The sequence below is a fragment of the Heptranchias perlo genome, chromosome 35 (assembly GCF_035084215.1).
Source record: "Heptranchias perlo isolate sHepPer1 chromosome 35, sHepPer1.hap1, whole genome shotgun sequence".
Classification (NCBI taxonomy): Eukaryota; Metazoa; Chordata; class Chondrichthyes; order Hexanchiformes; family Hexanchidae; genus Heptranchias; species Heptranchias perlo.
In genome coordinates, this window is record NC_090359.1 from 13,955,848 (window position 1) to 14,097,617 (window position 141,770).

Genomic DNA, 141,770 nt, shown 5'->3' on the forward strand with positions numbered 1-141,770 from the left:
CTTAAAGGCTCGATATAAATGCAAGTTGTTGTTGATGTTATTCACAGTGAGATTGTGCGTTTCATTTCTTCCTCATTATTGTGGTTCTGACATCGAGGTGAAGAGTGACAGAGAGCAGATTTTAAAACCGTTGGAATATCAGTGAAATTAAATTGTGGCAAGTGAGAAACTCCAAGTCAGTTTTGCTCTGTATTTCCTGCATCCAATATTGCAGATAAATGAAAGTGAAGCTTTTGAAGGCAGAGAGTTTAATCGCCCCGTCAGAGGAATTGAACCCCTGTCTTTCCACGTGACAGGCGAAGATACTCATCACTATACTCATGGAAAAGGCCATCCCTGATCACTTCCTTGTATCCCTCTGTACCCACATCCCCCTTCCCCCTCCAAAACCCACTTCCTTCTGTGTTCGCCCATCAAAAAAACCCTCCCCCCAAGTCACTTACAATCACAATTTCAAAGTCCCAACTGTCCAGCCTTTGGCCCTCCATTCACCACGACATTTCTGCAGCGACCGATCTGCTCAATCACACTCTCACCTCCACTTTTGATGCAGTTGTCCTCATTAAAACCATTACTCTCTCTCACACTGTTCGGCCACCCTGGTACAGCTCTCGTCTCCTCTCCCTGAAGTCCAAGGGACAGGGTACGGTCGCATAGTGATGATGTTACTGGACGAGTAATCCAGTAGGCCCGGACTAATAATCGGGAGTCATGAGTTCAAATCTCCACCACAGGAGCTGGGGAATTTAAAATCAGTTCATTAAATAAAATCGGGACTGAAAAGCTACTATCAGAAATGGTAACTGTGAATGTACTGGATTGTCATAAAAATCCCTCTGGTTCACTGATGCCCACCTGAGGGAAGGAAACATGCCGTTCTCAGACCAATTAACTGAGAGTCTCAATGAGACAAGGAACGAGACACGGGCTCTTCACAAATTGTCACGGGACCTTTTACACTTCGGAGCAGAAAGAAGGGACCGCCATTAAACACCTCATTCAAAGGACAGCACCTCTCACGATGCAGCTCCGTCTCAGCACGACACAGTCAGTCTGGATCATGTGTCCCAGTCCTGGAACGGGAGCTGGAACCCACACCCTTCGAAACACCTGCCTGACTCCCTGGAGTTACTCTCACCCCCGGCGAGTCATGAACCAGATTGTGCCACTCCCAGAGTAACTGATGACCACAGCCTCAGCCCTGGGTCCCGGTCTGCACCATAACCGCAGCCTGTTACCGCTCATAGAAAGTGGCGTGGGATTCCTGAGTTCATTCTGTGATGTGCATTGGGGGAGTGGGACAACATGGATTGATCTTGCATAGAGCTGGCATGGACTCGATGGGCCGAATGGCCTCCTTCCGTGCTGTAACCTTTCTATGATTCTATGATTCCATGTGGGTGGAGAGGGATACAAGGAAGTGATCAGAGATGGCCTTATCCATGATTGACACGATCGGGAGTAGAGAGGCCACGTGAGATGGCAAGGTCGAGGGGGTGGCCATGAATATGGGTCGGGGAGTTTCTATGCAGGGAGAGATTAAGGGAGGATAAAGTATCACATAATAGACTTGTTTTAAAAATTGAAGCCCATGGGATTAAACGGACAATGGCAGCGTGGATATAAAATTGGCTCAGGAGCAGAAAACAGAGAGTAGAGGTGAACGGTTGTTTTTCAGACTGGAGGCAAGTACACAGTGGTGTCCCCCAGGGCTCGGTATTGGGACCACTGCTCTTTTTGATATATATTAATGACCGGGACTTGGGAGTACAGGGTATAATTTCAAAGTTTTCAGATGACACGAAACTCAGAAATGTAATAAACAATGTGGAGGACAGTAACAGACTTCAGGAGGACAGAGACAGACTGGTGAAATGGGCAGAAACATGGCAGATGAAATTTACTGCAGAGAATTGTGAAGTGATACATTTTGGTAGGAAGATTGAGGAGAGACAATATAAACTAAATGGAACAATTTTAAATGGAGTGGATGAATAGAGAGACCTGGGGGTGTCGTTACACAAATCTTTGAAGGTGGCAGGACAAGTTGAGAAGGCTGTTAAGTAAGCAAATGGGGCCCTGAAAGACATCCAATCGTTTCAAAACAGCGACTTTTTTTTCTTTTTCTTTTTTTCTTCTTTTTTGTGTGTTTTTAGGCTCCCCTTTTATAAGAAGGGGGGTTTAGGGTTTGTTTATGTGCAAAAACACCCAAAGAAAACCAAAAACCAGTGTCAAATTAAGATTTTATTATTTTTGTCCAGAATGCACTCCAGCCCCTGCAGTGCCCACCGGTCGGGGAAACCGGGGAGTAAGTGAACTCCAGCTCCCCAACTCACCCGGCACCGTGCCCAGAGACCGGGAGAAGGGGCTCCCTCCACCCACACCGCCACCAACCGACCTGGCAGGTGAGACGTTTTTATTAAAACCGTCCACTAGGTCGAGCAGGTCCTGGGAGATGTCGAGCCGCGAGCGGGCGAATTCAGCCTCATCGGCCTCGCCCACCCCGGCAACCAGGACGCCCGACCCGGTGAACTGTATACTCTCCTCCGTGCCCGGATCCGCGACCCCCCTCATAGGCAGGGTCTCCCCATCCCCCCCCGGGAGGCACGGACTCGGTCTCCTCCCCCCGAGTGGTGGACGACTCCCGCCGATGGTGTGAAATGGAGGGTGGGGCCCCAGGATCCGCGTCAGGCGCCAACTCCCCTTCCACGGGGGGCCGTCCCTTTGCAGGGTTCCAGTCCGCTTCCAGGGAGTGGCGCCTTTTTTTCTTTCCGGAGGCTCGCGGAGGGAGGGTCTGCTGGGGCCCCCTCCTCCGCTCCCTCCTGACCAACGATCTGCCCGGCCTCCGTCGCGACCACGAGATGTAGATCGGCCGCGGTCACGATCGCAGCCTCGGGCTCACTCGATTGTTCAGCATCCCGGGGACCAGCCTCCAGATGTTTGATTTTCCTCCCTGCCTTTTTTCCGCGAGAGTGCCCTCCTTCCCCCCCGGCGGAGGCCTTGTGTTGTTTTTTTTATTCTTCGAGTGTGTTCATGTGCAGTAAACAATAAACCCAGAATATGTGTCATAATAATTTTTTTCCCTTGTGTTTTCGGCCCTCTTTCATAAGAAGGGGGGGTTTGGGTGGTTTTTTTTGTCGACTGGAAGTTCAGTCAGAATTAGGCTTTTTTTCCCCCTTTTTCCTTGTGTGTTTTTAGGCCCCCCTTTTATAAGTAGTGGGGGGGGGGTTCAGGGTGTGTTCATGTGCAATAAACCAAAAAACCCAAAATAAGTGTCAAATAATAATTTTATTATTTCGGTCCAGGATGCACTCCAGTTTCGTCTAGTTTTCTCGTTTAGCCTCATCTGGGACAATTGGAGTCAGTTGACTGCAGGTTGTGTATAAAAGGTGCTGGTTGGTGGGTAAAGTGATAGTTGAGTTGTTTGGTATCATGGGGGATTTTGTGGTGAGAGGTTTGTTCCCGGTGCTGGTGTTAGTTGGAGTGGTTTGTTACTCTGACATTTGGCAACAGTTTAGAGGGCAGAGATTTCCATGGAGAAGAGTAAAACCCACCCCTGTGCCCCAGAGAGTCCCTTCCCCTGTGCCTCCCTTTGGTTCCCATTTCAGTGTGTCTGAGGGGAGAAGTCTGTCCCCACTGCAGACTGTGATGGTGCAGTGTGGAGAGCAGAACCTGCTGGTGAGGGTAGACATGGATTTATTTAGAACCAGGCACCTGATTAAAGCTGCTGACCTGACCTTGGGGACAGCAGGTTGTCGGCCAACTGGGATCCACTCTCAGAACCACACTGTCCTCTTTGACTATGGGCTCCATGAATGTGGCAGCAGATTGCAGGTAATGTGATTCCTCAACTCTTGCTCCAATTTCACTGTGTAGATTACTGCCCACTCAGAACTCATTAACATCGGGTGAAACTCCAGCCACTGAGGAGATCCCTGAATGAAATCTGTGTATAAATTCTTGCCCACTGTTAAATATCACCCTGTGTGAAACTACTTCTTTATGTTGACATGTCAATCTTAGCTTTATATTTAAAAAGAACTTCAAATTGTCACTGAGGGACTGCATCTTTCTTAAATGGGTCATTACTACTCTAACTCTGAGATTCAACTCTATTGGCCTTGAACCTTCACCTACATTTCTCCAAACCACTCTGTTCTTTTGTGCCTCAATTGATTTATCTTTTCTGTGCCTTCCTGTGGATATTCAGGCCTGTTGCCTCAACTTGTGGTCAATGAATGTTCAGTGTGGAAGTTCCTGTTGAGACTTCTCTTGAAAGATGAAACAAGTGGAATAATAATTGGGATACAATGTATTAAAGGGGAACTCCACTTTTGGTTATTACACCTGCCAATCCCCTTGATTCCATGGATACAGGTGAGGTTTTAAAGTGATGTTGTGTTTTGTGCTCCATATCAGGGGTAACTTGAAGCCCCTTAAGGTGAAAGCTCTATTCTATATGGGAAAGAATGCTCATCAAATCTGGCAGTGCCAATCATTTCAGGGTTTCTGACTGCAGGCCTGAAGTCCCCTGTAATACAAGGTGGACTGAGCAGAGTAACAGAGGCTGCTCCAGGCAACTTCAACCAATGGTGGAGCTGCTTCAATCATGTGTGATTTGAGGAGCAGCTAAAACCCCTCAAACTGCTGTTTAACAGGGCAGGAAAATGACCAGAAATAGCTCTTGTCCAATAAGACCAGCTCTTCATTCCTTAAGCTGATGTCTTTCAGATGGCTGGAGATTTCCTGGTCTATACCACCCACCTGAACCATACCCCAAATGCTCGTGGATCTGTCATTGTGAGAACTAATGGAGTAGTCATTCCCATTGAGTGCCACTATTTTAGGTAAGAATCTTTACTCTATTGCAAATGAGGTCTACAGGAGGTGCAGTTCTCTGAAGTTGTCCTGAAATTACACGCCTGTCCTTCCAGGAAGGGCAATGTGAGCAGTGACCCTATCAAGCCCACCTGGATCCCATTCAGCTCGACCAAGTCTGGAGAAGGGCTTCTGTCATTCTCACTGTGTCTTATGAATGGTATGTGATGTGTGGATGGGGAGTGCTTTTCTGTCGTCTCCCACTGGGAGTTACACCCACTGTCTCCAACCCTTGTCCTCTTGTACTTCAGATGACTGGCTTACAGAGCGCACCTCGACTGTCTACTACCTGGGTGACCTCATTCACATTGAGGCCTCTGTTTCGATGACCAACCACATGCCCTTGAAACTCTACATTGACAGCTGTGCAGCTACATTGAGCCCAGGCAAGGATTCCACCCCAAGATACAACATCATTGACTACCATGGGTAAGGAGCTCTCTGCCTATTCCAGCTGGTTATGTCCCAAAGGTTCACTTAATTCACTTTGTCTGTTTTTTTAATCTTTCTTCAGTTGCCTCCTGGACAGCAAAGCTGAGGACTCCTTTTCAACCTTTGTGTTGCCAAGAGGTGAACGTGAGCTGGACAAACTCCAGTTTGATCTGGATGCATTCCGCTTCTTTGGAGATGACCGTTCCCTGGTAAGAGGAAGCCAAACATTGGGTTCCCCATGTTGGGAGGAGGTCACGAAATAACAACTTGTATTGAATGTGTTCCTCAGATTTTCATCACCTGTCACCTGAAAGTTGCTGCAGTGGATCGGAGAGATTCCATGAACAAAGCTTGTACTTTCCAGAATATGTAAGTTCCCTCTCTCACTCAGGGATGTGTTGTATTAAAGGGTGATGGACAACCTGGTTGATAAACTGATTCTCTGGTTTAGCTCGACCCCATTGGAAGAATTGACCAATGACGTGTGCGCCTGTTGTCATCTGGGCAACTGCAGTGCGAGGAGGGAATTCTGACTTGATTCCAGAGGAAGGAGGGATCTTGTGTATCTGGACCTGGTAGGACATTGATCCTCTCTGTGTTGGTGGTCACCCTTTACCCTCTCTAACTGGAATGTTTGATATTGCAGGGAGTGATGCTGAATTGAAGTGGGAGGGTGAAGCCTCACTTGGACCCCTGGTCATTCTGGATCCTGAAGTGTTAGAGCTGGCAACTGAGCCCCTTAATGATGTTGAGCAAAGGATGCAGGAGAGGTCTCCAGGTGGTGAGTTGGCGGACTGCTGGTTTCCATTTTCCCCTCAATATTTCCTTCACTCACTGACCATTGGTTTCTTCTTCCGTTTTAGGTGTGGAGTCTGAGGTGGTCCTGATCCTGATCCTGGCCCTGACTGTGACCGCTGTCTCTGATCTCTGCTTTTTTTTCTTAGGCCCCCCTTTTATAATTAGTGGGGGTTCAGGGTGTGTTTGTGCAGAAAACCGAAAACCAAAAACCAGTGTCAAATTAAGATTTTATTATTTTTGTCCAGGATGCTCTCCAGCCCCTGCAGTGCCCATCGGCGGAGATGGTGTCGCCATATTCCATCGAGCTACACCCACCCCAAGTCTCAGGCCGACTAATAACAAAGGCCTTGCAAAAGAAAACCTCCTCTCCCCAATTCCCACTGTGTTTGGAGAGGGGCTCCTTTGCAGGATTTTGTAAAAAAGAATATCCGTGATAGTGGGAGGGATGGTCGAATGGGAAGGAGGGAGTCTGCAGGGGTGGGCTGCTGCAGAAGTGGGTGGAAGAGGGGCGGGGTTGCACCTTAACAGGTGGATCTTCTGGTGGGCAGGGGGAGGAGATGTCTTCCCCTAGACAGCTGGAGCTGCCCAGTCCTCCACAGATTGAAAAGTAACTTCACCCAGGCAGCTCCAGCTGTCCTGGGCCAGACACTGGGGGGGAAACCCCCTGTTCTGTATGATCTTTCCTCCCCCTACCTTCAGTTGGTCACACTGCACCGCACCGACCTCCTCTTCCTCCCTCTGTTGGATGGTATCGGTCAGCAGCAGTACACCCCTCACAGTGAATGGTGGTCTTCTTCTTCCTCCTTCCTCCCTGTTGGTTGTTTGTTCCTCTCCTTCTCCTTCTCCTTCTCCTGGATTCAGAGGTATACAAGCGAGGGCTGGTACTTTTCACCCTGCTCTCCACCCAGAGCTTTAACTCTGACCTCTGCTCTACTCAGCAGTATTAACTGGCAAGTTCAGTCAGGCTGATTCCTGGATGGATTGATGGTCTGTCTGAAAGACATCCAATCGTATCCCAACAGTGACTCCTTATTTTTTCTTTTAGAAATTTATGAAATAGGACAATGGAAGTGATTGAACGAAAGGAGCATCCTAAAGACATTGAGTTGGATCAAAAACAGTTTTTTACTATTTTCACCACTCCGCTCAGCTCAGGAGTGTGGGATGGAAGAGCAGCCGGGGGTTTTATCAGCTACTCTTTTTCTGATGAGTCTGAAAGACATCCAATCGCATCAAAGCAGTGACCTTTTTGCTGTTTTTAGCAGCCAGGATTTTTTCGCGACTTTTTTCCATTCCCAACAGCGACATTTTTTAGGCCCCCCTTTTAAAAGGAGGGGGATTTCGGGTGTCTTTTATGTGCAAAAATCCCAAAGAAAAACCAAAACCAGTTTCAAATTATAATTTTATTTTCCTTGTCCAGGATACACTCCAGTCCCTGCGGTGCCCACCGGTCGCGGAAAGCCTCAAGCGTACCGGCAGACACCGCGTGCTCCATCTCCAGGGCCACCCGGGCGCGAAGCATTCCGTGGAAGAGAGGCAGACAGTCCGAGCGACCGCCCCCACGGGCCGCAAGCAACCTGGACCTGTGGATGGCCACCTTGGACAGGCCCACGAGGACGTCCGCCGGCCTGCCCGCCCCCCTCCTCACCAGGCGGCCAAAGATCAGGAGCGTGGGACTGAATTGCAGCCAGAACCTGAGGAGCAGCCCCTCCAAATAATCACAGGGGCTGCAGTCTCCCACACCCCGTGAACAAATGAAACACGGACTCCTCCAGGCCGCAGAAATTGCAGGCGGCCTGGGAGTCCGTAAAATGGCGTAACCGCCGGTTGCACGCGACTGCTCCGTGCAACACTCTCCACCCCAGATGCCCGATGTAACACTGGAGGATCCCCAAGTAGAGAGCCCCCCCACTGGGGACCCCCGCCTCTGCCGGATGGCAGGCCAGGGCGTGTCCGGGCGAGAGACGAGGGCGAGGAAGTGGAGTGTGTGCAGGAGCAGCCCGTACAGGAAATACCTCCGTGCGGAGTGAAAAGGCACGGAGGGAATTTCCCAGACAGCTCAAGTTGTGAGGCGCAGCCTCCCGAGCCAGATTCAGCGGAGCGTCCAGCCGGTCGGCGTCCTCCGGGCTGACCTTTGGCAGGTCCTCCCACAAAACTCTGCGCGCTTCCTCACTGGACGGATCAGGAGAGAACAGAGCCTCGTAGTAGGATCGAGCCCGGGCCCTGACTCCCTCCGGGTCCGAGACGAGGGACCCGTCGTCGGCCAGCAGCGTAAGGAGATGCTTTTCCAGCGAGGTCCAGTTGCAGGTCCCTCAGAGCGTCCTTCTTCTCTTCGTACACCTGCCGCAGGACCGGAGCGGTCCCTCGCCTCGAGGGTACGGTTAAAATCCCCCCCGAGGATAATGCACTCGCCGGCGTCGACGGAGTTCAGGTAAGTGGACACTTCTTCAAAGAAGCTCACTTGCTCGGCTCCGGACCAGGGGGCGTACACGTTCACCAGGTGAAGCGGCACGTCCCCGTGGCGAAGGGCTACGTGGAGCAAGCGGCCCGGCACCGGCTCCTTGACCCCCAAGATCTCCGGCTGAAAAGTCGGGGCCAACAAGATGGCCACCCCGCTCGAAACGCTGGCGAGGTGACTCAAGGAGACCCCCCCTCCCCATTCCAGGATCCACGTGGCCTCGTCTCCCGGAACGGTGTGGGTTTCCTGCAGAAAGCACACCGCATACTTCCCGTCCCGCAGGACCGAGAACTTGTCAAATCTACGGCGGGCGTCTCTGCCGCCGTTGATGTTGAGGCTGGCTATGGTTATCTCCATGGCAAGAGCACAGCGCAACCTACTTAAACCTAATGCGCGGAGGGAGCGGGGCCGCTAGTCGACCTCCTCTCCCCCCAAGAGCCCGGTGAGGAGGGATCTGAGCCGGCGCAACCCGACCCCGCCGCCGTCCTCCTCCGCGGCCACGGACGCGACGGCGACCCGGACCGAGCGGATTAGATGCACCGGCTCCGACCAACGGTCGAGGGCCAGCCGGACGCCATCGCGACGATGGGTCCAACCGGACACAAAATCCCGGAGTTCCTCAACGGGGATGAGGGGAGACTCGGTGTCGGGCACGAGGGTGTCCGCCGCCGCCTCACTGGCGGCGAACTCTAAATCCTCCCCAGTGCCCACCACCGAGTCCCCGACCTCCTCCGGGCCATCGTCGCCCGCGGCCGACCCACTCCCCGCACAGGGTGCGGAGAACGGGACGGCCGCGCCGGCCGGCCCCGCCTCCGCCACGATCCCACCCCCAGGATCGTCGGCAGAGGATTCCTCCCCGGGCTCCACCGGGGGGTCCGGGTCAGAGGGCGGCTCCGGGCGAGGACCCTCCCCAGCCTCCGAGCGGTGGTAAACGGGCACCCGGATATAATGGGAAACCGGGGAACCCGGGGAGAACATATATTCCAGCTCTCCAACCTCCCCCGGCTCCGTGCCCAGAGACTGGGAGAAGGGGGTCTCCCCACCCACACCGCCACCGACCGACCCGGCCCGTGACATTTTCGTGTTAAAACCCGCCACCAGGTCGAGCAGGTCCTGGGAGAGGTTGAGCCGAGGGCAGACGAATTCGGCCTCGCCCGCTCCGGCACCCAGGACCCCCGACCCGGTGAACGGGAAGCTCGCGTCGGCGCACGAATCCGCGGCCCCCCCCTTTCGGCAGGGTCTCTCCATCCCCCCCCGGGAGGCACGGGCACGATCTCCTCCCCCCAAGAGGTGGATGACCCCCGCTGGCGGTGGGAAATGGAGGGTGGGGTCGCAGGATCCGCTGCCGGCGCCGACGCCGATTCCCTTTCCGCGGGGGGCCGTCCCTTGGCAGGGTTCCCCTCCGCTTCCAGGGAGCGGCGCCTTTTCTGCCTTCAGGAGGGTGGCGGAGGGAGGGCGAGCCCCATGTCTGCTGGGGCCCCCCCCTCCGCTCCCTCCTGAATACCCGCCAGCACGGGCCCTGCCGCGACCGCGAGTTGCCGTTTGGCCGCGGTCACGACCACGGCCTCGGGCTGGCTGGAAGGCTTTCCAACCCGGGGACCAGCCTCCTGATGTTTACTTTTCTTCCGCGCCTTCTTAGGGCGAGGGTTCCCTCCCTCTCCCCCGGCGGAGGCCTCGTCGGCACCCTCCGCCCGCGCAGTTGACTCTCCCGACGCGGGGGCGGGTTTGGGGGGAGGAGCGGTGGCGGCGCCAGCCTCGGCCGCCGGAGCTGCTTTGGCGGCCAGGGAGACGGGGCAGTTCTTCCTCAGGTGCCCCACCTCCTTGCAGGCATGGCACCGCCCACCCTCTGCCGTCCAGAAGACGTGGTAGGCGGTCCCCTCGTGAATGATACTAAAACCCCCCTCTGTCACCTCCTCCCGCACCAGCTTAACAAACGCCTGGCGCCGGAAGGAGTACACGTGACGGAGGCTGTTCTCCCTGAGGCCGAGCGTCAGTGGTGTCAACCCTGACCTCACCTCCCCCAGTTGACGTAGATGGGGGAGGAGGAGCTCGACCGGTAGAAAGGGCGGGACGTTCGATAACACCACCCGCTGCGCGGTGGCCTCCAGCGGGTCCACCGGCAGGAAGGTCCCGCCAACCGTGAGCCCCTTATTTAGGGCCAGGGACACCGCCCGCTCGGTCCTCAGGAAGAACACTGCCCTCCCATACATTTTCGAGGCCGCGACGATGGCCGAGGGGCCGACAACCTCGGCCATGGCCTTCACGCAGGCCTCGATGGTCATATTGGGGTGAGCATAACATTTCACCCCATGGAGCCTCGTCAAGAGGCGAAATGGCGCCGGCCCAGCAGGAGCGTCCGAAATCGAAGGCGCGGCCGCCGTGGCGACCCCCGCATACGTCCTGCTGGGACCGGGGACCGGCGAAGATGGCGTCGCCATGGTCTCAGGCCGGTGGATGGCAAAAAATGGCCTTGTGTTCAATGTAAATAGAAACCGCCTCTCCCCTGTATCCCAGTACAAGTGTGGGAGAGGGGCTCCTTTGTCCGATATTTGGTTCTGTCTTTGTCTGAAGCTACTGCTCAAAAGAGCACGAGAGCAAGAGAGGGAGGGATGGCACAGGGAAAACGGAGGGAGTCCGCAGGGGTGGGCCGCTGGGGAAGTCGGCCAAAGAGGGGCGGGGTGGCACCTTCTTCTGGCTTCTTTCTTCCGGTGGGCGTGGAGGGGAGGAGATGTCTTCTCCTAGACAGCCGGAGCTGACTCGGCTCAGTCCTCCACAGATGACAAAAGTAAGGAACTTCACCCAGGCAGCTCCAGCTGTCCCGGGCCAGACACTTGGGGGCGGAATCCCCTGGTCGAAAAAGATCTTCTTACCTCCCCCGACCTTCAGTCGGCCACCCCGATCGCCGTCGACCTCCTCTTCCTGCTGTTTAAGGCTGACAGCAGCAGCAGCACACCCCTCGCAGCTGCCTGATGTTTTTCGCCTCCTTCTTTCTTTCTCCCTCCTTCCCTCTCGATGGCTCTCCTCTCCTCTGTGCTCTGCACCTGCTTGCAGCACTTCCGCAAGGCCACACTCGATTGGCCGGCAAGTGGCTCGCCAATACCGACCGGCCCCAGCACTCTCCTCACAGGCTGGGAAGTTGTTTTTTTTTTAAATTAGGCCCCCCTTTTATAAGAAGGTGGGGTGTGGGGTGTGCTTAACAACTAAAAACCAAACAAACCAAAACGAAGAGTTCAAATCAAAATTTTATTATCCTCGTCCAGGATGCACTCCAGCCCCTGCAGTGCCCCCCGGTCACGGAAAGCCTCAAGCGTACCGGCAGACACCGCGGAGCAACCCGCGAAAGAGGCAGACAGGCCGAGCGACCGCCCCCACGGACCGCGATCATCCTAGACCTGCGGATGGCCACCTTGGACAGGCCCAGGAGCAGGCCCACGAGGACGTCCACCGACCTGCCCGCCCCTCTCCTCACCGGGCGGCCAAAGATCAGGAGCGTGGGACTGAAGTGCAGCCAGAACTTGAGGAGCAGCCCCTCCAAATAATGGAACAGGGGCTGCAGTCTCTCACACCCAGTGTACAAATGAAAAACGGACTCCTCCAGGCCGCAGAAATCACAAGCGGCCTGGGGGTCCGTGAAATGGCGTAACCGCCGGTTGCACGCGACTGCTCCGTGCGCCACCCTCCACCCCAGATCCCCAAAGTAACACGGGAGGACCCCTGTATAGAGAGCCTCCCACTGGGGACCCCCGTCTCCGCCGGACGGCAGGATGGCACGCCAGGGCGTGTCCGGGCGAGAGACGAGGGCGAGGAAGTGGATGGTGTGCAGGAGCAGCCCGTACAGGAAATCCCTCCGCGCGGTGTGAAACGGCACGGAGGGAACTTCCGAGAGACAGCTCAAGTTGTGAGGCGCGGCCCTCTGAGGGAGGTTCCGGGGTTTGGCGCCGAGGAGGAATTCAGTCCGAACAGGGGTCAGGTCGGACGGGATGGCTCCGCACGCTTGAGCCGCCTCCACACCCCGAGTGGAGTCAGGGCCGAGCGCCGATTTCAACGCCTGGATGGCGGCGGCCGCGTCCCCGGCACGCCACGAGGACATGCGAGCGGCGAGCGCCCACGGCTCGAGCCAACCCGACCCACCGCCATCCAGGACGTCCCTGACTCTGGTCACCCGACCGGCCACAGCCCTCCGCTCCGTCAGCCACGAGTGGCCGAAGCCGACATCGCGGAGGAACGGATTCCCGAGCAGCGGCTCCTGCAGGACGGCCGCTACCCCCGACGGGTGAGAGCTCCGACCGGAGGCGACCATGTTCCAGACCCTGAGCAGATTCTGGTACAAGACAGGCAGCTCCTGCAAAGACATGCGGCCGTCCACCAGCGAGACGAACAGGAGCTGCGTGTCGTAGTTCAGGCCGTGCAGCTGGCGGAAAAAGTACGTCGCCAGCGCACGCCATCTAAGAGGACGCTCATCGTACAGGTATCGCCGCAGCGTCCGAAGGCGGAAAGTTGCCACCTGGGTGCGGACGCACACCAGCCCCTGACCGCCCTCCCTAAGCGGGAGACTCAGGACTGCGGCAGCGACCCAGTGTATCCCTTTGGCCCAGAAGAAGTCGACGAACTTCCTCTGAATCTTGGCGACAAAATCAGGGGGGGGGGTCAAAGTGACCAATCTGTACCACAACATGGCGGCCACCAGCTGGTTTATGACCAGCACACGACCCCTGTAGGATAACACTCGGAGCAGTCCTGTCCAGCGCGCCAGGCGAGCGGCGACTTTGGCCTCCAGCTCTTCCCAGTTCGCCGGCCAGGCTTCCTCGGCAGGGCCGAGGTAGACTCCCAGGTACCGGAGGTGCGTGGTACTCCAGGCGAAAGCCCTGAGCTCCTCCGGCATGGAGTCCACCCGCCACTGACCCACCAGGAGTCCGGAACATTTCTCCCAGTTGATTCTTGCGGAGGACACGGCAGAGTAGACCTCTTGGCACTCGCGCATCCTCCGCAAGTCAAGGGGATCGGTGACCACGAGGAGCACGTCGTCGGCGTAAGCCGAAAGGACGACCTCCACGCCCGGCTCGCGCAGAGCCAGTCCCGACAACCTCTTTCGCAAGAGGCGCAGGAAAGGCTCCACGCAGACGGTGTATAATTGGCCGGACATGGGGCACCCCTGACGCACTCCTCTCCCGAAGCGAAGGGGCGCCGTCAAGGATCCGTGAACCTTAATCAGACACTCCGCGGCGGCGTACAGAAGTCGGATCCGGGCGACGAAATGCGACCCGAACCCGAAAGCGCGCAGAGTCCCGAATAGATACTCGTGATCCACCCTGTCGAACGCCTTCTCCTGATCCAAGGTAAGGAAGGCGACCGACAGACCAGCCCTCTGGGAATGGTGGATCAGGTCCCGGACCAGGTGGATGTTATCGTGGATCTTCCGACCCGGGACCGTGTAGGACTGGTCGGGGTGGATCATGTGGGCCAGCACGGTGCCCAGGCGAGCAGACATCGCCTTGGCAAAGACCTTATAATCCGTGCTGAGGAGGGAGACCGGGCGCCAGTTTTTAAGGTTGCGGAGATCCCCCTTCTTAGGCAGCAGGACCACGACCGCCCTGCGCCACGAAAGGGGCATCTCCCCGGTCGCCAGACATTCCCCCAGGACCCGCGCGTAGTCGCCCCCCAGGACGTCCCAGAAGGCCCTGAGGAACTCCACGGTCAGCCCATCCAGCCCCGGGGACTTGCCCCTGGAGAGCTGGTGGAGGGCGCCGGTCAGCTCCGCCAAACTGAGCGGAGCGTCCAGACTGTCGGCGTCCTCCGGGCCGACCTTCGGCAGGTCCTCCCACAAAACTCTGCGCGCCTCCTCGCTGGACGGATCCGGAGAGAACAGAGCCTCGTAGAAAGATCGAGCCCGGGCCCTGACTCCCTCCGGGTCCGAGACGAGGGACCCGTCGTCGGCCAGCAGCGTAAGGAGCTGCTTACGAGCCCCCCGCCGCTTTTCCAGCGAGTAGAAGAAGGGAGAGCCGCGGTCCAGGTCCCGCAGGAGCTGGAGCCGCGACCTCACGTACGCTCCTCGGGACCCGACCAGTTGCAGGTCCCTCAGAGCGTCCTTCCTCTCCTCGTACACCTGCCGCAGGGCCGGATCCTCGGCGGCCTGACCGAGACGGGACTCCAGGCCAAGCACCTCCTGCTCCAACCGCCTGACCTCGGACTCCCGCCTCTTAGTCGACCCCCTCGCGTACTCTTGACAGAAGAGGCGGACGTGAGCCTTGCCCACGTCCCACCAGAGCCTCAAGGAGGAGAAGCCTCCCCGCTTCCCTCTCCAGTCGCTCCAGAACAGACGGAACGAGTCCCGGAACCGCGCGTCCTCCAGCAGCCGGTTGTTAAAGTGCCAGTACGCGGACCCCGACCGGGCGCGGAGCAGAGCGAGCTCCATCCACACCAGGTGGTGGTCCGAGCACGACACCGGCCGGATGGAGGCCGACGGGATGCAGGAGGCGTACGCCCGCGAAACGTACAGGCGGTCGATTCTGGAGCTTCCCCCCTCCGGCCCTCACAAAGGTGAACTGGCCGGAGTCGGGATGGAGATTCCGCCAGACGTCCACCAAGGCGAAGGACCCGACCAGGTCCCTCAACTTCTCCGCCGCCGTTCGGGCACGCGCGGGACCGGAGCGGTCCCTCGCCTCGAGGGTACGGTTAAAATCCCCCCCCCCGAGGATAATGCACTCGCCGGCGTCGACGGAGTTTAGGTAAGTAGACACTTCCTCAAAGAAGCTCACTTGCTCGGCTCCGGACCAGGGGGCGTACACGTTCACCAGGTGAAGCGGCACGTCCCCGTGGCGAAGGGCTACGTGGAGCAAGCGGCCCGGCACCGGCTCCTTGACCCCCAAGATCTCCGGCTGAAAAGTCGGGGCCAACAAGATGGCCACCCCGCTCGAAACGCTGGCGAGGTGACTCAAGTAGACCCCCCCCTCCCCATTCCAGGATCCACGTGGCCTCGTCTCCCGGAACGGTGTGGGTTTCCTGCAGAAAGCACACCGCATACTTCCCGTCCCGAAGGACCGAGAACTTGTCAAATCTACGGCGGGCGTCTCTGCCGCCGTTGATGTTGAGGCTGGCTATGGTTATCTCCATGGCAAGAGCACAGCGCAACCTACTTAAACCTAATGCGCGGAGGGAGCGGGGCCGCTAGTCGACCGCCACTCCCTCAAGAGCCCGGTGAGGAGGGATCTGAGCCGGCGCAGCCTGACCCCGCCGCCGCCACCCTCCGCGGCCACGGACGCGACGGCGGCCAGCACCGAGCGGATTAACTGCGCCGGCTCCGACCAACGGTCGAGGGCCAGCCGGACGCCATCGCGACGACGGCTCCAACCGGACGCAAAATCCCGGAGTTCCTCAACGGGGATGAGGGGAGACTCTGTGTCGGGCACGAGGGCGTCCACCACCTCACTGGTGGCGAACTCCAAATCCTCCCCAGTGCCCACCACCGAGTCCCCGTCCTCCTCCGGGTCATCGTCGCCCGCGGCCGACCCACTCCCCGCACAGGGTGCGGAGAACGAGACGGCCGCGCCGGCCGGCCCCGCCTCCGCCACGATCCCACCCCCAGGATCGTCAGCAGAGGAGTCCTCCCCGGGCTCCACCGGGGGGTCCGGGTCAGAGGGTGGCTCCGGGCGAGGACCCTCCCCAGCCTCCGAGCGGTGAAAAACCGGCACCCGGATATAAGGGGAACCCGGGGAAACCGGGGAGAACGTGTACTTAAGTTCTCCCACCTCCCCCGGCTCCGAGCCCAGAGACTGAGAGGAGGGGGTCCCCCCACCCACGTCGCCACCGACCGACCCGGCCCGTGAGATATTTTGATTAAAACCCACCACCAGGTCGAGCAGGTCCTGGGAGAGGTCGAGCCGGGGGCAGACGAATTTGGCCGCAACGGCCTCGCCCACCCCGGCACCCAGGACGCCCGACCCGGTGAACAGGGTGGTATCTGGTAAAAGCGGATCCGCGACCCCCCCTATCGGCGGGGTCTCTCCATCCCCCCCGGGAGGCACGGGCACGATCCCCTCCCCCCGAGAGGTAGATGACCCCCGCCGCTGTTCGGATGTCACGGGCGGGGCCGCAGGATCCGCGACCGGCACCGACTCCCCTTCCACGGGGGGCCGTCCCTTAGCAGGGAGCCCGTTCGCTTCCGGGGAGTGGCGCCTCTTTTTCTTCCAGGAGGGTCGCGGAGGGAGGGGGGACTCCATGTCTGCTGGGACCCCCACCTCCGCTCCCTCCTGATCACCCGCCAGCCCGGGCTCTGTCGCGACCGCGAGATGTTGACTGGCCGCGGTCACGACCTCGGGCTGACTGAGATCTTCTCTGTCCCGGGGACCAGCCTCTAAATTCTTCCTCTTTCTCCGCACTTTCTTCTGGCGAGGGTTCCCCTCCTCCCCCCTGGCGGAGGCCTCGACGCCAACCTCCACCCGCGCAGTTGACTCTCCCGACGCGGGGGCGGGGTTGGGGGAGGAGCGGTGGCGGCGCCAGCCCCGGCCGCCGTAGCTGTTTTGGCGGCCTGAGAGGCGGGGCAGTTCCTCTTCAGGTGCCCCACCTCCTTACAGGCATGGCACCGCCCACCCTCTGCCGTCCAAAAGACGCGGTAAGGGGTCCCCTCATGGAGGGCGTTAAAGCCCCCCTCCGTAACCTCCTCCCGTGCCAGCTTGACGAATGCCTGGCGACGGAAGGAGTAAACATGCCGGAGGCTGTTCTCCCTGAGTCCGAGCGGCAGCGGCGTTACCCCCGACCTCACCTCCCCCAGTTGACGTAGGTGGGGGAGGAGGAGCTCGTCCGACAGGAAAGGCGGGACGTTGGATAAAATGACCCGCTGCGCGGTGGCCTCCAGCGGGTCCACCGGCAGGAAGGTCCCGCCAACCGTGAGCCCCTTACTAAGGGCCAGGGACACCGCCCGCTCGGACCTCAGGAAGAACACCGCCCTCCCGTACATTTTCGAGGCCGCGACGATGGCCGAGGGGCCGACAACCTCGGCCATGGCCTTTACGCAGGCCTCAATGGTCATGTTGGGGTGGGCGTAGCTCTTCACCCCATGCTTCCTCGTAATGAGGCGGAAAGGCGCCGGCCCAGCAGGAGCGGCACGAACTGTAGGAGCGGCCCCCGAGGTAACCGCCGCATACGTCCTGCTGGGTCCCGGCACCGGCGAAGATGATGAAGCCATGACCTAAAGAGCCACACCCACCCCAAGTCTCGGGCCTACTGATGAATTTAGGCCTTTTTAAAAGAAGCCCTGAGGAAACCTCTCTCCCCGAATCCCAGAGCTTGGTTGGGAGAGGGGCCCCTTTGCTGGTTTTATTTTCCCCCAGAATATCCGGGAGAGCAAGAGAAGGTGGGAGGGATTAATGGTGGAATGGGAAGGAGGGAGTCTGCAGGGGTGGGCTGCTGCAGAAGTGGGTGGAAGAGGGGCGGGGTTGCACCTTAAAAGGTGGATCTTCTTCTGCCTGTCTTCCGGTGGGCAGGGGGAGGAGATGTCTTCCCCGAGACAGCTGGAGCTGCCTAGGCTCAGTCCTCCAAAGATTGAAAAAAGTAACTTCACCCAGGCAGCTCCAGCTGTCCTGGGCCAGACACTTGGGGGAACCCCCTGTCCTCTAAGGTCTTCTTCCTCCCCCTACCTTCAGCCGACGCACCTCACTGCACCGACCTCCTCTTCCTCCCTCTGTTCGGTGTCGCAAACCAGCAGCAGCAGCAGCACAACCCCTCCCGGCTGCTGTTTGGTCGTATTCTTCTTCACCCTCCCTCCTTGTTGATGGTGGTTTCTCCTTCTCCTTCTCCTTGACTCAGAGGGACCCGGGCAAGGGCCTGCTCTCTCTGCTCTCTCTGCTCTCCACTCAGTGGCAGTTCAGCCACAAACACCTCCAATGCCGAGCTGGTGTGTCTCAAAGACAACCCAACAGAGATGTGATCAGATTTCGTTTGAGGAAAGTCAAAGAAACCAACAGCAATGGCATCACACAATAATCATCCAATCCCACCTGTATTCCAAAGCTCTGATTGGTTCTGGGAATCACACCCCACCTTCTGTCCTTTGTTTATTGGTGCCTGGATTCATGGACGATTCCTGAGTGGTTGTCAGGGATTGTCAATCATCATTGGTGATCTCATACCCTGTGTAAATGCAGGCTGTCCCAGTAGTATAAATACAAGAGCTTGTGGGGGAAGAGGTTAGGTTGTTTTTGCAGTTTGAAGTGTGATTGTGGTTAATAGTAAAAGTTAAAATGGCCTCCCAAGTGTGTCAGAACTATCACAAGGAGTGTGAGGATGGTGTCAACAAGCAGATCAATATGGAGCTCTATTCCTCCTATGTTTATCTTTCTATGGTGAGTTTTCTATCTGAGGTATTATTTCAAAATTATGGCTGTGGTGTCATTTTAATCTGAGCAGGTAGAATTCTCTGAAAATGAATTGGCTTTGGAGTGTACCTCTGTGACCCTCCCAATTTTTTTTCTGATTTTGGTTCTGAGCTGCCAGTTATCTTCAATCTCTGTCCTCTGGTTACTGACCCACCTACCAGTGGAAACAGTTCCTCTTAATTTCCTCTATCAAAACCCTTCATATATTTTGAACACCTCCATTAAATCTCCCTTTAACTTTTTCTGTTCTAAGGAGAACAATCCCAGTTTCTCTAGTCTCCCTCATCCCTGTAGGTTGAATGTGGAAATGAAAATTAAATCCAAAAGCATTATTGCTTTCCTGTTTTCTATTACTACAACCTCTTGTCTTGTTGAGCTACTTCACAGGGAGGGACTTTCAACATATTCAGTAAAGATCAATGAAGCAAAGTGAGATTGACTTTTAAGAAAAATGCTTTTTTTTTTTAGACACTGAGCCCCTTAATTCCAAGCACTGTGGCAGAGAATGGGTAATTTGTCTACTGTGATGTTGCTGCCATTTTGAATTGGCCATTAATGAGATCTCTGTCTGACCTGACTCTTCCATTTTATCTCTCTAGTCTTATTACTTTGACCGGGATGATGTTGCCCTGCGTCACTTTGCTGAGTTCTTCAAGGAGCAGTCACATGAGGAACGGGAGCACGCTGAGAAACTGCTGAAATTCCAGAATCGGCGTGGGGGCCGAATCATCTTGGAGGACATTAAGGTTCGGTTCAGCAAACTGAAGAATTGCCTTGGTTTTGTGAAAAGTGGACTAGTTTGGTCTTGCTCAATAGATTTTCAATTGAGTTGTCTGGAGGAGGATTAATATTATAAAAATGGATCCTCAAAGTAGGAGATTTCAGGCTCTAATTTAAGTGAGAAATTAGAAGTAACCTTGTGACACCAGCAAAACTGTGTGGAGCAGGAGGCAGAGTTGGGATCAAATAGATCAACTTTGAGTAGATCATGACAATTAGTGCTAATGCTCTGTAATTGCAAATAGTGGCATAGTGAGCTCTGAAGAGCAAAAATTGAGGGAGCAAGTGGATGATTTTGATGGTCGATGCAGTTTAATGAAGTAGTCCACATCAGATGGCAGTATGAGCAAAGGGATTAGGGAGTCTCGAGGACAAATGTCAAGTTAGCTTGTAGGTGGAATAAAAGACTAATTGGGTTCATCCCGAGGCACAGAATTTAAAAGCAAGGAAGTGTTAGTGCTAGTTAGACCTCATTGGAATGATCTTTCTTGGGATACCTGAAAGCATATACTGCTGTGAATGAAGTGCAACAACTCATTCCCAGGGTATCTCGTAGGATGAACAGACTAGTAGAACCTGTGTGGTCCCCTGGTTTGGGGAATCTAGAAGTGACATTGACTTGTGATCCTACTAATGCCTGTTATGCTCAAGGACAAGTAATTTTCAATTTCATATACTAACCACTTATTTAGTTGTTGACTAGAATAATTTTTTCTCCATTCTTAATCTTCCCTTTCCAGAAGCCAGAGCAGGATGAGTGGAGCAATGGTCTGGAGGCGATGCAGAGAGCTCTGCAGATGGAGAAGAATGTGAACCAGAGTCTGCTGGATCTGCACAAACTGTCCACTGAGAGGACAGACCCTCATGTAAGTCCTTAATGTCCATAAAAGGATTTGCATTTATATAGTTTTTCAGGATGTCTCAAAGTGCTTTACAGCAAACAAGCTATTTTTGAAGTGTAGTCACTGGTGTAATGAGGGAACAGGGCAGACAATTTGCACATGGCAAGGTCCCACCCACAGTGATGTCCAGGTAATCTGTTAGTTGGTTAAGGGCTGCTAGCCAGGACACTGGAGAAAACTCCCCTGCTGTTATTCAAATAATGCCAGGGGTTCTTTTGCATTCAGCTGAGGGCAGATGCAGCCTCTAGTTAACATCTCATCTGAAAGATGGCCCTTCTGACCATGCAGCATTCCCTCACTTCTGCAGTGAAGTGTGAGCTTGGATTGTGCTCCACACTCTGGAGTGGACTTGAATCTCTGGCACGAGTGCTACCATTGCCAACAATTGGTATGTTTGTTTTTGGGTGATTTGAAGACTCTCCGCTTAATCTGTGATGATATTTAGAAATGTTTCTCTATCCAGTAGCTTTGTGTTGATCTTTCACAAGAGAATGCAACACTGGAATCTTCTTAAAATGGGTTAGTGCATTAAGGGTTTAGGGCACTCCAGTAAATTCTTTTAAAAATACTAATCAGTGGTTCCAACTCTAAATTAATAAATATATTTCCTCCAGGAGTAATGCAATCTGACACACAATCCACCAATCTGTGCAGGAGTTGTACCAGTTATCCAGTCCAGAAGAGGATCATGAATAATCCCCAGGGGAGGTTAAGCTCAGACCCTGGATATTGTCTCCTCTGAGCTAATGTACTTCATATTTTTCTTCCAGTTGTGTGACTTCCTGGAGACCCACTACTTGGATGAACAAGTGAAGATGATCAAGAAGCTTGGAGATCACATCACCAACCTGAAGAGACTGGGAGCCCCTGAGAATGGCATGGGAGTGTACCTGTTTGACAAGCACAGCCTGCATTGACTGGGATTCTATAACCATTAGTTCTATACTTGGTGAATGCTTTGCTTGTGGTTATTTTCCAGTTTTCTCACCTGTTGTACATGGCAATAAAAGCTATTCATCAAACTGGTTTGTCTTTGTTGTATAATTAAGTATCTGATCTGATTATCCAGATCACAAAGCTACCCACTGCACCACACCCAGCTGAGGAACTTATGATCCAAGTTAGAACTTTCTCCAGGTGTAAAAATATAAAAACCCCTCCTGGTCCAGCTTCCTGACTTGACTCTGTGCCAATCCAGGATGGTTATGATCACATCTCCAAATTGTTACTGGGATGCCTGAAATACATAATTTCTACAACTACAATCTCAGTAAACAATTCCTGCAGAAAAGGGGTTTTCATAACATCTGCAAGCAAGACAACATCAATATGTTGTGCTTTAAAACAACAAAAGGGGAGGTGTGGCTGGAGAAAGATGAATATGTCAGGACAAGGGAGGGGATCCCTGCAATTTTGCTGTAGTCTGATGCCATAAGTCACTCACTAGGTTGCTCGAGTTGTGGCCTGTACAAAGTATACTGTTGACAACCCTAGAGTCTTCCTTTGGGCAGACTGTCCTGTTTAACGTTCCCTCATCCAGGGCAATATTTGCCCATTCTTTGTGTTTGAGTAAACCAGCTGTTTGCAGAAAACACCAAACTGCAGTCTGTCCTGTGTGGTGTTTGTTGTTGGGTAACCTGTGCTGGTAGAGGAATCATTTGATTTCATTTCTATCACCCAACAACTTGAACTGCCTTCCTTTTGATCATTGCATTACTAACTGTTAAATGGAGCCACAAGTTAATTGTAATCCAATAGTTACTGTACATTATCTTCCATACTTCATGTATTCTTTCTAACTACCACAACTTGTACAAAAACACTGCCCTTAACCCACAAATAGTGTGATTTTTTTTTTCCTGAAGGTATCAGAAATGAAACCATAAAGTTTGTGAGCCCACTACATAAATATTCTCTTGGACTGAGGTTGCAGACAAAGGGATCTGTTATACATGGTTACACTACCTACAAATTAAACATTGGCTTGACTCGCAGGGGATGGAGGATGTCTGTATGAGCAAGACTGGATAACAGGGTAGGCCTATGGGATTAAGACGACTGCTTGTGTGAAAGATAAACACCAACATGAACTGGTTGGGCCAAACAGCCTGTTTCGGTGTAAGTTTTATGCAATTCACTCTTCTCTGTTCTTGAGGCTTTGTGATCCTTGTATTCAATGCCTGATAGTTGGACCAGAGATACAACAGGAGATGGACAAGATACTGCAGATATTGGAAAACTCAAACACACAGAAAATGCTGAACATACTCACCAGATCAGGCAACATTGGTCTCGAAAACAGGAGACAGTTGACATATCAGATATAAAACGTTTCCTCACAACAGTCTCGAGATTTGCAGGAGATGAATAAACAGTGCAAACTAAACACTGGACTTTACAGGTTCTAAATTTCATGGGGATAAAACTCCACATCGCACTTTACAGTGATGGAGCAACAGAGTTCTGTTTGACGATCCCAACTGATCCAATTTCCATTTCCCCAACTCGTTGTCGGTTGGTTTGCGGACTCACTGCGGACTTTCTGGTGAAGGTCAATCTCCTTCAATCTATTGCGGTGATCAACATTGTGAATCTGGGTATAACGGACTCTTTCAGGACACACCAAGATGCCCATCAATTGTCCAAGAGACAGGATAACTCAGAACCAAATGTGCTCGACACCATCTACGGGATGGGATTTCCATTTGTAAACTCATCGATCTCTTTGATATATGTTGTGAAGCTCTGATTCTGGGAACAGAGATGTTATCAGATTCAGTTTGAGGACTCAATAACTGGGATGACATTGGAGGCCATTGTTGGATCCAAGGAGCCGATCAGTCCTTTGAGGAAAACAACAGCAATGACATCACAGAATAATCATCCAATCCTGCCTGTATTCCAAAGCTCTGATTGGCTCTGGGAATCAACTCGCCCCCTCTCTCCTTTGTTAATTGGTGCCTGGATTCATGGAAGATTCCTGATTGGCTATCAGGGATTGTCAATCATCATTGGTGATGTCATACCCTGTGTAAATGCAGGCTGTCCCAGCAGTATAAATACAAGAGCTTGTGAGGGAAGAGGTTAGGTTGTTTCATGCAGTGGTGTTTGAAGTGAGGTTTCTGTTAACAGTAAAAGTTAAGATGGTTTCCCAAGTGTGTCAGAACTACCACAAGGAGTGTGAGGATGGTGTCAACAAGCAGATCAATATGGAGCTCTATTCCTCCTATGTTTACCTCTCCATGGTGAGTCTTGTACTGTCTCTTCATTCTGAGAACTTGGAATTTTTTTTTTGTTCAGAATTGGATTCAAATTACATTTCTCTTGAGTTCCTTTTCCTCCCTGGGGTGGAATATCTTTGGGCAGTGAGTACTTTGTGTGTAATATGGGGTGATCTTGTGTTAATGGACTGCTCCTTACAGCACCTGCACTCTATTGAGGGGCTTAATATATGAACCTGGCTCAGCTGCTGCTTGAATTTGTAAGAGAAGAGCAGAAACCTGGTGAAGTGCTTGTCAACAATTGACTGAAAAGGTTTAGTTTCAATGGGGTGACTGTTGCCAGTGAAATGTTGACAGGTCCTCACTCGTTTTCTTGCATTTTTACTTGCAGGTGAAGTACTATGAGAGTCCTAGGCTTTTGTCACTGCCTTGATCCTGAACACAGATTGTGGAGTTTGAAACTTCTGGAATATAAGAATTTTCTTGTTCCTTGCCCAATTTTAGATTAGAATAGCAAGTAGAAGGAGGGGCTACTTACTGTAAGTACAGTTTAGTTTGCGTTACTAGTTAACATAGTATTTTTTAAAAGAAACTTTGAGCACTCATTAACTGGGGAGGGGAAAGAAAGATAATTGTATGTCGGTGAGATCTAGGTCTGACATGATTCTGTTTAAAATTCCAGTCCTATTACTTTGACCGGGATGATGTTGCCCTGCGTCACTTTGCTGAGTTCTTCAAGGAGCAGTCACATGAGGAACGGGAGCACGCTGAGAAACTGCTGAAATTCCAGAATCAGCGTGGAGGCCGAATCATCTTGGAGGACATCAAGGTTTGTTCATAGAATCAGGCCATTTGGCTCAGTGTCTGTGCTGGCTCTTTGAAAGAATATCCAATTAGTCCCTCGTGCCCTGCTCTTTCCCCATAGAGCTGTAAATTATTCCTTTTCATGATTCTATACATAAAAATCTGTTCTGACAGTTGCTATTGAATCAGCTTCCCTTTCAGGCATTTCATTCCAGATTGTAACAATTCACTGTTTATATATGAAATCTCTATCTTCCCTCTGGTTCTTTTGCCCATTATCTTCAATGTGTGTCCTCTGGTTAATGACCCACCTGCCAGTTGTTGAGTTCATGACTGGACCAAATGTAATTTATTGAGGCTTATTTTCATATTGAATGATTGGTCCCCAGTGCAGCCTCTATCCAGCTTTCAGAATGTGGAAAATTTCTCCACAGCAGAGAAGATGTTTTCTCATTAATGAGCCACATGTTCTACATTATAACTGAACAGAGTACTTGTTGCTAACATCAGGGCAAAAATCAATTTTCTTCCACTCTCCAGTCATCCTCTTGTTTCAGGCTAGTTTGAGATTAATACTGCATGGGATGCAGATGGGAGCTTGAGCATTTTGTGACTTGAAAGACTTCCCTTTTCAGAAGCCAGAGCAGGATGAGTGGGGCAATGGTCTGGAGGCGATGCAGAGAGCTCTGCAGATGGAGAAGGATGTGAACCAGAGTCTGCTGGATCTGCACAAACTGTCCACTGAGAGGACAGACCCTCGTGTAAGTCCTTAATGCATCAGTGGCATTTTGCTTTTGGGTTTATTTTTAATTTGGGATTGTGTAATTTAGCACTGTCCTTTAAAATCACATCAGACTGAATGCAGCTCAATACTTTCCATTTCTAAATCTGAGGTTTGTTAAATCTACTGAAGGTGAGCATGAAAATCTGTCCTTGAAATCAATCTGTTTCAAGGGTTGAGATATCTTTGGCTTGAAGGGAACCTTCAAATGGCTACTGACTTTAGGTGAGGGGCAGGGCAGCATTTATTTTCAATACCAGTGGCTGGGAGGGCAAGGAGTTAGATCTGGTAGTCTCTTGGCCATATTTTGTTATGAGACCTTGAGTATTCCCCAGTAGGGAAGTGAGATTAAAGGAACCTAATGATTCAAGTAGCTAGCTTGATTTTTATTTTTCCCTTTCCAGTTGTGTGACTTCCTGGAGACCCACTACTTGGATGAACAAGTGAATATGATCAAGAAGCTTGGAGATCACATCACCAACCTGAAGAGACTGGGAGCCCCTGAGAATGGCATGGGAGTGTACCTGTTTGACAAGCACACCCTGGGGGAGGAGTGACTGGACTGTTGTCCATGTTGCAGATATTCAACTTGTGTCTTGAAGTTTTATGTTGCCATCTCTCTGAACTGGGAATGGAATTCAAAGTCTAAGATTAACTTCCAAACATTGTAGTTGAGTGTTCTTGCAGCTGAAATAAAACATTTTGATGTTGAACTGGTTCCTTTTCTTCAGTAATTGAGCACATTCTAACACCAATGCACGTGGCCTTGCGTCAAACAAAAAAAAATTCTAAGAAATAGGTTGTCACCGTGATAAAATCTGATTTGTTTGGGCACATGGATGTTTTAACCCCTTCCCCTCCAGAAGGCTTAATTTGGTTTTGTAGCAGCCCAGGATGGCCATCAGGCCAAAATTAGATTTGTACCTAACAGCTTTCAATATTTGGTGTTCTGTAGCAGAGATTAAAGTGTAATCTGATTACAGTAAGACCTCTTCCTCCACATAGGCTTGAATCCCTTTTGGAGAGTGTGCATTTTTTTATTACTATTTGTTCATGGGATGTGGGCATCAATGGTGATTACAGTAATTAACCTTCTGAATAAACAACCCCACACATTGCTGCTGACTTGTCCATTGTAGGACATGAGGGAAGTGTTCCATGAAGCAGGTATTCAAATTTAAGTAGTTACAAAAATCCTGGAGCAAAGTAAGACCAAATCTCCAATTGTTCCTGCTAGGGTTACCTGGCTCTTTCCTCCTTCTCTTCAGCCCATCTTTTTCTTCCTGTGCAGAACTTTGGTCCAGCTCCTGCTGTTTGTTTCAATCTCAATTTTTATTTTCCAGTCTCTGTTCACCTCATGCACCTTTTATATCCTCTACCCCATAGCCTCTAAAATACTTCCATTTGCTGTTGCAAATCTAAGAGCCCCTCTAAGTTTCCCTTGCTGGATTCTGTTTCATTAAACAGTTCTTGCCCCATTCCCCTCTCCTTGCGAATACAATCTTTGTGTAATCTTATGTGGCCTGGAACCAAATAACACTAGATCCTAATTACCAAAACTGCCACTTGTAAGTCTACTGAAGAGTTGGAGAATAGAGCCATCTAATTAAAGGCTAAACCACCAACTACTTGGTCTGTTTAAAGCTTTAACTGAGTTTGCACCAGTGATGTTCAGGTTATTCTCACACAGGGATCATATGATCAGATCAGTCCATCGACCCCACTTTTCGTTGCTTCATCTTTCCTTCACTAGGTTCCACCTTTGATTTTTTTTTTAGCCTGCTGTTTGTTGTTGATCCGACAGTATTCTGATGTGATCTGGAGCACAAAATATCCACGGAGCCCCATCCTTCCCTGACTGCATTTAGGGAAATATCAGTAACTCCCCTTTCTAATGAGAAAATTCACCACTCGACTCTTTCCACTTGGTGTTTGACTGTCCAAAAAGTACAAGAGATTAATCATTGAAACAAGGGATTACCAAACCCAGGAAATACCAGATAGTCTGTTCACCACTGTCGCTCACTGTATATACAACCAACACTACACACAGTGTTTGCCTCTCACCGCAATCCCTCCCAACACCAAACCCCCCCCCCCCCCGCCCCAAATCCCTTCAGTCAATGGTCCACAGTCTCTTCCCCGTGGAGTGCTCTGCATTTTATTGTTTGTAAAATGTCATGATGACAAAACAAGAACTCAACATGCCGTGGCCCCCTTCACTTTCCAGCCGATGTGTGTACAGATGCTCACTGACCCTAGAATTGATGGAGTATTGAAGGACTTGTGTTTAACACGTTCATCACACCCACTTTCCATTCGCCTGACTCGCTGTTGGTTGCTGTTCACAGGCTCTGATCTGTTTGGATGTTGCCTCAAACCCGCAGCTACTTGCCAAATAACCAACTCACGGATCCATCCAGAATTATTCAAAGACACTGACCCGCAAACAACAATTAAACCTGTGGTTCTGGATCTTTGAACCGTCACGATCAGTGACCATAACCGATGGGATGGGGGCAGATCCACCAATTGACAATTTGGTCCATTATGGTCAAGTGCCCGGGTGGCCCCGGAGAGGGAGCATGTGGTGTCCACCGTTACGCTTGATGCCTTCCGCGACCGCTGGGCACCGCAGGGTATAGACTGTTGTTTTTGGTGGCACTTGATGCTTATTTTGGTATCTTTTCAGTTTGATTGGACCATCCAATATTAGTGGTGCCCTGAGAGGGCCACTTGTGATGGTTTATGTTTGGTGACCCTGGGGCAACCCAGAGTCTCCCTTATTGGTCCATCAAAGAAAGGTCGATTATGGTCAAGAATATGGTCACGATCAGATTTTTTATTCTTTGGAGTGTGGGATGGAAGAGCAGCCATGGTTTTTTTGCTTTTCCTTTTTTTGTGTTTTAGGCCCCCCTTTTATAAGAAGGGGATGGGGGGGTTTGGTTGTGTTTATGTGCAGTAAATCAATAAACCCAAAATAAGTGTCAAATTATAATTTTATTACATCGATCCAGGATGCACTCCAGTCCCTGCGGTGCCCACCGGTCACGGAAACAGATTTTACAGTTTGAGGAAAGTCAAAGCAATTGGATCTTTATTGAATTGTCAGCCAATGATGCTCCTCCTTCAAAGTTCTGACTGGCTCTGGGTGTCATCTCCCCGCCTCCCTTTTCTTGATTGGTGTTCTGAGAGAGGATGTAATTTCTGATTGGGTATTGCCAACTGTCACTCATCATCTAGGCTGCCACGCCCAGGATTAACCAGCAGTATAAATATGGAGCTTTGGGTGGCTGTTTTTCAGTTTCTTGCTTCAATAGAGTTGTTTAGTTTTGTTAAAGTTAATTTAAAGATGGCTTCCCAAGTGTGTCAGAACTATCACAAGGAGTGTGAGGATGGTGTCAACAAGCAATCAACATGGAGCTCTATTCCTCCTATGTTTATCTTTCTATGGTGAGTTTTGTTTCTTTGACCCCTTCACATTGGAGATTCTAATGTGACATTACAAAATTCTGTTTTCTCCAACTCATCTATTGCCTTTTCTCTAATCTGCACCCCCTCCCCCCAATTGATGGATGGTGAGTGTCTTTTTAAAGCTGTAATATAATGTGATTTATTGTACAGTCATTATCAAAATGTCTCCCTCTTCCTTGCAGTAGTTGCACCGCATTCTATATCTTAAATCTCAATTGTTCACTTTCCTGGTGTCTGAGCTTTCTATTGAAGTTGTGTTTTGCAATACACTCTGCATTCAATGCCTGGGATTCATATTTCTTACCCTCTATTCTACATCTCTCCACAGTCTTTCCCCACATTCTCCTTGCAATGGGGGGGGGGGGGGTCATAATCTTAAATTAGAGCTAGTCCATTTAGGAGGTAAGTGAGGAAGCACTTTTCCCCTCAAAGGTACTGGAAATCTAGAACTCTCTCCCTTGAAAGTCTGTGGATGTTGGGGATTAATTGGTGCTTTCAAGACTGAAATCTTTTGTTGGGTCAGGGTATTGAAGGATGAGTTGATGTACAGATCCATGTTCTAATTAAATCATTGAGTTGGCTCAAATGGCTGTATGTCCCACTTCTGTTTCTATGCTCTGAACCTTCACTTTTTAAGTACCAGCTTGTCCCTGTCTGTCTTCTCTCTCTGCCTTTGCTCTATTGGTGGTAGGGCCTTCAGCCATTTTGGTCCTACTCAGTGTAACTGTTAATCCCTTTGCCTTCCTACCTCTGTCTGTCTCTCAAAGCATTCAAATGCTAACAGTTTCTAGTCATGCAACTCTTACTGCTTGGTATCTGTTTCTCCTCTGAAATGCCTTGATGTTTAGTGTTGAAGGTGCTAAGTTAATGCTGTTTGTGGTAGTTGTAGAAAAGGGTTTGTTTCAAATTTCAGTCATGAAAAGGATGTAAGCTTTTATGTTCCTTCACTAATTTCTAGACATATAATTCAGTCTTGGGTGTGAAGATTAAAGTGAAATATTGTGTTGAGCATGTTCAAAGCTGAATTGGTAATTTTCCATTGGCCAGCTTCCCTATTGCTAGGAGTGAGATTATCTCACTACCAGGTTAGTGAAGCAAGTCAGCCTGTGCTAGTTTTCAGAACCATCTGCCGACAAGCTCAGTGACACTTGAACCCTTGACAGAAAGCAAAATATTGAGGTTGGCTTTATGTACAATACCCATGATGATAATTCTGATACCCAACTACTTTTGATCTCACCAGTCCTATTACTTTGACCGGGATGATGTTGCCCTGCTTCACTTTGCTGAATTCTTCAAGGAGCAGTCGCATGAGGAATGGGAGCACGCTGAGAAACTGCTGAAATTCCAGAATCAGCGTGGGGGCCGAGTCATCTTGGAGGATATCAAGGTTAGATTTAATGGAGTGGCCTTCTGAATGGCTCCCCTTAAATGGACAATTTTAAATATTTCTAAAGCAATTTGTTCTAATGCTCATAATTACATAGAATGTCCAGCACAGAATCAGGACATTTAGCCCAACTGGTCTATGCTGGTGTTTATGCTCCACATGAGCTGCCTCCCACCTTCATCTTGCCCTATAATCACATCCATCTATTACTGTCTCCCTCAGTACTTCTCCTGAAAGACATTTATACTATTTGACTCGTGGTTGTGGTGGTGTAATTCTATATTCTTGGGACAATTGGTTCATGGCAACATGGACATCTGATTGCTTTTCACCCCTATTTTCCTTCAGTACTTTCTTGTGTATTTTGTTTAATCCATTAAGTGAACTGGCTGAGACCTGATTCCCTTTTCAGAAGCCAGAGCAGGATGAGTGGAGCAATGGTCTGGAGGCGATGCAGAGAGCTCTGCAGATGGAGAAGAATGTGAACCAGAGTCTGCTGGATCTGCACAAACTCTCCACTGAGAGGACAGACCCTCATGTAAGTTTTTAATGTGGGCCTTTGGGTAAGTTCGAGGTGGTGGAAATTTACTGTCCTTGAGCCTATTCAAAAGATCTTCATACCCAATAGCTTTGTTGGTGTCATGCTCAAATTTTATTGGGGAGGGGAGACAGGAAAGGGAGATTGCCCTACTGTCTGCATTAGAAGTAAATGTATCTGATCCCAGGATCGAAGCACTTAATAGAGCAAAGTTACTGTATAAAATGCATCAATCTAAAGTGCACCACTTGACTATCCTCCAGACCAAGAAGATTAAAATCCAAACCCTTGGAGAGGCTCAGATCTTCCTCCATCTCTTGCTGGACATAACTATTTTCCATCTTTTCTTCCAGTTGTGTGACTTCCTGGAGACCCACTACTTGGATGAACAAGTGAAGATGATCAAGAAGCTTGGAGATCACATCACCAACCTGAAGAGACTGGGAGCCCCTGAGAATGGCATGGGAGTGTACCTGTTTGACAAGCTCACCCTGGGGGAGAGTGATTGAACTGACTGCAGGGATAAAGCTTATTGTTCAGTACTCCTGTTTATAGTCTGAAGAACCCCTATCCTGTAGCAATGGTGACTTTGTACGAAGAGCTGTGAGACCTGGGCTCTTGATGTGAAATGTAATAGTGACTGGAAATAAACTGTTACAGAAGACTGGGTTTTGGCTCCTTGTAAATTGAGTGATTGCTTATTTTTCAGATTAACATAATTCAGCTGTTGTAACAAATTGCATTGGGCTATGTATTGGCTTCAGGGTGAGATTTTCCCTATGACATTTTTTCTTCTGGGGTCATATCAATGTAGTGACTTGGGTGTTGAGGGCCAATGTGTCTGCCTTGAGTGTAAATTGTATTTATGCAGTAAAATGATTACTGCTGATTTCAATGCAAAGAACAATACAGTAATGAGTTACTGTTCCTATTAGTACTGCATATTATCAACTGTTTAACTCATTAATGATGCAAAATCAGCTGCTGTAACATTTTGTTCCAATAAAACACAAGGAAAGTGAACTAGTAATTTCAGTCCAATAGGCATTTTTTTAAAGAATAGTATCTGCCTGGGGAAGAACAATCCAGATGCTTTTTTTTCAAAGATGCTACAGACCTCAGTAGGTAGTTGGGGTAGCTTATGAAATCACTCACTATTACTCCTAATAAACTGTTTGTTTGGAGTCAAATAGGTCCCATATGGGGGAGTGCAGGTTCCCTGTTTGTCTATTTCCCTTCATTTTCATCTTCTGCCCCCCAACCCCCTGTTAATCTCCCCCATGAATAATAAATTGGGTATGGTACAGAAAAAATACCTCGAACTAAACTCCAGCAAACAAAATCTTCCTTCTGGGAGATGTAGTAAATGCACTAAACAACTAACTTGAACCATTAAGTTGAATCGATAAGGCTCCTAAACTCTTCCATACCACTACTATTCCATCAATTCATAAACCCAATATAAGCAGCTCATCCACAAATCTATCAATTTGTATTTATCCCATTGTGCAGTTAATACTAGATTACAATTCTAAATTCTACTGGATCACCATTTCATTTAAACCAAGTTAAATAGATATTTTGCCTGAAACTCCACATCCCAATGCCATCAATTCATAAACACAATACAATCAGCTCCTCCATAAATGTGTCGATTTGCCTATAGTCCTATTGTGTGTTCCATACCAAATTGTAATCAACCTTTCCAAATCCTATGGGTTCTCCATTCATCTCCTTCACCCCTATGAATGGATTCAAATGTTGATGCTGTAGCTGTAATTATCCAGTGTTTCCAAGTGAAGTTTAGGAACTTGTGACTTGCACTGGGTGTGATAGAATTGCCGTCTTCAGTCAGTCCATGTTAATATCTTTATATTGATGGAGTAAATAAGGGGAAACTGATTCCAGTAGCAGACCGGTTAGTAACCAGCAAACACAGATTTAAGGTGATTGGTAAAAGAACCAGAAGTGACACGAAACTTTTTTCAGTGTTCTGATCTGGAATGCATTGACTCATCGGGTGGTGGAAGCAGATTTAATAACTTTCAAAAGGAAATTGGATAAATACTTGAAGGGGGAAAAGAGCAGGGGAGTGGGACTAATTGGATAGCTCTTTCAAAGAGGCAGCATAGGCACAATGGGCTGAATGGCTTCTTTCTGTGCTGTAATAGGATATTATGATCTCTAAAGGCACTTTTGGGATATCAATGTCACCACATTTCATACGTTGTTGAGCCATAATTTTACGAGTCAGTGTGAATTATCTGGTAGCTTTGACTGCTGCATAGTTCGCACCTTTGAGGTGTAGTCACTGTTGTAAGGTAAGAAATGCGGCAGTCAATTTGCCTCCAGCAAGGACCCAAAAACAGCAATGAAATATTGACCTGATAATCTGTTTTAGTGATGTTAGTTGAGGGATAAATATTGGTCCAGATATTGGGGAGAACTCCGCTGCTCTTCCTCGAAATAGTGCTGTGGGATATTTTACGTCCACCTGAGAGAGCAGATGAGGCCTCGATTTAATATCACATCCAAAAGACGGCACCTCCGACAGTACAGCACTCCCTTAGTCAGCCTAGATTATGTGCTCAAGTCTCTAGATGATGACTTGAACCCACAACCTTCTGACTCTGAGGTGAGAGTGCTGCCACTGAGCCACAGCTGACACAAATGGAGATGTTTGTGTGGGTGACATTGCATTCAGTAATCTTCACTGCCTCTCATTCTCGCTGAATATCCTGAATTTTACCAAACAACATTTCATGAGAATCAAAACTAAAAATGATGCATCCCACAATGCTTTGCCCAGTTGATGCCCCCATGCTGCCAATCCTCAGACACACCCATTCTCTATATTAGAACTGGGGACGATTCACACCATCCATGGGATGGAATTTCCATTTCTCTGACCAATGGATGGTTTGCAAATTCACTCAAGACAACTTGATTGCTTTGAATATTGTCTCAACATCACAATCACTAACAAGTAATAAACTTGACCAGATTATGAAAAGCCACTTCAGTGAAAATATCAAATTATTATCAAATAATTCAAAGTTATGATTCCAAGAGATTGAAACAAAGAGAAACTTTCAGATTTTTTTTTTTCTTTTTTTTTCACTTTCAGATTTTTTTTTTTCCTTTTTTCTTTTTTTAAATTTTGTTAGGCCCCCCTTTTATAAGAAGGGGGTGTGGGGTGTGCTTAAATACTAAAACCAAACAAACCAAAACCAAGTGTTCAAATTAAAATTTTATTCTCCTCGTCCAGGATACACTCCAGCCCCTGCGGTGCCCACCGGTCGTGGAAAGCCTCGAGCGGACCGGCAGACACCGCGTGCTCCATCTCCAGGGCCACCCGGGCGCGGAGCATTCCGCGGAAGAGAGGCAGACAGGCCGAGCGACCGCCCCCACGGACCACGATCATCCTAGACCTGTGGATGGCCACCTTGGACAGGCCCAGGAGCAGGCCCACGAGAACGTCCACCGACCTGCCCGCTCCCCTCCTCACCGGGCGGCCAAAGATCAGGAGCGTGGGACTGAAATGCAGCCAGAACTTGAGGAGCAGCCCCTTCAAATAATCAAACAGGGGCTGCAGTCTCGCACACCCAGTTCACAGATGGAACACGGACTCCTCCAGGCCGCAGAAATCACAAGCGGCCTGGGTGTCCGTGAAATGGCGTCACCGCCGGTTGCACGCGACTGCTCCGTGCGCCACCCTCCACCCCAGATCCCCGATGGAACACGGGAGGATCCCTGAGTAGAGAGTCCCCCACTGGGAACCCCCGTCTCCGCCGGACGGCAGGATGGTACGCCAGGGCGTGTCCGGCCGAGAGACGAGGGCGAGGAAGTGGATGGTGTGCAGGAGCAGCCCGTACAGGAAATCCCTCCGCGCGGTGTGAAACGGCACGGAGGGAATTTCCGAGAGACGGCTCAAGTTGTGAGGCGCGGCCCCCCGAGGGAGGTTCCGGGGTTTGGCGCCGAGGAGGAACTCCGTCCGAACGGGGGTCAGGTCGGACGGGATGGCTCCGCACGCCTGAGCCGCCTCCACATCCCGAGTGGAGTCAGGGCCGAGCGCCGATTTCAACGCCTGGATGGCGATGGCCGCGTCCCCGGCACGCCACGAGGACATCCGTGCGGCGAGCGCCCACGGCTCCAACCAACCCGACCCACCGCCATCCAGGACGTCCCTGACTCTGGTCACCCGACCGGCCACGGCCCTCCGCACCGACAGCCGCGAGTGGCCGAAGCCGATATCGCGGAGGAACGGATTCCCGAGCAGCGGCTCCTGCAGGACGGCCGCTACCCCTGACAGGTGAGAGCTCCGACCGGAGGCGACCATGTTCCAGACCCTGAGCAGATCCTGGTAAAAGACAGGCAGCTCCTGCAAAGACGTGCGGCCGCCCACCAGCGAGACGAACAGGAGCTGCGTGTCGTAGTTCAGGCCGTGCAGCTGGCGGAAAAAATACGTCGCCAGCGCACGCCATCTAAGAGGACGCTCAACGTACAGGTATCGCCGCAGCGTCCGAAGGCGGAAAGTTGCCACCTGGGTGCGGACGCACTCCAGCCCCTGACCGCCCTCCCTAAGCGGGAGACTCAGGACCGCGGCAGCGACCCAGTGTATCCCTCTGGCCCAGAAGAAGTCGACGAACTTCCTCTGAATCTTGGCGACAAACTCGGGGGGTGGGGTCAAAGTGACCAACCGGTACCACAACATGGCGGCCACCAGCTGGTTTATGAACAGCAGTCGACCCCTGTAGGATAACACTCGGAGCAGTCCTGTCCAGCGCGCCAGGCGAGCGGCGACCTTGGCCTCCAGCTCTTCCCAGTTCACCGGCCAGGCTTCCTCAGCAGGGCCGAGGTAGACTCCCAGGTACCGGAGGTGCGTGGTACTCCAGGCGAAAGGCCTGAGCTCCTCCGGCAGGGAGTCAACCCGCCACTGACCCACCAGAAAACTAGACGAAACTGGAGTGCATCCTGGATATCCACAGGTCCAGGATGCTCGCGGTCCGTGGGGGCGGGCGCTCGGACTGTCTGCCTCTCTTTCGCGGGATGCTCCGCGCCCGGGTGGCCCTGGAGATGGAGCACGCGGTGTCTGCCGGTACGCTTGAGGCTTTCCACGACCGGTGGGCACCGCAGGGGCTGGAGTGCATCCTGGACGAGGAAAATAAAATTTTAATTTGATGCCTGGTTTCGTTTTATTTGGTTTTTAGTACTTAAGCACACCCCACACCCCCCCCCTTCTTATAAAAGGGGGGCCTAAAAAACACAAAAAAAAAGAAAAAAAAGGGTGCTGGTTGATGGGTAAAGTGATAGTTGAGTTGTTTGGTATCATGGGGGATTTTGTAGTGAGAGGTTTGTTCCCGGTGCTGGTGTTAGTTGGAGTGGTTTGTTGCTCTGATATTTGGCAACAGTTTCGAGGCCAGAGATTTCCATGGAGAAGAGTAAAACCCACCCCTGTGCCCCAGAGAGTCCCTCCCCCTGTCCCTCCCTTTGGTTCCCATTTCAGTGTGTCTGAGGGGAGAAGTCTGTCTCCACTGCAGACTGTGATGGTGCAGTGTGGAGAGCAGAACCTGCTGGTGAGGGTAGACATGGATTTATTTAGAACCAGGCACCTGATTAAAGCTGCTGACCTGACCCTGGGGACAGCAGGTTGTCGGCCAACTGGGATCTACTCTCAGAACCACACTGACCTCTTTGACTATGGGCTCCATGAATGTGGTAGCAGATTGCAGGTAATGTGATTCCTCAACTCTTGCTCCAATTTCACTGTGTAGATTACTGCCCACTCTGAACTCATTAACATCGGGTGAAACTCCAGCCACTGAGGAGATCCCTGAATGAAATCTGTGTATAAATTCTTGCCCACTGTGAAGTATCACCCTGTGTGAAACTACTTCTTTATGTTGACATGTCAATCTTCGCTTTATATTTAAAAAGAACTTCAACTTGTCACTGAGGGACTGCATCTTTCTTAAATGGGTCATTGCTGCTCTCTAACTCTGAGATTCAATTCTATTGACCTTGAACCTTCACCTGCATTTCTCCAAACCACTCTGTTCTTTTGTGCCTCAATTGATTTATCTTTTCCGTGCCTTCCTGTGGATATTCAGGCCTGTTGCCTCAACTTGTGGTCAATGAATGTTCAGTGTGGAAGTTCCTGTTGAGACTTCCCTTGAAAGATGAAACAAGTGGAACAATAATTGGGATACAGTGTATTAAAGGGGAACTCCACTTTTGGTTGTTACACCTGCCAATACCATTGATTCCACGGACACAGATGAGATTTAAAAGTGATGTTGTGTTTTGTGCGCCATATCAGGGGTAACTTGAGCCCCTTAAGGTGAAAGCTCTAATCTATATGGGAAAGAATGCTCATCAAATCTGGCAGTGCCAATCATTTCAGGGTTTCTGACTGCAGGCCTGAAGTCCCCTGGAACAGAAGGTGGACTGAGCAGAGTAACAGAGGCTGCTCCAGGCAACTTCCACCAATGGTGGAGCTACTTCAATCATGTGTCATTGAGGAACAACTGAAACCCCTCAAACTGCTGCTTAACAGGGCAGGAAAATGACCAGAAATAGCTTTTGTCCAATGAGACCAGCTCTTCATTCCTTAACCTGATGTCTTTCAGATGGCTGGAGATTTCCTGGTCTACACCACCCACCTGAACCACACCCCAAATGCTCGTGGATCTGTCATTGTGAGAACCAATGGAGCAATCATTCCCATTGAGTGCCACTATTTTCGGTAAGAATCTTTACTCTGTGGCAAATAAGGTCTACAGCAGGTGCAGTTCTCTGAAGTTGTCCTGAAATTACACTCCTGTCCTTCCAGGAAGGGCAATGTGAGCAGTGACCCGATCAAGCCCACCTGGATCCCATTCAGCTCGACCAAGTCTGGAGAAGGGCTTCTGTCATTCTCACTGCGTCTTATGGACGGTATGTGATGGGTGGATGGGGAGTGCTTTTCTGTCTTCTCCCACTGGGAGTTACACCCACTGTCTCCAACCCTTGTCCTCTTGTACTTCAGATGACTGGCTTACAGAGCGCACCTCGACTGTCTACTACCTGGGTGACCTCATTCACATTGAGGCCTCTGTTTCAATGACCAACCACATGCCCTTGAAGCTCTACATTGACAGCTGTGCAGCTACATTGAGCCCAGACAAGGATTCCACCCCAAGATACAACATCATTGACTACCATGGGTAAGGAGCTCTCTGCTTTCTCCAGCTGGTTCTGTCTCAATCGGTTCACTTAATTCACTTTGTCCCTTTTTAAATCTTTCTTCAGTTGCCTCCTGGACAGCAAAGCTGAGGACTCCTTTTCAACCTTTGTGTTGCCAAGAGGTGAACGTGAGCTGGACAAACTCCAGTTTGACCTGGATGCGTTCCGCTTCTTTGGAGATGACCGTTCCTTGGTAAGAGGAAGCCAAACATTGGGGTTCCCCATGTTGGGAGGAGGTCACTAAATAACAACTTGTATTGAATGTGTCCCTCAGATTTTCATCACCTGTCACCTGAAAGTTGCTGCAGTGGATCGGAGAGATTCCATGAACAAAGCTTGTACTTTCCAGAATATGTAAGTTCCCTCTCTCACTCAGGGATGTGTTGTATTAAAGGATGATGGACAACCTGGTTGATAAACTGATTCTCTGGTTTAGCTGGACCCCATTAGAAGAATCGACCAATGATGTGTGTGCCTGTTGTCATCTGGGCAGCTGTAGTGCCACGAGGGAATTCCGACCTGATTCCAGAGGAAGGAGGAATCTTGCATCTGGACCTGGTAGGACATTGATCCTCTATGTTGAAGGTCACCTTTTACCCTCTCTAACTGGAATGTTTGATATTGCAGAGAGTGATGCTGAATTGAAGTGGGAGGGTGAAGCCTCACTTGGACCCCTGGTCATTCTGGATCTTGATGTGACCGAGCTGGCAACTGAGTCCCTTAATGAGGTTGAGCAAAGGATGCAGGAGATGTCTCCGGGTGGTGAGTTGGTTGACTGCTAGTTTCCATTTTCTCCTCAGTATTTCCTTCACTAACCATTGGTTTCTTGTTGCTTTTTAGGTGTGGAGTCTGAGGTGGTCCTGATCCTGGCCCTGACTGTGACCGCTGTCTCTCTGATCTCTGCTTCTTTGATCGCCTTGTTCCTGTGCAGGAAACACAAGCAAACCCAGTTCAACTAGTTATCAAATGACCAATAAAGCAGTGACTACTTGTATCTTCTAATGGCTGGTTGCTCATTTTTCATTATCTGGCTCCAATCAGCATGCAACAAGTGCTCAATTCTGTTAGTAACACTCCGCACTCCTCCACAGTTCCTCCTGTTAGTGAAATGGGTTTTAATGGGTCCATGTAAGTAGTTGCAGAATGGTTGGTAATAGTGTTTCCAGGCCCTGTCCAGGGATGGCTGCAGCAATGGGTGTAGGCTTGCCAGGCCCTCATTGTGCAGGTCAATGAACTCTGAAGGGACAGTGGGACTGGCCTGGGGTACTGGTGCCGGCTGGTTGACGGCCCAATCATTCCCTTGGTGTCCCGTGGCCATTGATCACTCGAATCCCACACGGGCTCCAAACTCCAGTTAAACTTTCCCTTTTGGAGCTCATTGTCCAAACACCAATAGTATTGAAAGTTGGTGGACTTGGAACTCTCCTCCAAGATTGAAGATCTCTGCCTCTGGTGTAAAGATTCTTGTTTAGTGGGGGTGTGGCTCCAGGTAGATTTCAAATGTTCAGTGTCATGGTTAATGTACACAGGGGGCAATGTTGTGCCCATTGGGTCCAGGCACAGTGAGAGTGTGAGGGACGGGGAGCCCAGCGGTTGTGATTTAACTCTGTTGGATTTGAATTTCACCTGTCATCTTGTGAGCACAGATTGAAGTTTCTTTATCCTCAGCTTCCCCTCATGACAGGCCCTCAAGATTGTCTTGTAAGTAGTTCGTCCTATTTTCAAATTACATTGTTTATCATTCACTGTATTTGAAGGGTGGTCATCGGAACAGGAGCAGGTCACTTAGCCCCTCGAGCCTGGTCCACCATTCAATGAAATCATGGTTGATCTGTGACATAACTCCATATACCTGCCTTAGTCATATCCCTTACCTTTTTTTGCTTAACAAAATTTTAAGCTGAGATAATAGATTTAACAATTGAGCGAGCATCAACTGCCATTTGTGGCAGAGTGTTCCTAACTTCTCCCACTCTTTACGTGTCGAAGTGTCTCTTCACTTCACTCCTGAAAGTCCTGATTCTATTTTTTAGGTGATGTCCCCTGGTCGCGAAACTGGCTGTTTTTATAACTTTACAGTGAATTGGGTCCAATCCATGTCTGGGACACCCTTGCCTTGTGAAATACTGAAATTTGTTCATAAAATATTCAGATTAATAAGAGAATGTTTAACTTTACTGAGCTGAGTTTTTCTTTCTGGTAAATCAGACATTCAGGGGGTCTATTAAACAGGATGGGAGCTGTTAGCAGTAAACACCCTCGCTTCAGACAACATTCTTTGGCAGGTGGAAACCACTCCTCCATTTAAATCAAATCATGGTAATATTTTACTTAAGCTATAATCACTGAAGTTTAGTGTTTAAACATAGCAGGAGATCCAGGCTTGTTCTGTTAAAGTAGAATAACAATAAGTTAGTGGGAACTTTTAACAATAGCAATTCATTTCTGCTCACTGTACATACTGAAGGTGATTTTTCTTCCAGTGGAAACTACAGTCAGACGGCCCCTCCTCACTTTCACTCTGAGCTTCCTCACACTATTGATAAATAGTGTTCGGAAACTTTAAACCCAATAGATGACAATACATTCAAGTGCAGTGTTGGTCCATCCTACCCTCTTCTGACTGTTGTCTGATTTACATGTAAACATTTCAGGGAGACTTTACAAAGTGGCCAGGTCACCAGGAGAACTACTTTGGGATATTTTTACAATGTTGCAAAAAATACCATGTAGAAATGCTTCAAGAATTCATTCTCAATGAAGCTTAGGATCTTGCAGTGCAGAAACAGGTGACTTTCCTCTCCCCTCATCCAATTTAATGTTCCTCTGTTCCAAGGTCCCTATACCACTCCCATTTAAAATAATTCATGGAGTCGGTCTGAACAACACTTTCAGGCAGAGCTCTACATTGTTTCTTTCCTCTCTGTAAAGATTTTTTTTGAATCATGAACAAGTACCTTTTGCCATGTCACATTTGACACTAGGAGTTATAGAATCATAGAAATTTACAGCACAGAAGGAGGCTATTCGGCCCATTGTGTCTATGCCAGCTGAAAAAGAGCTATCCAGCCTGATCGCACTCCTGGTCTTGGTCCGCAGCCTTGTCGGTGACGGCACTTCAAGTGCACATCGAAGTACTTTTTAAAAAGCGAATTGTGTTTCTGCCTCTACCACCCTTTCAGCCAGTAAGGTCCATACCCACACCACCCTCTGGGTGAAAAAAATTATCCAGAGATCCCCTCCAATCCTTCTACCAATTACTTGAAATATATGCCCCCTGGTTATTGGCCTCTCTGCTGAGGGAAATAGGACCGTAATATCCTTTTTTTATTTGTTCATGGGATGTGGGTGTCGCTGGCAATGGCAGAATTTATTGCCCATCTCCAATTGTCCTTGGGAAGGTGGTGGTGAGCTGCCTTCTTGAAGTGATGCAGTCCGTGTGGCCCCCAATAATTTTATACACTTCAATTAAATCCCCCCCCTCAGCCTCCTCTGTTCCAATGAAAACAACTCCAGCCGATCCAATCCTTCCTCACAGCTAAAATTCTCCAGTCCTGGACCATCCTTGTAAATCTCCTCTGGACCCTCTCTGGTGCAATCCCATCTTTCCTGTAATGTGGTGACCTGAACTGGACACGGGTTAAATTTATTAGTCCGCCTGTTCCCACAGGTCCCAGTCGAGTTTCTTCATTCCTTTCCTTGGTTCAATCCGTCATTCACCGATTGGGTTTATGACCGGTCACCACCTCCTGTGATTTCCCCAATTGGCTGCCCCTCTTCTCAGAGATTCTCTCGCTCCACAGACCACCTGCACTCTGTCGGTTCCACCAATCCGGGAAGCTTCACCTGTGATTGGATGAACTCGGTGACCCGGGCCCGTCATGGCGGCCGAATCTCCCACAATGCAGAGCGGCAGAGAACAGGCCCCATCTGTGAGACAGGCCGCGCTGCACTCTGGGAGAATGTTCGCACATGCGCACATCACCCGCCGGATCAGCGGCCGCTTCCTGTTGTGTCGCGAGACAAACTTTCCGTTTTTTCGGTTGAGAACGAGCGGTTTTTATTGTGACGGAAACTGACGTCACTTTTCCTTTGAATCGCGCGGTTTGATTTAAATAAACGGCGCACATGCGCAGTGTGGCGCGTCCCTCTTAAAGGGCCCTGGACCGGCCGAGAGTCCCCGAGCCCGGGGACAGGACCGAGAGACGGGCAATGGGATTAGAGCGGAGGGCGGCCCCGGGGAGGGGGAACTTGCATTTCTCCAGCGCCTGTCACATCCTCAGGACGCCCCAAAGCCTCGCAGCCAATGGGGGGCTTTGGAAATGAGGTCACTGTTGTCATGTGGGCAGCCATTTTGTGCAGAGCAAGATCCCACAAACAGCAATGTGATAAATGACCAGATAATCTGTTTATAGGTGTTGGTTGAGGATTAAATATTGGCCAGGACACCGGGGAGAACTTCCCTGCTCTTCTTCGAATAGTGTCGTCGGATCTTTTACATCCACCTGAGGGGCCGGACTGGTTTAACGGCTCGTGCAACAGACGGCACCTCCGACAGTGTAGCACTCCCTCAGTACTGCACTGGAGTGTGAACCTGGATGTTGTGCTCGGGTCTCTGGAGGGGGAGCTTTAACCCACAACCTTTATGATTCTAGAGGTGAGAGAGTGCGACAAATGAGCCAAGGCCGACACCGAGTACTTCAGAAGGGTCGTTAATTCTTCCGTCCCGTAACACGATGTGACTTTCTTCCACAGGAGAATTCGTGCCTGAACTTCCAGGAGTTTTGAGGAAAAACGCAACGGATTTGAACAATTTGCTGGAAAATACTTGAGGCTGACTGGAAACCTCTTTGGATGTTCACACGGCCGGGAGGCACCAAGACATTTCGATGAGACTGTGAAGGATGTCAAGTGAAATCAGACACATGGCGAGCAACGGTGTGAAGGTAATTGGGGGATCCCCGGGGTAATGCCCAGTCTGTTCAGGTGGGCCATTTAAAAGGAAATGGAACAGTGCGGGGAGAAAGTTGTCTGGGGACCGGAAACAGAGGGTCCGGGTTAATGGGAGTTGCTGAGATTGGAGAAGGGTTGGAAGTGGTTACCCCAGGGGTCAGTGCTGGGCCCACTTTTATTCTCCGTATTTATGGACTATTTGGAATTACATAGAATTTACAGCACAGAAACAGGCCATTCGGCTCAACTGGTCTGTGCCGGTGTTTATGCTCCACACGAGCCCCTCTCACACCTCTCTTCATCTGTCCCTATCTGTATATCCTTCTGTTCCTTTCTCTCTCATGTACTTATCGAGCTTCCCCTTAAAGGCATCTATGCTATTCACCTCAACTACTCCATGTGTTAGCAAGTTCCACATTCTAACCACTCCTTGTGTAAATAAGTTCCTCCTGAATTCCTTACTAGATTTATCAGTGACTATCTTCCATTCATGGCCCATAGTTCTGGTCTCCCCCACAAGTGGAAACATCTCTATGTCGACCCTATCAAACTCCCTCATAATTTTAAAGACCTCTATCAGGTCACCCCTCAGCCTTCTCTTTTCTAGAGAAAAGAGCCCCAGCCTGTTCAGTCTATCCTGATAGTTATAACCTCTCAGTTCTGGTATCATCCTTGTCAATTTTTTTTGCACCTTCTCCTGTGGCTCTACATCCTTTTTGTAACATGGAGACCAGAACTGTGCACAGTGCTCAGTGTGGTCTAACCAAGGTGCTAGACAAGTTCAACATAACTTCCCTGCTTTTCAATTCTATTCCTCTGGAAATGAATCCCAGTGCTTTGTTTGCTTTTTTATGGCCTTATGACCCTGAGTCACTGCATTTAATGATTTGTGTATCTGTACCCTGAGACCCCACTTTGCTCCGACTCTTATTATCCAGGAAGTATGTGGCCTCCTTATTCTTCCTACTAAATTTGTACCACCTCACACTTATCTATATTGAAATTCATTTGCCAATTACATGCCCATTCTGCAAGTTTATTAATGTCTTCCTGTATTTTATCTCAGTCCTCTTCACTATTAACTATATCCCTCAATTTGGTGTTGTCTGCAAATTTTGAAATTGTTCTTCCGATTCCCAAGTCCAAACCGTTGATGCAAATGGTGAACAACAGTGTTCCCAGCACTGATCCCTGTGGAACACCACTTCCCACCTTTTGTCAGTCTGAGTGACTCTCATTAACCCCTGCTCTCTGTTTTCTGTTTTGTTATCAGCTTGCTATCCATTCTGCTACCTGTCCCCTGACTCCACAAGCTCTGACCTTGGTCATGAGTCTACTATGCGGTACCTCATCGAAGGCCTTTCAAGATCTTTCATCTTTTCTTCTTCAGATATTGATTCACTTCCCTTTTAAATTCTGCTTCCCTCATTGTTTCTGGTCGGACATTCCATTGTCCTAACAACCCTCGACATCAAAAAGAAAACCAAACTCTCTTACTTTGATGCCCTCCAGTTACCGACTCACGAACTGGGATGTGGGCGTCGCTGGCAAGGCCAGCATTTATTGCCGTTCCCAGTTGCCCTTGAGAGGGTGGTGGTGTGCCACCTGTCTTGAACAATTGAGTGACTTGCTAGGCCATTTCAGAGGGCAATTAAGAATCAGCCACATTGCTGTCGGTCTGGAGTCACATTTCGGCCAGACCGGGTAAGGACGGCAGGTTTCCTTCCCGAAAGGACATCAGTGAACCAGATGGGTTTTTACGACAATCCGGTAGTTTCATGGCCACCATCACTGATACTAGGTTTTTTTTAAATTCCAGATTTTATTTAATTAATTGAATTTAAATTTCCCAGCTGCCGTGGATTTGATCTCATGACTCCGGAATATTAGTCCGAGCCTCTAGGATTACTAGTCCAGTAACATAACCACTGTGCTCCCGTACCCGTACTAGTGGAAATAGTTTTCCCTCATTTACTTTATCAAAACCCCCTCATAATTTTGATCCCCACTCTCTGATCTTATTTGAACTTCTCTGCTGTCATGAAAAGTTATGTCAAGACTCTCATCCTTGGGATCATCTTAGTGAATCTCTTCTGCCCCTCTCCATGGCCGCGACATTCTTACTGAAGTAATGCACCAAAAACTGGACACAATATTCTGACTGTGGCCTGACCCATGATTTGTCCAGGTGTAGCATTAACTCTTTCCTTTTATAATCTATGCCCCTATTTATAAATCCTAGGATCCCATGGGGGTTTTTGCAAAACAGCTTTATCAACTTGTCCTCCCACTTTTTTAAAGATTTGTGTATCTGAATCCCTAAATCTCTCTGCTCCTCTACTCCTTTTACAGTTTTACAGTATAGTGTCTATTTCCTCTCCTTATTCTTCTCACCTCACATCTCTCCCCATTAAATTCCATCTCACATCTACCTGCCCAAACTGCTCACCTGTCTGCCTCCTCCTGAAGTTGTTGACAATCCTCTTCATGGTTAATCTCACTCCTTATCTTTGTGGCAGCTGCAAATTTTGATATTGTGCCCCTTACACCCAGGTCCAGATCATTTCTATCCACAGATATTGAGAAAAGCAATGGTGCCAACACTGACCCCGGGGATCGCCACTGTTTAAATCCTTCCAGTGCAAGAAACATCTGTTAACCACAACTCTCAGTTTTCTGTCCTTTTATCCATGCAATCTCTCATTTCTCTCCAACTTCTCACATTTCTATCCCTTCGTTCTCATGCACAAACAGGCTCTCTTCCCCTTTCCTCTCTCTCTTGCACACAGACTGTTTCTCTTTCCTGTCTCCAATATTCTCTCTTGCCCGTTCTCACAAACCCTTTCTCCCTCTCCATCTCCCTCCCACTCGACCTCTCAGACTCTCCTTCATCCAGATGCAGACTCTCCGAGACACACTCTCAGACTCTCCGAGACTCATTCCCTCTCTCACACAGACTCTCTGTGACTCACTCCCTCTCTCACACAGATTCTCCGAGACTCATTCCCTCTCTCACACTATTTTACCCACTTTTCAGAGAAACTTACAGAACAGAAGGAGGCCATTCATCGTGCCTTTGAAAGAGCTGTCCAATTTAGTCCCACACTCCAACTCTTTCCCCATAACCCTGCATATTAGTCCTCTTCAAGTATATGTCTAATTGCCCTTTCAAAATTCCCATGGAATCTGATTCCACCACCCTTTCAGGGAGTGCGTTTCAGATCTTAACAACTCTCTGTATGAAGAAAAACTTCTCCTCATTTCCTCTCTAGTTCTTTTGCCAATTATTTTAAATCTACGACCTCTGGTTACCGACCCGCTTGCCAGAGGAAACCGAGCAAGTAGGGAGAAACTATCAAAACCCCTCTTGATTTTGAACACCTCTATTAAATCTCCCCTTATCCCCGGCTCTAAGGAGAACAATCCCAGCTTCTCCAACCTCTCCACATAACTGATGTCCCTCATCCCTGGTACCATCCTGGTAAACCTCCTCTGTACCCTCTCCATGACCTTGACATCCTTCCGAAAGTGCGGTGCCCAGAGTTGTCCACAATACTCCAGCTGAGGCCTAACCAGTGATTTGTAAAGGTTCAGCATGACTTCCTCGTTTTTGTATTCAATGCCCCTATTTACAAAGCCAAGTTTCCCATACCCTTTCTTAACCATCTTATCAATTTGCCCTGCCACCTTCAAAGATTTGTGACTCTGTACCCCAGGTCCCTCTGTTCTTGCACTCCCCTCAAAATAGTCCCATTTAGATTATACTGCCTGTCCGCTTTGTTCCTCCCAAAGTGCATCACTTCACACTTGTCCGTCTTAAATTGCATCTGCCCTGTGTCTGCCCATTTTACCAGTCTGTCGATGTCCTCCTGAAATCTGCTACTATCCTCCTCACTATTTACTACGTTGCTAAGTCCTGTATCAGTCGCAAACTTTGAAACTGTGCTCCCGAAACCCAAATCCAGGTCATTTTGATATAACAAGAAAAGTAATGGTCCTAATACTGACCCCTGGGGGACCCCACTGCATACTTCTGTCCAGTCAGAAAAGCATTCGTTCACCACTGCTCTCTGCTTCCTTTCCCCTAGCCAATTACGTACCCAAGTTTCCACCAATTTTTTCCTTTAATCCCATGGGCTTCTGTTTTCCAAATAAGTCTGTTATGTGATTCTTTATCAAATGCTTTTTGCAAGTCCATATATACAACAGCGACTGCACTACCTCCATCGACCCTCTCTGTTACTTCATCGAAGAATTCAATCAGGTTAGTCAGATATGGTTTGCCTTTAAGAAATCCGTGCTGGCTGTTCCTTCTTAACCCATGCCTCTCCAAGTGAGAATTAATTTTGTCCTTGACAATGGTCTCTAGTAGTTTTCCCACCACTGATATTAGACTGACTGGCCCGTAGTTACCAGTTTTATCCCTCTCTCCTTTTTTGAACAGGGGTGTAACATTTCCAATCCTCCAGTCCTCTGGCACCACTCCCATATCCAAGGAGGATTGAAAGATTGTGGTCAGAGCTTCTGCTATCACCACCCTTGCTTCCCTCAGCAGCCTGGGATGCATCCCACCTGGACCGGGGGACTTGTTAACTTTGAGTGATGCCAACCTATTTCGAACCTCCTTTCTATCTATTTTGATCCTATCCAATATCTCTACTCCCTCCTCCTCTACTGCGACATTAACTTCATCCTCTTCTTTTGTGAAGACAGATGCAAAGTCCTCATTCAGTACCTCAGTCATGCCCTCTGCCTCCACAAGCAGATTTCCTATTTTATCCCTAACCGGCCCCACCATTCCTTTTATCCTTTTACTTTTTATATTTTTATAAAAGTTTTTGGGTTCCCATTTATGTTACTTGCTAATCTTTTCTCATATTCTCTCTTTGCCCTTCTTATATCCTTTTCAATTTCCCCCTGCACACTCTCCTGGTTGTGTACTGTATTCTGTACCTGACAGTGGTCATAAACCTTTTTCTGTTTTATTTTAAGCTCTATTTCCTTTGTCATCCAGGGAGCTCGAGCTTTGGATGCCATATCTTTGCTCCTTATGGGAAAATCCTTGGTTTATACCCGAACTATCTCCACCTTGAAGACCTGCCATTGCTCATTTACTGTTTGTTGGCCAATCTTTGTTTCCAGTCCACCTGTGCTCGATCCCTTCTCAAATCACTGAAATTGGCTCTCTTTCAGTTGGATATTTTCACCTTTGATTTTTCTTTGTCCCTTTCTGTAATTACTTTAAACCTAATTATATTATGATCACTATTACCCAGATGTTCTCTCACTGAAATACACTCCACTTGCCTTACATCATTCACTAAAACTCGATCCAGCACTGCTTCCTTCCTCGTTGGGCTAGAAATATACTAATTAAGAAAGTTCTCCTGTACAAATTTTTCAAATTCTTCACCCTCTCTCCCTTTCAATTACTATAATCCCCTGCGTCTGTCTTTAAGGGACCACATTACTCTGAGTCACCTTCTTTCTCTTAATATACTTGTAAAAACCTTTAGTGTTGTCCTTGATATCCCTCACAAACTGGAGTTGGCAGCTGATATTGTGACTGAATTTAATCCATGTAAAGAGCGGAAAGAAAAGAACAATTTAATGTTAAAGTAAATCAATCAAATGCCATTAATGACAAATATATTCAAATTAAATATAATCATCGTCTCAAAAATAGTCCTGTTGTATTCCAGTGACAGATTCTGGAATCTAATCAGCCGCGAGGAGATGTCGGACAGCTGCCCAGTGAGACTCGGCCTGTGATGGTTCCTCCCTTCCTCTGGGTAAGCACCTTGGCCAATATCGCCTTTAATGTAGTAAAACACCCTCAGGTGATTCACAGGCGTGATTATCAATCAGAATTTAACACCGAGCCACATAAGGAGGTATTAGGACAGGTGACCAAAAGCTTGACCAAAGAGATAGGCTTAAGGGACGTCTTAGAGGAGGAGAGAAAGAGAAGGAATTCCAGAGCTTAGGATCAATGCAGCTGAAGACACGGCCGCCAATGGTGGAACGATTAAAATCGTCGATGCGCGTGAGGCCAGAATTAGAGGAGCGTGGAGATCTTGGAGGGTTGTAGGGCTGGAGGAGGTCACAGAGATAGGCAGGGGCGAGGCCATGGAGAGATTTGAAAAGAAGGATGAGAATTTTAAAATCAAGGTGTTGCCGGACTGGGAACTAATGTAGGTCAGCGAGCACAGGGGTGATGGGGTGAACGGGACTTGGTGCGAGATAAAATACGGGAGTTTTGGACGAGCTGAAGTTTATGGAGGATGGAAGATGGGAGGCCAGCCAGGAGAGTATTGGAACAGTCAAGTCGAGAGATAACAAAGGCATGGATAAGGGTTTCAGCAGCAGATGAGCTGAGGCAGGTGTGGAGACGGGCGATGTTATGGAGGAGGAAGTGGGCGGACTTTGTGATGGAGCGGCTATATGGTCAGAAACTCATCTCAGGGTCAAATAGGACACCAAGGTTGTGAATGGTCTGGTTCAGCCTCAGACAGTGACCGGGGAGAGGGATGGAGTCGGTGACGAGGGAACGGTGTTTTTGGTGGGGACCAATTGAGCCAAGTGTTACTGTGGACGCTGCACGTGATCTGCTACAGAAAATGGATCAACTGATTTAGCAAATGAGATCACCTACAATTCAACATAATAAATGCCCTGAATCTCAATAAAATGAATAATCTGTGAATCAAAATAGCTGAGATAATCTTAAAGAATGGCTGACCTGCAGCATGAACACAGCTGTCTGTGGGCCTGTCTGTCTATCTACCTGTCTGTCTCCCTTTCTGTCTCCAACCTGCCTGTTTGCTTCACTTGCTCACTCACGGTCGGTCTGTCCCTTGACCTCTCTCACTATTCCTGTTTCCCCTGCTTTTGTGCCGCCCAGTCTCTGCATGCTGGTTTCTCTCACTTCCTCCTTGTCCCATTTCACTTGCTCCGCATCCCTCTCCCTTGCTCCCCATCTCCTATTCTCTCCCAACCGAGTTCTCATCTCTGCGTCCACCTTACTCTGTTTCCTTACCCCTCCCTCTCTCCATTCCTTCTCATCCCTCTCTGTCATCCCCATCAATCGCTCTTTACCCTCTCTCTTCCCTCCCACTCCGTCCCCATCCACTTTCTCTCTGTGCCTGACCCTGCTCTCCTTTTAATTTCTCGGACACATTTTCGACACAATCCCCGTGTTTTGCCCCGTCCCTAGATCTCTCTGTCTGCAGTCCATCCCTTTCTGGAGGAGGGCCAATTTCAGTGGGATGAGAACAGATCTGGCCCGGGTTAATTGGAATCATAGATTGGCAGGGAAAACTGTAATTGAACAGTGGGCGGCCTTTAAAGAGGAGATAATTCGGGTACAGACAAAGTACATTCCAATGAGGGAGAAAGGTAGGGCAACTAAAGCCAGAGCTCCCTGGATGACAACGGAGATAGAGAATAAGACGAAGCGGAAAAAAGTGGTGTATGGCAGGTATCAGGTTGATAAAACAAGTGAGAACCAGGCAGAATATAGAAAGTTCAGAGGGGAAGTGAAAAGGAAATAAGAGGAGCAAAGAGAGAGTATGAGAATAGACTAGCGACCAACATAAAAGGGAATCCAAAAGTCTTCTACAGATATGTTAACAGTAAACAGGTAAAACGAGGAGGGGTGGGGCTGATTATGGACCATAACGGAGATCTACTCATGGAGGCAGTGGGCATGGCTGAGGTATTAAATGAATACTTTGCATCTGTCTTTACCAAGGAAGAAGATGCTGCCAGAGTCTCGGTAAAGGAAGATATTGTTAAAATACTGGATGGGCTAAAAATTGATAAAGAAGAGGTACTAGAAAGGCTGGCTGTACTTAAAATAGATAAGTCAACTGGTCTGGATGGGATGCACCCGAGGATGCTGAGGGAAGTAAGGGGGGAAATTGCAGAGGTACTGGCCATAATCTTCCAAACAACCTTGGATACGGGAGTGGTGCCAGAGGATTGGAAAATTGCAAATGTTACACCCTTGTTCAAAAAAGAGTGTAAGGATAAACCCAGCAATAACAGGCCAGTCAGTTTAATCTCGGTGGTGGGGAAACTTCTGGAAACAATAATACTGGACAGAATTAACAGTCACTTCGACGAGTGTGGATTGATCAGAGAAAGCCAACACGGATTTGTTCAAGGCAAATCGTGTTTAACTAACCTAACAGAGAGGGTAGATGAGGGAAATGCGGTTTATTTTGTGTCTTTGGACTTTCAAAAGGCGTTTGATAAAGTGCCACATGGTAGGCTTGTCATCGAGGTTGTGGCCCATGGAATAAAGGGGGCAATAACAACATGGACACAGAATTGGCTAAGTGACAGGAAACAGAGAGTAGTGGTGACCGGTTGTTTTTCGGGCTGGAGGGAGGTGCATAGTGGTGTTCCCCAGGAGTTGGTTCTGGGACTACTGCTTTTCTTGATATATATTAAGGACTTGGACTCGGATGTACAGGGCACATTTTCAAATTTGCAGATGACACGAGACTTGGAAGGGTAGTGTACAGTGCAGAGGATAGTGATAGACTTCAAGAGGATATAGACAGGCTAGTGGCATGGGCGGAAACGTGGCAGATGAAATTTAACCCAGATAAATGTGAGGTGATACATTTCGGTAGCAACGAGGAGAGGCAATATAAACTAGAGGGCAAAATTCTAAAAGGGGTACAGGAAAAGAGAGATCTGGGGGTATTTGTGCACAAATCGTTGAAGCTGGCAGGGCAGGTTGAGAAAGCGGTTAAAAAAGCAGATGAGCCCTGGGCTTTATAAATAGAGGCTTAGAGTACAAAAGTAAGGAAGTCATGATGAACCTTTATAAAATACTGGTTCGACCACAACTGGAATATTGTGTCCAGTTCTGGGCACTGCACTTTAGTAAAGATGTGAAGGCCTCAGAGAGGGTGCAGAAGAGATTTACTAGAATGATTCCAGGGATGAAAGACTTTAATTATGTGGATAGACTGGAGAAACTGGGGTTGTTCTCTTTGGAACAGAGAAGGTTGAGAGGAGAGTTGATAGAGGTATTCAAAATCATAAAGGGTCCAGAGAGAAACTGTTCCCATTGGCTGAAGGGTCAAGAACCAGAGGGCATAGATTTAAGGTGATTGGCAAAAGAACCGAAGGTGATATGATGTGAAACTTTTTTACACAGCGAGTGGTTATGATCTGGAATGCGCTGCCTGAGGGGGTGGTGGAGGCAGATTCAATCATGGCCTTTAAAAGGGAACTGGATAAGTAGTTGAAAGTAAAAAATTTTCAGGGCTACGGGGATAGGGCGGGGGAATGGGACTAGCTGGATTGCTCTTGCACAGAGCTGACATGGACTGGATGGGCTGAATGGCCTCCTTCCATGCTGTAATCTTTCTATGACTCGAAGAGTAAACCGTATGACTCTGCCTAATCATATTTTGATTTTCTAGGTGCCCTGTTACTACGTCCTTAATGATAGATTCCAGCATTTTCCCTAACTATTGATGTCAAGCTAACTAGCCAAGAGTTCCCTCTTTTCTCTCTCACTCCTTTCTTAAATGGCGCGGTTACATTTGCTGCCTTGCAATCCACAGGGACCATTCTAGAATCTGGGGAATTCTGTAAGATCACAACCAATGCATCCACTATCTCTGCAGTCACCTCTTTTAAAACCCGAGGATGTCGGCCATCAGGTCCAGGGGGTTTCTCGGCTTTCAGTCCCATTAATTTCTCCAGTACTTTTTCTTTACTAATATTAATTACTTTAAGTTCCTCACTCTCATTAGGCCCTTGGTTCCCCACTGTTTCCGGTATGTTTTTTGTGTCATCTGCTGTGACGACAGATACAAAATATTTGTTTCACATCTCTGCCATTTCCTTAATCCCCATTATAATTTCTTCTGTCTCTGCCTCTAAGGGACCCACGATTACTTTCACTCATCTCTTCCTTTTCACATACTTGTGGAAGCTCTTACAATCTGTTTTTATATTTCTTGTTGGTTTACTGTCAGATTCAATTTTCTCCCTCTTTATGAATTTTTGGTCATCCTTGGCTGATTTCTAAAACTCTCCCAATCCTCAGGCTAACTACGCTTTTTGACTACATTGTAAGCCTCTGCTTTTCATCTAATATTATCCTTAAATTCTCTAATTAGCCACAATTGTACCACTTTTCCCGTGGAGTTTTATTCCTCAAGGGAATGTATATTAGTTGAGAATTATGAATCATTTCTTTAAATATTTGCCATTGTTTGTCTGCCGTTATATCTTTTAATCTAATTTCCCAATCTACCTCAGCCAACTCGCCCCTCAAACCTACATAATTGGCTTTGTTTGTTTCAGACCCTAGTTTCGGACTTAACCACATCACTCTCAAACTGAATATGAAATTCTATCGTATTATGTTCACTCTCCCCCAGAGGATCCATTACTATAAGTTTATTAATTAACCCTGTCTCATTACACAATACGAGATCTAAAATAGCCTGTTCCCTGGATGGTTCCTCTACCAATTAAGTACTTTTAAAGTCTAGTTGCTGCTTTACTGTCGGAAACACGGCAGTACATTGAACACAGTAAGGTCCCACAAACAGCAATGTGATAATGACCAGATCATCTGTTTTAGTGATGTTGGTTGAGGGATAAAAATTATAATTGAATTTAAAAGACCGGTCCAGCAGTAAGATACGGGTTTTCACCCACCTGCCATGTTTCTAAACCCGACCTTACCACTGGGGAAGATACCAAGCAAAGGCTGGGCCAGGGAGGCAGGGACTCTCCACAGGTGGTGGGGGGAGATCAAGGGAGAATTGCCCAGGTTGCTCTTACACCCTCCAATAGTGGCTGGATTCAGACCAGCAATGGTGGAGGTCGAAGACCCAGAGAAGGGGAGAAATGGCCTCAGATATAGAAATGACCGAGGCTCAGTGTTCATCACTGTGGAGTAGTTTACAATTCAGCAAATATATTGTCCACACGGAGAAAATTGTCCACCACAGCCAACTTATCAGGCGGGTAGAAGTGAACTCTTCGAGGAGTCGCGTTTCCCTTAAAAACTCTCCAGCCAAATGGTAATGTCCCTTTAAATTTACAATCCTGCCACACCAGTCATCGCCAGCTTGAATGTGTTGTGTCAGATCCTCTATCCAAGCAGTTTTCTGCTCCTGTCACTGTGACTCATTTCTGTTACACACCAGAGAGAGAGAGAGAGAGAATGTACTGCAAGTCTATTTATAAATCTCAGCCCATCTCCCCATCACTCACTGAAACATTGTTGGTGCAGAGGGGTGATTAAGCAACACATATTTCTCCCTGTACCTTTCTGCCAGCTGAAATGTGTCCATTATAATGAGAACAGGTGATGTGCCACATAAGTCCAGTGCCTGGCATGTGATCCTTGGCACATTTATACACAGAGGCACCCTCAGAAAAGGTGGCAAATACCATGGCACTATTTTGGATGGAGAGGGCCTGAGGCTTAATTGCGACAGGCCTTTCCCCACAATATATGTGTGAGTGACAGGAGACACAGACGGAGACACGGGAGAGACAGACGGGGAGAGAGAGACAGACAGACAGACATGGGAGAGACAGACGCAGATATTAAAACGTACCCTTGTTTTAGATGGAGTATGACTTAAAAGCAAAGTAATGCATTGTTTCATTGACTAGTAATGTGGTGAATAGTTACGAATAGACCCGAACTCATTCATAACACCTGCAAGAATAACTTGCAGTTATAGCTTTCCCTCCAGTGGCACATGTGGACTATCATGCAATGTGAAACAGGGTGATTTTAACTCTCCCTGATCGCAGGAGCAGTTAAAATGGAGCAGCTCCATTTCCTGCTCCATTCCCGTCAATCGGCCGTTTTAACGCCACTCATCTTGGCGTTTAACGAGTCTCCCGCCGGACTCCTCGATCACATCATAACCCCTGAAATTTAACCCACTTCTGAGCAGGGAGGCCACCCCACAGGGGGAACCTGTCGAGAAGCCTGCAAGACACACTGAGGTAAGTTTAAAAAATAAACTGACCTTTGAGTAAATAAGGAGAAATTGTTTCCACTGACAGGAGGGTTGATAACCAGAAAAAAACAGATTGAAGATAATTGACATCTAATCCAAATACATTGGGCCCGGTGTTACCAGGGCTGCGGATTCTCGGCGGGGGGGCTATCGGGCACGTGGGTAACGCGCCCGGTGAAATCAGTCAGCTCCCCGCGCGATCGTAGCATAAATGGATCCACTTACCTGGTCTTCCGGGATCCCCACTGCTGATCTGCCCGTCGGGCGGACTGCGCGTGCACAGTCAGATCCGTCAGCTGGAGGAGCTCTATTTAAAGGGGCAGTCCTCCACTGACACATGCTGCAACAAATAGAAAAAATTACAGCATGGAGCAGCCCAGGGGGAAGGCTGCTCCCAGTTTAATGATGCCTCAGTCCAGGTATCAATACATGGGGTGAGGTGAAGGGGGAGGACCGAGATCGTCCCCCCCCCCCCGCCCCCCCGACGGGCGGGAGGAAGCGGCCTGCCTCTGCCACCAGGAAGGCCTGGCTCGAGGTGGCAGAGGAGGTCACCAGCACCACCAACATATCGCCCACCTGCATACAGTGCAGGAGGCGCTCCAATGACCTCAGTAGGTCAGCCAAAGTGAGTACACTTACTCATTCCCCTACACTCCATCTGCCACATCACTGCCCCCACCCCACACCTCCTTCTGCACTGCCAACACTACTCTGTCACATCACCCCTCATACCCACTCAAACCTCATCCTCATCTTACCTGCACCTACTCACCTCGCCAGTACTCATCCCGCCACTAGCACTCAACCCAATCCTCATACAATATCATGGCTCTATCTCATACTCACCCTCTCATGCATCTCTTTCACAGTCAGCCTCACTCAACCTGCCACTACCTGTGCTGCAGCCACAGGGCATGCATCACATATGTGCAGCAGGAAGCGTAAGGCAAACGTGTCGTGAGCATGAAGGGGATGCACAAGGGTGTTTGAGGGTTTGTCATGGTGTTTACCTGTATTTAATTTCTGAGCAACTCACATCACAGATTATATTGGCACCACTGCTGCCATGTCTTCGCGAATCTTGTCTGGTTTGTGCAATAATGCCCTTTCCTGAGGATCACTATGAAGACCCACAACTGATGCCACCCATTGTGTCACTGCAGAGTGGGTGTAGGTGTATTTGCAGGGCTCTTTTGTGCAGACGGCTGAGAGACGTCAGCGATGTCCCCGGTTGCACCCTGGAAGGATGCGGAGGAGAAGTTGTTGAGGGCAGTGGTGACTTTGACAGCGACAGGTAAGAAGATGGTGCTCGGGCCAGCCAGGAGCAGCTTGGCATGAAGGAGGCTGCAGATGTCCACGACTACATGTCGAGTGACTCTGAGCCTCCGTGTGCACTGCTGCTCAGAGAGGTCCAGGAAGCTGAGCCTCGGTCTGTGGACCCTGTGGCGAGGGTAGTGCCCTCTGCGACGCATCTCTCTCTGCGGTAGCCCTCCCTCCTGCTGTACAGGTGGACGTGTCACAGCGCACTGTTGTGGAGCTCCACGTGTCAGAGGTGGACGGTGAGGCTGGTGATGCTGTTCGCCCTCCGAGGAGGTCATGACTGCAGCTACGGCGGCCCCCATCCGGAAGATGTACATCTGAGGGGGTCCGCAAGGTAGGTACATATCTCTGGACCCCGGGGTAAGTGTGCAAGTTGGTGACTTTGGTTGTCAGGAGGAGGGTGGTGGAGGCCAAACTTTGTCCCAAGTGACTGAGTGGCCTCCTGCAATGGGTGAGGGTCTCCCCCACCCCCAACCTGTCAAATGGACCTTTGCTGCTGCCACAGGCTGACAGCTGCAACAGGTCCATTTGAACTGGGAGTGTTTCCCCCAGTGCGGGAAACAGTCCCAGTTTCCTTTAAAATCCCACCCCTCCTCACATAATCCCTGAATCAGGTCAGTTAATGACCTGAACAAGCAAAATAAATACGTTCAAGTGGCATCCCGCTGGCTATAATTGCCTGTGGGATTCCCACCAGCGGGGGCTGCGCGCGCACGCCGGCGCGTTAGTGGGGAACCCGGAAATGCGTGGTCCCACTCCGGGATTTCCCGATTTTCGGGGCCCCCCCGCCAGGAACGCACCCGATAGCGGGTGCTAAAATGCTGCCCATTATATACAAGATGGGTAAAAAGAGTTAAGATACAGATTAGCCATGATCTAAATGAATGGCAGAACAGAATTGCGGGAATGAATGATCTACTCCTGAGGGTGAGCGTGCAGTTCAATGGGCCCTTCCTCTCACTTGATTCAGTTCCATGGACCCTGACAGTCACTGGGGGACAGTTCCATGGACCCTGACAGTCACTGGGGGACAGTTCCATGGACCCTGACAGTCACTGGGGTACAGTTCCATGGACCCTGACAGTCACTGGGGTACAGTTCCATGGACCCTGACAGTCACTGGGGTACAGTTCCATGGACCCTGACAGTCACTGGGGTACAGTCCCATGGGCGATGATTCTCACTGGGGTACAGTTCCATGGGCGATGATTCTCACTGGGTACATTTCCATGGGCACCTACTCTCACTGAGGTACAGTTCTGTACACTCTGACTCTCACTGGGGTACAGTTCTGTGCACTCTGGCTCTCACTGGGGTACAGTTCTATGGACCCTGACTCTCACTGGGGAACAGTTCTATGCACCCTGACTCTCACTGGGGAACAGTTCCATGCACCCTGACTCTCACTGGGGAACAGTTCCATGAGGACCTACTCTCTCAGTTCCATGGACATTGTCTGTCACTCGAATACTATTCTGTGGATCCTGACACACTCTGCGAACAGTTCCATGAACACTGACACTGGGATACAGTTTCACGGACACTGACACTCACTGGGATACAGTTCCATGGACACTGACTCTCACTGGGATACAGTTCCATGGACACTGACTCTCACTGGGATACAGTTCCATGGACACTGACTCTCACTGGGATACATTTCCACGGACACTGACACTCACTGGGATACTGTTCCACGGACACGGTCTCTCACTGGGATACTGTTCCACGGACGCTGTCACTAATAATGAAATACCATGGATGAATAAAGAGATAAGATCAGAATTGAAACTAAAGAAAAAGGCATACACTCAGCACCTGGACAATAAAGAAGAGGATGACAAAAGGGAATACGAAGAGGTTAGGAAATAAGTTTTAAAAACCTATTCGGAAGGCAAAGAGGAATTACAAAATTAAATTATCAAAAAATACTTTTTAAAAAGTAAAGTATTCTACAGACACATAAATAACAAAAGGAAGATCATGATAGGGGTCGGGCCACTAAGGGATGCACAAGGTAAACTCACAGGTAACGGCAGAAATGTGGAATCATTACTTTGCCTCAATATTGACACTAACAAGATGGATAAGACATTAGAAGCAGAAATCAAAAATGTTGTAAAGACATTTATGATAGAAAAGGGGAGATAATTGATAAACGAGTCAAACATAGAAAAGAATAGAAGGATATGCTGATAGGTTTAGATGAAGTACCTGAACTATCTCCTCCTTGAAGGCCTCCCTTTGCTCTTTAACTGTTTTACCTGTTAATCTTTGTTCCCATTCCATAAGGGCCAGATCCCTTTTCAACTCACTGAATTTAACCCTCTTCCGGTTAAGTATCTTCAACTTTCATTGTCCTTGTACTTTTCCATAATTACTCTAAACCTAATCATATTGTGATCACTGTTTCCAAAACACTCTCCCATTGAAACTTGCTCCACTTCATTCCCCAGAACTAGATCCAGCACTGCTTCCTTCCTCGTTAGGCTGGAAACATACTGATCAAGAACCTCAGACATTTACAAAAGCTGAAACTATCCCAGCAGCTCAATCCAATACAGCACCTCCAACTAACCCAGTAACTTAAGCTAAAACTGCACTTGCAGTAAATAGATTACCTCAAACTTAAGCTGCTGCCCTAAGTAATCCAGCACCTCAACATAATCTAATACCTCAAGCAAAAACAGCACCTCAGACCAGCCCAGAACCTCAAAATAACCTAATACTTCAAAATAATACAGCCTCCAAACTAATCCAATACCTCAAGCTAACCTAGCACCTCAAGTTAGTCCAGCACCTTAACCTAACCTAGCTCTTCAAGTAGTACAGTACCTCTAACTGGCCCAGCACCTCAAGCTAATACAGCACCTCAAGCTAATACCATGTATCTCTGAAACTGACCACAGCACCCTGAAACTGACTCTGGTACTGCAAACTGGGTTCAGGGACCATAACTGAGGCAGTGTTCAATGACTGACTATCCCATCTCCCCAAATGAGTCAGCATCCTAAAGCTGTCCACAATATGCCCCAAACCGATCACATCATCCGCAAAAAAAACACAATACCCAGAAACTGACCCAGCCCCCACACACTTACCTCACCATCCACACATTGATCAAACACCCAAAGCTAACGATCGCATCACACATTGGGCTTCTGCATCCTGTAAAATGATAACTGCACTGTCACAGCAAACCACAGCATCTGTAAACGGACCTTAAACAGTGCACATTACCCCAATACTGAGCAGAGAAACCCCAAACCACAACACCCACAAACTGACACAGAACAACAAACATAGACAACGATCTCTGATGTCTCAACACGCCCAGACTGATGCCAACACTGAGGGATTGTAGAAATCTCTGACGCTCAGCCTTCGGTGTCAGCCTCGTCATGTGGGTTCATTCTGGGTTCGAGATATGTTTCGTGCGTTGAATATTTTTAGGCTGATGAATCAGTGTAAGACTTTGGTTCAATCTTGGATTCTGGGCTTGTTTTCAGTTTCAACACAAATTTGGGTTCTTCGCTTTTCTTTATGTTTATAATTCATTTTACACGAGTTGGTCACTTTAGAATTGGGATTGGTTCAGGGTCCCAGTTCAGTTTTATATTCTGGGTTAGTTTGGTCAATTTGAGATTCTGTGTTGTTTTGAGTTTCTGGCTCAGTATCTGGTAGTAACATGCTGCACACAAACTGACCATAAGAGCTCCAATTAACTCAGGACCCTCAAGACTAACATTCTCCACACATCCAAAAACACCCAGCACTGCAAAATATTCCACAGGACCCCGGCAAAGACTGATACTCACAGACTGATCTCGATGATCCCTAACATTACATCATATCTCAAAAACAGCAGAAGAGCCTGAAACAAACGACAGAACTAACAAGTGAACCAGTGGAGTCAGCTAGGGTTCTGGGCCAGGTCGGGTTTCCAGGTCTGCTTGGTGTTTCGGGTCTGCTTTGGGTTTGCTGTATTTTAATATTCTGAGTCCGTTCAGGATAATGGATCAGTTTAGGGTTTAGATCAGCCTGTGATTCTGAGTTGGTTGCAGTTTTGCTTTGGTTCCGGGTTCCAGGTCAGTTTAGGATTCTGGAACAGTTTAACGTTCTTCCACTCTGAGAGGGAAATCCAGAGGACCGGAGCTCTTGGATTGACTCGAGTTCCTTTGGAACTGCAACAATTTAGGCTACGGAAAGTGTCAGTATGAGGGTCTGGGTCAGTTTATGTTTCGGTACAGGTTTAGGGTTTTATCTTCGATTTAGGGCTCTGGATCACTGGGTTTTGGCATGTTTAGGGTATCCAGTCATTTCAATTTACATATTAATTTGGGGCTTAATGTGAGTTTAGAATTGTGGGTTACTTTGTAGTTATGTTGAATGTAAGATTCTGGATCATTTTCAGGTTCTGACTCAGTATTTCGTTGATGGTCAGTTTAGGGTACCTGTCACTTTTGGGATTCTGGATCAGTTTCGGGTTCCAGGTCAGTTTAAGTTTCTGGGTCACTCGGGGTTCGTGAGCTGATTTAGGGTTTTGTGCAGTTTAGTGTTTTTGGTCTCTAAAGTACTTTGGATCAGAGGGTCTCAAGAAGGGCAGAGGGCTCTTGTTCACAGGGAGTTCTGTGTATGTTCAGGATTCCAGGGCACTTTTATGTTCCAGATCAAGTTGAGGTTGTTCAGAAGTTTGGGCATTCATGTTCAATTCAGTTTAGTTTGGGTTCAGGTAGGGTTTGTGTCTCTGGGTCATTTTACAGTTCCTGGTTTATTTGAGGTTTGTATGTGAGTTTAGGGTCTTCCAGTGTTGGGCACCGTGTTGTTTAGGTTTGAGGATCAGATTGAGAGTTGTTGCTTGTTTTGTTCAGAGTCATTGTTGGGTTCTGGTTAAGTTTAGGTTTGTGACTCGCTCTGGTTCTGCTTCAGTTTGGGGAAATGGTTCAGTGTCTGATTAAGGGTTAGTTTGGGGATTTAGGTCAAGTTATGTTTCAGTGTCAGTTTTGGATTGTAACATTGTGTGTTTGCCTTGTCGTGCAAGTGTCTACAGAAGATTGGGGTTCTGGGTCACTTTGTAATTCTGGTCAGTTTAGGTTTCAGGTTCAGTTTGGAAATCTTCAATATCATTTCCACCTCAATATTTATCTAGTTAATCTTCACAGCTTTAATTGAGGATTTATTCCACATTTTTTTTTAAGTACAAAATATCAACTTTATTCTCAGTAATAATACATACAGAGACACTGGAAAAACCTGTTTTTCATTTTGAATATCTCCCCACAGGGAGGTGCACCGTTCCCAGAGACACTGCAATACTGGGTCAATGCGTGGAGTGGACGGAGCAAGCCCCTATTCCATCTCCCTGTTCCAAAAATCAAATTAATATACGGTCCCCAGATAAGGGACGTATCAGATATTAAACTGATAAGAACAGATTTTTTTTTCAAAAAATATACTTTATTCATAAAATTTGTAACACTACTTGCAATACAGTTGTCATCACATTTCAAACATACACAATACAGATTATACAATTTGCAAGATACATAAAGTACAGTTCAATTATGATTCCAACAATACAGTTACACATTGTTCATAATTACAGTTCATGACACTCTAGGGTGCCTTATTGCATTACAATCAATAAGCTTATTGATTACAGATTCATTGCAGTACATTACGATTCATTACATAAATTTGTATTTTACATTCTGCCCGAGGTGGGTTTTCCCTGATTGCAGCCCCTCGGTTTACAATTGCGGGAGAGCTCTAAACGATAGCCTTTCCCCACAGAGCCTTTGCGGCGGCCGCACCCAGCTTCAGTGCATCCCTGAGCACGTAGTCCTGGACCTTGGAATGTGGCAGTTGAAAAACACTCGGTCGAGGACAGCTCCTTGCACTGGAAGACCAGCAAGTTTCGGGCAGACCAAATGGCATCTTTCACCGAGTTGATGGTCTTCCGGCAGCAGTTGATATCTGTCTCGGAATGCTTCCCTGGGAATAGCCCAAAAGCACAGAATCATGTGTTACAGAACTGCTCCCTTGAGGGAGAAACTAGAACCAGGGGCCACAGTTTAAAAGTAAGGGGTCTCCCATTTAAGATGGAGATGAGGAGAATTTTTTCTCTGAGGGTCGTGAGTCTGTGGAACTCCCTTCCCCGGAGAGCAGTGGAGGCAGGGTCATTGAATATTTTTAAGGCTAAGTTGGATAGATTCCTGATTAACAAGGGAGTCAAAGGTTATCATAGGTAAATGGGAAACTACGGTTGAGATCACAATCAGATCAACCATGACCTTATCAAATGGCAGAGCAGGCTCGAGGGGCTGAATGGCCTACTCCTGCTCTTAATTTGTATGTATGAACCTGGACAGATACCACTGCATCTCTCTCCAGATCGTCTTTGCAAAGGGACATTCCAGGAGGAGATGGGTGACGGTCTTGTCTCCACCGCAGCTTCCTCGGGGACAGCGCACGTTGGCACTGAGAGGTCGGGAGTGCATGAAGGATCTGATGGGAAGGGCCCTTTTCACCACCAGCCAAACTACGTCTTGGTGCTTGTTTGAAAGCTCTGGCGATGAGGTATTCTGCCAAATGACTTTGGCAGAACACCTCATCGCTGCACAATGGGGAAATCCTTCCAATCGAACACGAAGGATTGTTAATGTTGTATCCACATCACGTACTTCTGTGCCCCAACAGTTTGTTGTGACACACAATCCATTTCTCTTGTTGTATTTTATACTATTACTGTGCGAGTTTCTGTTCTTATGGAGGTGTCTGTGGGTTCCCGTGGGCTGGATGTTGGTAATTTCAGCCTCTAATGCCTGTGTTTGGACACAGCCCACACTGACAGGAGGCAAATCTGTTCTACCTGCTACTTGTAAGGATCCCACATTAAACAGTCTGGGCAGCATCAATCCATTATTTACTGGGAATGGGCCCACTGCAAATATTGTGTTTAATTAATGATCTCACTCAGATAAGATCAGAGCAGGTGGAGTCAGGGGACAAAGAGCAGAATTAATAGCAAGCTGGGTACAAAACAGAAAACAGAGAGTAAGTGTTAAAGGTAGTTACTCAGACTGGCAAAAGGTCTGAGTGGTGAATCACAGGGATTGGTGCTGGGACCACTGTCTTCACCATTTATATAAACGATTTGGACTTGGGAATTGGAAGTATAATTTCAAAATTTGCGGACAACTCCAAACTGGGGGGTATAGTTAATACTGAGGAGGAGTGCGACACAATACAGGAAGATATAAATAAATTTGCACAATGGGTGTGTAACTGGCAAATGAATCTCAATATAGATAAGTGTGAGGTTTTAAATTATGATGGGAAGAATAAGTGGGCCACTGCTTCAATAATGGGGTAAAGGAGCAGAGGCGTCTCGGGGTACAGATACACAAATCACTAAAAGTAACGACACAGGTTAATAAGGCCATTAAAAAAGCAAACCAACACTGGGGTTCATTTCCAGAGGGATAGAATTGAAAAGCAGAGAAGTTATGTTAAACTTGTATGGAACCTTGGTTGGACCACACTTGGAGTACTGTGAACAGTTCTGGTCTCCATATTATAAAAAGAATATAGAGGCACTCTATAGAGTAGGTGAAAAAAAGATTTACGAGGATGATACCAAAACCGAGAGGTTATGCTTAACAGGAAAGATTGAACAGGCTGGGGCTCTTTTCTCCAGAAAAGAGAAGACTGAGAGGTGACCTGATGGAGATCTTTAAGGTTATGAGAGGGTTTGATAGAATTAATAATAATAGTAACAAAACTTCACTAATTTAATCTTCTAATATGCAGAGCATATCTTTGCTTAGTTCATGAATAATGAACCTAGGCCCTGTGAGTAAAATTGCAACTGACTGTCCACAAAGTTTAATGGAAACTGAGCAACTTGTGTTGATGTATCACCAGCCTGAAAATATAGGGCTCGATTTTAAAAGTAAAGAACGGGTGGGTTGGGGGTGGGGGTGCATTGAAAATTGCCACCATTTCAGACCTGCCTCCAACCCGCCCATTTCCCGTTTTCACAGGGGCGGGCGACCAACCCGCTCCCAGGGGGCGGGTCGGGCCTCATAACCTTTCAAGGAGGCTTCAGGCATCCATTTTTTACTAATTCCCGATTTCCACCCTGGGTGGCCAGGATTCCTGGGCCTTCTGTTTTACTCCTCGTGAAAGGAGGTGAGAAGGCCCGAGAGTAACAGGCAGGTGCCTGGAAAGGCACAGCTTGTGGGCCCTGAGGAGCAGGAGTGCTTCCCCCAGGCCCAACAAGCCTACCTGCACCGACACCCCTCCCCCGATCCCGGACCCCCTCCCCCGATCCTCCCCCTCCGACCCCCGACATTCCCCTCAATGATTGCTGACCCCTGCAATGACCCCCGATCCCATCCCACATGACTAGCGACCCCCGTGCCCACCTATGCCCATCTATGCCCCGTGCTCACCCGTGCCCCCCATCCATGCAAACAAAGACTTACCTGAAGACGTCCTCTCCCTGGCTGGTTTCCCGTCCCACTGAGACGAGCCTGTCAATCAACCGGTCAGTCAGACGGGAAACAAAAAAAATAAAAGATGTCCTTCCGTCAAAATCTTAAGGATGTCACGGAAACCCGTACTAATGGGTTTCCTGACCTCAAATTGACCCCCACCCCTTTCCCGGCTCCGTTTTAAAATCACCCTCATTATCTCTGAACATCAACCATGGAGTGGAGTGAACAAATAGGTGGCAGCTGCAGTTGAAGGCAGAGAAATGGAATACATAGAGAGAGATGGGTAGTGAGAGGGAGGGATGTGGAGAGACAGAGAAATGGAATATGCAGAGAGAGGGAGGGTGGATAAAGAAAGGGAGCAACTTAAACAGAGAGGGGTGGACGGCAGACAGAGAGATCCAGGAACGGGGCAAAATGAGGGGATTGTGTAGAAAACGGTTCTGCAAAATTGCAGAGAACAGAGCCAGGCACAGAGAGAAAGTGGATAGGGACAGAGTGGGAGGGAAGAGAGAGGGTAAAGAGCGATTGATGGGGATGATAGAGAGGGATGAAAAGGAAGTGAGAGAGTGAGGGGTAGGGAAACAGTGAGGTGGACTCAGAGGTGAGAACTCGGTTGGGAGAGAATGGGAGATGGGGAGCAAGGTAGAGAGGGGTGCGGATCGAGTGAAAGGGACAGGGAGGAAGAGAGATACACCAGTGTGCAAGGAGTTGGAGGCAAATAAGCAGGGCAACAGGAATAGTGAGATAGGCAATGGGAGATAGAGAGGGATGAAGACAGATACAGACCGTGTCAGAGAGAGAGATAGAGACTCGAACGGGAAGGTGGGAGACAGAGAGACAGGCCCACGGACAGCTGTGTTCATGCTGCAGGTCAGCCATTCTTTAAGATGATCTCAGCTATTTAGATTCACAGATTATTCATTTAATGGAGATTTCTTACAGTAAAGAGAGAGCAGATCCCCAGTGACACCAGGACCAGAGTTTTATTAACACAGCACATGGAGATTTCTTACACAGTCCAACCCCTCACTGGCAAAGTCACACATTGTACAAAAGGGATCCAACAAACTCCTGAAATTTGTCACTTAGTTACAAAGAGGGTTATTCATATATCAGTGATAACGCCCTTTGTACAACTTGCTGTCTACTTGAGCCATGTTTATTTTTAAAAAAAATCTATGTCCCTGACCCCGTCTCCCCGTGTGTCCCTGACCCTGTCTCCCCGTGCGTCCCTGACCCTGTATTTGGCGTTTTCCCCTTTCACTGTCTCTTTCTCTTTCTGACTGAAACTTGTCTGATGAGTGGTAACACTGTCATACAAGGTACTTTCTGAATCCTCACTGCCTGTCTGTACAATTCACCTTCTCCCCCTAACCTCTGTGGTGTTGCCGTGGATTTCTTCCAAACACACATTGGCCTCACCCCTTCCTGCTTTGTCAACATCTCTTCCTTTGAGCATTATCTCTGGACTCCTCCTCTTCGATCACCTCCCTGCCGATCCCCATACCCCGCCCTCCCATTGCTCCACTGATCAGATCTCATTGACTTCCTTTGGTTTCCTGACCCTCAACACATTCCCTATAAGTCCCTCCAAGGTTTGCCTGTCCTACCTCTGCAAACGCCTCCATCTCCATGTCCCACACTCTTTGATCCTCCAACACTGGCCTTCTGTGCATTCACTCATTCCTCGATTCCCCTTCTGCGGCAGTGCCTCCAGCTAACCCGGCTTTACTCTCTGTTAATCCCTTCTGAGTGACGGAAACTTCATCTACTCCTGTGAAATTCCTCCATCGACTATTCTAACTGAGTCATTGGCCTGATTTTTAAAAAAAGACTTAACGCCTGTTTTGAAACATCAACAGACCTTCTGCGCCTGAATGATTCCGTGTTTCATGTCCACAAGGAGTGTGAGAGGTTGCAGCCCCTGTTCCACTATTTAAAGGGGCTGCTCCACAACTTCTGGCTGCGCTTCAGTCCCACGCTCCTCATCTTTGGCCACCGGGTGAGGAGGAGGGTGGGTCAGTCGGAGGATCTCCTCGTGGGCCTGTCCAAGGTGGCCATCCACAGGTCCAGGTTAGACGGGGCCCGTGGGGGCGGTCGCTCCAACTGTCGGCCTCTCTTTTGCAGAATACTCCGCGCCTGGGTGGCCCTGGAGATGGGGCACGCGGTGTCTGCCGGTTCGCTTGGGGCTTTCCGCGACCGGGGGGCACCGCAGGGGCTGGAGTGCATCCTGGACCGATATAATAAAATTTAAATTTGACGCTTATTTTGGGTTTTTTGGTTTTTCTGCACAGGAACTCACCCTAAACCCCGCTTCTTGTAAAAGGGAGGCCTAAAAACACAAAAAAACTCAAAAAAAATCAAGCGTCATTCTGACTGCACTTCCAGTAAACACTTCAGAACCGAGCTGAGTGGAGGTCTGAGCAGAGCAAAACGACAGCCCTTGCCTGCCTCCTGAATCCGGGAGAAGGCAGAAAAAAAACCCATCAGTGATTCCCAGACTATTGAGGACCAACGGCTGTTAAAATATCACAGACACGGAGTTACAGGAATGTTTTAAGGGGGCCCAGAAATAGTTAAAAGAGAGAATTAACCCCACAGATGCTGTAGGCGGGGCTCGATTATTAGTCCGGTCCGGTGGATACTAATATCCAGTCGCTAATTCACAGCCCTTCCTCCGGACAATTACATTTCGGGTCAGACTCCCTGAGGACGTGTTTAAAAAATGATCTGAATACAGGAACATGTTTTGATAATGTTACTGTCTGTTGCTTTTGCTCATTTTTTGTCGGCTGCTGTAAAATTAAATTTTGATCTAACTTTTGAGAAGAAATGTGTTTAAAGGAGATATCGTTGGCCCTGATGCTGAGTCCCTTTGGTAAATTGAGGTGATAATTGTGATCTGGAATTGAGTTGTGATGTTGGGAAGTCAGTTCCAGCTTCACTTCAGCCATTTTCCTCATTTGACCAATTTACCATTAGAGTAAACGGATATTTAATCACATTGAGCAGCTCCTCTCTGAACTTACTCTGGGTCACTGTGTAAATGGCCGTGTTCGTGCAGGAACTCAGAAGCTGAAGCAGAATTCCCGCTTGTTCGAAGGTTGCAAAAGGGTTAAACAAAGATCGGCGGTTAAAGACACCTGAAATTCGATAATATAAAAAATATACGACCGTTGTCATCCAGAGCAGGATAAAACTGCCGGATATGGCAAAAAGTAAAACGATGGACCTTCTGCGGTTCTTCATCTCAGGGTCCTTGTCATTCTCACCATTGCTGAGGTCCCGGAGGCTCCTTCGGGCCCGACTGGCCACTAAAATGCGTCTGACGGTGAGAGCATTAAACAATAAAATCAAACAGAATGGAAGCAACGGGGTTAACAGCTGTTCAATCCAAGAAAATGCGATCCATGTGGGTAGAATATAAAACTGTGATGATACAAGGCAACCCCGTGGTATATTGTTAACAGTAGGGTAATGAATATACACGAAGGGCCGGGGAATATTCTTTAAACCGAACAGCGCGCTCAAAGTCACGATAATCACAAGTGAAGTTTTCTCGGTGCAATATTTTGTTTTCAGCTTCTGACAACTAATGGCTACAAAACGATCAAAGGTAAAAGCGACCGTTAACCAAACAGAACTGTCTGTGGCAGTAGGAGCCAGGAAGAGAATGAATCTGCAAACAGGAGTGTAGAGCAGGAAAGTGTCCCGCCAATAAAGATGAGCAATCCGATATAAGATCACATTACAGACAATCACCAGGAGATCCGCCGTCGCCATGGCCACCAGGTAGCGAGTGATACATTTGGAGAGACCGCACTTTCCACGGGACAGGATCACAATCGCCAGCAAGTTCACTGAGAGAAAGAGAGAGACAGAAACAGTGAAATCACTAACCGGGCTGATCAATGAGCTCTCAGTTTAACCGATGTACATGGGCTATGATTGTGTTTATTTATTGGTTTTTCCCCTTGGCTTCTGCCTCCTGGTCCGAAGGAGCAGCTCATTCTGGGAGGTTCCTTTCGGGTGACGGTGGCCCCGGGATCCCTCACCCAACAGCTGAGTCCTCACTTGTGATCCTTGAGATTAAGTTTATTTTGTCGATTCCGACACTGGGAGGTCCGCGGGGCAGAACGTCACCAACTATGAAAGTGAAAGGCGACAAGACGAGTTAAATCAGGAAATACAGACAAGGTGACTCTGGATTTGGCTTAAATCGTAATACGGGGGGAAAACCGAATGATTTGACCCACACAATACCAGAGACTTTGATTTTAGAAAATACATTGAAAACACGAGCCTGGTATTGAGTTGCTGCCCGTCATCTTTCAGTAATTAATTAGATGAGGTTTCCAGTGGAGTATTGTGAATGCATCATGACACAATATGTCAAGGAATTTAATTCTGTAACGTGCTCCAGTTATAACCAGGTCCAGTCTTTATATCTCAGCACAAGGCGTGAGAAAAACAAAGGACAGTCGGATCCTCGGAATAAGAGATCGATCCCAGGAGCCGCGCGGTATAAGAACAAATCACCGCCAACTCTCACTCATGGTCTCCAGTTAATCCCCCTCCCGAACCAGTGTCAAGACTGGTTTCCCCACTCTCCACAATAACACACATGGACTGAAGTATACAGTCATCGTCATTCAACTAGTCCAAACAATACTTTAAACATCAAATACATCAAAAGTCCTGTGAAGCCATTTTGCTGAAATATAATTATGATCTGAGAGGAACATTTGACGGGAACACAAGATTGTACCTTCGAGTGAGGAGGACGGTTTCTGTCACATGTTTTATTTATCTGATGCGTATTCCGTTTGTTCCCGCTCCTTCTATCCTGAAGACACTGACTCATGCCGGGATACACAGCCGCAATTTGCTCTCCGGAACCCCAGGCGATCGGTCCTCGGGAAACACGACAATCTCACCCGGTCCTTCCTCACCCGATCTCCACAACAGGCGCGCTTTCACCAGGAGGCAGTGGATTACACTCAGGACTGTGCGCCCTGCCTGTTTTACCCCTGCCTGGCCAGGGAGCACCAAGGACACATTTCGACCCCAGACTCGACAGTTCAGCACAGAGCGAGGGTGAGTTACTCGGTGCATTGACCAATGGGACAAGGATGGAAGTTTTAACTGTATCACAAAACGGTGAAGAATAACATTCCACATTTACCAGGCTCAGAGCACAAACAGCAATATAGTTAAACATTCTGTTATTTACACCGGACGTGCTGATAATGACTTACCAGGTACTCCAATTGCTGCCAGAACAGGATAATAAATGAATTCTATCTCCGTAAATCGCGACAAACGCATTTCTCTGTGGAGACAATGTCTTTCGGTGCTATAAAGAGGTATGTGAACTGCGATAGTCAGGTAACGAAGTTAAAACAGCGAGATACTTATAGTGTAAATAAACCCCGAATGGGACAATTAGGTCGCATCCCGACTGACATCACATATTACTTACAGACTCCTGAACAAATAAGTTTTGGTCCCATCTGACCTTTGACTATCACACTCATTAAGGTGACAGAACATTACACATCGACCAGCTGAGTAACCTTTTGGAACAATGAATTGTACAATGACAGAGTCACAATTTCTAAGTTTAATAAATTACATGAAGATTGAAACCAACAGCACACAGTGTATGTAATATCGAAACCCAGTTCACCAATGTAACATTTTTACTTGAATCTTCTGTACTCCCATTCCCAGGCCGGTCCTGCTATTCCCTGTCACCCTACGATGTAATTTAGCACAGTCCTTGTCACCTTGTTTCACTCATTCCCCCTCTTTCTGTCTCTCTCAATGTCCAGGCCTCTCTCCCTCACACACACTCCTTTTACTTGACTCCCAAATTTCTCTCTCTGTTAATCTACCTCTTTTATTCCCTCTTTCTCTGGAACTCCATTTTCTTCCTGATTTCCTCTCTTTCTGGCTAACGGTAGTTAACTCAAAATGATTTTTGAGACTGAGATTGATAGATTTTTGTTCAATGAAGATATCAAGGGATATGGATCAAAGGCGGGGAATTGGAGTTGAGGTACAGATCAGCCATGATCTGACTGAATGGCGGCACAGGATTGAGGGGCTGAATGACCCACTTCTGTTCTTATAAGATAATTTTTCACATCTTTATTATTGGCCGCAACTCACACTCTGGGCTCAAACGAGTTGTTACTCACTCTTTTCTGCCAGCTGGTGGAATTTACGTTAAAGTCTGGCTGATCTCTGCACCTCAGTGAAAGACAGAGCCAAGCATAGTTCTGGGAGCCTTTGCGACTTGTCTGACCGCTGCAGGCAGACCACAGCTCTTAAAGGGACAGTGCACCAAAAATCCAGAACCACAAGCTGAAGGGAAGCAAGCAACAATGTCCCGACAGGTCACTCAGCAGCTGGGCAGCAGCTCATGGCCTAGTGTTTGACGACAGTCCTTTTATCATTTACTCTAAAACCCGAGTCACTCACAACATTCTAGAAACACTCAGCGAGTCGGGCCCCATCTGTGGAGAGAACAGACCAATTAACTGAGATCTCAATGAGACGAGGAACAAGACACGGCCCCCTGTGAGAAACAAAGAACTTGCATTCATATAGCACCTTTCACATCCTCCTTTAAGACACTCCTTAAAACCTGCCTGTTTGACCGAGCTTTTGGTCACCTGTCCTAATATCTCCTTACGTGGCTCGGTGTCAAATTTTGTTTGAAAATCGCTCCTTTGAAGCGCCTTGGGACATTTCACTACCTTAAAGGCTCGATATAAATGCAAGTTGTTGTTGATGTTATTCACGGTGAGATTGTGCGTTTCATTTCTTCCTCATTATTGTGGTTCTGACATTGAGGTGAAGAGTGACAGAGAGCAGATTTTAAAACCGTTGGAATATCAGTGAAATTAAATTGTGGCAAGTGAGAAACTCCAAGTCAGTTTTGCTCTGTATTTCCTGCATCCAATATTGCAGATAAATGAAAGTGAAGCTTTTGAAGGCAGAAAGTTTAATCGCCCCGTCGGAGGAATTGAACCCCTGTCTTTCCACGTGACAGGCGAAGATACTCATCACTATACTCATGGAAAAGGTCATCCCTGATCACTTCCTTGTATCCCTCTGTACCCACATCCCCCTTCCCCCTCCAAAACCCACTTCCTTCTGTGTTCGCCCATCAAAAAACCCCTCCCCCCAAGTCACTTACAATCACAATTTCAAAGTCCCAACTGTCCAGCCTTTGGCCCTCCATTCACCACGACATTTCTGCAGCTACCGATCTGCTCAATCACACTCTCACCTCCACTTTTGATGCGGTTGTCCTCGTTAAAACCATTACTCTCTCTCACACTGTTCGGCCACCCTGGTACAGCTCTCGTCTCCTCTCCCTTAAGCCCAAGGGAAAGGGTACGGTCGCATAGTGATTATGTTACTGGACGAGTAATCCAGTAGGCCCGGACTAATAATCGGGAGTCATGAGTTCAAATCTCCACCACAGGAGCTGGGGAATTTAAAATCAGTTATTTAAATAAAATCTGGACTGAAAAGCTACTGTCAGAAATGGTAACCATGAACATACCGGATTGTCATAGAAACCCCTCTGGTTCACTAATGCCCCCCTGAGGGAAGGAAACATGCCGTCCTCAGACCAATAGCAATGAGGTTGATTCTTAACAGTTCTCTGAAATGGCCGAACAAGCGACTCAGTTGCACAATCCCGCTACGTAATAAGAATAAAACAATACGGGCCACACGCACCGAACAAGGCTCAGGCAATCCAAGCACAGTCGACCCTACGAAGTTCACCTCACGAACATTAGGGGACTTGTGCCAAAATTGGGACAGCTGTCCCAGAGATTGGTCAAGCAACAGCCTGAAATAGCGACACTCACAGAATCATGCCTTTCAGCCAAAGCCCGAGACTCCTCCATCATTATCCCTGGGTATGTCCTGACCCACCAGAGGTGGCAGCACAGTGGTATACAGTCAGGAGGGAGTGGCCGTGACAGTCCGCAACAGTTGACTCTGGACACCATGAAATGTCATGGTTTCAGGTCAAACAAGGGGAAGGAAACCTCCTGCTGATTCCCACTTACCGACCTCCCTCAGCTGATGAATCGTTACTCCTCCCTGTTGAGCACCACTTGGAGGAAGCAGTGAGGGTAGCAAGTGTACCGGATGTACTCTGATTGGGGAAACCTCACTGTCCATCACCAAGAGTGGTTCGGTAGCACCACTGCTGGCCGAGTCCTGAAGGACATAACTGCCATACTGGGATTGTGGCAGGTGGTGAGAGAACAAACATGAGGGAAAAACCTTTTGGACTTCGTCCACATCAATCTACCTGTCGCAGATGCATCTGCCCATGACAGCATTGGTTGGACCGACCACTGCATAGTCCTTATGGAGACGAAATTCCGACTTCACACTGTCCAGCATATTGTGTGGTGGCCGTGCTCAATGAGATAGATTCAGAACAGATCTATGCAACTCCAAACTGGGCATCCATATGGTGCTGTGGGCCAACAGCAGCAGCTGAATTGTATTCCACCACAATCTGTAACCTCATGGCCCGGCATATACCTCACCCTACCATTACCAACAAGCCAATGGATCAACCCTGGTTCAATGAGGGGTGTGGAAGAGCGTGTCAGGAGCAGCACCAGGAGTACCTAAAATGAGGTGTCAACCTGGTGAAGCGACAATTGTCCTACAACACAGGACTACATGCAAGCCAAACAACAGAAGTAGCATGCTGGAGAGCACAGCTAAGCAATCCCACAACCAACGGAGCAGATCAAAGCTCTGCAGTCCTGCCACATCCAGTCCTGAATGGTGATGGACAATCATCCTCAATGATGGCAGAGCCCAGCACGTGAGTGCAAAAGACAAGGCTGAAGTGTTTGCAACCATCTTCAGCCGGAAGTGCCAAATGGATGATCCTTCTCGGTCTCCTCCTGAGATTCCCACCATCACAGAAGCCAGTCTTCAGCTAATTCGATTCACCCCACGTGATATCAAGAAACGGCTGAGCGCATTGGATTCAGCAAAGGCAAAGGGCCCTCACAAAATCCCAGCTGTAGTGCTGGAGACTTGTGTTCCAGAACTAGATGCGCCTCTAGCCAAGCTGTTCCAGTACAGCTACAACACTGGCATCTACCCAACAAAGTGGTTAATTGCCCAGGTATGTCCTGTCCACAAAAAACAGGAGAAATCCAATTCATCCAATAACCGCCCCATCAGTCTACTCTCAAAGATCAGCAGAGTGATGGAAGGTGTCGTCGACAGTGTTATCAAGCAGCATTTACTCACGAATCACCTTCTCACCGATGCTCAGTTTTGGTTCCACCAGGATCACTCGGCTCCAGACTTCATTACGGCCTTGGTCCAAACATGGACAAAAGAGCTGAATGCCAAACTTGAGGTGAGAGTGATTGCCCTTGACACCAAGGCAGCTTTTGACCGAGTGTGGCATCAAGGAGCCCTAATAAAATTGAAGTAAATGTGAATCAGAGACAAAACTCTCCAGTGGCTGGCGTCATAGCTAGCACAGAGGAAGATGATAGTGATTGTTGGAGGCCAATCATCTCAGCCCCAGGACATCGCTGCAGGAGTTCCTCAGGGCAGTGTCCTAGGCCCAACCATCTTCAGCTGCTTCATCAATGACATTCACTCCATCATATGGTCAGAAGTGGGGTGTTCGCTACTGATTGCACTGTGTTCAGTTTCATTCACAACCCCTCAGATAATGAAACAGTCCGTTCTCACATGCAGCAAAACCTGGACAACATCCAGGCTTGGGCGGATAAGTGGCAATTAACATTCACGCCAGACAAGTGACAGGCAATGATCATCTCCAAGAGAGAGTCCAACCACTTCCCCTTGACATTTAATTTCATTACTGTTGCCGAATCGCCCACCATCAACATCCTGGGTGTCACCATTCACCGGAAACTTAACTGGTGAAGCCACATAAATACTGTGGCTACAGGAGCAGATCAGAGGCTGGGTATTCTGCGGCGACTGACTCACCTCCTGACTCCCCAAAGCCTTTCCACCATCAACAAGGCACTAGTCAGGAGTGTGAAGAAATACTCGCCACTTGCCTGGATGAGTGCAGCTCCAACAACACTCAAGAAACTCGACACCATCCAGGACAAAACAGCCTGCTTGATTGGCACCTCATCCACCTTAAACATTCACTCCCTCCACCACCGGCGCACCGTGGCTGCAGTGTGTACCATCCACAGGAAGCAATGCAGCAACTCGCCAAAACTTCTTCGTAAGGACCTCCCAAAACCTCGACTCTACCACCTAGAAGGAAAAGGGCAGCAGGTACACGGGAACAACACCACCTGCACAGTCCCTTTCAATTCACACACCATCCTGACTTGGAAGTACATCGCTGTTCCTTCATCATCGCTGGGTCAAAATCCTGGAACTCCCCATCTACCAGCACTGTGGGAGTACCATCACCATACAGACTGCAGCGGTTCAAGAACGGAAGCTCACCACCACCTTCTCAAGGGCAATTAGGGATGAGCAATACCTGCTGGCCTTGCCAGCAATGCCCACATCCCATGAAAGAATAAAAAAAATCATCCAAATAACCTCTGGTCTGTCTCTCCCTATGTTTGAGTCACTCTATGTTTATATGTATGCGTGTGTGTCTGTTTCTTTGTGTAGGTGTGTCTTTCTGTGTATTTTTGTGTCTGTCGATGCATGCGTGTGTCTCACATTTTCTATGTTTTCCTGAATGCGTCTGTTTCTCCTTCTTTCCCTCTCTCACTCTCTCCCGCGCTCCCCACATAATTTTACTCTGGACATAATTGAACAAAGAGATGAAAAAGTGGTCGGGAAGTCTTTTTTCAACAGTGGCCTGTGGAAAATTAAACAAACTGTCATCAAACAATCGTTCAAAAAGAATCAGTAAAACATGAAGCATCTGTGGTGAATGTACGGTAACACCCAGCATCGATTCCTCGTTAGTACAGTGGTGAGTATCCCCGCCTGTCACGTGGGAGACCGGGGTTCAATTTCCCGACGAGGAGGTTATTGCTGCTTTAGAAGTTTCACTTTCATTTATCTGCAATATTGGATGTTGAAAATACAATGAAAAACTGACTCGGCCTTTCCCACTTCCACAATTTGATTTCACAGCGATTTTAAAATCTGCTCTCTGCCTCACTCTTCAGCTCGATGTGAGAACCACAATGATGGGCAAGAAATAAAATGCAGAATTGTGCTGTGGACAGACCGGGTCTGAGTCACCAGCCCGAAACAGGGAGAGACCGATCGAGAGAGAGACAGACAGAAAGAAAAAAGATGGAGATACAGAGAGAGACAGGTCTCGGAACAGGCGCAGATGAGAAAGCAGACTCGGAAGATCTCACATACAGCAATGAAAAGGATGCATGTTTCAGTGAATCTATTTTAACTCCTTATTTGATGACAGTTTGTTTAACTTTCCACGCGCCACTGCTGAAAGAAGACTTACTTTCTATCTCTTTGTTAGTCAAGGTCCAGAGAAAAATTATGTGGGGAACAGGGAAAAAGTGACAGAAAGAAAGAGACACTCAGAAACGGGTAGAAAAAGTGAGACACACGCAGACATATTCACACATACACACACATTCATAGCGACATACACACTCACACAAAGACACACCGGCATGTACACACAAACATACACCCTCCAAAAACCTGAAAGTAACACAGGACTACTTGCCAAACAGCAGAAGCAGCATGCTATAGACAGAGCAAAGCAATCCCACAACCAACGGATCTTCTGCAGTCCTGCCACACCCAGTTGTGAATGGTGGTGGTCAATTAAACAACGAACGGGAGGAGGCTCTGTGAACATCCCCATCCTCAATGATGGTAAAGCCCAGCACGTGAGTGCTTAAGACAAGGCTGAGCTGTGAGCAACCATCTTCAGCCAGAAGTGTCCGGGTGGATGATCCATCTCGGCCTCCTCCCGATATCCCCACCATCACAGAAGCAAGTCTTACATCGAGGTGAAGAATGACGCACAGAGCAGATTTTAAAACCGCTGGAACATCAGTTCATTTCAATTGAGGAAAGTGGGAATCTCCGAGTTAGTTTTACACTGCACTTTCCACATCCAATATTGGAGATAAAAGCTTTTGAAGGCAAAGTTTAACCTCCTCGTCGGGGAATTGAACCCCGGTCTCCCGCATGACAGGCGGGGATACTCACCACTATACTAACGAGGAACTACTATATTGATTCTACACTCACCCCAGATGGCGTTAAAAATGTTTCATGTGTCAGTGAATTTCTTTCAACTATTTATTTGATCACAGTTTGTTTAATTTTCCACGGGCCACCGTTGAAAGAACCTTTAACATTTCCATCTCTTTGTTAGACAACGAACAACTGACTCTGTCTTTCTTTCCTTCTTTCTTTCTCTTTTATCGTGGTGAGTTGCCCCGCCTTAGTCCGTGGTTTAATTCCCCAACGGGGAGGAAGCATTTATTAGACGCCAACTTTAATTTTATGTCTTCGCCAAGCTTCTTCCTAAAAAAAACTACAGAGAAAAATAAACAGCTGATTGTTGCTTTCAGAATATTATTGAACGGGGACTGGATGCAGAGCAATTGTGATTTTCACTAACTCGTGATTAAGGTGATAGTTTGGAAATCCATTCGTTTACCCCGCGTAGGTTCGAATCTGGTAGATTTCAGATCCTGTCTTTTTTCATCCCCTTTCATCTCTGCGTTTCAAAATTCAACAAGTTTCTTGTAGAATTAATAATTCTGAAGTGAATTAAAATTCCACGGCATTGAACACCTCGAGTTTTATGCTCATTTTAATTGACCTGCAAGATTTCACGAAATCTACGACAGAAAAAGAACAAAAATCAGCCAAATTATCGATCGTCTGTCTCTGTATTTCTGAGTCACTCTATGTGTCTCTGTCTGTGTGTCTGTTTCTGTGTGTGTCTGTTTCTTTGTGTCTGTGTCTGTCTGTCTGTGTATGTGCCTCACATTTTCTATCTTTTCCCGAATGGGTCTCTGTCTCTTTCTCTCTCTCACTCTCTCCCGCGCTACCCACGTAATTTTACTGTGGACATGATCAACAGGAGATGGAAAAGTGGTCGGTAATTCTTCTTTCAACAGTGATCCGTGGAAAGTTAAACAAAATGTCATCAAATGAATAATTCAAACAGATTCACTGAAACGTGAAGCATCTGCTTCTAATATCTCCTTCTGTGGCTCGGTGTCAAATTTTGTTTAAAAAAGCTCATGTGAAGCCCCTTGGGACGTTTTGCTACGTTAAATGTGCGATATAAATGGACGTTGTATTGGTAGTTGTTGTTGTTGAAACTGATTAAAGTTTCTCTGTCACCCAGTGTCCATGTCAGTGTTTCTGTCAGTCTGCAGCAGAAAGTTATCGGTTGATCAATGGCGATTACAACAATTATTCATCTTTCACAGAGTTTCATTAATTTCCTGTAATTAATGTAATCAGGTTCTTGTCGCTGCAACCTCAAACTTTAGCTCGGTGAATGAATGGTTTAGTTTGTAACAAGTCGTGTTACCTGCGCAAAGCAGCCGCACAGGAGTTCCAAATCCACCCTCTCGCCACCATAAGATCATAAGACCATAAGAGATAGGAGCAGGAGTCGGCCATTTGGCCCTTCGAGCCTGCTCCGCCATTTAATGAGATCATGGCTGATCTGATTTTTACCTCAACTCCACTTTTCCGCCTTTTCCCCATATCCTTTGACTCCCTCGCCACTCGGCAATCACATTAACTGAACTTTACTCTGGCCCAGTGTCACCGCGCTGAAATCGCGTCTTTCTCCGGCAGATGATTTTAACATCAGGGTTGCTGGTTTATGAGTGAAAAGTGATCCCGCTTCACTCTAGGGGCATTGGACAAATGTGTAGATGCCGTGTAGTCGGTGCTGGGACCACTGCTTTTCTTGATATATATTAATGACTTGGACTGGGGTGTTCAGGGCACAATTTCAAAATTTGCAGATGACACAAAACCTGGAAGGGTAGTAACCAGTGAGGAGGATAGTGATAGACTTCAAGCGGATTTCGACAGGCTGGTGGCATGGGCGGACACGTGGCAGATGAAATTTAACGCAGAAAAATGTGAAGTGATACATTTCGGTAGGAAGAACGAGGAGAGGCAAAATAAATTAGAGGGCACAACTCTAAAAGAGGTACAGCAACAGAGAGATCTGGGGGTATATGTGCACAAATCGTTAAAGGTGACAAGGCAGGTTAAGAAAGCCGATTAAAAAGCATACGGGATCCTGGAATTTATAAATAGAGGCATCGAGTAAAAAATTATGGAAGTCATGATGAAACTTTGTAAAACACTGGTTTGGCCACAACTGGAGCATTGTGTCCAGTTCTGGGCACCGCACTTTAGGAAAGATCTGATGGCCTTCGAGAGGGTGCAGAGGAGATTTACAAGAATGATTCCAGGGATGAGGGACTTTCGTTACGTGGACGGACTGGAGAAGCTGGGGTTGTTCTCCTTGGAACAGAGACGGTTGTGAGGAGATTTGATCGAGATATTCAAAATCATGAAGGGTACAGACAGAGTCGATAGAGAGAAACTGTTCCCATTGGTGGAAATGTCAAGCACCAGAGGAATGTGATGCATTTTGGTAGATCGAATCGGGCCAGGACCTACTCCGTTAATGGTAGGGCGTTGGGGAGAGTTATCGAACAAAGAGATCTAGGAGTACAGATTCATAGCTCCTTGAAAGTGGAGTCACAGGTGGATAGGGTGGTGAAGAAGGCATTCAGCATGCTTGGTTTCATTGGTCAGAACATTGAATGCAGGAGTTGGGATGTCTTGTTGAAGTTGTACAGGGCATTGGTGAGGCCACACTTGGAGTACTGTGTACAGTTCTGGTCACCCTATTATAGAAAGGATATTATTAAACTAGAAAGAGTGCAGAAAAGATTTACTAGGATGCTACCGGGACTTGATGGTTTGACTTACAGGGAGAGGTTAGACAGACTGGGACTTTATTCCCTGGAGAGTAGGAGGTTAAGGGGTGATCTTATAGAAGTCTATAAAATAATGAGGGGCATAGATAAGGTCGATAGTCAAAATCTTTTCCCAAAGGTAGGGGAGTCTATAACGAGGGGGCACAGATTTAAGGTGAGAGGGGAGAGATACAAAAGGATCCAGAGGGGCAATTTTTTCACTCAAAGGGTGGTGAGTGTCTGGAACGAGCTGCCAGAGGCAGTAGTAGAGGCGGGTACAATTTTGTCTTTTAAAAAGCATTTGGACAGTTACATGGGGAAGATGGGTATCGAGGGATATGGGCCAAGTGCAGGCAATTGGGACTAGCTTAGTGGTATAAACTGGGCGACATGGACATGTTGGGCCGAAGGGCCTGTTTCCATGTTGTAACTTCTATGATTCTATGATTCTATGATTCTATGACACAGATTTGACGTGATTGGCAAAAGAACCAAAGGTGAAATGAGGAAAAACTTTTTTGCACAGCGAGTGATTGGGATCTGGAATGCACTGCCCGAGGGGGTGGTGGAGGCAGATTCAATCATGGCCTTCAGAAGGAAATGGATAAGTACTTGACAGGAAAAGAATTGCAGGGCTGCCGGGAATCGGGCGGGTGAGTGGGACCAGCTGGATTGCTCTTGCATGGAGCCGGCGGGGACTCGATGGGCCGAATGGCCTCCTTCCGTGCTGTTGCCTTTCTATGATTCTAGGATTCGAGTGGGCCAAGTAAAGGATCAGGACAGATAATACCGAGAACAATTCAAAAAGAAGCACAAGTTGATGAAACCAGCACTGGTGAAATTGCTGGGTGGATATTTAAAGGATGGGCCGTGGGAGGGGCTGTGCTGCTATTCTGCAACAATTTGAGGCGCTGCTTATTGCTGTGGTTCGGGTCTTGTAGCAACAGCTGGGGTGTGGCGCCGTGATCGTATAGTGGTTAGTACTCTGCGTTGTGGTCGCAGCAACCTCGGTTCGAATCCGAGTCACGGCATAACTTTCTCACCTCTTTTATCCTCTGCCACACATACTGATAGAATGCAGCAATATATCAATCTTTAATATATATAAGAAATATTTTTTGTTGGTGGCGAAAACCTATCCATTCCTTCAAATCCCAGCACTCTCACATGCCTGTACTTGATGTTCCACAGTTCAAACCCGCCTCTTCTCCCCGCTTTTTCTTTCTTCCATCCTCAATAGGCCGCCTTTACTTCCCTCCTTCCATTTCATGGACACTTTCCTGCTCCATTGCCGACTCCAACATTCACTTTCACGATCTCACGCCTTATAAGTTTGTTCTGCTCCGACCGCTGTTTCTATTGGGCACATGTCCCATTCGCACCAATGTTCATTTGTGCCTTGAAACCAGTCGATACATTTCGATCTGCGTGACCGCTCGACAGACAAACACGACGAAAGCAGGGCTGGTCTCTGGAAAGACAGCCGCCCGAATGTTCACGGAATTTACTTGGGGAATCTTGTGATCCAGGGGATGGTAACTGAAGAACTGGTTTTTGTTTTGATGCTTGTTGGCTCTTTTCTCTCAGCAGTTGAGTTGCGTGAGCGACGGGCAGCGCTACAGAGCTGCGAATGGCGGTTGAAAGGTGCACATTTGACAAGTTGGGGCGGTGCAGTAAGATCGGAAATGTTCCGCCTTGATCTTAATAGTTCTGTTGAAATTTGTGATTGAATCGAGTAGAGGATAAATGTAAAGAGCGCCTGTGGGGAAAAAGGAGCGATTACAGGCCATGAGCGAAAGGTCTTTCAAATTCTCATGGCGCAGGACGCTGTGTGCGGAAACGGCAGATTTTAAAGCGCGTGTGTTGGAAAGTAAAGTGTGATCTTGTGTGTGAGAAGAGCACAAGAAAGTTGTGCTTGAAGCTGCGCCCTTGAGGCAAGTTGCAGGTTGTCAGGAAAACTGCGATAGTGAAAGCTCAAAAATAAACCCAGAAACTGCTGGCCACACTCAGCAGGTCAGGTAGTATCTGTGGGGAGATACTCAAGTATTTATCCAATTCTCCTTTTAAAGTTACGATTGAATCGAGCTCCACCATCCTTTCAGGCAGTGCGTTCCAGATCATAACAATTCGCTGTGTCAAAAAAATCTCCTTATTTCCCTTCTAGTTCTTTCGCCAATTATCTTAAATCTGCGTCCGTTGGTTGCCAACCCTCCCGCCAGTGGGTGAAGTTTCTCCTTATTTACTCGATCAAAACCCCTCTTAATTTTGAACACGTGGATTACTTCTACCCTTAACCTTCATTGCTCGAAGCAGAACAATCCCAGGTTCTCGAGTCTCTCCACACAACTAAACCCCATCCCTGGTATAATTCTGGGAAATCTCCTCTCCATCCTCTCCAAGACCTTGACCTCCTTAATAAATTATAGTGCCCAGAATTGGACACAATACTTCAGATGAGGCCTGAACAATGATTTATAAACGTTTAACATAACTTCCTTGCTTTTGTGCTCTATTTCTCGATTATTAAGCCAAGGAACTGGATGCTGTTTTAACGGCTTGAACAAATCGTGCTGCCACATTCAAAGATGTTGATGAAAATTACCAGGAACACATTGAGTCAGCTCACTCGGCACAGGCCCGGGACTGAGCCTCGGCTTCTCTTGCTCCGTGGCTCAGTCGCACACCTCGTGAGATCAGCTCACTCAGTACAGGCTGGAGATTGAACATGTGCCCATCCTGCTCTGTGAGGGACTCAGTACCACATCAGTTGAGATCAGCTCACTCAGCACAGGCCGGGACAGCGGAGAGAGACGTGTTGTGATCTGTAACTTTTTATGAACACTTCAGTTTATTTCACTCCGTGTCCAAAACTGTGCGATCTCCCCTGGTGTGTCAGCTTTCAGTGTTTATACAGAGTGTAATGTATTGAATTGTCTCTTGGATCACACGGAGTGGTAGACGGGGGTCTGTGTGCGGAGGGTTCGGGGGGTGAGCTCTGATTCCCGCCCTCTTCTGGATTGAAAGGAGAAAAGAATGAATGAGAGAGAGAAGCGATGTGGGAGAAGGGATGATGGAAGAATTTGTCCATGAACCTGATTAAAATGGCCCAAAAACAAGATAATATTAAGATATCATCAGCAGAACATTAATACAAGCTGTAAAACAAAAGCAAAATACTGCAGATGCTGGAAATCTGAAGTAAAAACAGAAAATGCTGGAAATACTCAGCAGGTCAGGCAGCATCTGTGGAGAGAGTTCTGATGAAAGGTCATCGACCTGAAAGGATGTTTCTCTCTCCACAGATGCTGCCTGACCTGCTGAGTGTTTCCCGCATTTTCTGTTTTTATTATTAATAAAACCTGAGCTCTGTCGAGTGTTTGTTGGTCGATTCACTGATAAAGCTGGGAATTGAGGGGAAGCTGGTTCATGGCGAACCCCAGCTCTGAATCCCCCCGGCAGAGAGTTCAAGGAATGTTTAATATAAATTAGATTCAACGACAGGATCAGAAAATCTCTCCTTGATGGTCGGTCTCATTCTCCCGAAGTGAGGAATGAGCGGGAGGGGCAATTCCACCCGGGGTTATATTTTATTACAAGAGGCTGACCCAAAAGATCAGTTTGCAGTGGGGCCGAAATAGCTCAGTTGGGAGAGCGTTAGACTGAAGATCTAAAGGTCCCTGGTTCGATCCCGGGTTTCGGCAGTTTTGGGTTATTTTGTTTCTTCTTCTTTGGGCCGATTCTCAAACATTTATTTACACTGACATTTTTACCCGACACTGAACGATTGGGGATGGAATAGAGTGACATCAAGGATGTCTGTATTTAGCTTTTATTTCTCTATTTCCTTCTGCCTTTCTCTCTGGTTTTTGTCTCTCTCGGTGCCCGATGAACATTTGATTTGATGCATTTGTCCTAAACTGATGCCTTTTCCACATCTCAGGGCGGTCAGACACGCTCTGTCTGTCTGTTACTGCTTGTGACCATTAACGGGAACAGGCCGCGAGTTAAACATTTATCAGCAAACCGCCAGAGAGATAACACAGCGGGAATAAAACACATTGCCTCACATTGTTAGACACCGAGTGACACAGATTGTAATGTGTGTCAGTAAACAGACCCGGAAAACAGAGTCCGAGAAAGGAAAGAAATAGAGAGATAGAAAAGAGTCATAAAAAGAAAGAAAACCCTTTCTCCACCCCAACAACAACAACTTGCATTTATATCACGCCTTTAACGGAGTAAAACGTCCCAAGGCGCTTCACAGGAGCGATTATCAAACAAAATGTGACACGGAGCCACATAAGGAGATATTGGGACAGGTGAGGTAGGTTTTAAGTGTCTTAAGGGAGGAGAGAGAGGTAGAGAGGCGGGAGGTTTAGGGAGGGAAATCCAGAGTTTTGGGCCCAGTCGGTTGAAGGCACGGCCGCCAATGGTGGAGCGATGAAAACCGTGGATGCGCAAGAGGCCTGAATTGGAGGAGCTCAGAGATCTCGGAGGGTTGTCGGGCTGGAGGAGGTTTCAGAGAAAGGGAGGGGCGAGGTCATGGAGGGATTTGAACACGAAGATGATAATTTAAAATTTGAGATGTTGGTGGACTGGGAGCCAATGTAGGTCAGTGAGCAGAGGGGTTCTCCTCCTGAACGGTGGTTTGAATGTTTGGGGGGCGGGGCTGTGATAAATATCTCGATTTAATATAATGATCCCACTTTTCAACTACCCCGAATTATTACAATGCTGACCTGGAACAATCTAGAACATACCGCAAAACAAGACATTAAGATCAATGGTCACTTTAGCAAGGAGTTTAAAAGATTCTTCTAAGAAGGAGAAGGCTCAAGAAATGGACTGTGACCATTTCATGATGGCCGATTTATTTGTGTCCAGGGAGAGGGATGAGACACATGAAATGTTTCACACATTTCAAATCTCCGCGGTCAGACTGGCGATTGTTTATTGATCAGGAAGATGGCTGGTAATAATCTGAGACCCAGTGAAGAGGTGAGAACAGAGCAGCAGGGAATGATCCCAGAACAATAGGAGCCAGCAGCTCACCGTCTGGTCCCTGTGTCAGGGACAATACACAACACCTCAGCTCCAGACCAGGAACAGAGAGCTGCTGTTAACGTGGCCCAGCCCTCGCAAACTGCTGGAACTGTGCGATGGAAATCTGATTTTGGGTCTCGAAGGCTGCTTTAGGGGCTCAGTGGCTCATCGAAAGAATGATTTCTATTAAAGAGCAGGGCTCTGCTCCATCACAGATTGATACTGTACAGTACATGGCAGAGTAAAGCTCCCTCTACACTGTGCCATCAAACACTGTGGGGGCAGGTGCATCAAGGGTTAGATCAAGATTAAATCTCCCTCTACACAGTCACAGAGGATGTCATTTGTGACTTTGACAAGGGCCGTTTCAGTACTGTGGCAGGAGTGGAAACCTGATTGGAGGGATTCAAACATGGTGTTGTGGGAAAGATGGACATGGATTTGGGAGGCGACAACACTTTGAAGAGGAAAGGGAGGTGGGAGATGGGGTGGTAGTTTGCAAGGACACAGGGGTCAAGGGTGGGTCTTTTATGAAGGAGGGTGATGATGGAAGATTTGATGGGGAGGGGGACCGTACCTGAGGAGAGGAGAACATTAACAATGTCAGCTAACATGGGGCCAGGAAGGGAGGTTGGGTGGTCAGCAGTTTGGTGGGAATAGGGTCGAGGGAGCAGGAGGTGGGTCTCATGGTCAAGAGAGCTCAGAGAGGGCATGAGGGGAGATCGGAGATTAACTTGGTGGGCTCGGGGAAGGGAGGGGAGCTGCAGAGGCAGCTGAATGAATGGTCTCAATCTTAGTCACACCCCCCATGACTGTCTTTCAATTTACCTTAAATCTTTCTCTTCTGGTTATTAACCCTTCCATCACTGGAAACAATTTCTCCTTAAATACTCTGTCAATACCTTTCATAATTGTGAATACCTCCTTTGAATCGTCCGTTAACTTTCCGGTTGTAGTCTCAGTGCCCTTCTTGCTAGTTGGTTTTTCAGTTCCCATATGGTCCAGCGGTGAGGATTCCTGGTTTTCACCCAGGCGGCCCGGGTTCGACTCCCGGTGTGGGAATTGTGAACTATTAGTCCCAGCCTCCCAATTTGCCTGCAGTCCGGACTGTGGCTGCTGCTTCTGAGTTCGCACCACGATCACACTGAGAAATGAGGCAAACCACAGCACTGAAAGGGACAGTGCACCAAAAACCCAGTCCCACAAGCTGAAGGGAAGCAAGCAACAATGTCCCGACAGGTCACACAGAACAATCTGGAAACACTCAGCGGGTCGGGCCCCATCTGCGGAGAGAACGGACCAATTAACTGAGAGTGTCAATGAGACAAGGAAAGAGACACGGCCCACTGTGAGAAACAAGGAACTTGCATTTGTATAGCACCTTTCACATCCTTAGGACATCCCAACGCACTTCACTAGAAGTTCAGTCACTATCGTTTTATAAGAGAACGTAGCAGCCAAGTTGTGTACAGCAAGATCCCACAAACAGTGATGAGATATTGAGCAGACCTCCTGTTTGTTGGGTGCTGATGGTTGGGGAAAGAATATTGGCCAGGACACCGGGAGAACTCCCTGCTCTTCACAAATTACCACTTAACACCTCATTCAAAGGACAGCACCTCTCACGATGCAGCTCCCTCTCAGAACAACACAGTCAGTCTGGATCATGTGTCCCAGTCCTGGAACGGGAGCTGGAACCCACACCCTTCTAAACACCAGCCTGACTCCCTGGGGTTACTCTCACCCTTGGCTAGTCATGAAACAGACTGTGCCACTCCCAGAGTAACTGATGACCACAGCCTCAGCCCTGGGTCCCGGTCTTCACCATAACCGCAGCCTGTCACCGCTCATAGAAAGTGGCGTGGGATTCCTGAGTTCATTCTGTGATGTGCATTGGGGGAGTGGGACTACATGGATTGATCTTGCATAGAGCCGGTATGGACTCGATGGGCCAAATGGCCTCCTTCCGTGCTGTAACGTTTCTATGATTCTATGATTCTATGTGGGTGGAGAGGGATACAAGGAAGTGATCAGAGATGGCCTTATCCATGATTGACACGATGGGGAGTGGAGAGGCCACGTGAGATGGCAAGGTCGAGGGGGTGGCCATGAATGTGGGACGGGGAGTTTCTATGCAGGGAGAGATTAAGGGAGGATAAAGTATCACATAATAGACTTGTTAGCAAAATTGAAGCCCATGGGATTAAACGGACAATGGCAGCGTGGATACAAATTTGGCTAAGGGGCAGAACACAGAAAGTAGTGGTGAACAGTTGATTTTCAGACTGGAGGCAAGTATACAGTGGTGTCCCCCAGGGCTCGGTATTAGGACCACTGCTCTTTTTGATATATATTAATGACTGGGACTTGGGAGAACAGGGTATAATTTCAAAGTTTGCAGATGACGCGAAACTCAGAAATGTAATAAACAATGTGGAGGATAGTAACAGACTTCAGGAGGACACAGACAGACTGGTGAAATGGGCAGAAACATGGCAGATGAAATTTAATGCAGAGAATTGTGAAGTGATACATTATGGTAGGAAGAATGAGGAGAGAAAATAAAAAGTAAATGGTGCAATTTTAAAGGGAGTGCAGGAATAGAGAGACCTGGGGGTGTAGTTACACAAATCTTTGAAGGTGGCAGGATAAGTTGAGAAGGCTGTTTAAAAAAGCAAATGGGGCCCTTGGCTTTATTAATTGAGGCACAGAATACAATAGCAAGGAATTGATACTAAACCTTTATAAAACACTGGTTGGGCCTCAGCTGGAGTATTGTGTTCAATTCTGGACACCAAACATTGGGAAGGATGTCAAGGCCTTGGAGAGGGTGCAAAGGAGATTTACTAGAATGGTGCCAGGGATGAGGGACTTCAGTTATGTGGAGAGACTGATTAAAGTTCACTCTGAACTGCCCCATCAAACACTCGCAGGACAGGTACAGCATGGGTTCTCTGCAGAATGAAGCTCCCTCTACACTGTCAAATCAAACATTCCCAGGGCAGGTACAACACGGGTTAGATACACAGTAATGCTTCCTTTACTCTGTGCAGTTTCGATCTCGCCTCAGATTTCAGATAAAAGGTTGCTTTGCTGCACAGTCTGCTGGTGTCTCTCTCTCTGTACTCAGTTACACCGCTCTCTACCTCCCTCTGCTGGTGTCTCACCTGACGAAGGAGAAAGCCTCCGAAAGCTGTCATTTTCAAATAAAATTGTTGGACCACAACCTGGTGTTGTTCGATTCTCTGCATTTCTCTGTTCTCAGTTACGCCGCTCTCTACCTCCCTCTGCTGGTGTCTCTCTGTATCTCTGTACTCAGTTGCACCGCTCTCTACCTCCCTCTGCTGGTGTCTCTCTGTATCACTGTACTCAGTTACACCGCTCTCTACCTCCCTCTGCTGGTGTCTCTCTGTATCTCTGTACTCAGTTACACCGCTCTCTACCTCCCTCTGCTGGTGTCTCTCTGTATCACTGTACTCAGTTACACCGCTCTCTACCTCCCTCTGCTGGTGTCTCTCTGTATCTCTGTACTCAGTTACACCGTTCAATCTGTTCCCGCAGCTCCTTCGGGAGTTTAATGATTTTGAAATGAAGACTTTTTCCTGTGTGACTTGTGAAGTTTTGATCAGTGAAATGTTTGTGAAAGAGAAGGATTGAGAGCCTTTTGTGTGGGACAGATGTTGTTTAACAGAGAAGCCACACGATGCTATAAATTGAGCAATGGTTTCTGGAGTGGAGCGGTTATCACATTTATCTCACACGCGAAAAGTCCCCGGTTCGATCCCAGATGAGAACGTTATTTGCGAATTTGCTCCGCTTGAATCTCCAGGGTGAGCTTTTTCTCCTGTGGGAAGCGGGCGATAATTGGCTTTTCCTGTTAAATTTGGCCACGGCTGCACCACATTGCTTCAGGGAAGAAGGGATGATGGAAGAAAGTGCCCATGAACCTGATTTAATGAGGCCAAACACAAGATAATGTTCAGATGTCATCAGCTGAACATTAACATAACCTGAGCTCCGAGATCTGACCGGGTCCCATTCCCCCAGAGTGAGGAATGAGCGGGAGGGGAAATTCCACCCGGTTTATATTTTTGTCCAAGGTGATGTCACAAAGTCCAATTTACAGTGGAGCCGAAATAGTTGAGTTTGGAGAGCGTGAGATTGAAGATCTGAAGGTCTCTGGGTTTGATTCTGTGTTCGGTGATTTTTGTTGCTCTGTTCTCGTTCTTTGAGTCGATTCTCGCATTTATTTCACTGAAATTTTAACCGGCACAGAAAGGTTGGGGAAGAAATAGACAGGCATCAAGAATGGCAAATATTGATAGTGTCTTTATTGAGCTTTTATTTCTCTTTTCTCTTCTGCCTTTTTCTCTGGAATTTTTCTCTCGGTGCCGGGAGACCATTTGATTTGAGGCATTTGTCCTGAACTAATGTCTTTTCCACATCTCGGGGCGGTCAGACCCGCTCTGTCTGTTACTACTTGTGACAATTGACGGGAACAGGTCACGAGTTAAACGTTTATCAGCAAACCGACAGAGAGATAACACAACGGGAATCAAACCCATTGGGCATGATTTTATCGGGGGGGGGGGGGTCATGGGAGGTCGTCAGGGGTCATGGGTGGGTCAGTCATCGGGGGCATTGACGGGTCAGTCATCGGAGCGAGGACTCAGTCATCGGGGGTCGGTGGTCACCGCGGGGGTCGGAGATCATGGGGTTCGTAGCTCGTGCAGGGGTGTCGGTGATTTGGAGGGGGTCGGCCGATCGCCTGTGTGGGATCACGGCAGGTTGGCTTGTTGGGCCTGGGGGAAGCACTCCTGCTCCTCCGGGCCCACAAGCTGTGCTATAAAGGCATTTACCTGCTGTTTCGGGCCTTCTCGCCTCCTCTCATGTGGTGTGAAGGAGAAGGCCCAGGAATCCCGGCCCCCAGGAGTTAAAAATAAAAAAGCTGTGAAAATGGAGGCCCGCAGCCTCCTTCAAAGCTTTCACTGACCGACCCGCCTCCGTTAAAACCAGGATTGGGCGGGTTGGGGTCGGGTTTTAGTTATTTTTACTATTTTTACCTTCCCAACCCACCCGTTCGTGGGGTTAAAATATCGGTCCTTTACTCTGTTTCTTTCTCCACAGATGCTGCCTGATTTGCTGAAGGATATACTTGCCATGGAGGGAGTGTAACGAAGGTTCACCAGACTGATTCCTGGGATGGCGGGATTGTCCTATGAGGAGAGATTGAGTAGACTGGACCTGTATTCTCCAGAGTTTAGAAGAATGAGAGGTGATCTCATTGAAACATACAAAATTCTTACAGGGCTCGACAGGGTAGATGCAGGGAGGATGTTTCCCCTGGCTGGCGAGTCTAGAACTAGGGGTCACAGTCTCAGAATAAGGGGTCGGCCATTTAGACTGAGATGAGGAGAAATTTCTTCACTCAGAGGGTGGTGAATCTTTGGAATTCTCTCCCCCAGAGGGCTGTGGAGGCTCAGTCATTGAGTACATTCAAAACAGAGATCGATAGATTTCTAGATATTAACGACATCAAGGGATATGGGGATAGTGCAGGAAAATGGTGTTGAGGAAGGAGATCAGCCATGATCTTATTGAATGGCGGAGCAGGTTCGAGGGGCCGGATGGCCCACTCCTGCTCCTATTTCTTATGGTTCTTGCTGAGTATTTCCAGCATTTTCTGGCTTTCTGGGGCGAAGGTATATCAAACATTGTAATGGTTGTTATTGAAAAAAATATTCCCCTTGACTTTCTGTGTGGATTTGTTTGCTTGTAAAGTCTGGTGTTTATTAGCTCCATGCTCTAACCAACTGAGCTAACCGGCCATGTAGCAGATTTATGCTCATGGGTTAGAGCCCTGCGTTAGGCGGTCTGTGTTGTATGTCTCACACTGAGTGACAGAGTTATTGAACAAACCACATCCCGGAAACATTGTTACTTGTTTCTGTATAAAACTGGTGAGGATGTAAATCGAAAGTAACGGATAAAGAGCAAGTTAAGATATCAAATGTAATTATTTGATGAACCCACAACACGCCATAAATTAGGTAGCGGTTTCCGTAGTGTAACGGTTATCACTGTTCGCTTTATGCGCGAAAGATTCCCGGGCGGGAACTTTATTTGGAAATCTCCAGGGTGAGTTTCTTCTCCTGTGAAAAGAATTGGCTTTTCCTGTTAAATTTGACAACGGCTGCACCACATTCCTAGTGTCAAGAACATTTTCACCAGTCTCTGGAAATACAAATGAGAACGGATGAAAGTTCATCACATGCAAAACACAATAACTTCCCCACGTGTCACTAGGTTAGTATTTCCGTCAGTCAGTCTGCAGAAAGTTATCGCTTCATTAATGACGATTACAACAATTATTCGTCTTTTACAGAGTTTCATGTATTCATTTAATAAAGTCCATAATTGTTTTGGACAAATTATTTCCCTCACCGGGAATCGAACCCACACCGCGGCGGTGAGAGCCCCGAATCCAAACCACCAGATGCCGCGCAGTGGGTCGAGTGATGGATCGGCAGAGTTGGTGTATAAAAAAAATTAAAAAGTAGAAACAGAAAATGTTGCGAACTCTTAGCAGGTCAGACAGCCTCTGTGGAGAGAGAAACAGAGGGAATGTTTCAGGTCGGTGACCTTTCATCAGAACTCGCTCCACAGATGCTGCCTGACCGGCTGAGTGTATCCAGCATTTTCTGTTCATATTTCAGATTTCCAGAATCCGCAGCACTTTGCTTTTGAAATTAAAAAGTAGCTCAAGTTGATGAAAGTTGCACCAGTGAAAATCCTGGGTGGAGATTTAGAGGATGCGACAGTGGGAAGGGCAGGACTGCGATTCGAACAGTCCTCCAAGCAAATTTCGGGGAAGTCATCGAAATTTAAAAGAGGACTTGGAACGGGAATAGAACGACAGGCTCACGTGACAGGGCATTGGTATTCGGAATGTACAAAATGCAGTCCCCACTGCTCTGATGACCTGAATCAGACAAATAGTAATTCACAACACAGGACAAATCCATTTGATTTGAGTTTTGGAAACCCATTCACGACAGCAGCTGTCTCCCATCAGTTTACTTTTCCAAACTAAAGGGTGTGAAGCTTGCACGAGTGATGATCTGTGCTGTATTATTTCTGAGCAGCAGACTCACCTTGCCCCATCAATGCCTATTTGTTGGAAGGCGCAGTCCCCATTGGTCGAGGGGATCGGTTTCTCGAGCTGTGATTCACCATCCTCTATTTCAGGAATATTCCGGTTTGCTGAAAATGAGATGAGATGAAACGAGCAGGTCCAACGAGCCGGTCTGTAACACGACACGGCATCGACAAAGTTGTCGCTTGCACTTACAGTGAAGCGGAGGGCAGTTTTCACCCTTAAACCAGCAAGTTAGGTGGCGCAGTAAATAGTGCAGATGGGAGCAGGAAGTCGTGAAGGGACATTGATGATTAAATGAGAGGGTAAAACTGTGGCAGATGGAGTTCAATGTGGGGAAGTGTGATATAATCCACTTAGAACCTTAAAAAGATAAATCAGAGTATTTTCTAAATGACGAGAAACTAGGAAGTATGGAGGAGCAGAGAGGTTCAGGGGTCCATCTCCAGAAATCACTAAAAACTAGTGGACAGGTACAAAAAATAATTAATGGAATGTGAGCCTTCATCTGAAGGGGCTGGAATACAAAGGGTGGAAGTTATGATACAGATGCATAAAGCTCTGGTTAGACCACATCTGGAGAAATGCGTTCAGTTCTGGGCACCGTACCCCAGGAGGGACATATTGGCCTTGACTGGGTGTGGAACAGATTCACCAGAATGATACCTGGGCTAAAAGGGTTAAATTATGAGGACAGGTCTTGTGGACGAGACTTTTATTCCCTTGAGTATTGGAGGTTAAGGGGTGATCTAATTGAGATGTTTAAGAAGATAGGGGGGAGGGGAGTGTAAGAAGATGGTTTGTAGTGGAGAAGAGAAGCCAGAGGTTATCTTTACATTCCAGGATGATCCTGGAATAGTGAGCAGTTTTGTCAGAGGAGAGCAGGACCCAATAGTGCTTTATGTGGCCCAGCCAGATCTGGTGATGAATGGTTAACCAGTTGTCCACCATAAATGTTCAAGTCTGCGTCCCTTGGGCTTACAGGAGTGGAAATGAGTGCAGTACCAGGGAGATCGACCAGGGTGAGAGAGAGTAATGGTTTTAATGGGGACAAGGGCATCAAAGGTGGAGGTGAGGGTGTGATTGAGCAAATCGGTAGCTGCAGAAATGTCGTGGTGAATGGAGGGCCAAAGGCTGGACAGTTGGGAATTTGAAAGTGCCGTTGTAAGTGACTTGGGGGAGAGTTTTTTCCAGGGATGAACATAGAAGGAAGAGGGTTCGTCCCACTCCCCTGCTCTTTCCCCACAGCCCTGTGAATTTTTACACGTCAAGTATTTATCCAATTCCCCTTTGAAAGTTACGATTGAACCCACTTCCACCTCCCTTTCAGGCAGTGCATTCCCGATCATAACAGCTCGCTGCGTAAAAAAATCTCTCCTCATTTCCCCGCCCGTGGCTTTTTTGCCCATTTATTTTAAATCTGTGTCCTCTGGTTATTAACCCTCCCATCACTGGAAACAGTTTCTCCTTATTTACTGCAACAAAACCTGTCATAATCGTGAACCTCCATTAAACCTTCTGGGTGTAGTCTCAGTGCCCTTCCTGCTGACCATCCCTTTAGTTCTCATGTGGTCTAGCGGTTAGGATTCTTGGTTTTCACCCAAGCGACCTGGGTTCGACTCTCTCTGTGGGAATAACAGGTTTTTAGTCCCAGCCTCACAATTTGCCTGCAGTCCAGGCTGTGGGTGCAGCTTCCTCTCTCGCTTCTGTGTTAGTCCCACAATCACACTGAGAAGTGAGACGGACCACAGCTCTTAAAGGGACAGTGCATGAAAAACCCAGTCCCACAAGCTGAAGGGAAGCAAGCAACAATGTCCCGACAGGTCACTCAGCAGCTCATGGCCAAGTGTTTGACTACAGTCCTTTTATTATTTACTGTAAAACCTGAGTCTCAGTGAAACACACACAGAACACTCTGGAAACACTCAGCGAGTCAGGCCGAATCTGTGGAGAGAACAGGCCAATTAACTGAGAGTCTCAATGAGACAAGGAACAAGACACGGCTCTTCACAAATTGCCATGGGATCTTTTACACTTCGGAGCAGAAAGAAGGGACCCCCATTAAACACCTCATTCAAAGGACAGCACCTCTCACGATGCAGCTCCCTCTCAGAACGACACAGTCAGTCTGGATCATGTGTCCCAGTCCTGGAACGGGAGCTGGAACCCACACCCTTCTAAACACCAACCTGACTCCCTGGTATTACTCTCACCTCCGGCTGGTCATGAAACAGACTGTGCCACTCCCAGCCTCAGCCCTGGGTCCCGGTCTGCACCATAACCGCAGCCTGTTACCGCTCATAGAAAGTGGCGTGTGATTCCTGAGTTCATTCTGTGATGTGCATTGCGGGAGTGAGAAGACATGGATTGATCTTCCAGAGAGCAGGGATGGACTCCATGGGCCGAATGGCCTCCTTCCGTGCTGTAACCTTTCTATGATTCTATGATTCCATGTGGGTGGAGAGGGATACAAGGATGTGATCAGAGATGGCCTTATCCATGATTGACACGATCGGGAGTAGAGAGGCCACGTGAGATGGCAAGGTCGAGGGGGTGGCCATGAATATGGGTCGGGGAGTTTCTATGCAGGGAGAGATTAAGGGAGGATAAAGTATCACATAATAGACTTGTTAGCAAAATTGAAGCCCATGGGATTAAATGGACAATGGCAGCGTGGATAGAAAATTGGCTAAGGGGCAGAAAACAGAGAGTAGTGGTGAACGGTTGTTTTTCAGACTGGAGGCAAGTATACAGTGGTGTCCTCCAGGGCTCGGTATTATGACCACTGCTCTTCTTGATATATATTAATGACCGGGACTTGGGTGTACAGGGTATAAGTTTGGAGATGACACGAAACTCAGAAATGTAATAAACAATGTTGAGGATAGTAACAGACTTCAGGAAGACATAGACAGACTGGTGAAATGGGCAGAAAGATGGCAGATGAAATTTAATGCAAAGAATTGTGAAGTGAAACATTTTGGTAGGAAGATTGAGAAGAGGCAATTTAAACTAATTGGAACAATTTTAAATGGAGTGGGGGAATAGAGAGACCTGGGGGTGCACTTACACAAATCTTTGAATGTGGCAGGACAAGTTGAGAAGGCTGTTAAGAAAGCAAATGGGGCCCTTGGCTTTATTCATTGAGGCATTGAATACAAAAGCAAGGAATTGATACTAAACCTTGATAAAACACTGGTTAGGCCTCAGCTGAAGTATTGTGTTCAATTCTGGACACCAAACTTTTGGAGGGATGCCAAGGCCTTAGAGAGGGTGCAGAAGAGAATTACTAAAATGGTGCCAGGGATAAGAGACTTCAGTAATGTGGAGAGACTGGAGAAACTGGGGCTGTTCTCCTTAGAGCAGAAAACATAAAGGGGAGATTTGATAGAGGTTCAAAATCATGAAGGGCTTTTGTTAGGAATCTTACAACACCAGGTTATAGTCCAACAATTTTATTTTGAAATAAAATTGTTGGACGATAACCTGGTGTTGTAAGATTCCTTACATTTGTCCACCCCAGTCCATCACCGGCATCTCCACATCATGGCTTTTATTAGAGCAAAGAAAGAGAAACTTTCCAGTTGCAGAAGGGCAGTGACAACACGGGTTAGACAGAGAGCAAAGCTCCCTCTACACTGAGACATCAATCATAGAATCATAGAATCATAGAAGTTACAACATGGAAACAGGCCCTTCGGCCCAACATGTCCATGTCGCCCAGTTTATACCACTAAGCTAGTCCCAATTGCCTGCACTTGGCCCATATCCCTCGATACCCATCTTCCCCATGTAACTGTCCAAATGCTTTTTAAAAGACAAAATTGTACCCGCCTCTACTACTGCCTCTGGCAGCTCGTTCCAGACACTCACCACCCTTTGAGTGAAAAAATTGCCCCTCTGGATCCTTTTGTATCTCTCCCCTCTCACCTTAAATCTGTGCCCCCTCGTTATAGACTCCCCTACCTTTGGGAAAAGATTTTGACTATCGACCTTATCTATGCCCCTCATTATTTTATAGACTTCTATAAGATCACCCCTTAACCTCCTACTCTCCAGGGAATAAAGTCCCAGTCTGTCTAACCTCTCCCTGTAAGTCAAACCATCAAGTCCCGGTAGCATCCTAGTAAATCTTTTCTGCACTCTTTCTAGTTTAATAATATCCTTTCTATAATAGGGTGACCAGAACTGTACACAGTACTCCAAGTGTGGCCTCACCAATGCCCTGTACAACTTCAACAAGACATCCCAACTCCTGCATTCAATGTTCTGACCAATGAAACCAAGCATGCTGAATGCCTTCTTCACCACCCTATCCACCTGTGACTCCACTTTCAAGGAGCTATGAATCTGTACTCCTAGATCTCTTTGTTCGATAACTCTCCCCAACGCCCTACCATTAACGGAGTAGGTCCTGGCCCGATTCGATCTACCGAAATGCATCACCTCACATTTATCTAAATTAAACTCCATCTGCCATTCATCGGCCCACTGGCCCAATTTATCAAGATCCCGTTGCAATCCTAGATAACCTTCTTCACTGTCCACAATGCCACCAATCTTGGTGTCATCTGCAAACTTACTAACCATGCCTCCTAAATTCTCATCCAAATCATTAATATAAATAACAAATAACAGCGGACCCAGCACCGATCCCTGAGGCACACCGCTGGACACAGGCATCCAGTTTGAAAAACAACCCTCGACAACCACCCTCTGTCTTCTGTCGTCAAGCCAATTTTGTATCCAATTGGCTACCTCACCTTGGATCCCATGAGATTTAACCTTATGTAACAACCTACCATGCGGTACCTTGTCAAATGCTTTGCTGAAGTCCATGTAGACCACGTCTACTGCACAGCCCTCATCTATCTTCTTGGTTACCCCTTCAAAAAACTCAATCAAATTCGTGAGACATGATTTTCCTCTCACAAAACCATGCTGACTGTTCCTAATTAGTCCCTGCCTCTCCAAATGCCTGTAGATCCTGTCCCTCAGAATACCCTCTAACAACTTACCCACTACAGATGTCAGGCTCACTGGTCTGTAGTTCCCAGGCTTTTCCCTGCCGCCCTTCTTAAACAAAGGCACAACATTTGCTACCCTCCAATCTTCAGGCACCTCACCTGTAGCGGTGGATGATTCAAATATCTCTGCTGGGGGACCCGCAATTTCCTCCCTAACCTCCCATAACGTCCTGGGATACATTTCATCAGGTCCCGGAGATTTATCTACCTTGATGCGCGTTAAGACTTCCAGCACCTCCCTCTCTGTAATATGTACACTCCTCAAGACATCACTATTTATTTCCCCAAGTTCCCTAACATCCATGCCTTTCTCAACCGTAAATACCGATGTGAAATATTCATTCAGGATCTCACCCATCTCTTGTGGTTCCGCACATAGATGACCTTGTTGATCCTTAAGAGGCCCTACTCTCTCCCTAGTTACCCTTTTGCCCTTTATGTATTTGTAGAAGCTCTTTGGATTCACCTTTGCCTGATCTGCCAAAGCAATCTCATATCCCCTTTTTGCCCTCCTGATTTCTTTCTTAACTCTACTCCGGCAATCTCTATACTCTTCAAGGGATCCACTTGATCCCAGCTGCCTATGCATGTCATATGCCTCCTTCTTATTTTTGACTAGTGCCTCAATCTCCCGAGTCATCCAAGGTTCCCTACTTCTACCAGCCTTGCCCTTCACTTTATAAGGAATGTGCTTACCCTGAACCCTGGTTAACACACTTTTGAAAGCCTCCCACTTACCAGACGTCCCTTTGCCTGCCAACAGACTCTCCCAATCAACTTCTGAAAGTTCCTGTCTAATACCATCAAAATTGGCCTTTCCCCAATTTAGAATTTTAACTTTTGGGCCAGACCTATCCTTCTCCATAGCTATCTTAAAACTAATGGAATTATGATCACTGGTCCCAAAGTGATCCCTCACTAACACTTCTGTCACCTGCCCTTCCTTATTTCCCAAGAGGAGGTCAAGTTTTGCCCCCTCTCTAGTCGGGCCAGGGAAGGTACAGCATGGGTTATATGCAGATGAAGCTCCCCCTAAACTGTGAAATCAAACACTCCCAGGGCAGGTACAACACGGGTTAGATACACAGTAATGCTTCCTCCACACTGTGCAGTTTCGATCTCGCCTCAGATTTCAGATAAAAGGTTGGTTTCCTGGACACTCTGCTGGTGTCTCTCTGTGTCTCTGTGCTCAGTTACACCGCTCTCTACCTCCCTCTGCTGGTGTCTCTCTGTATCTCTGTGCTCAGTTACACCGCTCTCTACCTCCCTCTGCTGGTGTCTCTCTGTATCTCTGTGCTCAGTTACACCGCCCTCTACCTCCCTCTGCTGGTGTCTCTCTGTATCTCTGTACTCAGTTACACCGCTCTCTACCTCCCTCTGCTGGTGTCTCTCTGTATCTCTGCATTCAGTTGAACCGCTCACGACCTCCATCTTTTTATCTTTTCTTTTTTTAATTTTTTTTCGAAAGAAACTTATGAAATAGGACAATGGAAGTGATTGAAAAAAAAAAGATTCTAAAGACATCGAGTTTTTTTTCTGAAAGACATCCAATCGCATCACAACAGCGACTCATTGAATTGGAATCAGGTGACTGCAGTGTATAAAAGGTGCTGGTTGGTGGGTAAAATGATCGTTGAGTTGTTTGGTATCATGGGGGGGTTTTGTAGTGAGAGGTTTATCTCTGTGACAGGAACAACTTGCTGAGAGCAGAGCAGAGCAGAGCAGAGCACAGTCAGCCAGAGGAGAAGGAGACGAGAGGAACCATCAACAGGGAAGGAGGGAGAAGGAGAACACCATCACCATCACCATCAGCCGTGAGGGGTGTGCTGCTGCGGGTTCGGCCGTCAACACAGAGGGAGGAAGAGGAGGTCGGCGCCGTGAGGTGTGGACGGCTGGAGGTAGGGGGAGGAAGAAGACCATAAAAGGACAGGGGGTTTCCCCCCAAGTGTCTGGCCCGGGACAGCTGGAGCTGCCTGGGTGAAGTTACTTTTCTTTTGTTTCCATCCTTGGAGGACTGAGCCGAGGCAGCTTCGGCTGTCTAGGGGAAGACATCTCCTCCCCACTGCCCACCAGAAGGAAGAAGGTGCAGCCCCGCCCCTCTTCGACCCACTTCAGCGGCAGCCCACCCCTGCGGACTCTCTCCTTTCTTTGGGCGCCATCCCTCCCTCACTTGCTCTCCTGCTCTTGTGAGCGATACCTCTTAAGGCATAAACATCGGACAAAGGAGCCCCTCTCCCAAATTAATATTGGCAGACGTGGGAGAGGCGGTTATCCATTAAGGCCGTCTCCATCCATCGACCTGAGACTATGGCGTCACCATCTTCGCCGGTGCCGGGACCCAGCAGGACGTATGCGGGAGTTGCCGCGGCGGCCGCTCCTGCTGTTTCTGCCGCTCCTGCTGGGCCGGCGCCGTTTCGCCTCTTGACGAGGAAGAATGGGGTCAAGGCCTACGCCCACCCCAACATGACCATTGAGGCCTGCGTAAAGGCCATGGCCGAGGTTGTCGGCCCCTCGGCCATCGTTGCGGCCTCCAAGGTCTACGGGAAGGCTGTTGCCTTTTTGAGGTCCGAGCGGGCGGTGTCCCTGGCCCTGAGCAAGGGGCTCACGGTGGGCGGGACTTTCCTGCCGGTGGACCCGCTGGAGGCCACCGCGCAGCGGGTTGTCATCTCCAACGTCCCGCCCTTCCTTCCGGATGAGCTCCTCCTCCCCCACCTGCGTCAACTGGGGGAGGTGAGGTCGGGGATAACGCCGCTGACGCTCGGCCTCAAGGATAACAGCCTCCGGCATGTTTACTCCTTCCGTCGCCAAGCCTTTATTACACTGGCACGGGAGGAGGTGACGCAGGGGGGCTTTAACGCCCTCCATGACGGGACAGCCTACCGTGTCTTCTGGACGGCGGAGGGTGGGCGGTGCCATGCCTGTAAGGAGGTGGGGCACCTAAAGAAGAACTGCCCCGCCTCCCAGGCCGCCAAACAAGCTACGGCGGCCAAGGCTGGCGCCGCCACCGCTCCTCCCCCTAACCCCGCCCCCGCGTCGGGAGAGTCAACTGCGCGGGCGGAGGTTGCCGACGAGGCCTCCGCCGGGGGGGAAGGAGGGCACCCTCGGCCGCGAAAAGCGCTGAAGAAGACGAGGCACCAGGAGGCTGGTCCCCGGGACGTTAACGGTTCTAGCCAGCCCAAGGCCGTGGTCGTGACCGCGGCTGATCAACATCTCGCGGTCGCGACAGAGCCCGGGCTGGCGGGTAGTCAGGAGGGAGCGGAGGTGGGGGCCCCAGCAGACATGGGGTTCCCCCTCCCTCCGCGACCCTCCGGCAAGAAGAAAAGGCGCCACTCCCTGGAAGCGGGGGGGAAACCTGCTAAGGGACGGCCCCCCGTGGATGGGGAGTTGGCGCCACTCGCGGATCCTGCGGCCCCACCCGCTACATCTAAACAGCGGCGGGGGTCTTCTGCCTCTCGGGGGGAGGAGATCGTGCCCGTGCCGCCCGGGGGGATGGAGAGACCCTGCTGATAGGGGGGGTCGCGGATCCGCCCATAGACATACGTACCCCGTTCACTGGGTCGGGCGTCCTGGGTGCCGGGGCGGGCGAGGCCGAAGAGGCCGGATTCGTCTGCCCTCGGCTCGACCTCTCCCAGGACCTGCTCGACCTGGTGGCGGGGTTTAATAAAAATATCTCACGGGCCGGGTCGGTCGGTGGCGACGTGGGTGGGGGGACCCCCTCCTCCCAGTATCTGGGCACGGAGCCGGGGGAGGTGGGAGAACTGGAGTATACGTTCTCCCCGGTTTCCCCGGTTTGCCCCTATATCCGGGTGCCTGTTTTTCACCGCCCGGAGGATGGGGAGGGTCCCCGCCCGGCGCCGCCCTCTGACCCGGAGCCCCCGGTAGAGCCCGGGGGGGACTCCTCTGCCGACGATCCGGGGGGTGGGATCGTGACAGTGGCGGGGCCGGCCGGCGCGGCCGTCTCGTTCTCCGCACCGTGTGCGGGGAGTGGGTCGGCCGCGAGCGACGATGGCCCGGAGGAGGACGGGGACTCGGTGGTGGGCACTGGGGAGGATTTGGAGTTCGCCACCAGTGAGGTGGTGGACGCCCTCGTGCCCGACACCGAGTCTCCCCTCATCCCCGTTGAGGAGCTCCGGGATTTTGTGTCCGTTTGGAGCCATCGTCGCGATGGCGTCCGGCTGGCCCTCGACCGTTGGTCGGAGCCGGCGCAGTTAATCCACTCGGTCCTGGCCGCCGTCGCGTCCGTGGCCGCGGAGGAGGGCGGCGGCGGGGTCGGGCTGCGTCGGCTCAGATCCCTCCTTACCGGGCTCTTGAGGGAGTGGCGGTCGACTCGCGGCCCCGCTCCCTCCGCGCATTAGGTTTAAGTAGGTTGCGCTGTGCTCTTGCCATGGAGATAACCATAGCCAGCCTCAACATCAACGGCGGCAGAGACGCACGCCGTAGATTTGACAAGTTCTCGGTCCTTCGGGACGGGAAGTATGCGGTGTGCTTTCTGCAGGAAACCCACACCGTTCCGGGAGACGAGGCCACGTGGATCCTGGAATGGGGAGGGGGGGTCTACTTGAGTCACCTCGCCAGCGTTTCGAGCGGGGTGGCCATCTTGTTGGCCCCGACTTTTCAGCCGGAGATCTTGGGGGTCAAGGAGCCGGTGCCGGGCCGCTTGCTCCACGTAGCCCTTCGCCACGGGGACGTGCCGCTTCACCTGGTGAACGTGTACGCCCCCTGGTCCGGAGCCGAGCAAGTGAGCTTCTTTGAGGAAGTGTCCACTGACCTGAACTCCGTCGACGCCGGCGAGTGCATTATCCTCGGGGGGGATTTTAACCGTACCCTCGAGGCGAGGGACCGCTCCGGTCCCGCGCGTGCCCGAACGGCGACGGAGAAGTTGAGGGACCTGGTCGGGTCCTTCGACTTGGTGGACGTCTGGCGGAATCTCCATCCCGACTCCGGCCAGTTCACCTTTGTGAGGGCTGCAGGAGGGAGCACCAGAATCGACCGCCTGTACGTTTCGCGGGCGTACGCCTCCTGCGTCCCGTCGGCCTCCATCCGGCCGGTGTCGTGCTCGGACCACCACCTGGTGTGGATGGAGCTCGCTCTGTTCCGCGCCCGGTCGGGGTCCGCGTACTGGCACTTTAACAACCGGCTGCTGGAGGACGCGCGGTTCCGGGACTCGTTCCGTCTGTTCTGGAGCGACTGGAGAGGGAAGCGGGGAGGCTTCTCCTCCTTGAGGCTATGGTGGGACGTGGGCAAGGCTCACGTCCGCCTCTTCTGTCAAGAGTACGCGAGGGGGTCGACTAAGAGGCGGGAGTCCGAGGTCAGGCGGTTGGAGCAGGAGGTGCTTGGCCTGGAGTCCCGTCTCGGTCAGGCCGCCGAGGATCCGGCCCTGCGGCAGGTGTACGAGGAGAGGAAGGACGCTCTGAGGGACCTGCAACTGGTCGGGTCCCGAGGAGCGTACGTGAGGTCGCGGCTCCAGCTCCTGCGGGACCTGGACCGCGGCTCTCCCTTCTTCTACTCGCTGGAAAAGCGGCGGGGGGCTCGTAAGCAGCTCCTTACGCTGCTGGCCGACGACGGGTCCCTCGTCTCGGACCCGGAGGGAGTCAGGGCCCGTGCTCGATCTTTCTACGAGGCTCTGTTCTCTCCGGATCCGTCCAGCGAGGAGGCGCGCAGAGTTTTGTGGGAGGACTTGCCGAAGGTCGGCCCGGAGGACGCCGAGCGTCTGGACGCTCCGCTCAGTTTGGCGGAGCTGACCGGCGCCCTCCACCAGCTCTCTAGGGGCAAATCCCCGGGGCTGGATGGGCTGACCGTGGAGTTCCTCAGGGCCTTCTGGGACGTCCTGGGGGGCGACTACGCGCGGGTCCTGGGGGAATGTCTGGCGACCGGGGAGATGCCCCTTTCGTGGCGCAGGGCGGTCGTGGTCCTGCTGCCCAAGAAGGGGGATCTCCGCAACCTTAAAAACTGGCGCCCGGTCTCCCTCCTCAGCACGGATTATAAGGTCTTTGCCAAGGCGATGTCTGCTCGCCTGGGCACCGTGCTGGCCCACATGATCCACCCCGACCAGTCCTACACGGTCCCGGGCCGGAAGATCCACGATAACATCCATTTGGTCCGGGACCTGATCCACCATTCCCAGAGGGCTGGTCTGTCGGTCGCCTTCCTTTCCTTAGATCAGGAGAAGGCGTTCGACAGGGTGGATCACGAGTACCTATTCGGGACTCTGCGCGCTTTCGGGTTCGGGTCGCATTTCGTCGCTCGGATCCGACTTGTGTACGCCGCCGCGGAGTGTCTGATTAAGGTTAACGGATCCTTGACGGCGCCCCTTCGCTTCGGGAGAGGAGTGCGTCAGGGGTGCCCCATGTCCGGCCAATTATACACCGTCTGCGTGGAGCCTTTCCTGCGCCTCTTGCGCAAGAGGTTGTCGGGACTGGCTCTGCGCGAGCCGGACGTGGAGGTCGTCCTTTCGGCTTACGCCGACGACGTGGTCCTCGTGGTCACGGATCCCCTTGACTTGCGGAGGATGCGCGAGTGCCAAGAGGTCTACTCTGCGGCGTCCTCCGCAAGGATCAACTGGGAGAAATGTTCCGGACTCCTGGTGGGTCAGTGGCGGGTGGACTCCCTGCCGGAGGAGCTCAGGCCTTTCGCCTGGAGTACCACGCACCTCCGGTACATGGGAGTCTACCTCGGCCCTGCCGAGGAAGCCTGGCCGGCGAACTGGGAAGAGCTGGAGGCCAAAGTCGCCGCTCGCCTGGCGCGCTGGACAGGACTGCTCCGAGTGTTATCCTACAGGGGTCGTGTGCTGGTCATAAACCAGCTGGTGGCCGCCATGTTGTGGTACCGGTTGGTCACTTTGACCCCCCCCCCTGACTTTGTCGCCAAGATTCAGAAGAAGTTTGTCGACTTCTTCTGGGCCAGAGGGATACACTGGGTCGCTGCCGCGGTCCTGAGTCTCCCGCTTAGGGAGGGCGGTCAGGGGCTGGTGTGCGTCCGCACCCAGGTGGCAACTTTCCGCCTTCGGACGCTGCGGCGATACCTGTACGTTGAGCGTCCTCTTAGATGGCGTGCGGTGGCGACGTATTTTTTCCGCCAGCTGCACGGCCTGAACTACGACACGCAGCTCCTGTTCATCTCGCTGGTGGGCGGCCGCATGTCTTTGCAGGAGCTGCCTGTCTTTTACCAGGATCTGCTCAGGGTCTGGAACATGGTCGCCTCCGGTCGGAGCTCTCGCCCGTCAGGGGTAGCGGCCGTCCTGCAGGAGCCGCTGCTCGGGAATCCGTTCCTCCGCGATATCGGCTTCGGCCACTCGCGGCTGTCGGTGCGGAGGGCCGTGGCCGGTCGGGTGACCAGAGTCAGGGACGTCCTGGATGGCGGTGGGTCGGGTTGGTTGGAGCCGTGGGCGCTCGCCGCACGGATGTCCTCGTGGCGTGCCGGGGACGCGGCCATCGCCATCCGGGCGTTGAAATCGGCGCTCGGCCCTGACTCCACTCGGGATGTGGAGGCGGCTCAGGCGTGCGGAGCCATCCCGTCCGACCTGACCCCCGTTCGGACGGAGTTCCTCCTCGGCGCCAAACCCCGGAACCTCCCTCGGGGGGCCGCGCCTCACAACTTGAGTCGTCTCTCGGAAATTCCCTCCGTGCCGTTTCACACCGCGCGGAGGGATTTCCTGTACGGGCTGCTCCTGCACACCATCCACTTCCTCGCCCTCGTCTCTCGGCCGGACACGCCCTGGCGTGCCAGCCTGCCGTCCGGCGGAGACGGGGGTCCCCATTGGGAGGCTCTCTATACAGGGGTCCTCCCGTGTTACTTTGGGGATCTGGGGTGGAGGGTGTTGCACGGAGCAGTCGCGTGCAACCGGCGGTTACGCCATTTCACGGACACCCAGGCCGCTTGTGATTTCTGCGGCCTGGAGGAGTCCGTGTTCCATCTGTACACTGGGTGTGCGAGACTGCAGCCCCTGTTCCATTATTTGAAGGGGCTGCTCCTCAAGTTCTGGCTGCATTTCAGTCCCACGCTCCTGATCTTTGGCCGCCCGGTGAGGAGGGGGGCGGGCAGGTCGGTGGACGTTCTCGTGGGCCTGCTCCTGGGCCTGTCCAAGGTGGCCATCCACAGGTCTCGGATGATCGTGGTCCGTGGGGGCGGTCGCTCGGCCTGTCTGCCTCTCTTCCGCGGAATGCTCCGCGCCCGGGTGGCCCTGGAGATGGAGCACGCGGTGTCTGCCGGTACGCTCGAGGCTTTCCGCGGCCGGTGGGCACCGCAGGGGCTGGAGTGCATCCTGGACGAGGATAATAAAATTTTAATTTGAACACTTGGTTTTGGTTTATTTGGTTTTTAGTATTTAAGCACACCCCACACCCCCCCTTCTTATAAAAGGGGGGCCTAATGCACAAAAAAGGAAAAGGAAAAAAAAAACTCAGTTACACCGCTCACGATCTCCATCTTTTTTTCTTGTCTTTTTTTAGATAAAAAGAAAAAGAAAAAAAAAAGAAAAAAAAAAGAAAAGAGAGAAATAAAAAAAAAAAAGAGCAGAAACCTGGTCAAGTGCTTGTCAACATTTGACTGAAAAGGTTCAGTTTCAATGGGGTGACTGTCGCCAGTGAAATGTTGACAGGTCCTCACTAGTTTTCTTGCATTTTTACTTGCAGGTGAAGTACTATGAGAGTCCTCGGCTTTTGTCACTGCCTTGATCCAAAAAAAAAAAGACATTGAGTTTTTTTTCTGAAAGACATCCAATCGCATCACAACAGCGACTCATTGAATTGGAATCAGGTGACTGCAGTGTATAAAAGGTGCTGGTTGGTGGGTAAAATGATCGTTGAGTTGTTTGGTATCATGGGGGGGTTTTGTAGTGAGAGGTTTGTTCCTGGTGTTCGTTGGAGTAGTTTGTTGCTCTGATACTTGGCAACAGTTTCGAGGGCAGAGATTTCTATGGAGAAGAGTAAAACCCACCCCTGTGCCCCAGAGAGTCCCTCCCCCTGTCCCTCCCTTTGGTTCCCATTTCAGTGTGTCTGAGGGGAGAAGTCTGTCTCCACTGCAGACTGTGACGGTGCAGTGTGGAGAGCAGAACCTGCTGGTGAGGGTAGACATGGATTTATTTAGAACCAGGCACCTGATTAAAGCTGCTGACCTGACCCTGGGGACAGCAGGTTGTCGGCCAACTAGGATCTACTCTCAGAACCACACTGTCCTCTTTGACTATGGGCTACATGAATGTGGCAGCAGATTGCAGGTAATGTGATTCCTCAACTCTTGCTCCAATTTCACTGTGCAGATTATTGCCCACTCTGAACTCATTAACATCGGGTGAAACTCCAGCCACTGAGGAGATCCCTGAATGAAATCTGTGTATAAATTCTTGCCCACTGTTAAATATCACCCTGTGTGAAACTACTTCTTTATGTTGACATGTCAATCTTAGCTTTATATTTGAAAAGAACTTCAACTTGTCACTGAGGGACTGCATCTTTGTTAAATGGGTCATTATTACTCTCTAACTCTGAGATTCAATTCTATTGACCTTGAACCTTCACCTACATTTCTCCAAACCACTCTGTTCTTTCGTGCTTTAATTGATTTATCTTTTCTTTGCCTTCCTGTGGATATTCAGGCCTGTTGCCTCAACTTGTGGTCAATGAATGTTCAGTGTGGAAGTTCCTGTTGAGAGTTCTCTTGAAAGATGAAACAAGTGGAATAATAATTGGGATACAATGTATTAAAGGGGAACTCCACTTTTGGTTATTACACCTGCCAATCCCCTTGATTCCACAGCCACAGATGAGGTTTAAAAGTGATGTTGTGTTTTGTGCTCCTTATCAGGGGTAACTTGAAGCCCCTTCAGGTGAAAGCTCCATTCTATATGGGAAATGATGCTCATCAAATTCAGCTGTGCCAATCAGTTCAGGGTTTCTGATTGCAGGCCTGAAGTCTCCTGTAATAGAAGGTGGACTGAGCAGAGTAACAGAGGCTGCTCCAGGCAACTTCCACCTATGGTGGAGCTGCTTCAATCATGTCATTGAGGGGTTTCAGCTGCTCCTCAAACTGTTGCTTCACAGGGCAGGAAAATTACCAGAAATAGCTTTTGTCCAATGAGACCAGCTCTTCATTCCTTAAGCTGATGTCGATCAGATGGCTGGAGATTTCCTGGTCTACGCCACCCACCTGAACCACACCCCAAATGCTCGTGGATCTGTCATTGTGAGAACTAATGGAGCCATCATTCCCATTGAGTGCCACTATTTTAGGTAAGAATCTTTACTCTGTGGCAAATAAGGTCTACAGCAGGTGCAGTTATCTGAAGTTGTCCTGAAATTACACTCCTGTCTTTCCAGGAAGGGCAATGTGAGCAGTGACCCTATCAAGCCCACCTGGATCCCATTCAGCTCTACCAAGTCTGGAGAACGGCTTCTGTCATTCTCACTGCGACTTATGAACGGTACGTGATGGGTGGATGGGGAGTGCTTTTCTGTCGTCTCCTTCTGGGAGTTACACCCACTGTTTCTCCAACCCTTGTCCTTCAGATGACTGGCTGACAGAGCGCACCTCGACTGTCTACTACCTGGGTGACCTCATTCACATTGAGGCCTCTGTTTCAATGACCAACCACATGCCCTTGAAGCTCTACATTGACAGCTGTGCAGCTACATTGAGCCCAGACAAGGATTCCACCCCAAGATACAACATCATTGACTACCATGGGTAAGGAGCTCTCTGCTTTCTCCAGCTGGTTATGTCTCAATAGGTTCACTAAATTCACTTTGTCCCTTTTTTAATCTTTCTTCAGTTGCCTCCTGGACAGCAAAGCTGAGGACTCCTTTTCAACCTTTGTGTTGCCAAGAGGTGAACGTGAGCTGGACAAACTCCAGTTTGACCTGGATGCGTTCCGCTTCTTTGGAGATGACCGTTCCTTGGTAAGAGGAAGTCAAACATTGGGTTCCCCATGTTGGGAGGAGGTCACTAAATAACAACTTGTATTGAATGTGTCCCTCAGATTTTCATCACCTGTCACCTGAAAGTTGCTGCAGTGGATCGGAGAGATTCCATGAACAAAGCTTGTACTTTCCAGAATATGTAAGTTCCCTCTCTCTCTCGGATGTGTTGTATTAAAGGGTGATGGACAACCTGGTTGATAAACTGATTCTCTGGTTTAGCTGGACCCCATTAGAAGAATCGACAAATGATGTGTGTGCCTGTTGTCATCTGGATAACTGCGGTGCCACGAGGGAATTCCGACTTGATTCCAGAGGAAGGAGGGATCTTGTATCTGGACCTGGTAGGACATTGATCCTCTCTATGTTGGAGGTCACCCTTTACCCTCTCTAACTGGAATGTTTGATATTGCAGGGAATGATGCTGAATTGAAGTCGGAGGGTGAGGCCTCACTTGGACCCCTGGTCATTCTGGATCCTTATGTGACAGACCTGGCAACTGAGCCCCTTAATGAGGTTGAGCAAAGGATGCAGGAGAGGTCACCAGGTGGTGAGTTGGCCGACTGCTGGTTTCCATTTTCCCCTCAGTATTTCCTTCCCTCACTGACCATTGGTTTCTTGTTCCTTTTTAGGTGTGGCGTCTGAGGTGGTCCTGATTTTGGCCCTGACTGTGACCGCTGTCTCTCTGATCTCTGCCTCTTTGATCGCCTTGTTTCTGTACAGGAAACACAAGCAAACCCAGTTCAACTAGTTATCAAATGACCAATAAATCAGTGACTACTTGTATCTTCTAATGGCTGGTTGCTCATTTTTCATTATCTGGCTCCAATCAGCATGCAATGAGTGCTCAATACTATTCGTAACACTCTGCACTCCTCCACAGTTCCTCCTGTTAGTGAAATAGGTTTTAATGAGTCCATGTAAGTAGTGGCAGAATGTCTGGTAATAGTGTATCCAGGCCCAGTCCATGGAAGGCTGCAGCAATGGGTGAAGGCTTGCTCGGCCATCATTGTGCAGGTCAATGAGCTCTGAAGGGACAGTGGGACTGGCCTGTGTTACTGGTGCCGGCTGGTTGATGGCCCAATCATTCCCTTGGTGCTCTGCAGTCATTGATCACTCGAATCCCCACACGGGCTCCAAACTCCAGTTAAACTTTCCCGTTCGGAGCTAATTGTCCAAACACCAATAGGATTGAAAGTTGGTGGCCTTGGAACTCTCTTCCAAGATTGAAGATCTCTGCCCCTGGTGTAAAGAATCTTGTTTCGTGGGGCTGGGACTCCAGGTTGATTTCAAATGCTCAGTGTAAAGGTTAATGTACACGGGCCAATGTTGTGCCCATCTGGTGCAGGCACAGTGAGAGTGCGAGGGACGGGGAGCCCAGCGGTTGTGATTTAACTCTGTTGGATTTGAATTTCACCTGTCTTCTTGTGAGCACAGACTGAAGTTTCTTTATCTTCAGCTTCCCCTCACGACAGGCCCTCAGGGTTTTATTGTATATAGTTCGTCCTATTTTCAGATTACATTATTTATCGTTCACTATATTTGAAGGGTGGTCATAGGAACAGGAGTAGGCCATTTAGCCCCTCGAGCCTGGTCCACCATTCAATGAGATCATGGTTGATCTGTGACGTAACTCCGTATACCTGCCTTAGTCACACCCCTTACCTTTTGGTTAACAAAATTTTATTCTGAGATAATAGATTTAACAATTGAGCTAGCATCAACTGCCCTTTGTGGAAGAGTGTTCCTAACTTCTCCCACTCTTTGCGTGTAGAAGTGTCTCTTAACTTCACTCCTGAAAGCCCTGATTCTTATTTTTAGTTTATGTCCCCTGGTCGCTGAACTCACTGTTTTTATAACTTTACAGTGAATTGGGTCCAATCCATGTCTGGGACACCCTTTACTTTGAAATATTGAAATTTGTTCATAAAATGTTCTTCAGATTAATAAGAGAATGTTTAACTTTACTGAGCTGGGTTTTTCTTTTTGGTAAATCAGACATTCAGGGGGTCGAGTAAACAGGATGGGAGCTGTTAGCAGTCAACACCCTCGCTTCAGACAACATTCTTTGGCAGTGGAAACCACTCCTCCATTTAAATCAAATCATGGTAATATTTTACTTGAGCTATAATCACTGAAGTTTAGTGTTTAAACATAGCAGGAGATCCAGGCTCGTTCTGTTCAAGTAGAATAACAATGAGTTAGTGGGAACTTTTAACAATAGCAATTCACTTCTGCTCACTGTACACACTGAAGGTGACTTTTTTTTCCAGTGGAAACTGCAGTCAGACGGCCCCTCCTCACTTTCACTCTGAGCTTCTTCACACCATTGACAAATAGTGTTCGGAAACTTTAAACCCAATAGATGAAAATACATTCAAGTGTAGTGTAGGGCCATCTGACCCTCTTCTGACTGTTGTCTGATTTACATTGTAACATTTCAGGGAGACTTTACAAACTAGATATACTTTGGGATTTTGTTTACAAGTTGCAAAAAAAACTATGTAGAAATGCTTCATGAATTCATTCTCAATGAAGCTTAGGATCTAACAGTACAGAAACAGGTGACTTTCCTCTTGCTCCTCATCCAATTTAATGTTCCTCTGTTCCAAGGTCCCTATACACGACACAAAGCTGGGGTGGAATGTGAGCTGTGAGGAGGATGGAAAGAGGTTCCAATGTGATTTAGATAAGTTGTGTGAGTGGGCAAGAACATAGCAGATGCAATATAACGTGGATAAATGTGAGGTTATCCACTTTGGTTGTAAAAACAGAAAAGCAGATTATTATCTGAATGGTGAGAGATTGGGAAAAGGGGAGGTGCAACGAGACCTGGGTGTCCTTGTCTGCCAGTCGCTGAAAGCGAGCATTCAAGTGCAGCAAACAGTTAGGAAGGCAAGAGGATTTGAGTATAGGAACAGGGATGTCTTACTGTAGTTGTACGGGTCTTGGTGAGACAACATCTGGAGTATTGTGTGCAGTTTTGGTCTCCTTATCTGAGGAAGGATATCCTTGCCATGGAAGGAGTGCAACGAAGGTTTACCAGACTGATTCCTGGGATGGCAGGACTGATTTATGAGGAGAGATTGGGTCGACTCGGTCTATATTCGCTCGAGTTTAGAAGAATGAGAGGTGATCTCATCAAAACATATAAAATTCCAGCAGGACGAGATGCAGGGAGGATGTTCCCGATGGCTGGGGAGTCCAGAACCAGGGGTCACAGTCTCAGGATACGGGGTATGCCATTTAGAACAGAGATGAGGAGAAATTTCTTCACTCAGAGGGTGGTGAACCTGTGGAATTCTCTACCACAGAACGCAGTGGAGGCCAAGTCATTAGATGTATTCAAGAAGGAGGTAGATATATTTATTAATGCTAAAGGGGGAAAAGTGGGAACAGGATACTGAGTTAGAAGATCAGCCATGATCATTTTGAATGGTGGAGCAGGCCCGAAGGGCTGAATGGCCTTCTCTTGCTCCTTTTTTCTATGTTTCTATACTCCCGTTTAAAATAATTCATGGAGTCTGTGTCAATAACACTTTCGGGCAGAACTCGACATTGTCCCTTCCCTCTCTGTAAAGATTTTTTTGAACCATAAACATGTATCTTTTGCCATGTCACATTTGACCCTCGGGCTTATAGAATCATAGAAATTTACAGCACAGAAGGAGGCTATTCGGCCCATTGTGTCTGTGCCAGCTGAAAAAGAGCTATCCAGCCTGATCGCACTCTTGGTCTTGGTCCGCAGCCTTGTAGGTGACGGCCCTTCAAGTGCACATCCAAGTACTTTTTAAAAAGCGATGTGGGTTTCTGCCTCTACCACCCGTTCAGCCAGTAAGGTCCATTCTCACACCACCCTCTGGGTGAAAAAAATTATCCACAGATCCCCTCTAATCCTTCTACCAATTACTTGAAATATATGCCCCCTGGTTATTGGCCTCTCTGCTGAGGGAAATGGACCTTAATATCCTTTTTTTATTTGTTCATGGGATGTGGGCGTCGCTGGCAAGGGCAGAATTTATTGCCCATCCGAAATTGCCCTTGAGAAGGTGGTGGTGAGCTGCCTTCTTGGAAGTGATGCAGTTCGTCTGTCCCTCAATAATTTTTTTCGGTCAATTAAATCCCCCCTCAGCCTCCTCTGTTTCAATGAAAACAACTCCAGCCGATCCAATCCTTCCTCATAGCTAAAATTCTCCAGTCCTGGAACATCCTTGTAAATCTCCTCTGTACCCTCTCTGGTGCAATCCCATCTTTCATCGTGTTTGTCTGTCGAGCGGTCACGCAGATCGAAATGTATCGAATGGTTTCAAGGCGCAAATGAACATTGGTGTGAATGGGACATGTGCCCAATAGAAACAGCGGTCGGAGCAGAACAAACTAAAAGGCGTGAGATCGTGAAAGTGAATGTTAGAGTCGGCAATGGAGCAGGAAAGTGTCCATGAAATAGAAGGAGGAAAGTAAAGGCGGCATATTGACTGTGGAAGAAAGAAAAAGCTGGGAGAAGAGGCGGGTTTGAACTGTGGAACATCAAGTGCAGGCATGTGAGAGTGCTGGGATTTGACGGAATTAAAAGGTTTCACCAAAATAATATTATTTCTTGTGCTCAAGATTGATTTCTTGCTGCAGTCTCTGAGCATATGTGGCAATGGAGAAAATCGGTAAATGACACTCTGTGGAGACTCGGATTCGAACTGGGGTCACTGCGACCACAACGCAGAGTATTAACCACAAAACGATCACGACGAGGGACATCAGGTGTGGCAGTTGCGTCCGAACAACAGCAATGGCGCTGCTTCGAAAAGAAGGATTCTGAGCGATGAGGCCAAAACAACCAGCACCTCAAATTGGAGCAGTGCTGGGATTTGAACCCACGGCACACAGAGACTGGGATCTAAATCCAGCGCTTTCGACCGCTCAGCCACACTACCATGTCACCTCTACCACCTTTAGAATCTGGGAACTGGTGATTGAAAAGCGGCTTTCTTACTCTGACCTTTCAGTCCAAGACTTTTGCCTTGAAAGAATAAAATAAAAGGGCTTTCTTTGCACTGTTCATTCGACAAGGTGGCCGAGTGGTTACGGGAACGGACTGCTAATCCACTGTGCTCTGCACCCAAGGTTTTGTATCCCACCCGCGCCATTATTGTATTTTTTTAATCGTTCATGGGATGTGGGCGTCGCTGGCAAGGCCACCATTTATTGCCCATCCCTAATTGCCCTTGAGAAGGTGGTGGTGAGCGGCCTTCTTGAACCGTTGCAGTCCGTGTGGTGAAGGTTCTCCCAATGTGCTGTTAGGAAGGGAGTTCCAGGATTTTGACTGAGCAACGCTGAAGGAACGGTGATATATTTCCAAGTCGGGATGGTGTGTGACTTGGAGGGGAACGTGCAGGTGGTGTGGTTCCCATGTGCCTGCTGCCCTTGTCCTTCTAGCTGTTAGAGGTTGCGGGTTTGGTCGGTGCTGTCGAAGAAGCCTTGGCGAGTTGCTGCAGTGTATCCTGCAGATGGTACACACTGCAGCCACTATGCGCCGGTGGTGAAGGGAGTGAATGTTTTGGGTGGTGGATGGGATGCAAATCAAGTGGGCTACTTTGTCCTGGATGGTGTCGAGATTCTTGAATGTTGTTGGAGCTGCACTCATCCAGGCAAGTGGAGAGTATTCCATCACACTCCTTACTTGTGCCTCGCAGATGGTGGAAAGGCTTTGGGGAGTCCAGAGGTGGGTCACTCACCACAGAATACCCAGCTTCTGGCCCACTCTTGTAACCACAGTATTTATATGGCTGGTCCAGTTAAGTTTCTGGTCAATGGTGACCCCCAGGATGTTGAATGTGGGGGATTCGGCGATGGTAATGCCATCGGATGTCAAGGGGAGGTGGTTAGACTCTCTCTTGTTGGAGATTGTCATTGCCTGGCAATTGTCTGGCGTGAATGTTACTTGCCACTTATCAGCCCAAGCCTGGATGTTGTCCAGGTCTTGCTGCATGTGGGCAATGACTGCATCTTATCTGTGGGGTTGCGAATGGAACTGAACACTGCGCAATCGTCAGCAAAGATCCCCATTTCTGACCTTATGATGGGGGAAAGTTCATTGATGAAGCAGCTGAAGATGGTTGGGCCAAAGACACTGCCCTGAGGAACTCCAGCAGCAATGTCCTGGGGCTGAGATGATTGGCCTCCAACAACCACTCCATCTTCTTTTGTGCTCGGTATGCCGATCCAGTGGAGAGCTTTCCACCGGAGCGGCAGCTGAACGGATGGTCTCAATCTTTGTGACAGAATAGTCCAGGAGCTCCTCGCAATTTTTTTGGTGAGGGTGGAAGAGGCAGGGGGTGCAAGAAGACGGTTTGTGGTCGGGAAGAGATACAGGGGATATCTTTGGATTCCAGGATGATCCTGGAATAGTGAGCAGTTTTCTGTCTCACTCTGTTCAGAGAGAAAGAGACAGAGACCGACGCAGGAAAACATAGAAACTATGAGGCACATACACAGACAAACAGACACAGACACACAGAAACAGACACACATACACATGGAGTGACTCAGAAATACAGAGATACAGAACATGAATAATTTGGCTGATTTTTGTTCGATTTCTGTCGCAGATTTCGTGAAATCTTGCAGATCAATTAAAATGAGCATAAAACTCGCGGTGTTCAACATCGTGGAATTTCAATTCACTTAAGAATTATTAATTCGACAAGGAACTTGTTGAATTTTGAAACGCAGAGATGAAACGGGTTGATGAATGACGGGATCTGAAGTCTGTCAGATTTGAACCTGCGCGGGGGAAATGAATGAATTTCGAATCTGTCACCTTAATCACCAGTTAGCAAAAATCACAATTGCTCTGCATCCAGTCCTCAAATAGTCTCCGTACAATAATATTCTGAAAGTGACAATCACCTGTTTTTTTTCTCTGTAGTTTTTGTTTAGTAAGAAGCTCGGCGAAGACATAAAATTAAAAGTTGGCGTCTGATAAATGCTTCCTCCCCGTCGGGGAATTAAACCCCGGTCGAAGGCGGGGCAACTCACCACGATAAGAGAGAAAGAAAGAACGAAAGAAAGACAGAGTCAGTTGTTCGTTGTCTAAAAAAGAGATGGAAATGTAAAAGGTTCTTTCAAGAGTGGCCCGTAGAAAATGAAACAAACTGTCTTAAAATAAATAGTTGAAAGAAATGCACTGATACATGAAGCATGTCTAACACCATCTGGGATGAGTGCACAGTCAATGCAGCAGTTCCTCGTTAGTATAGTGGTGAGTATCCCCGCCTGTTACGCGAGAGACCGGGGTTCAATTCCCCGACGGGGAGATTAAACTTTCGCCGCCTTGAAAAGCTATTTATCTCCAATATTGGATGCGGAATATACAGTGTAAAACTGACTCGGAGTTTCCCACTTTCCCCAATTTAATTTCACTGATATTCCAGCGGTTTTAAAATCTGCTCTCAGCTTCACTCTTCACCTCGATGTTCGACTGGTTTCTGTGATGGTGGGGATTTCGGGAGGAGGCCGAGATGGATCATCCACTCGGCACTTCTGGCTGAAGACGGTTTCTAAAACTTTGCACTCACACGCTGGGCTTTACCATCATTGAGGATGGGAATGTTCATAGAGCCTCTTCCCATTAGTTGTTTCATTATCCACCATCATTCACAAATGGGTGTGGCAGGACTGCAGAGCTTTGATCTGATCCGTTGTTTGTGGGATCGTTTAGCTCTGTCCACAGCATGCTGCTTCCACTGTTTGTCAAGTAGTCCTGTGTTACTTTCAGGTTATTGGTGTGTGTATATGTCTGTGTGCGAGTGTTTATGTAGCTCGGAATGTGTGTGTTTGTGTATGTGTGAATATGACTATGTCTGTCTCACTTGTTATATGCGTTTCTGAGTGTCTCTCTCTTTCTTTCTATCTGTCACTTTTAACCTGCTCCCCAAATAATTTTTATCTGGACCGTGACTAACAAAGAGATAGAAAGTAAGTCTTCTTTCAACAGTGGCATGTGGAAAGTTAAACAAATTGTCATCAAAGAAGTCGTTAAAATAGATTCACTGAAACGTGCATCCTTTTCATTGCTGTATGTAAGATCTTTCATGTCTGCGCCTGTTCCGAGACCTGTCTCTCTCTGTTTCGGGCTGGTGACAGCGCGATTCTGCGTTTTATTTCTTGCCCATCATTGTGGTTCTCACATCGAGCTGAAGCGTGAGGCAGAGAGCAGATATTTAAAATCGCTGTGAAATCAAATTGCAGAAGTGGGAAAGGCCGAGTCAGTTTTTCATTGTATTTTCAACATCCAATATTTCAGATAAATGAAAGTGAAGCTTCGAAAGCAGCAATAACCTCCTCGTCGGGGAATTGAACCCCGGTCTCCCGCGTGACAGGCGGGGATACTCACCACTATACTAACGAGGAATTCGTGTCGCCGTTTGCCGTATATTCACCACAGATGCTTCACGTTTCAGTGAATCTGTTTGAACTGTTCATTTGATGACAGTTTGTTTAACTTTCCACGGACCACTGTTGAAAGAAGAGTTACCGACCACTTTTCCATCACATGTTGGATCATGATGTGGGTAACGCGGGAGAGAGTGAGACAGAAAGAGACAGATCTTCTCAGGAAAATATAGAAAATATGAGGCACATACACAGACAGACACACAGACACAGACACACATACACATGGATTGACTCAGAAATACTGAGAGTCAGAATATGGATAATTTGGCTGATTTTTGTTCCATTTCTGTCGTAGATTTCGTGAAATCTTGCAGATCAATTGAAATGAGCATAAAACTCGAGGTACTCAATGCTGTGGAATTTTAATTCACTTCAGAATTATTAATTCTACAAGAAACTTGTTGAATTTTGAAACGCAGAGATGAAACAGGTTGATGAATGACGGGATCTGAAGACTGTCAGATTTGAACCTGCGCGGGGGAAATGAATGAATTTCTGATCTGTCACCTTCACCACCTGTTAGTAAAAATCACAATTGCTCTGCATCCAGTCCTCAAATAGTCTCCGTACAATAATATTCTGAAAGTGACAATCACCTGTTTTTTTTCTCTGTAGTTTTTGTTTAGGAAGAAGCTCGGCGAAGACATAAAATTAAAAGTTAGCGGCTGTAAAATGCTACCTCCCAGTCGGGGTATTGAACCCCGGACGAAAGCGGGGCAACTCACCACGATCAGAGAGAAAGAAAGAACGAAAGAAAGACAGAGTCAGTTGTCGTTGTCTCACAAAGAGATGGAAATGTAAAAGGTTCTTTCAACAGTGGCAAGTGGAAAATGAAACAAACTGTCATCAAATAAATAGTTAAAAGTAATGCACTGATAAGTGAAACATGTCTAACACCATCTGGGATGAGTGCACGGTCAATGTAACAGTTCCTCGTTGGTATCGTGGTGAGTATCCTCGCCTGTCACGCGGGAGACCGGGATTTAGTTCCCCTACGGGGGGTTTAAACTTTCGCCGCCTTCAAAAGCTTTTATCTCCAATATTGGATGCGGAATATACAGTGTAAAACTGACTCGGAGTTTCCCACTTTCGCCAATTTAATTTCACTGATATTCCAGCGGTTTTAAAATCTGCTCTCAGCTTCACTCTTCACCTCGATGTTCGACTGGCTTCTGTGACGGTGGGGATTTTGGGAGGAGGCCGAGATGGATCATCCACTCGGCACTTCTGGCTGAAGACGGTTTCTAAAACTTTGCACTCACGTGCTGGGCTTTACCATCATTGAGGATGGGGATGTTCATAGAGCCACTTCCCGTTAGTTGTTTAATTATCCACCATCATTCACAAATGGCTGTGGCAGGACTGCAGAGCTTTGATCTGATCCGTTGTTTGTGGGATCGCTTCGCTCTATCTGCAGCATACTGTTTGACAAGTAGTCCTGTGTTACTTTCATGTTATTGGTGTGTGTATGTTTGTGTGTTTATGTCTGTGTGTGAGTGTTTTTGCAGCTCGCATGTGGGCCTCCATTTTTACAGCTTTTTTATTTTAAACTCTTGGGGGCCGGGATTCCTGGGCCTTCTCCTTCACACCACATGAGAGGAGGCGAGAAGACCCGAAACAGCAGGTAAATGCCTTTATCGCACAGCTTGTGGGCCCCGAGGTGCAGGAGTGCTTCCCCCTGGCCCAACAAGCCAACCGGCCGTGATCCCACACAGGCGATCGGCCGACCCCCTCCAAATCTCCGACACCCCTGCACGAGCTACGAACCCCATGATCTCCGACCCCCGCGATGACCCCCGACCCCCGATGACTGACTCGCCGATGCCCCCGATGACTGACCCACCCATGACCTCATGACCCACGTGACCCCCCTCCCCGATAAAATCTTGCCCAATGGGTTTGATTCCCGTTGTGTTATCTCTCTGTCGGTTTGCTGATAAACGTTTAACTCGCGGCCTGTTCCCGTCAATGGTCACAAGTAGTAACAGACAGAGCGGGTCTGACCGCCCCGAGATGTGGAAAAGACATCAGTTTAGGACAAATGCCTCAAATCAAATGGTCTCCCGGCACCGAGAGAGAGAAATTCCAGAGAAGAAGGCAGAAGCGAAAGGAGAAATAAAAGCTCAATAAAGACACTATCAATATTTCCCATTCTTGATGCCTGTCTATTTCTTCCCCAACCTTTCTGTGCCGGTTAAAATTTCAGTGAAATAAATGCGAGAATCGACTCAAAGAACGAGAACAGAGCAACAAAAATCACCGAACACAGAATCAAACCCAGAGACCTTTCGATCTTCAATCTCACGCTCTCCAAACTCAACTATTTCGACTCCACTGTAAATTGGACTTTGTGACATCACCTTGGACAAAAATATAAACCGGGTGGAACTTCCCCTCCCGCTCATTCCTCACTCTGGGGGAATGGGACCCGGTCAGATCTCGGAGCTCAGGTTATGTTAATGTTCAGCTGATGATATCTTAATATTATCTTGTGTTTGGCCTCATTTAATCAGGTTCATGGGCACTTTCTTCCATCATCCCTTCTCCCTGAAAGGAATGTGGTGCAGCGGTTGCCAAATTTAACAGGAAAAATCAATTATCGCCCGCTTTTCACAGGAGAAGATACTCATCCTGGAGATTCACGCGGAGCAATTTCCCAAATAATGGTCCCGCCCGGGATTGAATCAGAGACCTTTCATGAGTGATGTAAACATGATAACCGCTGCACGAGGGAAACCACTGCTCAATTTAAGGCATCGTGTGCCTTCTCCGTTAAACAACTTCTGTCCCACACTTAAAGCTCTCATTCCATCTCTTTCTCAAACAGTTCACTGATCAAAACTTCACAAGTCACAGAGGAAAAAGACTTAATTTCAAAATCATTAAACTCACGAAGGAGCTGCGGGGACCGACTGAGCGGTGTAACTGAGTACAGAGATACAGAGAGACACCAGCAGAGGGAGGTAGAGAGCGGTGTAACTGAGTACAGAGATACAGAGAGACACCAGCAGAGGGAGGTAGAGAGCGGTGTAACTGAGTACAGAGATACAGAGAGACACCAGCAGAGGGAGGTAGAGAGCGGTGTAACTGAGTACAGAGATACAGAGACACACCAGCAGAGGGAGGTAGAGAGCGGTGTAACTGAGTACAGAGATACAGAGAGACACCAGCAGAGGGAGGTAGAGAGCGGTGTAACTGAGCACAGAGATACAGAGAGACACCAGCAGAGGGAGGTAGAGAGCAGTGTAACTGAGTCCAGAGATACAGAGAGACACCAGCAGAGGGAGGTAGAGAGCGGTGTAACTGAGTGCAGAGAGACAGAGAGACACCAGCAGAGGGAGGTAGAGAGCGGGGTAACTGAGCGCAGAGATACAGAGAGACACCAGCAGAGGGAGGTAGAGAGCGGTGTAACTGAGTCCAGAGATGCAGAGAGACACCAGCAGAGTGTCCAGGAAACCAACCTTTTATCTGAAATCTGAGGCGAGATATAAACTGCACAGAGTAGAGGAAGCATTACTGTGTATCTAACCCGTGTTGTACCTGCCCTGGGAGTGTTTGATTTGACAGTGTGGAGGGAGCTTCATTCTGCATATAACCCGTGCTGTACCTGTCCTGGGATTGTTTGATGGGGCAGTTCAGATGTAACTTTAATCAGTCTCTCCACATAACTGAAGTCCCTCATCCCTGGTACCATTCTAATAAATCTCCTCTGCACCCTCTCTAAGGCCTTGACATCCTTCTTCATGTTTCGTGCCCAGAATTAAACGCAATATTCCAGCTGAGGCCTCACCAGTGTTTTGTAAAGGTTTTGTATCAATTCCTTGCTTTTGTATTCAATGCCTCAATTAATAAAGCAAAGGGCCCCATTTGCTTTTTTAACTGCCTTCTCAACTTGTCCTGCCACCTTCCAAGATTTGTGTAACTACACCCCCAGGTCTCTCTATTCCTGCACTCCCTTTAAAATTGTGCCATTTCGTTTAAATTGCCTCTCCTCATTCTTCCTACCAAAATGTATCAATTCACAATTCTCTGCATTAAATTTCATCTGCCCATTTCACCAGTCTGTCTATGTCCTCCTGAAGTCTGTTACCATCCTCAACATTGTTTATTACATTTCTGAGTTTCGTGTCATCTGCAAACTTTGAAATTATACCCTGTACTCCCAAGTCCCGGTCATTAATATATATCAAAAAGAGCAGTGGTCCTAATACCGAGCCCTGGGGGACACCACTGTATACTTGCCTCCAGTCTGAAAAACAACCGTTCACCACTGCTCTCTGTTTTCTGCTCCTTAGCCAATTTTGTATCCATGCTGCCATTGTCCGTTTAATCCCATGGGCTTCAATTTTGCTAAGAAGTCTATTGTGTGATACTTTATCCTCCCTTAATCTCTCACTGCATAGAAACTCCCCGACCCATATTCATGGCCACCCCCTCGACCTTGCCATCTCACGTGGTCTCTCTTCTCCTGATCGTGTCAATCATGGATAAGGCCATCTCTGATCACTTCCTTGTAACCCTCTCCACCCACATGGAATCAGAGAATCATAGAAAGGTCACAGCATGGAAGGAGGCCATTTGGCACATCGAGTCCTTCCCGGCTCCATGCAAGATCAATCCAGCTGGTCCCCCTCCCGCAATGCACATCATAGAATGAACTCAGGAATCCCACGCCACTTTCTATGAGCGGTATCAGGCTGCGGTTATGGTGCAGACCGGGACCCAGGGCTGAGGCTGTGGTCATCAGTTACTCTGGGAGTGGCACAGTCTGGTTCTTGACTAGCCGGGGGTGAGAGTAACACCAGAGAGTCAGGCTGGTGTTTAGAAGGGTGTGGGTTCCAGCTCCAGTTCCAGGACTGGGACACATGATCCAGACTGACTGTGTCGTGCTGAGAGGGAGCTGCATCGTGAGAGGTGCTGTCCTTTGAATGAGGTGTTTAATGGGGGTCCCTTCTTTCTGCTCCGAGGTGTAAAAGATCCCGTTGCAATTTGTGAAGAACAGGGAGTTCTCCCGGTGTCCTGGCCAACATTCTTCCCTCGACCATCAGCACCCAACAAACAGGAGATCGGCTCAATATCTCATCACTGTTTGTGGGATCTTGCTGTACACAACTTGTCTGCTACCTTCTCTTAAAAACGATAGTGACTGATCTTCGAGAGAAGTGCGTTGGGATGTCCTGAGGATGTGAAAGGTGCTATACAAATGCAAGTTCCTTGTTTCTCACAGGGGGCCGTGTCTCGTTCCTCGTCTCATTGAGACTCTCAGTTAATTGGTCCGTTCTCTGCGCAGATGGGGCCCGACTCACTGAGTGTTTCCCGAATGTTCTGTGTGTGTTTCACTCAGACTCGGGCTTTACAGTAAATAATAAAAGGACTGTAGTCAAACACTTGGCCATGAGCTGCTGCCCAACCTGTCGTGACATTGTTGCTTGCTTCCCTTCAGTTTTTGGTGCACTGTCGCCTGAAGAGCCGTGGTTTGCCTCATTTCTCAGTGTGATTGTGGGACTGACACAGAAGTGAGAGAGAAAGCAGCAGCCACAGCCTGGACTGCAGGCAAATTGGGAGGCTGAAACTAAAAGTTGACTATTCCCATACCGGGAATCGAAGCCGTGCCGCCTGGGTGAAAACCAAGAATCCTAACCGCTACACCACATGGGAACTGAAATAAAACACCAGCAGGAAGGGCACTGAGACTACAACCGGAAAGTTAACGGACGATTCAAAGGAGGTATTCACAATTATGAAAGGTTTTGACAGAGTATGTAAAGAGAAATTGTTTCCAGTGATGGAATGGTTAATAACCAGAGGACACAGATTTCAGATAAATTGAAAGAAATCATTGGGGGATTTGGAGAGATTTTTTTACACAGCGAGTTGTTATGATCGGGAATGCACTGCCTGAAAGGGAGGTGGAAGCAGGTTCAATAGTAACTTTCAAAAGGGAATTGGATAAATAGTTGACGTGTCATAAATTGCAGGGCTGTGGGGAAAGAGCCGGGGAGTGGGACTAACCCACTTCCTTCTGTGTTCATCCCTGGAAAAAACCCTCCCCCAGGTCACTTACAACGGCACTTTCAAATTCCCAACTCTCTGGACTTTGGCCCTCCATTCACCACAACATTTCTGCAGCTACTGATTTGCTCAATCACACCCTCACCTCCACCTTTGACGCCCTTGTACCCATTAAAGCCATCACTCTCCCTCACCCTGGTCAATCCCCCTGGGTCTGCCCTCATTTCTGCTTCCTTAAGTCCAAGGGACACAGCTTTGAAAGTTTATGGTGGACAACTGCTTTGGCCATTCATCGCCAGATCTGGCTGGACCACATAAAGCACGATCGGGTCCTGTCTCCTCTGACAAAACTGCTCACTATTCCAGGATCATCCTGGAATGTAAAGATAACCCCCGGCTTCTCTTCTCCACTACAAACCGTCTTCTTAAACCCCACTCCCCTCACTCCTCCACCCTCACCTCCAACAAAAAGTGCGAGGAGCTCATGGACTTCTTTGTCACTGAGATTGAGACCATCCATTCAGCTGCCTCTGCCGCTCCGCTCCCTTCCCCGAGCTCACCAAGTTTCTCTCCTATCTCCCCTCATGCCCTCTCTGAGCTCATCTTGACCATGAGACCCACCTCCTGCTCCCTCGACCCTATTCCCAACAATCTGCTGACCACACAACCTCCCTTCCTGGCCCCATGTTAGCTGACATTGTTAATGGTCTCCTCTCCTCAGGTACTGTCCCCCTCCCCATCAAATCTGCCGTCATCACCCTCCTTCTCAAAAGACCCACCCTTGACCCCTGTGTCCTTGTAAACTACCACCCCATCTCCCACCTCCCTTTCCTCTCCAAAGTCTTGTCACCTCCCAAATCCATGTCCATCTTTCCCACAACACCATGTTTGAATCCCTCCAATCAGGTTTCCACTCCTGCGACAGTACTGAAACGGCCCTTGTCAAAGTCACAAATGACATCCTCTGTGACAGTGTGGAGGGAGATTTAATCTTGATCGAACCCTTGATGCACCTGCCCCCGGAATGTTTGATGGCACAGTGTCGAGGGAGCTTTACTCTGCCATGTACTGTACAGTATCAGTCTGTGATGGAGCAGAGCCCTGCTCTTTAATGGAAATTATTCTTTCGATGAGCCACTGAGCCCCTAAAGCAGCCTCCAAGATCCAAAGTCTGATTTCCATCCCACAGTTCCAGCAGTTAGCGAGGGCTGGGCCACGTTAACAGCAGCTCTCTGTTCCTGGTCTGGAGCTGAGGTGTTGTGTATTGTCCCTGACACAGGGACCAGACGGTGAGCTGCTGGCTCCTATTGTTCTGGGATCATTCCCTGCTGCTCTGTTCTCACCTCTTCACTGGGTCTCAGATTATTACCAGACATCTTCCTGATCAATAAACAATCGGCAGTCTGACCGAGGAGATTTGAAATGTGTGAAACATTTCATGTGTCTCATCCCTGTCCCTGGACACAAATAAATCGGCCACCATGAAATGTTCACAGTCCGTTTCTTCAGCCTTCTCCTTCTTAGAAGAATCTTTTAAACTCCTTGCTAAAGTGACCATTGATCTTTATGTCTTGTTTTGCGGTATGTCCTAGATTGTTCCAGGTCAGCATTGTAATAACTCGGTGGTAGTTGAAAAGTGGGATCATTATATTAAATCGAGATATTTATCAGAGCCCCGCCCCCCAAACATTCAAACCACCGTTCAGGAGGAGAACCCCTCTGCTCACTGACCTACATTGGCTCCCAGTCCACCAACATCTCAAATTTAAAATTCTCCTCCTCGTGTTCAAATCCCTCCATGACCTCGCCCCTCCCTATCTCTGTAACCTCCTCCACCCCTACAACCCTCCGAGATCTCTGAGCTCCTCCAATTCAGGCCTCTTGCGCATCCACGATTTTCATCGCTCCACCATTGGCGGCCGTGCCTTCAACCGACTGGGCCCAAAGCTCTGGATTTCCCTCCCTTAACCTCCCCGCCTCTCGACCTCTCTCTCCTCCCTTAAGACACTTAAAACCGACCTCACCTGTCCCAATATCTCCTTATTTGGCTCCGTGTCACATTTTGTTTGATAATCGCTCCTGTGAAGCGCCTTGGGACGTTTTACTCCGTTAAAGGCGCGATATAAATGCAAGTTGTTGTTGTTGTTGGGGTGGAGAAAGGGTTTTCTTTCTTTTTATGACTCTTTTCTATCTCTCTATTTCTTTCCTTTCTCGGACTCTGTTTTCCGGGTCTGTTCACTGACACACATTACAATCTGTGTCACTCGGTGTCTAACAATGTGAGGCAATATGTTTTATTCCCGCTGTGTTATCTCTCTGGCGGTTTGCTGATAAATGTTTAACTCGCGGCCTGTTCCCGTTAATGGTCACAAGCAGTAACAGACAGACAGAGCGTGTCTGACCGCCCTGAGATGTGGAAAAGGCATCAGTTTAGGACAAATGCATCAAATCAAATGTTCATCGGGCACCGAGAGAGACAAAAACCAGAGAGAAAGGCAGAAGGAAATAGAGAAATAAAAGCGAAATACAGACATCCTTGATGTCTCTCCATTCCATCCCCAACCGTTCAGTGTCGGTTAAAAATGTCAGCAGAAGTAAATGCTCGAGAATCGAACCAAAGAAGAAGAAACAAAATAACCCAAAGACTGCCAAAACCCAAGATCGAATGAGGGACCTTTAGATCTTCAGTCTAACGCTCTCCCAACTGAGCTATTTCAGCCCCACATCAAACTGGTCTTTGGGTCATCCTCTTGGAATAAAATATAAAGCCGGGTGGAATTGCCCCTCCCGCTCATTCCTCACTTCGGGAGAATGAGACCGACCATCAAGGAGAGATTTTCTGATCCTGTCGTTGAATCTCATTTATATTAAACATTCCTTGAACTCTCTGCCGGGGGGATTCAGAGCTGGGGTTCGCCATGAACCAGCTTCCCCTCAATTCCCAGCTTTATCAGTGAATCGACCAACAAACGCTCGACAGAGCTCAGGTTATATTAATAATAAAAACAGAAAATGCGGGAAACACTCAGCAGGTCAGGCAGCATCTGTGGAGAGAGAAACATCCTTTCAGGTCGATGACCTTTCATCAGAACTCTCTCCACAGATGCTGCCTGACCTGCTGAGTATTTCCAGCATTTTCTGTTTTTACTTCAGATTTCCAGCATCTGCAGTATTTTGCTTTTGTTTCACAGCTTGTATTAATGTTCTGCTGATGATATCTTAATATTATCTTGTTTTTGGGCCACTTTAATCAGGTTCATGGACAAATTCTTACATCATCCCTTCTCCCAAAACGCTTCTCTCTCTCATTCATTCTTTTCTCCTTTCAATCCAGAAGAGGGCGGGAATCAGAGCTCACCCCCCGAACCCTCCGCACACAGACCCCCGTCTACCACTCCGTGTGATCCAAGAGATAATTCAATACATTACACTCTGTATAAAGACAGAAAGCTGACACACCAGGGGAGATCGCACGGTGTTGGACAGATCACAACACGTGTCTCTGTCTCTCTCCGCCATCCCGGCCTGTGCTCTGTTATCTGATCTCACTCAATGTGTTCCTGATCATTTTCATCAACATCTTTGAATGTGGCAGCACAAGTTGGTGAAACCGTTAAAACAGCATCCGGTTCCTTGGCTTAATAATAGAGAAATGCAGCACAAAAGCAAGGAAGTTATGTTGAACGTTTATAAATCATTGTTCAGACCTCATATGAAGTATTGTGTCCAATTCTGGGCACTATAATTTATTAAGGAGGTCAAGGTCTTGGAGAGGATGGAGAGGAGATTTCCCAGAATTATACCAGGGATGGGGTTTAGTTGTGTGGAGAGACTCGAGAACCTGGGATTGTTCTGCTTCGAGCAATGAAGGTTAAGGGTAGAAGTAATCCACGTGTTCAAAATTAAGAGGGGTTTTGATGGAGTAAATAAGGAGAAACTTCACCCACTGGCGGGAGGGTCGGCAACCAACGGACGCAGAGTTAAGATAATGGGCAATAGAACTAGAAGGAAATACGGAGATTTTTTTTTACACAGCGGATTGTTATGATCTGGAACGCACTGCCTTAAAGGATGGTGGAGCTCGATTCAATCGTAACTTTAAAAGGAGAATTGGATAAATACTTGAGTATCTCTCCACAGATACTACCTGACCTGCTGAGTGTTACCAGCAGTTTCTGGGTTTATCTTTGAGCTTTCACTGGAGCAGTTTTCCTGACAACCTGCAACTTGCCTCAAGGGCGCAGCTTCAAGCACAACTTTCTTGTGCTCTTCTCACACACAAGATCGCACTTTACTTTCCAACACACGCGCTTTAAAATCTGCCGTTTCTGCTCACAGCGTCCTGCGGCATGAGAATTTGAAAGACCTTTCGCTGATGGTCTGTAATCGTTCCTTTTTCCCCACTGGCACTCTTTACATTTATCCTCTACTCGATTCAATCGCATGTTTCAACAGAACTATTAAGATCAAGGCGGAACACTTCCGATCTTACTGCACCGCCCCAACTTGCCAAATGTGAACCTTTCAACCGCCATTCACAGCTCTGTGGCGCTGCCCGTCACTCACGCAACTCAACTGCTGAGAGAAAAGAGCCAACAAGCATCAAAACAAAAACCAGTTCTTCGGTTACCATCCCCTGGATCACAAGATTCCCCAAGTAAATTTCGTGAACAATCGGGCGGCTGTCTTTCCAGAGACCAGCCCTGCTTTCGTCGTGTTTGCCTGTCGAGCGGTCACGCAGATCGAAACATATCGACTGATTTCAAGGCACAAATGAACATTGGTGCGAATGGGACATGTGTCCAATAGAAACAGCGGTCGGAGCAGAACAAACTTAAGGGCGTGAGATCGTGAAAGTGAATGTTAGAGTCGGCAATGCCGCAGGAAAGAGTCCATGAAATGGAAGGAGGAAAGGAAAGGCGGCCGATTGACTGTGGAAGGAAGAAAAAGCTGGGAGAAGAGGCGGGTTTGAACTGTGGAACATCAAGTACAGGCATGTGAGAGTGCTGGGATTTGAAGGAATGGTAAGGTTTTCGCCACCAACAAAAAATATTTCTTGTATATATTAAAGATTGAAATATTGCTGCATTCTATCAGTTTGTGTGGCAGAGGATAAAAGAGGTGAGAAAGTTATGCCGTGACTCGGATTCGAACCGAGTTTGCTGCGACCACAACGCAGAGTACTAACCACTATACGATCACGGCGCCACACCTCAGCTGTTGTTACAAGACCCGAACCACAGCAATAAGCAGCGCCTCAAATTGTTGCAGAATAGCGGTCCAGCCCCTCCCACGGCCCATCCTTTAAATATCCACCCAGCAATTTCACCAGCGCTGGTTTCATCAATTTGTGCTTCTTTTTGAATTGTTCTCGGTATTATCTGTCCTGATCCTTTACTTGGCCCACGAGAATCCTAGAATCATAGAAAGGCTACAGAACGGAAGGAGGCCATTCGGCCCATCGAGTCCCCGCCGGCTCCATGCAAGAGCAATCCAGCTGGTCCCACTCACCCGCCCTTTTCCGGTTGCAATTCTTTTCCTTTCAAGTACTTATCCATTTCCTTTTGAAGGCCATGATTGAATCTGCCTCCACCACCCCCTCGGGCAGTGCATTCCAGATCCTAACCACTCGCTGTGTAAAAAAGTTTTTCCTCATTTCACCTTTGGTTCTTTTGCCAATCACGTCAAATCTGTGTCCTCTGGTGCTTGACATTTCCACCAATGGGAACAGTTTCTCTCTATCTACTCTGTCTGTACCCTTCATGATTTTGAATGCCTCGATCAAATCTCCTCACAACCTTCTCTGTTCCAAGGAGAACAACCCCAGCTTCTCCAGTCTGTCCACGTAACGAAAGTCCCTCATCCCTGGAATCATTCTTGTAAATCTCTTCTGCACCCTCTCTCCGGCCATCAGATCTTTCCAAAAGTGCGGTGCCCAGAACTGGACACAATGCTCCAGTTGTGGCCAAACCAGTGTTTTACAAAGTTTCATCATGACTTCCATAATTTTTTACTCGATGCCTCTATTTATAAATTCCAGGATCCCGTATGCTTTTTAATCGGCTTTCTTAACCTGCCTTGTCACCTTTAACGATTTGTGCACATATACCCCCAGATCTCTCTGTTCCTGTACCTCTTTTAGAGTTGTGCCCTCTAATTTATTTTGCCTCTCCTCGTTCTTCCTACCGAAATGTATCACTTCACATTTTTCTGCGTTAAATTTCATCTGCCACGTGTCCGCCCATCCCACCAGCCTGTCCATATCCTCTTGAAGTCTATCACTATCCTCCTCACTGGTTACTACCCTTCCAGCTTTTGTGTCATGTGCAAATTTTGAAATTATACCCTGAACACCCCAGTCCAAGTCATTAATATATATCAAGAAAAGCAGTGGTCTCAGCACCGACTACACGGCATCTACAAATTTGTCCAATGCCCCTAGAGTGAAGCGGGATCACTTTTCACTCGTAAACCAGCAACCCTGATGTTAAAATCATCTGCCGGAGAAAGACGTGATTTCAGCGCGGTGACACTGGGCCAGAGTAAAGTTCAGTTAATGTGATTGCCGAGTGGCGAGGGAGTCAAAGGATATGGGGAAAAGGCGGAAAAGTGGAGTTGAGGTAAAAATCAGATCAGCCATGATCTCATTAAATGGCGGAGCAGGCTCGAAGGGCCAAATGGCCGACTCCTGCTCCAATCGCTTATGGTCTTATGGTGGTGAGAGGGTGGATTTGGAACTCCTGTGCGCCTGCTTTGCGCAGGTAACACGACTTGTTACAAACTAAACCATTAATTCACCGAGCTAAAGTTTGAGGTTGCAGCGACAAGAACCTGATTACATTAATTACAGGAAATTAATGAAACTCTGTGAAAGATGAATAATTGTTGTAATCGCCATTGATCAACGATAACTTTCTGCTGCAGACTGACAGAAACACTGACATGGACACTGGGTGACAGAGAAACTTTAATCAGTTTCAACAACAACAACTACAAATACAACGTCCATTTATATCGCACATTTAACGTAGCAAAACGTCCCAAGGGGCTTCACAGGAGCTTTTTTAAACAATATTTGACACCGAGCCACAGAAGGAGATATTAGAAGCAAAATACTGCGGATGCTGGAAATCTGAAATAACAACAGAAAATGCTGGAAATACTCAACAAGTCAGGCAGCGTCTGTGGAGAGAGAAACAGGGTGAACGTTTCAGGTCGATGACCCTTCGTCAGAAATGGAAAAAGTTGAAGATTAAACCGTTTTTAAGCAAGTACAGAGTCAGGAAAAGGGATGGGGGAGGAAGGGGAGGTGAGGAAAGAACAAAAGGGAAGGTCTCTGATTGGGTGGAGGGCAGGAGTGATTAAATAATAAAAAGGATGATGGTGCAAGGCAAGGAGAGTGGTAATGGGACAAGTAAAGAAACAAAAGATGGGTCAAGAGGAGCTGTAAATGGCAACATCAAAACCATAACCAGCACTTGGTCTCCGAAAAAATGTGAGCAGTGTTTATGATCTGAAGTTATTGAAATCAATGTTGAGTTCAGAAGGTTGTAAAGAGCCTGATCGAAAGATGAGGTTCTGTTTCTCGAGCTTCCGTTGAGTTCCACTGGGACAGTGTAAGAGGCCGAGGACAGAGAGGTCAGAGTGGGAGTGGGACGGGGAATTAAAATGGCAAGCGACCGGAAGCTCAGGGTCACACTTGTGGACTGAGCGGAAGTGTTCAGCAAAGCACTCACCCAATCTGCCTTTGGTCGCCCCAATGTTGAGGAGGCTGCATTGTGAGCAGTGAATACAGTACAGTAAATTGAAAGAAGTACAAGAAAATCGAATGAAAGGGCAGCTGTTGCATCTCCTGCACTTGCATGGGAAGGTGCCGTGGGGAGGAGAGCGGGTGTTGAGGGTGATTGAAGAGTGGACCAGGGAGTCATGGAATGAGCGGTCCATTCGGAAGGCTGAAAGGAGAAGGGAGGGGAAGATGTGTTTGGTGGTGGCATTCCACTGGAGGTGGCGGAAATGGGGGAGGATGGTACATTGAATGTGGAGGCTGGTAGGGTGGAAGGTAAGGACAAGGGGGACACTATCACGGTTCTGGGAGGAAGGGGGTGAGGGCAGAAGTGGGGAAATTGGACGGACATGGTCAAGGGCCTTGTCAACTACAATGGAGGAGAATCATCGGTTGAGGAAAAAGGAAGACATATCGGAAGCACTGGTGTGGAAGGTGGCATCGTCAGAACAGATGCGGCGACGACAGAGAAACTGGGAGAAGGGAATAGAGTCCTTACAGGAAGCGGAGTGGGAGGAAGTGTAATCAAGGTAGCTGTGAGGGTCGGTGGGCTTATAATAGATATTGGTTGACGGCCTATCTCCAGAAATGGTGATCGAGAAGTCGAGGAAGGGAAGGGAAGATTCGGAGATGGACCGTGTGAAGGCGAGGGAAGGGTGGAAATGGGAAGCAACCTTGATGACATTTCCCAGTTCGGGGCGAGAGCAGGAAACGGCATCGATACAGTCATCAATGCACCAGAAAAAGAGGTGAGGGAGGGGGCCTGAGTAGGACTGGAACAAAGAATGTTCCACATATCCTTCGAGAAAATCGAAGGCATAGCTCGGACCCATCGGGGTTCCCATAGCAACACTGTTTATTTGGAGGAAATGAGTGGAGTCAAAGGTTCAATGTAAGAACAAGTTCAGCCAGGCGGTGGAGGCTGGTGGATGGGGACTGGTTGGGCCTTCGTTCATGGAAGAGGCTGAGGGCCCACAGGACGCCCTGGTGGGAGATGGAGGTGTAGACGGACTGGACGTCCACGGTAAAAAGGAGACGGTTAGGGCTGGGGAACTGGAAACTGTTTAAGTGGCGGAGGGTGTCGGAAGAGTCGTGGATGTAGGTCGGAATAGACTGGAGGAGGGGAGAGAAAATAGAGTCGAGATAGGAAGAAATTGGTTCCGTGGGACGAGAACAGGCTGAGACGATGGATCTACCAGGGCAGTCCTGTTTGTAGATCTTGGGAAGGAGGTAGAAGTGGGCTGTGCGGGGTTGGGGGACTGTGAGGTTGGAGGCCATGGGGGAAGATCTCCAGAGGAGATGAGGACAATGACGGTCTGGGAAACTATGGCTTGAAGTTCGGTGGTGGGATCACCCTGCAGGGGAAGGTAGGAGGAGGTATTGGAGAGTTGGCGTTCAGCCTCCTCCAGTTCGAGGTCTGTTCACCTCACAACAACAATAGCGCTGCCCTTGTCAGCAGGTTTAATGACAATGACAGGGTCAGACTCGAGAGAACGGAGTGCTGCGAGTTCAGATGGAGGGAGGTTAGAGTGAGTGAGGGGAGTAAAGAAATTGAGACAGCCGATTTCACGCCGGAAGTTCTCAATGGAAAGATCAAGAGAGGGTAAGAGGATAGAGGGAGGGGTCCAGGCGGAACGAGAATTCTGAAGATGGGAGAAAGGGTCCGCTGTGCGGGGGGAAGACTCCTGGTCAATGAAATGGGCGCGGAGGTGAAGGCGACGGAAGAAGAGCTCAGCATCGTGTCGAGCTCGAAACTCATTGAGGTGGGGGCGTAAGGGGATGAAGCTGAGGCCTTTGCTGAGGACTGACGTTCGGTGTCAGAGAGGGGAAGGTCAGGGGGAATGGTGAAAACACGACAAAGAGATTGGAGGGAGGGATGGGGTCAGAGGAAAGTGAAGGGGAAGAAGGATCGGGAGGGGTGTTGGTATCTAAGAGTTGTTGAAACTTGCGGTCCTTGACACCTGAAAGGAAGAAAAAAAGTTCTTTAGTTGAAGCGCTGGATGAGGCGAAGGATGAAATGGAACTGCGGACCAGGACAGCTCTGAAGTAGAGAGAGTCGGTGCTGCTGAAGAGAGAGTGTTTGATCAGGTTTCTACTAAAACTCACTTTCACAGACACATCTCCTTCCTCAGCAACTGTGTCCGGCTCCGACTTATTCCACGTGGATTCCAACTTAAATTCCACCCTTCATGTTTCGGATCCACCCATGATTCCAGATATCTCCATGATATTCAGCGTTCCTCCTCCGCGCCCATTTCTTTGTCCAGGAGTCTTCCCCCCGCACAGCGGACCCTTTCTCCCATCTTCAGAATTCTCGGTCCACCTGGACCCCTCCCTCTATCCTCTTACCCTCTCTTGATCTTTTGATTGGGAACTGCCAGCGTGACATCGGCCGTCTCAATTTCTCTGCTCGCCTCACTCACTCTAACCTCCCTCCCTCTGAACTCGCAGCACTCCGTTCTCTCGAGTCCGGCCCTGACATTGTCATTAAACCTGCTGACAATGGCGGCTCTGTTGTTGTTGTGAGGTGAGTAGACCTCTACCTAGTGGAGGCTGAACACCAACTCTCCGATACCTCCTCCTACCTTCCCCTGGACCATGACCCCACCACCGAACATCAAGCCATTGATTCCCAGACCATCACTGACCTCCTCCTCTGGAGATCTTCCCCCCACGGACTCCAACCTCACAGTCCCCGAACCCCCTTCTACCTCCTTCCCATGATCCAAATCAGGACTGCCCCAGGAGATCCATCGTCTCAGCCTGTTCTTGCCCCGTGGAACAAATTTCTTCCTATTTCGACTCTACTTTCTCTCCCCTCGTCCAGTTTATTCTCTTTCCGGAACTCATCCTATTCCTTCCGCCACTTGAACAATTTCCAGTTCCCCAGTCCTAACCCCCTCCTTTTCACCATGGACGTCCAGTCCATCTACACCTCCATCCCCCACCAGGACGGCCTGCGGGCCCCCTGCCTCTTCCATGAACGAAGGCCTAACCAATCCCCATCCTCCACCACCCTCCTCCGTCTGGCTGAACTTGTTCTAACGTTGAACAACTTCTCCTTTGACTCCACTAACTTCTTCCAAATAAAAGATGTCGCTATGGGAACCCCAATGGGTCCCAGCTATGCCTGCCTTTTTGTGGGCTACGTGGAACATTCTTTGTTCCAGTCCTACTCAGGTCCCCTCCCTCACCTCTTTTTCCGGTACATTGATGACTGTATCGATGTCACTTCCTGCTCTTGCCCCAGTCAAGTTTGCTTCCAATTTCCACCCTTCCCCTCGCCTTCACATGGTCCATCTCCGAACCTTCCCTTCCTTGACTTCTCCACCTCCATTTCCGGGGATAGGCTGTCAACCAATATCTATTATAAGTCCACCGACCCCCACAGCTACTTTGATTACACTTCCTCCCACCCTGCTTCCTGTAAGGCCTCTATTCCCTTCTCCCAGTTTCTCCGTCTCCGTTGTGTCTGTTCTGATGATGCCACCTTCCACACCAGTGCTTCCGATATGTCTTCCTTTTTTCTGAACCTAGGATTCCCCTCCACTGTAGTTGACTGGTCCCTCGACTGTCTCCATCCTATTTCCTCCACTTCTGCCCTTACCCATTCCACTCCCTCCCAGAACCACGGTAGGTCCCCCTTGTCCTTGGCTTCCACCCCACCAGCCTCCACATTCAATGTATGATCCTCCGCCACTTCCACCACGTCCAAGCGCGATGCCACCACCAAAAACATCTTCCCCTCCCCTCCCCTTTCAGTATTCCGAAGGGACCGCTCCCTCCACGACACCCTGGTCCACTCTTCCATCACCCCCAACACTCGCTCTCCTCCCCACGGCACCTTCCCATGCGAGTGCAGGAGATGCAACACCTGCCCTTTCACCTCCTCCCTTCCCACCTTCCAGGGCCCCAAACATTCCTTCCAGGTGAAACAGCGATTTATTTGTAATAGCTTTGCTGAACACCTCCGCTCAGTCCGCAAGCGTGACCCTGAGATTCCGGTCGCTTGCCATTTTAATTCCCCGTCCCAATCCCACTCTGACCTCTCTGTCCTCGGCCTCTTACACTGTTCCAATGAAGCTCAACATAAGCTCGAGAAACAGCACCTCATCTTTCGATCAGGCTCTTTACAACCTTCTGAACTCAACATTGATTTCAATAACTTCAGATCATAAACACTGCTCACATTTTTTTTCGGACAGCAAGTGCTGGTTATGGTGCTAATGTTGCCGTTTACAGCTCCTCTAGACCCATCTTTTGTTTCTTTACTTGTCCCATTACCACCCTCCTTGCCTTGCACCATCATTCCTTTTGTTATTTAATCACTCCTGCCCTCCACCCTATCAGAGACCTTCCCTTTTGTTCTTTCCTCCCCTCCCCTTCCTCCCCCATCCCTTTTCCTGACTCTGTCCTTGCTTAAAAACTGTTTAATCTTCAACCTTTTCCAGTTCTGACGAAGGATCATCGACCTGAAATGTTAACTCTGTTTCTCTCTCCACAGACGCCGCCTGATTTGCTGATTATTTACAGAATTTTCTGTTTTTATTTCAAATTTCCAGCATCCGCAGTATTTTGCTTCGAATATCTCCTTCTGTGGCTCGGTGTCAAATTTTGTTTAAAATCTCCTGTGAAGCGCCTTGGGACGTTTTGCTACGTTAAAGGAGCTTTATAAATGCTCCGGGGAGAAGAGGCGCGGGGGCAAGTGCTCTGAGTAACATGTGGCGCCGTGATCGTATAATGGTTAGTACTCTGCGTTGTGGTCGCAGCAACCTCGGTTCGAATCCGAGTCACGGCATAGTGCACTTTGCCCCTTTTGTTCTCTGCCAATAAAATGCAGTAATAAATCAATCTTTAATACTTGAAATAAATATTTTTTGTTGGTGGCGAAAACTGATTTACTCCATCCAATTATCCTTCTAAAGTTACAATTGAATCGAGCTCCACCATCCTTTAAGGCAGTGCGTTCCAGATCATAACAATTCGCTGTGTAAAAAAAATCTCCTTAACTCCCTTTTGCCAATTATCTTAAATCTGCGTCCGTTGGTTGCCGACCCTCCCGCCAGTGGGTGAAGTTTCTCCTTATTTACTCGATCAAAACCCGTCTTAATTTTGAACACGTGGATTATTTCTACCCTTAACCTTCATTGCTCGAAGCAGAACAATCCCAGGTTCTCGAGTCTCTCCACACAACTAAACCCCATCCCTGGTATAATTCTGGGAAATCTCCTCTCCATCCTCTCCAAGACCCTGACCTCCTTAATAAATTATAGTGCCCAGAATTGGACACAACACTTCAGATGAGGCCTGAACAAAGATTTATAAACGTTTAACATAACTTCCTTGCTTTTGTGCTCTATTTCTCTATTATTAAGCCAAGGAACCGGATGCTGTTTTAACGGTTTCACCAACTGGTGCTGCCACTTTCAAAGATGTTGATGAAAATGATCAGGAACACATTGATAAAAGAGGTGAAGTGAGGTGCGCCGTGACTCGGATCTAAACAGGTTACAGCGACCACCACACAGAGCGCGAACCTTCGTGCGATCATGGCGATGCCCATCAGGTCCGGTCCAACGACAGCAATGTCGCGCAACGCACGATTTTGAAAGGAAGCAGTTTTGGTGATGAGGCTAAAAATAGCAACTCAAATTTTCGTAGTGGTGGGATTCGAGTTCACGCCCCTATGGAGACTGGAGTTTTAATCCAGCGCCTGAGAGCGCTCGGCCACATGGAACTGTGCGTAGCTTTCAGGATCTGGTGACTGGTGAGTGAAATTTGGCTTTCTTGCTGAGTCCAGGATTTTGCACTGAGAGAAGAAAACAAAAGGGCTTTCTGGGTAATGTTCATGTGTCGAGGTGGCCGAGTGGTTGAGGTGATGGGCTGTTAATCCATTGTGCTCTGCACGCATGGTTTTCTGTGCCACCCACGCCATTATTGCATTTATCATTTGATGTGTTGGTTCCTTCCGTTTATTCACCAGAAGTCTTGGGTCTCGGTCCAATCCGAAGCCACGGTGGATGAATTTTGCATTGCTCGCTGAACTCTGCTCAAATCAGCAAAGTCCTGATTGCCGCCCGGAGGTGTTGCGAGTGTAAGATGTGAATAACGTGAAGTATCAATCAAAGTGCACAATGACGCCCCGGTAAAGCGAGTATCTCCCCACAGATACTGCGATTTCTTGATTTATTCAACTGTTATTTGCGAAATGACCGAATGTGTTTATTTATTTATCTGTACGGGTAAGGAAAGCCCCATTTTGATCATTTCCAGGAACCAGTCAAGTACATAAATTAGTTTGTCAAACTCATAACGACCGCTGGGATTTGCTGATTGAAAATTTCAATGGAAATCGAGACCGTCACTCAGTATTGGAAAAAATATACCCGCTGGGGTTTCGGGGTTGTTACCGGTTTATTTATATCACTGAGGAACCCATTTTAAACTCGGTGAAGGCGCAAATCTAATGATAAGAGTCTGGGTTGGAGAAGGAACTGATTAAAGTGTCAAATTTAATTACACTGTTTCCATAAACACTGCGCGCCACATCCCTTAAACATTGATTCCTGTTTCTATATAAAACTGGAGAGGGTGTAAATAAAAAGTGCTGAAACCCAGGATTAAATCAGGGACCTTGAGATCTTCAGTCAACCGCTCTCCCAACTGAGCTATTTCAGCACCACCGCAAATTGGACTTTGTGTCATCGTCTTGGAAGAAAATATAACCACGGGAGGAATTGCCCCTCCCGTTCATTCCTCACTTCATATATAACACACACCCACAGTTCATATATAAACATCACACTCAAACACCCCACCCCACCCCACAGTTCATATATAAACATCGCACTCAAACACACACCCCCACAGTTCATATATAAACATCGCACTCAAACACACACCCCCACAGTTCATATATAAACATCACACTCAAACACACACCCACAGTTCATATATAAACATCGCACTCAAACACACACCCACAGTTCATATATAAACATCGCACTCAAACACACACCCACAGTTCATATATAAACATCACACTCAAACACACACCCACAGTTCATATATAAACATCACACTCAAACACACACCCACAGTTCATATATAAACATCACACTCAAACACCCCCCCCCACAGTTCATATATAAACATCGCACTCAAACACACCCCCCCACAGTTCATATATAAACATCGCACTCAAACACACCCCCACAGTTCATATATAAACATCGCACTCATACACAATCCCCCACAGTTCATATATAAACATCGCACTCAAACACACACCCCCACAGTTCATATATAAACATCGCACTCATACACACACCCCCACAGTTCATATATAAACATCGCACTCAAACACACACCCCCATAGTTCATATATAAACATCACACTCAAACCCCCCCCCCCACAGTTCATATATAAACATCGCACTCATACACACACCCCCACAGTTCATATATAAACATCGCACTCAAACACACACCCCCACAGTTCATATATAAACATCACACTCAAACACACACCCCCACAGTTCATATATAAACATCACACTCAAACACACACCCCCACAGTTCATATATAAACATCGCACTCATACACAATCCCCCACAGTTCATATATAAACATCGCACTCAAACACACACCCCCACAGTTCATATATAAACATCGCACTCAAACACACACCCCCACAGTTCATATATAAACATCGCACTCAAACACACACCCACAGTTCATATATAAACACCGCACTCAAACACCCACCCACAGTTCATATATAAACATCGCACTCAAACACACACACCCACAGTTCATATATAAACATCACACTCAAACACACACCCCCACAGTTCATATATAAACATCGCACTCAAACACACACCCACAGTTCATATATAAACATCGCACTCAAACACACACATCCACAGTTCATATATAAACATCGCACTCAAACACACACCCACAGTTCATATATAAACATCGCACTCAAACACACACACCCCACAGTTCATATATGAACGTCACACTCATATATACACTCCCATAGTTAATGAAACAACAGCACACTCATACACACCCAGTTTATATCTACCCAAAGCCCTGTTTACAGTTCGAACTAAAGTCTGAACACTGAAAGGTTAACTGTTTTCCACATACTGTCCGCACTGCTTTTTATTTCCAGCATTGGATTTGCTGCAGTCCGGTAAAGGTATCGGCCCTGGTGGTGAATGCTGCTTCTGACGGATGTCTCGGTGTCCAGGAGCTGGCGGGGATTGGAAAGATCTTGTGTCACACGAAGTGTCTGAAAGGCCCAGAGACACACGAAGGTCCTCAGCGCGCTGCCAACACCTTGTGCTGCAATGTCAGTGTGTCTGATATCAACTTCAAAGGCGGCGTGTTGGGAACACGTTGGGGTCACAGTTTCTTTTTGTACAGAAGTGAAACCGAAATCATTCAAGATGGAATGTTTCCTTTGCTGCATCACAATAAACAATATTTTGTTATAAAGTTTGACTCATTATTTCTCCAGTGTCAGAGGGAGAATTGTCTGATCCCCTCATTTATTTCATGTAACAAACAAACACAAACACACGTGTTCGTTCAGAAACAACCCACAGATTGACACAGAGAGATAAACACAGAGAGAGATACAGACAGTATCGGGAAACACAGGGAAATAGACAAGAGGAATAGAGAAGGACAAAACGGCCTCAATCCAACAGACAGTGACAGGGAGCTGATGGATATCAGTGAAAGCAGGGGACGCGATTGCTGCTTGATTTGGCTCCGTGCCTTCGCCTGTCTTGTCCAATAAACAGGAGATCCTGTGTTCAACTCCCAGCTGGACCTTCTTTGTCCGAGTCTCCTGTGTGATATTTACCTCATTTGTGAATTAAACAACAAGGAGCTTCACAGGAGCGATTTTCAACAAAAAAAAATTCTCACCGAGCCAAATAAGGAGATATTAGGACAGGTGGCCAAAAACTTGGTCAAGGAGGCAGGTTTTCAGGAGCGTCTTGAAGGAGGAGAGGTTTACGGAGGGAATCTCAGGATTCAGGGCACGAAGGGGAGGATGACAGTACCATGAGGAGAGGGAACCGTTAACAATATCAGCTACAGGGAGGCCAGGAAAGTAGGTTGAGGGGGTAGGGGGTAGGAGGTGGGTGTCATGGTCAAGATGAGCTCGAAGAGGGCATGAGGGGAGATAGGAGATAAACTAGAGAAAGTTGCAAGTTCAGGGTTGGGACAGGGGTGAACCGTGGGGGAAGTTTGACTTGGCGGGCTGAGGGAAGGGAGGGAGCGGCAGGTGGACGGATGGTCTCAATCTTAGTGACAAAATAGTCCATGAACTGCTCGCAATTTTTGTGGTGAGGGTGGAGGAGGCAGGGGGTTCAAGAAGACGGTTTATGGTCAAGAAGAGATACCGGGTGTATCTTTACATTCCAGGATGATCCTGGAATAATGAGTAGTTTTCTGTCTCTCTCTGTTTAGGGCTGGTGAATTAGCCCGGGTTTGTTCACAGAGCGATTCTGCGTTTTATTTCTTCCTCATTATTGTGGTTCTGACATCGAGGTGAAGTGTGAGGTTTCTTCAGTCCAGGTTGAAGCCACATGCTAACGATGAGCTCTGCAGCACATTGCAGCCGCATACCCAAGCATCACTTTTCCTGGAACAGCAAGAGGTATCTTTTGGCGTCATATAAATGCTTCCTCCCCGTCAGGGAATTAAACCCCGGACTAAGGCGGGGCAACTCACCATGAAAAGAGAGAAAGAAAGAACGAAAGAAAGACAGAGTCAGTTGTTCGTTGTCTAACAAAGAGATGGAAATGTAAAAGGTTCTTTCAACAGTGGTCCGTGGAAAATTAAATTTACTGTCATCACAGGACTGCAGAAGATCCGTTGGTTGTGGGATCGCTTAGCTCTGTCTGTAGCATGCTGCTTCTACTGTTTGGCAAGTAGTCCTGTGTTACTTTCAGGTTATTGGTGTGTGTATGTTTGTGTGTACATGCCGGTGTGTCTTTGTGTGAGTGTGTATGTAGCTATGAATGTGTGTGTTTGTGTTTGTGTGAATATGTGTCTCACTTTTTCTACCCGTTTCTGAGTGTCTCTCTCTTTCTTTCTTTCTGTCACTTTTTCCCTGTTCCCCACATAATTTTTCTCTGGACCTTGACTAACAAAGAGATAGAAAGTAAGTCTTCTTTCAACAGTGGCATGTGGAAAGTTTTTAAAATAGATTCACTGAAACATACATCCTTTTCATTGCTGTATGTGAGATCTTCCGAGTCTGCTTTCTCATCTGCGCCTCTTCCGAGACATGTCTCTATCTCCGTCTTTTTTCTTTCTGTTTGTCTCTCTCTCTCCGTGGATCGGTCTCTCCCTGTTTCGGGCTGGTGACTCAGACCCGGTCTGTCCACAGCGCAATTCGGCATTTATATTTCTTGCCTGTCATTGTGGTTCTGACATCGAGCTGAAGCGTGAGGCAGAGAGCAGATTTTAAAATCGCTGTGAAATCAAATTGTGGAAGTGGGAAAGGCCGAGTCAGTTTTTCTTTGTATTTTCAACATCCAATATTGCAGATAAATGAAAGTGAAGCTTCGAAAGCGGCAATAACCTCCTCATTAGAGAATTGAACCCCGGTCTCCCGCGTAATAAGCGGGGATACTCACCATTATACTAACAAGTAATTGATGCTTAGTGTTACCGTACATTCACCACAGATGCTTCATGTTTTACTGACTCTTTTTGAACTATTAATTGATGACAGTTTTTTTAATTTTCCACGGGCCACTGTCGAAAGACGGAGATACAGAGAGAGACAGGTCTCGGAACAGGCGCAGATGAGAAAGCAGACTAGGAAGATCTTCTCTTTGTTCGATTATGTCCAGAGTAAAATTATGTGGGGAGCGTGGGAGAGAGTGAGAGAGAAAGAAGGAAAAATAGATGCATTCAGGAAAACATAGAAAATGTGAGACACACACAGACACACGCATGCATCGACAGACACATACATACACACAGAAAGACACACCTACACAAAGAAACAGACACACATGCATACATATGAACATACAGTGACTTAGACATACGGAGAGACAGACCATAGGGAATTTGGACGATTTTTTAAATTCTTGCATGGGATGTGGGCATCGCTGGCAAGGCCAGCAGGTATTGCTCATCCCTAATTGCCCTTGAGAAGGTGGTGGTGAGCCTTCTTATTGAACGTCTGCAGTCTGTGTGGTGAAGGTTCACCCACAGTGCTGTTAGATGGGGAGTTCCAGGATTTTGACCCAGCGACGATGAAGAAACGGCGATGTACTTCCAAGTCAGGATGGTGTGTGAATTGAAAGGGACTGTGCAGGTGGTGTTGTTCCCGTGCACCTGCTGTCCTTTTCCTTCTCGGTGGTAGACGTCGTCGGATTGGGAGGTCCTTTCGAAGAAGCTTTAACGAGTTGCTGCAGTGCTTCATGTGGATGGTCCACACTGCAGCCACGGTGCGCCGGTGGTGGAGGGAGTGAATGTTTAAGGTGGATGGGGTGCCAATCAAGCGGGCTGTTTTGT

At 48.3% G+C, this 141,770-nt stretch overlaps 5 protein-coding genes, 2 long non-coding RNA genes, 8 other non-coding genes and 1 pseudogene across 15 annotated transcripts; 11 read left to right on the forward strand and 5 right to left on the reverse strand.

Annotated features, from left to right (window-relative positions):
• Positions 1-5,137: 5,137 nt before the first annotated feature.
• On the forward strand, positions 5,138-5,791 carry LOC137302255 (zona pellucida sperm-binding protein 3-like). Its single transcript, XM_067971905.1, has 3 exons — positions 5,138-5,307; positions 5,393-5,519; positions 5,762-5,791. Exons 1-3 carry the CDS (start codon positions 5,204-5,206, stop codon positions 5,789-5,791), a joined length of 261 nt encoding a protein of 86 aa, XP_067828006.1. The 5' UTR covers positions 5,138-5,203.
• A 12,250-nt stretch (positions 5,792-18,041) lies between these two features.
• Positions 18,042-21,640, forward strand: LOC137302360 (ferritin heavy chain, oocyte isoform-like). The gene is made up of 4 exons (XM_067971992.1): positions 18,042-18,903; positions 19,536-19,682; positions 20,457-20,582; positions 21,389-21,640. Exons 1-4 carry the CDS (start codon positions 18,802-18,804, stop codon positions 21,533-21,535), a joined length of 522 nt encoding a protein of 173 aa, XP_067828093.1. The 5' UTR covers positions 18,042-18,801; the 3' UTR covers positions 21,536-21,640.
• Positions 21,641-23,688: 2,048 nt separating this feature from the next.
• Positions 23,689-26,108, forward strand: LOC137302357 (ferritin heavy chain, oocyte isoform-like). The gene is made up of 4 exons (XM_067971990.1): positions 23,689-23,863; positions 24,522-24,668; positions 25,279-25,404; positions 25,829-26,108. The coding sequence occupies exons 1-4, from the start codon at positions 23,762-23,764 to the stop codon at positions 25,979-25,981; spliced, it is 528 nt and encodes a 175-aa protein (XP_067828091.1). The 5' UTR covers positions 23,689-23,761; the 3' UTR covers positions 25,982-26,108.
• Positions 26,109-28,749: 2,641 nt separating this feature from the next.
• On the forward strand, positions 28,750-31,753 carry LOC137302089 (ferritin heavy chain B-like). Its single transcript, XM_067971773.1, has 4 exons — positions 28,750-28,877; positions 30,142-30,288; positions 30,701-30,826; positions 31,180-31,753. The coding sequence occupies exons 1-4, from the start codon at positions 28,842-28,844 to the stop codon at positions 31,333-31,335; spliced, it is 465 nt and encodes a 154-aa protein (XP_067827874.1). The 5' UTR covers positions 28,750-28,841; the 3' UTR covers positions 31,336-31,753.
• Positions 31,754-42,062: 10,309 nt separating this feature from the next.
• On the forward strand, positions 42,063-90,736 carry LOC137302090 (uncharacterized). Its single transcript, XR_010958418.1, has 4 exons — positions 42,063-42,707; positions 42,806-42,996; positions 48,706-48,795; positions 89,996-90,736. It is a non-coding gene; the product is annotated as an uncharacterized lncRNA (long non-coding RNA).
• On the reverse strand, positions 61,626-61,797 carry LOC137302596 (U2 spliceosomal RNA; annotated as a pseudogene).
• Positions 66,919-73,283, reverse strand: LOC137301963 (probable G-protein coupled receptor 139). Its single transcript, XM_067971681.1, has 3 exons — positions 73,189-73,283; positions 67,821-68,748; positions 66,919-67,074 (listed from the first exon to the last, which is right to left on the reverse strand). Exons 1-3 carry the CDS (start codon positions 73,281-73,283, stop codon positions 66,919-66,921), a joined length of 1,179 nt encoding a protein of 392 aa, XP_067827782.1.
• Positions 77,009-77,080, reverse strand: trnad-guc (transfer RNA aspartic acid (anticodon GUC)). Its single transcript has one exon. It is a non-coding gene; the product is annotated as a tRNA-Asp (tRNA).
• On the forward strand, positions 80,785-80,856 carry trnah-gug (transfer RNA histidin (anticodon GUG)). The gene has a single exon. It is a non-coding gene; the product is annotated as a tRNA-His (tRNA).
• trnaf-gaa (transfer RNA phenylalanine (anticodon GAA)) lies at positions 83,454-83,526 on the forward strand. Its single transcript has one exon. It is a non-coding gene; the product is annotated as a tRNA-Phe (tRNA).
• Positions 85,859-85,930, forward strand: trnae-uuc (transfer RNA glutamic acid (anticodon UUC)). The gene has a single exon. It is a non-coding gene; the product is annotated as a tRNA-Glu (tRNA).
• Positions 90,737-108,209: 17,473 nt separating the features above from the next.
• On the forward strand, positions 108,210-108,755 carry LOC137302091 (uncharacterized). Its single transcript, XR_010958419.1, has 3 exons — positions 108,210-108,305; positions 108,377-108,511; positions 108,594-108,755. It is a non-coding gene; the product is annotated as an uncharacterized lncRNA (long non-coding RNA).
• Positions 108,756-115,199: 6,444 nt separating this feature from the next.
• Positions 115,200-115,271, forward strand: trnan-guu (transfer RNA asparagine (anticodon GUU)). Its single transcript has one exon. It is a non-coding gene; the product is annotated as a tRNA-Asn (tRNA).
• A 1,024-nt stretch (positions 115,272-116,295) lies between these two features.
• On the reverse strand, positions 116,296-116,367 carry trnad-guc (transfer RNA aspartic acid (anticodon GUC)). Its single transcript has one exon. It is a non-coding gene; the product is annotated as a tRNA-Asp (tRNA).
• An 8,703-nt stretch (positions 116,368-125,070) lies between these two features.
• Positions 125,071-125,143, reverse strand: trnaf-gaa (transfer RNA phenylalanine (anticodon GAA)). Its single transcript has one exon. It is a non-coding gene; the product is annotated as a tRNA-Phe (tRNA).
• A 9,790-nt stretch (positions 125,144-134,933) lies between these two features.
• Positions 134,934-135,005, forward strand: trnah-gug (transfer RNA histidin (anticodon GUG)). Its single transcript has one exon. It is a non-coding gene; the product is annotated as a tRNA-His (tRNA).
• The last annotated feature ends 6,765 nt before the right edge of the window (positions 135,006-141,770 follow it).

Excerpts from the sequence above, each read along its gene's own strand:
- LOC137302357 (XM_067971990.1), top strand. The coding sequence starts at position 23,762 with ATGGTTTCCCAAGTGTGTCAGAACTACCACAAGGAGTGTGAGGATGGT. Across the intron at positions 24,669-25,278 it reads TCATCTTGGAGGACATCAAG|AAGCCAGAGCAGGATGAGTG; the intron begins GTTTGTTCATAG and ends TTCCCTTTTCAG. Across the intron at positions 25,405-25,828 it reads CTGAGAGGACAGACCCTCGT|TTGTGTGACTTCCTGGAGAC; the intron begins GTAAGTCCTTAA and ends TTCCCTTTCCAG.
- LOC137302360 (XM_067971992.1), top strand. The coding sequence starts at position 18,802 with ATGGCCTCCCAAGTGTGTCAGAACTATCACAAGGAGTGTGAGGATGGT. Across the intron at positions 18,904-19,535 it reads CCTATGTTTATCTTTCTATG|TCTTATTACTTTGACCGGGA; the intron begins GTGAGTTTTCTA and ends TTATCTCTCTAG. Across the intron at positions 20,583-21,388 it reads CTGAGAGGACAGACCCTCAT|TTGTGTGACTTCCTGGAGAC; the intron begins GTAAGTCCTTAA and ends TTTTTCTTCCAG.
- LOC137302089 (XM_067971773.1), top strand. The coding sequence starts at position 28,842 with ATGGAGCTCTATTCCTCCTATGTTTATCTTTCTATG. Across the intron at positions 28,878-30,141 it reads CCTATGTTTATCTTTCTATG|TCCTATTACTTTGACCGGGA; the intron begins GTGAGTTTTGTT and ends TGATCTCACCAG. Across the intron at positions 30,289-30,700 it reads TCATCTTGGAGGATATCAAG|AAGCCAGAGCAGGATGAGTG; the intron begins GTTAGATTTAAT and ends TTCCCTTTTCAG.
- LOC137302255 (XM_067971905.1), top strand. The coding sequence starts at position 5,204 with ATGACCAACCACATGCCCTTGAAACTCTACATTGACAGCTGTGCAGCT. Across the intron at positions 5,308-5,392 it reads AACATCATTGACTACCATGG|TTGCCTCCTGGACAGCAAAG; the intron begins GTAAGGAGCTCT and ends ATCTTTCTTCAG. Across the intron at positions 5,520-5,761 it reads TTGGAGATGACCGTTCCCTG|CTCGACCCCATTGGAAGAAT; the intron begins GTAAGAGGAAGC and ends TCTCTGGTTTAG.
- LOC137301963 (XM_067971681.1), bottom strand. The coding sequence starts at position 73,283 with ATGCTGGACAGTGTGAAGTCGGAATTTCGTCTCCATAAGGACTATGCA. Across the intron at positions 68,749-73,188 it reads GGCAGATGCATCTGCGACAG|CCCGGTTAGTGATTTCACTG; the intron begins GTAGATTGATGT and ends CTCATTGATCAG. Across the intron at positions 67,075-67,820 it reads AATATCCGTTTACTCTAATG|GATGCACTCCAGCCCCTGCG; the intron begins GTAAATTGGTCA and ends ATATCGGTCCAG.